The following is a 143,448-nucleotide window of genomic DNA, read 5'->3' as shown; positions in this document are numbered from 1 at the left end:
ATCATATGACCATCCCCGAACCAATCACCATGGTCCAGAAAGCAGCAATGCTGTGATTATATAGGCCTATGTCACATCTCTGCCCCTAGAGATTGGAGTGGGACCACCCTGCTACAGTAGCGATGACTGAGTGAGACTTAGGGGAGGGATATAACACAGTCACTGTCCTCATGGAATTGCTGGTTCAGGGCTCTAAGCTGAGGAAGTGGCATGAACGAAAGTGAGTGGTCCTGCCCCTTCCAAGCTGTATTACGTAGGGTAAGTTAACTACCCTTTCTGAACTTCTTCAGTTGTAAATTGGAGTTAACATACCCAAGCCACAGGGCTGAATGAGAGAGGGATGTTCAGTACCTAACCCAGTGCTGGCCTATGGCAGGGAGGGACACTGTAAATGTTGGCTTCCTTCCCTTCCAGTCAACCCCAGGTGGCAGCTACTACCTTCCAGGTGGGTACCCACAAATGCTAAGTAGTCTCAGGGGAGTTGTGCTCATCACCTGGCACAACTGAACCACCTGGTTTGGGGGAGTCACATCCTTGCCCCAGTGGGCATTCACAGGACAGTCTTGGCCCTTTTCTTCATGGCCTTTCCAGAATGTGAGCCCAGCCTTCCCCAATGCCTCACAAGCTACTCACAGATGTCTCCAGCAGGGCACTGTCTCCCTGGCTCTGCTCAGTCCCAGGCCACATGGGCCATCTCTGCAGGAGCCTACCATGGGAGTGGGTCTGCTCAGGCCTGGAATTCACTTTCCATTCTGCAAATTCATGGGCAGTACCCTCAGTGCCTCAAGGGGCATTAGCAGATGAGATGAGAGATCTGGTTCTGAGAGCACTTCAGCTCATTCCAGGCCTTATGGCTCAGAGACACAAATAGATCTCAGAGCAGGCGTGCCCCCATGTGACCCTGGAGGGTGGGGAGAGAAGCAAGAACGTTTGACACAAAGTCCCCTGTGACTCCAAGTCCAGCCACCATGAGGGAAGCCAAGTGCAAGGCCAGGAAGACTTCTCCAGATACAAGCATCCTCTTGTTGCAGGGTCAAAGTCCAGCACTGAGATCTTCCCCTGCAAAGCAAACGGGCCTTGCAGCCATCAAGTGGCTGGAAAGGGAAAAAAAAGCAGCGGGTCCAGAGGACCAGGCCCCCAGGCCAGGCGAGAGCGGCCTGCCAGGCTCCCCTGCCCGCATTCCCCAGGCAGGAGGAGAATATGCCCTTTGTCCCCACAGGCTGGGCCTGGGAGAGCAGCCTGGGAGGGATTTCTGGGGACCTTTGAGCAGCTTTCCCAAGGGAAAAGGACTTCAGGGGAAGCTGGGTGTCCAGGATGGCTCCAGATGGGGGCAAGGCAAGCTTCCCACTACTAGGGAGCCAGTCAAGGTCTAGGCGGGGTGGGCTCAGGTCTCTGAGATCTCTCCCAGCTCCCATTCCTTCTCCCCCAGTCCTGCTTCTCTCCTGCCTTCCTGGCTCCCTTTTAGCTGCTCTCCTGCTGTCTCTCTCTCACGGTCCATCTATGTCTCTGCCTCCCTTTTTACCCATTGTGTCTCTCCCACTGCCTCTGTCTCTCTCAGGCCTCTGTCTCTCTCTGGTCTCTGTCTCTCTTGCTGCATCTCTGTCTCTCTCCATCTCTGAATGGTTGCCTGTGTGTCACTGTCTGTCCCATAACCTGTTTTTCTGTATGTGTCCTTCTGTGTCTCTCCCTCCCTCTGTCTCTGCCTCTCTCTCCCTCTGCTTCCCGTCCCTGCTCCCTGCCCCTCATGCCCACTGCCTGTCTCTCCATCCCTGCAGGTACAGGCTGTGGGTGGACAGCTGCTCAGAGATGTTTGGTGGCCTGGACATCTGCGCCGTCAAGGCTGTCCACAGCAAGGATGGCAGAGACTACATCATTGAGGTGAGAGGTGGACCAGGACGTCCTCCTGGCCTGTCCGGGCCCCTGAGCAGGCACGCCAGAGGGAAGGCGTCCAAGTGTGGCCTCCAGCATGGTCAGCTGTGTCTTAGCCCATGGCTGGGGCACAGGCAGCCCAGGCCACAGCACGCGGCCCCCACAGGCTTCTCACCTACCACCCTCACATACCCCATCCCCACCCTTGGCTGCCCCTAAGCCTTTGTGCCCAGGGGCTCTGAGCTGGCCCTCAGGAGTTCTGGGCGTGAGGTTAAGCAAATACCCCCCACCCATGGCCCTAACAGTAGGGAAAAGCATCGGGCCAAGCGTCGGCAAGATTCTGTCCCCTCAGAGGCCTCTTCAATTTTCTCAGTGTCCCAGTGTGTAAAGAGGACACACTTCCCTGGTCACTAGGCAGAGATTCCATTGTCTGTTCCATCAGCAGACAGGTACCCAGTGGCTCCCATGGGCTTGGCGTGGGGGTAGCTCTGGGGACAGAGCTCTGAGCAAGACAGACGTGGGGTGTGCAGGCTGGCAGGGAAGGGTGGTACACTAACTTCAGGGCACCGAAGGTTAGGAAAGGGGTGTGAATGGAGGGAAATGTAATTGTAAGAGAGGTCAGAGGGGCTCTGAGTCCCAGAATCTCTCCCTCAACCTTCCTGCAGCCCATGCCTCTCAGAGGCCAACCACCCCTGCTACCTTCCAGAGCTGTCGCCTACAGGTCGCCATGGTCCTTCCATCACCCTCCTCCCCTACCCCAACGACTTCCTCTCCATGCTTCTCCCAGCCCCACAGTCGCCCTCCCACCTTCAAGGCTCCCTGTGTCCGCCCCAATCCCACGGTCCCCCTCCCCCCTTGTGGTTCCCCAAGTCTCTTGGCCTCACAGCCCCCTCCCCCTTCCTAACTCCCTTTCCCTCCCCGCCACAGCTCATGGTTCTCCATTGCTTCCCCTGAAAATGCTGCTCTGGCTCAGAATTCTCCCTTCTCTCCCCAGCCTCACATCCTAGCTCTCCCACCCCCCAGAGCCCCTTCCGGTGCTTCCCTTCTGTGGCCTTCTCCAACCACTGCAGAGGCGCGGTGCTGACACAGGGCCAAGACGTGTGAGGGAGAGCCCTGTGGCTGCCCCCTCCCCGGGGTGTGGGCGGCTAATGGGAAGCACATGGCTGGGGTGACCGCAAGAGCCAGCCAGTCCTCCAGCCCCGAGTGTCTGCACCACTCCCGGGATCCACGGCATGGCGGGAGCCGGTGACTGGAGCGGTGGGAGCCCTGCTCTTCTCCTCCAGCATTGCCAGGAGGGCATCCACACCCAAGCCCAGGGAGTATCCAGCTTGGAGGTGAAGGGGAGGGAGTCCAGGCTGGACATAGCCCCTCTGCCCACACTCACCCCCCAGAAGGCCAGGTAGCTTCCAAGGATGAGTTGCATCTATATTTGCAGGTTCAATCCTGCTCTAGAAAACAGCTCTCTCCTCACGTCCAGCAGCCACCATTACCTGAAATGTCCTCAGCAGCCCCTTCTCAGAGGACATTGAAGAGGCCAGGAGCAAAACTGCTGCCCTGTACACTTGCTTCCCAGCTAGACCCAGGCTGCTCCCTGGAGGAGCGAGGATGCCTGGGACCTTCAGACCGACGCCTAGGGCATTGCATCTCCTGAGACCCTTCCTGGCCTTCCTGCCTCTGCACCTCTTCATGGGACCACCACACATGAACTCAGCTTTGGCACACATGTGGTCACTGATTGGTTCACCTATCGTTCATTCACTGTTGAGCTCCTGTTCTGGGCACCAGACCCCCAGCCAAGTGATGGAGGTGCAGCAGTGAGCACAGTCGCAGGGACCCTTCCCCTAGAGCTTCCTTTCAGAGAGGGGACCAGCAATCAGCAGAGGGACTCCTGGCTCCCTTCCCCGAGCTCCTGCCTATCTGAGTTTCCTCAGCTTTCACTCTTAGGAAACAAAAATTTGTACCCGTGGGCCCAGACTCCCTGCCTCCAGACATTCAGCGGGTCAGGGATGAAAGACCTTACACATTGAAGAAAAAAAAAAAAATTTTGTGGGTTTGGACTTTACAACACAATAAGACAACTTCTCAAAAACGTTCCAGGGTCGGGGGCAAAGAAATGGCTTTTCAGATTTTTTTGTCTCTCAGAAACATTGCAGAGTTGTTTCCATTGCTTTTCAGTTTAGAGTGAGGTCAAGGGAGATGGGGAGCTTTTTACCAGAAAGATAAAAGGTATTTTTCCCCAGTCAGGAAAAAAAACAGACAGAAGGGATCCAAAAATACTGATTTCTTCAGCCACCTCTGTGGTAAGAACATAAAATTTGTGGGACATGTTTTGTGAAGATCCTCACAGTGAAATACTCAGGGGAAAGACACTTGAACTTGTCCTCCATGACCTGTACAGGGAATGACATTGCTCATTGGAAAAATGTTTCCCTGGGGAGACCAGAATGTCCACTTCCTCTGGCTGTGTCCACCATGGGGACTCCAGAATGCTCTGACCTCAGGTTCCTTGTGGTGGCTGTTTTCTACTGCAGGGAGTGTAGGAAACAGAAACCAGAACAAAAAGGGGTGGGCGGGCTCAGGAAGAGAAAGGACGACAGGCCTGTGTACACGTAGACGCCACAGTTATAACTCAACTCAGCCCACATTGAACGAGAGACTGTCCATGCGCCGGGCACTGGGAGCCAGGGTACCAGGAACCCAGGCATGACCAACAGGGAGCTCAGTTTGAGGACAGTTTTCAGGACCGTCCATAATAGGATCTGCGTCACATCCTTGAGTTTGCTTTTCAGCTTCCCCACCATAGTAGGTGCTTTAGACACACAGGCTCCTAAGGCCCAGCTGGAAGGGTCTTTGCCGCTGCCCACACCCCTCAGTTTATAGTTGAGGGAAACAACAGGCCCACAGAGGAAGAGTGACATGCCAAGATCACACAGCAAGTCCCTAGCAGAACCAAAGCCTGGAACCCAGGTCTGCTGTTCCCCTTTCTTACCACAGAGAGCTAGCTGTCCGTTGATCGGTGAGACACGGAAGGATTGCTAGCAATCTGTCCTTGAATTTGCTACTTCTTTGCCTTCAGTTTTCCCATCATGATAAGGATAGTAATGGTACCTATCTCAAAGAGCTATGCTGAGATTTGTGTGAGGTCATCCACACCCAGTGCTTAGGACAGCGCCTGGCACATAATAATGACATGTAGCACTTATTAGTATCCTTATCGTCCTCAGCAGGACTTATTGTAGCGACCTTTCATTCCTCCATTCAAGAGGTACTTAGTGAGGGCACACCTGTCTAACAGGACACAGGGTCCATCCCCAGCCCAGGGGCTCACCGTCTGGTTGGGGAGACACACATCAACAGGAGACCATGGCCCTGTGGGATAAGCTCTCCAATGGGACGACCAAAGTGAGGGTGGCAGGAGTGCCGAGGAGGCTTCCCAGAGGAAGGGCCGGCTAGATGTTCCCTGACGGATAAGAAGGGCCTAGGCAGGTAGAGAGTGGGCAGAGAGAATGACATGCACAAGGACCTGGACAAGAGAGAGAACCTGGTGAGTCCCCAGCTTGGGAAAAGGGAGAACGAGACAGTGCGTTTGATGGGGGCGGGGGGAGGGGGGTGTTGGTGAACAGGCTGGATTTGCCTACAGCTGGGGAGGAGACAGAGGGCCCACCGAGGCCTCGCTCCCCTTCGAGACCGTCTACAGCTGCCCGTGCCTGGGGAATCACCTGGATCGTTGGCCTGCGTGACTTCGGGCAAGTCCCTTCCCATCTCTGGGCCTCGGTTTCCCCATCTGCAAGAAAAGCGGATGTGCGGATGTACAAATATGATCTCTCAGGCCCCCTCCCAGTGTAAGAACTGTGCCTCCTTTGAGAAGCAGCCTGCTCCCCGTGGGAGAAGTTCCTCTCCAGGAGTTTATTCTGCCAGAGCCCTGGAGAACAGGACTTGCCTCTTCCCTCTTCTCTCCGAGCCCTGAGTCGACTCTAACCCTTGTTATTTTTTTGGTCATAATCGAGCCCCCCACCTTCACTGCTTCAGGCTTTGTGGAAAACCTTGACCTTGGGCCAGAGTTCAGGAGGCCAGCCCCAATCCTGGGTGGGGGCCAAGGTGGGAAAGGAGGGGCAGAGACCAGCTCCCCAAAGAAAAGAGCAGAAAAGGTCAGCAAAGGCTCCCAGCCCTTGGTCGCATGTCTGAGGTCCAGCAAATGTCGACTGAATTGAACTGAGTCCAGGGAGTTGATTTAGACTGAACTGCAGGAAACTGGCTGTCTCCACGGTGGTCATTCCCAGCTGGAGGCGCTGGGCTGGGTGTTTGCATGGAGAGCATTGCCATCTAGTGTTCACTTCTGTCATGAGCTCTGAGCCTGCCTCCTGGGATGCGCTGCCTGGCCGCCCTGGCCTGAGGGTCCTTCAGGACTCCTTTCTCTCATCACCTGCAGGTGATGGACAGCTCCATGCCCCTGATTGGAGAGCACCTGGAAGAGGACAAACAGCTGATGGCCGATCTCGTTGTCTCCAAAATGAGCCAACTCCCGATGCCAGGGGGCACAGTGCCCTCGCCCCTGAGGCCTTGGGTAAGGCCCTCGGAAGTAAGGGACACTGTGTAGCCATGAGAAATGCCTGGCTGTCTGGGAATGGGTGCCCTGATCCACAGGAGATGCTCCCAGGGAGGAGCCAACTTGGGGAGAAAGGAATGGGGTGTGGGTGAGGCTGGGATTGGGGGAGAGCGTGTAGCCCTGCTCCTGATGGGGGAATTTGGGAGGCTCTGAGAGGCCCTTCCTCCCTTCACCATCCTGGGGAGAAAAACCTTGTCTCAACTGGGCTTTGGGTGTCTGTAGGCAGAGATTATTAACATAAGAAACCAGTTGTCTCCTCTGTGCCCTCAATCCCGGGCCTGAGCAGGGAGCAGGGTGTGTGTGTGTGTGCGCGCACACACGTGTCCGTGTACACACATGCCCTTTGTATACTCCCAGGGCACCAGTCAATAGAGACTATTGTGTCTTCCGTTTTCCTCATCCTCCAACCTCGACCTGCTCCCTCAGAGCTCCTCCCTTCCGCAGTCCTCACCATGGACTACCAGATTATTCTCCAAAGAATTTGCTAGACCCCCAGCTTTCTGGAAAAGCAAGTCCCAAAACCTGCTCCCCCTTTCCCCACAAAAACAAACCTGTGATAACAGATGTCAGAATGACGGTCATACTCGAGGGGGCTGCTGGCTGGGTGGGGCCACAGAGCAGGCTTCTCCACTGGATATGTTCTGTCTTGACCTGCTTGGTGGTTACACAGGTGTATCCACGTGTGAAAACTCGTTGTGCTGCACACTTAGGAACTGTGTACATGATGTAAGTTTTACCTCAGTAGTGAACGGATGTTGATAAACCCTGCCCTCGTACGCAGGAAGTAAATGGCTGTGGTGATCGCAACAGGCTTCTTTTCTCTTCTGCTCTAGACTCCTCAGACTAAACCAGCAAAACCCCCTGGGCAAGCCCAGCTTGGGCCTCCTCTCGGACAGCCTCAGCCACGGACACCCACACAAGGTAGGGCCCACGACGAGCCGCGCACCGAGAGAAACCGTCCAGCAAGCATGCTGGAATGCACTGAGGGGTCCACGCGTGACTTCCAGAAGGCGCTCTGGAAGCGCGCCTTCCAGATATGTGCCCTTGCTCTGTATGCAGAATGAAAGAGACCATGAGGTTTGTCACCCCCTTAAAGTCAGAAAAGGAGGAAAGGAAGACAGACAGTAAAATGTATTAAGTACCACTGTGCTAGGGACTTTCCCATTTGTTTTCTCATTTTCAGCCTCCCAACTTGTCAACAGTGAAAACAACCATATTTCCTTTTTACAGAGATGGGTGTTGAGGTTTCGTCCAAGGAAGCACAAGAAAATGGCAGGTTTACAAGTCTGGGCTTTCAGATCTTCTAGAAGTTGTCTGGTTCCTAGCTGCTAGCAGTGCCTGGTTATAGATTTATGAGCCAACCAGCTAGAGTGAGAAAGAAAGACGGAACGTCGTACAGAACCTTGTCGACTGGAATTGTTCCTCAAAAAATATCCCAGCATTACTATGTAAATGCCACCATTTATTAGAGAATGGATGAACTATTGATGACAAGATGAAAAGAAATCGTGGCAATAACTAACTCTCTCAGGCTGCCAGCTGCTCGGGTGTTCTCACGCTCAGGCCTGGGGAGAAGGTCAGCCCAGGTCCTCTCCTGCAGTCAGAACTTTCCGGGCACACTCGCTGCTCTAGTGCCAGCTTGGAGCCTCAGGACCGCTTCGCACCAAGAAGCCAGGCCAGGCATTTTCATGGCGACCTTTTAAGGATCTGCTTTAAGACTCATCAGAAAGAAACATTACTATCACACTGTGGCCTTCCCAGTCGCTTTTATCAAAGTAGCAGATTCACTGCTTCTTGGGAAAATCGGCCTTGGGCACTAAATGGCTTCTTCTTCGAAAGGTCTTAGATAAAACACTCCATTCGTCTTTCCTTTCTGTGCTTCTCTTCTTGGAAAAGCAGAAAGCATTTAAGAAGAGGGAAATTGCATGACTTTATATAACTGTGTACCAAAGAACACTGGCTGCTTCTTCAGGCAGATAAACACCTATTTGAATCCACTTCCATGTCTCAGTACCCTGGCAGACTTAGGCAAGTTACATCACTTCTCAGAGCCTCAGTTTCCCCAGTGATAAAGGAGGAAATGACAGCTGCCCCGTTTAGTAATGGGAAGCTTCCCGTGAGAAAATGCAGGTGAAGCAGTTAGCAAGGTGTCCCGGCGTGGAGGTAGTACTTAGTAGGTTCTAGCTCTTACTACTACTAATATACTGTTAATAACTATTTATATGACCTTTACCATTAAAAACTCACTATTAATATTTTGTGTCTTACTAACAATTATACATGTTGTCCTTAACGGTTGTTATCATAACAATCCTTATAACTAAAGCAGCCCCACTGCCCTCCTGCCTGGTGATAATTCTATAATTATAAATGTTCAAAAACAACTTATTCATCACCCTGCCAGGCTCTGACTGTGCCTCTGCCCTACCCTGGCCTGTCTCACTCTGCCCCAGGACTTACTTTTTCAACCACATTTGAACCGAGCACTTTTAAAACAGAGAGCTACTGTATTCTGGTTTCCTTTCCGGCCCGGAGTAGAGACACGCTCGATAAAGGGATATTTTAAGCGACATGAGGCTAAACACACGTTTAGTGAGTTGAAAAACAATCAATTTAAAACCAATTAGGATAATTAAAGAAAATGCTCATTGAATTAACATTCAGATTAAAAATAACAAGGCTAATTAAAACACAGTGCTTTCATTGAGTTCCCAAAATAACAAGATCACATTATTAACTTGTTTTCTGAACTCACTACTCACTTTCAACTCAGTAAAAATGAAGGTCTCTTTTAATGAACCTCATCATCTTTTAGCACCAATCCTGGGCTAAGGCAAATACTTTCTACATTTAATTTTTTTTCTGTATGTGCTCAAACAAAAAATACTAAATTTGTTGCTTTGCTGAGAAGCTGAAAGAAATTAGTGTCTCTTGATGAATCCCACCTGTATAATAGGGACTGAACGAATAGTTAATAAATGAATGAATGAGTATCCAGATTTTCCAAGATATTATCAGTCTTGAGGAGAAGAATGTGGAGAGGTGGGGCGGGGGGGAGGATTTAAGATAAAACTAGAAAACATGTCTTTTTGGACCTACAATGGGTTTAAAAAACAAAAAAAGTAAACCAACATTTAAAAATCAGAAGCTTTTACATAAACATCTAGATTTCCAGCTTCTCTTGATAGAGCAGGAGCTCTAGAAACAGTGGGCCTGCTTGCTACGTAGCAACCGTCCACTGACAGGGCAAGGACTCCTCCGTTTGCCTCAGGCCCTCCTCCTTCCTTGCTGGTGTCACTGCCACAGTGACACAGCGCCAATTGCCATTTTCTTTGTGCTTGCACCTCTTTAAAGAGGTAAGTCTCTGAACCGTGTACCTCAAGTGGGAAATTTTTTAAAGCCACGTGATTTTTCTGACACTCTCCTGCTTTATTTATTTATCTGCCTGGCCCTATAGGTGTTTGAGTTTTGTGATCAATGGGTCCTCCAATCTACTGGGACAATATAGTCATGAATCAAGCCGTGTGCAGTCAGTTGCTAGACTAGAGCTGCAATTCAGTCCAACCTGGAAAGTGTTGCACAAGCTCACAAAGATGTTCAGATGTGGAGGGATGTTTGATGTCTAGTCCAACGACCTCATTTCCAAACAAGGGCCCAGAGAGGAGAAGTGACGCACCCACAGTCACATGGCAGGTTAATGGCAAGGAGCTGGGGCTCTGGTACCTGTAGGGTGTCAGGGCCACCAGACATGCAGGTCGTGCCCACCACACAGGGCCCAGCTGAGACAGTCTGAGCGGGAGGCCAGCTGAAATCTAGTCCTTGCCCCCTTTGCACCGGGCTCAGAGCAGCCACCACTGGGGGAAAGCACCTTTTTCTTAATTTGCACAAAGGTGCTGCCCTGTGTGGTACAGTAAAGAAAGGAAAAAAGGGAAACAAGAGAAAACAGAGCTTTGAGTCAGAGAGATCTAGGTTTGAGTCTAGGCTCTTCCCCTTACTAGAAGTGACACTTTTTAAGCAAGTCGCAGTATACCTGGGACTGAGTTTCTTTGTAAAATGGGGATGATAATAATGCCTAACCCACAAGCTGCGAGGGTGCCCAGCCCAAGGCCGGGACATGATAGAGAGGACACAGTAGAGACCTGGGGAGCTCACACAAGTGGAAGCCACATTATGAAAGGGCTCAGAGTTGAGCTCCAGCCCTTTTTAAACTCTCATCTCCCATCCTCTCAACAAAGCATGGCGAGAATCACTGTGGTGCATCCCACCTTCCCAGGAGCCGCTGTATCCTGGGATGGCGAGCAGCAGGCAGCTAGTCTGCCTTGCCAAGGTGCATTTCACAATCCGCAGTCCTGACACCTGGGTTCAAGGGTGAGGAGGGTGCACCTTGCTTGCTTGGAGCCTTGGAATTCCACTCAAAGTCATTTCTGGGAGGCTAAAATGTCCTTTCGCTTGTAGGTGAAAGCCTGTATGCTCTGTGCAGGAACAGGGTGAAGCCAAGCTCCTCTGTGGGCTTTCCGTGGTTACCCCTTCTAGTTATGAAACCTTAATGAGGCTGTTTCCACTGCAACCTGATGAGAAGAGTGGTATCTTCCCTACCAGCCTCTCTCTAGATCAAATGATATATTGCTTTTGAAAAAGTTCTTAGAAAAGGTTAGAGAGCTATTCGAAAGTAAGGGATAATTATTTTCATTGTTTCAAAAGTAATACATCTTCAGTGTGGAAAACATCAGTGAGCAAAAGGAGGAGAATTTAAGTCCCTCATCATCCCACCGCTTTTAAAATCATTGCTCAGTGCCTCATTACTCGAAGCGTGGAAGCAGAAGCATCACCTGGGAGCTTGTTAGTAACGTAGACCCCATTCGTGTTGCCATAACAGAATACCACAGACTGAGTGGCTTCATCAACAGACCTTTATTTTCCATGGTTCTGGAGGCTGGAAGATCAAGGTGCCAGCAGGGTTGAAACTTCTCCCCAGGGCTTGCAGACAACACCTTCTCTCTCTGTCTTCACGTGGCCTTTCCTCTGTGTGTGCAGGTCCCTGGTCTCTCTCTCTCTTCTCATAAGGACACCAGTCCTATTGGATTAGGGCCCACCTTTATGGCATCATTCAACAATAGTTGCCTCCTTTAAGGCCCTATTTCCAAATACAGTCACACCAGGGGTTAGGACTCCACCATATGAATTCTGTGAAGGGACACGATCCAGTTCATAACACCGCTCAAGACCTACTGTATCGGAATCTTTATTTTGACAAGACGCATGGGGATTCACATGCCATTAAAGTCTGAGACACACTGGTTTCAATGTATAACCTTCCAGTCTTTCTTTTTTACATAGCTTCATATATATACGTGCCAAAATGGAATTAAATGGCAAATACTGTTTTATAAGCTGCTTATCAACAACATCCCACGTCATTTAATATTATTCTGCCACGTCATACGTGATGACCATAGCATATTCCGTTATATGAATTTATCTTAATGTTCCTAGTCAGTTCCTCTACAGTTAGGCATTTGTATTGTTTTCAGTTTTTCACTGTTACAAAAAACACTGTAGGGACTTCCCTGGCGGTCCAGCGGTTAAGACTTCACCTTCCAAAGCAGGGGGTGCGGGTTCAATCCCTGGTCAGGGAACTAAGATCCCACGTGCCTCGTGGCCAAAAAACCAAAACATAAAGCAGAAGCAATTATTGTCACAAATTCAATAAAGACTTTTTAAAAATGGGCCACATCAAAAAAATCTTAAAAAAAAATGAAAAACACTGTAATGAACATCCCTGAAGTGACACTTGTGCACAGCCATATTTATCGTAAAAAAATCTGAATGTAATAATTTTTTTCTCCCTGTAGGGGGCCCTCGCCAAGCTCAGTCTCCTCAGCCCCCAAGATCTGGAAGCCCCTCGCAACAGAGGCTCTCCCCACAAGGCCAGCAACCCCTGAGTCCCTCATCTGGATCTCCACAGCAGCAGAGGTCACCAGGCTCTCCACAGCTATCCCGCACATCTGGAGGCAGCTCTCCAAACCAGGTCTCCAAGCCAGGCACCACCCTTACCTCACAGCCCCGGCCCCCCATGCAGAGCCGCAGCACCTCCCAACAGGGTGAAGAGTCCAAGAAACCAGCAGCACCCCACCCCCATCTCAAGTAAGTGCTTTGGGAATTGGGAAGGGCATAGGGTGGACTTAGGGTGTGGACAGAGCTGGGCTGGCTCAGGATCAGGAACTCGGAGACAGAGGAAGACCCACCAAGGACTCACCCAGACTTTAAATGGGTAGAAAGGAGCCCAGAGGATGGAACCGGGATGGCAGGCAGGGCCCAGAAAGGTGAGAGGATAGATTAGGTCCCACTGTGATCCTCCGTGTATACATGCATCAGTTATCTCTTGCTGCATAACAAACCACCCTGAAACTTAGTGGCTTAAGAAAACAACCATTTTCTTTGTTCATAATTTTTTGGTTTAGCAATTTGTTCTGAGTTTGGCTCAGCTGGGAGGATCTTCTGCTGGTCTCTCCTGTAGAGTTGCCAGATAAAATATAGGATGCCCAGGTAGATTTGAATTTCAGATAAACAATGAATAGTTTTGAACATAAGTATGCCCTCAAATGTTACATGGGATATACTTATACTCAAAAAGTAATTGTTTTTAATCTGAATTTCAAAATTAACTGGGTGTCCTGTATTTTTACTTACTAACTCTAGCAACCCTACTCTACTGGGATCACTCATCTGGCTGTAGTCATCTGGCAGCTTACCTGGGGCTGGATGGTCCAAGAGGGCCTCCTGCACATATCTGGTTGTTGGTGTTGCCTGTCAGCTGAGCTCCTCTCTCTCCTTGGGCCTCATCCTCCAGCAGGCTGGGCCCAGCTTCCTCACATGGTAGAATTACATTCCAAAGGGGCAAAAGTAGAAGCCTCAAGGCTTCTCGAGGTCCAGCCTTAGAAGATGCCACATAATGTCATTTCATCCCATCACACGCCTTTGGTAAATACGAGTCACATGGTCAAGCCCAGATTAAAGAGGTGGGGAAATAGACTCTTGATAGGAGGATCTGCAGAGTCGCATTGTGAAAGACTAGGTGATGGGGACGGGAAGGAGTATTGCCACCACTTTGTGAAAGATCCATCCCAGTGCACACACATCCTCTCTCCTGGTTCCACTCAAGCCCGTCTCTTGGTTTGAGGTCAGAAAGAGAGACCCTAAATGTGTTTTCTTTGGTAAGCTTCTCCCTTTCTTCAACTCCAAACACTAATATTAATAATCATCGTTTCACTGCTAGCATCTATTATCTACTTACTATGTACTAAGCACTTTACCTAGTTGGTTTGTTTTTTTTAAGTCCCACAGGCTTAGGAGTTAATAACAATTATTATCCCCATTTTACAGATGAGCAAACAGAGAAAGACATTAATAATTTGCCAGAGTTTCCACTGTTAGGAAGTAGAAGAGCTAGGATTGAACACAGGACATCCAGCCCGTGAGTCATGCTAACCATCATTTTTCTGAATAGGTAATACATTCACATGGTTCAAAGATCTGAAAGATATTGTTTTTATTGAAAAAAATCTTCCTCCCATCTCATTCCTATCCAATGCTTTCCTGCCCCCTGCGCCCCAGAGGTGACCATTTTTGTTAGTTCCTTGTGTGTTCCTCCAGTGTTTCCTTATGCAAATACAGAAATATATGTTCTGATTCCCTCCTCCCACTTATTTCCACAATCAGCAGTATTCACTGTCCACACCATTTTGCTCCTTGCTTTTACATTTAACAGTAAATCCTGGAGCTCTTCCACTCAGTTCATTGACATTTTCTCCTTTTCGCAGCTGTATAGTATTCTACTATATAGTTATACTACAATTTATCCAACTAATCCACCCTAAATGGAAATATGGTATGCTCTTACAAAGAAGGTTGCAGTGAATAGCCTTGAAAACATGCTGTTTCTTATACGTGCAGGATCAGCTGTATAGAAAATACCTGAAATGGTATTATTGGATCAAAGGACAAATGCGTTTTTAGTTTGATGAAATTAGCAAGTGGTCCTCCAGCAATAGGCATAGAGGTTGACGGCACAGACTCTAGAGTCAGACCACCTGGGTTCAGTGTCAGCTCTGCCACTTGAAAGCTGCATGACCTCAGAAAAGTTACCTAATCTCTCTGTGCTTAGACTTCCTCTCATGCAAAATGGGGACAATAGTACTTGCACCACAGGGTTATTGTAAGGATTAAAATGAGTTTTTGCACAGTTAGTGCTTCTAGCCAGCCAGAATGCAGCTGGCTCCTTACGGGTGTATCTGTGACAGCCTCTCACACGTGAAAAGATACAGCCCAGCTGATCACAGGACAGACGAGGGCTTTGGGACTTAAGCCAGGTTTGGACACTAACCTCAATAGTCATCTAGCTAAAAACACTTAAATCTCCTGGGTTGTTGCTCTAAAGTATTATTTGGTTCAATTCAAATCCACAGGTATTTATCAAATGCCTACTCTGAACTTAGTCCTGGATAACACCCCGGGGGGAATAAGCAAAGGGGGAAAAGACAGTCTCTGCTTTGAAGAAGATTTTGTTCAATGTGATGACAAGACCAAGTGGGGATCTCTTCCTATGTCTTTCACCCCCACTAGACTGTGAGCCCCTTGAGGGCAGGGCCTGAATCTCATTCATCTCTCCAACCTGTCACCTAGCATGAGGCTGGCACACAGGGTCAAACACTGTTGTTCAAACAGTAGGCACCGTGAGAATTCCAAAATGGGCTGGAATCGGCAATAAGGGCTTCCGAGAAGAGTTGGAATTGAAGCCCGGAGTGTCAGAGCTAGAAGAGACCTGAGGGTGGGCCAGACCGACCCTCCATTTCGCCGATGAGGGAGAGGAGGTCCCGAGCAGTGAGTTACTTGCCCACAGCCGGAGGGGCCAAATGGCAGAGAGGGTCTGGAATACAGACCTCCTGATTCCCAGACTAGCGCTGGAAAGTATAGGAGGAACAACCATAACCCGGTGATACAGCCCTTCACCAAGTGGGTTTGTACACAGAGGCAGGAGAGTGGTCAAGTTGCGCTCTAGTCACGCCTGCCGTCTGAGCAGCCTGGCTTTGTGAAAAGGATATGAGCCCTGGATGCTCCCCTGTTACTTGCTGTAAGCCCCAATTCCTGTGCCTAAAACAGAAGGCTACCAATAACCACCTTGCAGGTTAATTGCGTGTGTGGTGTACTCAGCATCGTGTAAGGGCGGGGATGCCTTGTTTCTGGTCTCACTGTCCTTGTGGTGACGGGGCTCACCCAGCTGGCTTCCAGGCAAGCCCCAGGACTCACTTCCTGGGGAGTCCAGCCTTGTCGCCCCCAACCCCCTTGCCTTTCTGTTTCAGCAAATCCCAGTCCCTGACTAACAGCCTCAGCACGTCTGACGCCTCCCAGCGTGGGACCCCAAGTGAAGACGAGGCCAAGGCCGAGACCATCCGCAACCTGAGGAAGTCTTTCGCCAGCCTGTTCTCTGACTAACCCTGTCCAGGCCGGGAGGGGGGTGCCCCGTTACACTCCCCCCTCTCCTGCCCCATCCTCCATCTCAGCCTTGGTTCCTGACGGGAACAGAATGGAGGGCCTGAGAATATACTTTCCAAATGCCTTTGGTCCAGGAACTGAGTGTCTACATGTGTTCCCACTTTCCTTTGCCATGACGTTCCAGCATTGCCCGACTGAGGGGTGGGCCTTTGAGAGCCTCCAGGTTCCTCAAAACGGGCCTTAAAGACAGGCACCTCGTCAACCTTCCTACCCAGATGCTTGCTTCCCTGCCTCAGATAACCACGTGAGATGTCTGTGTGTGGCTAGTTTTGACATTTCTTGTTAGTGTTTTGCTTGCCTTTGGGAAGGGCCCCCTCTGAGCCTTGCCCCACCTCCATCAAATGCAGACGCTGAAGTCAGACCTCAGCAATGTAGGAGGCAATAAACTTTTGACAGTGTTTTGCAAACAAAAGGACAAAAGCGCAGCCAGGGGAACCTACCACCTACCCTTGCAAGTCCCATCCAAGCTCAAGAGATGGCCCTGCAGACCAGACAGGCGAAGCCCCATCACACCCACCACCAGTGGACCTTGAGGACCATGGAAAGAATTCAGAGGCTGCGTGGCCCGTGGGGCCTTTCAGAACACAACAGAAACAGAGGGGAGGCTTTACAATGTCGCTCGTGCCCAGAGTGCTATCCTAAATTGGACAGCCAAGAGCAGACCATGGGTTCTTTTAGGAATCATCACTAGTTCCCAGAGGGGGAATATGCCCTCCACTTCCCAAGGAAGGAGTTAGGTTAGGGCCTCTCTACCCATTCCGTGTTACACCACCATTTGGTCTCTGAATTCCTACCAGGAATGTTGTTTTCTCCTCAAGGACATACAAGGAGCCAGAGACAGCGAGCAGATGGATGACACAGGATCAGAAAGTGCAGTGACAGTAACTTCTAGCTCGGCGTTTTGCAGGCAGTGTACAGCAAGGCACTGGAAGGTTAGTTATAAAAGGGTTCACCGGTCAAACGTGTTTAGGAAACACTGTTTTTTGTTTGTTTCTCTTCTGAGATTGATAGTACGTATCAAAGGCTCTTGGAATTCCTGCAGTAAAGAAATTAGCTTTAACTTTGTTTAACCCACACTTATTTGACTAAACCAGTTAACTGCAGAGCTGGAAAATGTAACCCTGACTCCCTTCCCAATGCTTTCTCCTACATCAGGCTCCTGTCATGATTAGATGGGGTGCAGGGGTGCCCCAAATCTCCAGGCACCTGGTGCTGGAAACATTGTAGGTGCCAGACCAGCCTCCTGGCTCCAAAGAGCCGAGGAGAGTCCAACATAGCCATGCTATCCCCTCACAGCCCACTTCGCAACTTGAGGCACGTCTTCCCCTCACCGTTCATAGGGAAGGGGGAGAGGGAGGTAAAAATGAAAGCGTCCTTGGCCTGGCGCTGCATTCTGAATAAAAGAGTGCAGAAAACTATCGGGCAGGATGTAACACCACAAAGCCACGTGTTTTAGAAGATTGAGAACACAGGAAATACGTGAGGCGACCGTCACTCTTCTACACTGGAAATTAAGATTGGAAGAAAAAATCAAACTATCTCACCCAATTCTCAGTAATAAAACACAGCCCAAAATACACAACAAAGTGGTGATAGGCTAGACAAAGTTTCTCAAAGCATGAGACATGGCCAATGTGCATAGCTAGCTTCATTTCAGACCAAAGGATTCAGAATTTCTGGTCATAAGGCCCAGAACCTGTATCTTTGTCAATCTCCCTAAGTATTTTGAATGCACGTTGAAGTTAGACCAGCAGCCCTGCCCTGAGCTGTGTGGAGAAGGTGAGAAACAGTACCGGTGTGGAAGCGTCACAGCCAGGGCCCACTCCTTGGGTGAGCACAGCTAGTGGCTCCATAAACCGTGATTACATGGCTTAACTTTTCCCACTTTCCCATATTCTGTCCCTTGTCCCTGAAAACATCGCAACATTCAAACCATATTTCCCAGATATTCCAGTAGAATATCAAACTCATTTCTCAGGCCAGGCATCCTTGTTTTTATAACCATGCACAGAAGATTCCATGACATGAGACAAGTTTATAACCAACACATGGCAATAAATTTTCCCATCAGTCTGTGTATGAGTACAGAGACCAAGAATGGTCCTTTGGAGACCGTTGATCCCCAAAATGGACTGTTTTCTCACATAGGCTAGCACATGTTCCCTCCAAGCATTTAACCTTTAATAATTGTGATATTTTTTAATGGGAAAGAACAAAATGAAAGGGGGAAGGGAGTCACTCTGTAGAGAGTCTGAAAGGTTGTGTTTGTTATTTTTTGCTCTGTTTCACAACCTTGGCCCAAAGAAAGACTAGCATTTTCCGTCCAAGGTGACTTGGTGAGGCTGAAACATGACACAGATCCATTTGGTTGTGCTGACATGTAGCACAATGAAGAGAGAATTTCAAATGCAGCCTCAGTAGACACCTCCACCAGCCGGAGAAAATATCTTCTTCCAGATCGTCCTCCTAACAGCATGATAAAAGGGTACTGTCATCTAATTGTCAAATCAGCTTTCGAGGGATACTGGAATCTGCGTATCCTTTCTCTTGCATTAATCCTCTGGGTCCTCTTCATCATTACCACACTGCCCCCCCGTTCAGTCCCTGCTGATGGAGCAGTTAGTTCTACCATTCCAGAATTTCAGGGGTTATAGGCCTTCATTCCCATGGTAACAAATACAGTAGCAAATCCCATGAGCCTGAACTTCAGCTACCTTCTGGAAGTTCTCATCTGAATTTTCAGTGGAAGGAGCTCAAGGGGAAAGCAAGCCAGTGCCGGCATCTCGTGAACGAGCTACGTGGGCACAGCGCAGCGCACGCCTTGTTCGGCACGCGGTGTGCAGGATGTGTGTTAGGTTGGCCCTCCTAGAAAACTATGAAATTAACAAAATGTAAACAAAATGTTAAGAGAAAAGAAAAAGGCTGTTTTTCTACCAGTATCAATGTGAAGAAATCACTTGCCCAGGAAGAGAATCAAACCAACAGAGAGATTGGTAAGAAGCTGAAGAGAATCTGTGGCCGCTTTTTAACCTACGGGAGAAAGCAGAGCAGAAGGCTGAGACCTCCCCCGTGGTGAGCGTGGCCCACACAGGTGAGTTGACTGCCGGGCCACTGAGGCTGGGAGCTGAAGGGACCAGGTGCCACTGTCAGCATCAGTCAGGAGGTGCAGCGAGCAGACCAGGACAATACGAAGGCTTGTCCAGCAAAGACCCTGGGGTTCCATCCAGACCACACAGCAGGCCACAGCAGAGCCCAGCTCGAGCCATCCTGCAGGCACACAGTGTTCTTTCAGAGCCCTGCCCCTCCCAGTGCCTCATTCAACTTCATAGAACAAGTTGGTGGCTCATTTGGTTTTGTGTGTTTAGAATCTGTGAAAGGATGCAAGTTAGAGTCCCAGTGTAAGTGAGTTAAGTCAGCCTCGCAGATACAAGCAGTAACTTAATTATGCTGGAGGAATAGCTCAGAGCCTAAGAGCACTCGCACATGCATCGCATGGTTTTCTTTACCCAAGAGAACAAGCAGGCTGGTTGCTGACTATCCCCCCTGAGTGTCAAAAGCTGTCCTCGACTCCAGAGCAGCCGTGGATTAAATTCCATTTCAGTCTAATATTTACACTCTAATAGAAGGGGGCACTTTGGGTTTGGTTGGAGACAAATTGCAAGGTTGGGTGACAAACAAGTCAAACCAGTCCATTAACCAAACACAATGCATAAAGGGCACAGAGGCTCCCTTGTGTTTCCACAGACAAAATATGCAGCCCCAAGAGGTGAGACTTCTAGACTGTGTTCATGACCCTCAACTGGCAGGCCAAGAGGAAAAGATGAAAAGTTTTTTGAAATTTCAGTGTATTATTTCTTTAAGGTAAAACCAATGTAAAACTAAACATTCTTCTTACAATTGTGTGTGTGTGTGTGTGTGTGTGTGTGTGTGAGAGAGAGAGAGAGAGAGAGAGAATTCTTTAAAATCCTAAATACGTTTCATTATTTCTATTCTGCTTGGTTCTCCTGCTTTAATTCCAATTTCCAAACTCCATATTTTAAGTATCTGCTCTGTGGTCTTTTGTTGAGTTTAGAGCAGAAGCAAGTTAACATCTCCTTGCCTCTCAATTAGCATTTTACCTGTTTTGCTATGGGATAGCAGAAACTTAAGTGCTATAACCTATTGGGGAATCCCAAGAGAGCCATTAAGTTAGTTAAGATGAACCCTTATGTCACATGACCTAACTAGTACTTCCCGTATCTGATCTCCTACAGTCAACTGGAGGCTATCCGAAGGAGGATTAACCACACTCACAGCACAGTGGAGAGCTGGGACCTGCCTGGCCCCTCCCTGAGGCTCAGCTACTGCCCAGGGTAGGAGCAAGACAAGCCTTGGCTCAGGGCCCCAGGTATAGGGAGCAGAGGGAGAGTGGAGGAATTACAGAGATATTAAGCTAAACAGTGATCTCAGGAATTGGAGAGAGGCAAGCAAGAGTGAGAGAGGACAGACTTCAACTGTTTGTACATAGGGAATCACAAAATCTTACATTGTTAAGAGAGGATAATGATTTGATTTCCAGCTATGCCAAACCAGAGCTCTCATTTATAAATGGCCGGGGTTGGGGGTGGGGGGGAGAAAATCACTAAGGCTACAAGCCAGTGATGTGGAGTGCATCTTACACAGCATTCTACACCAGCAGTCCCCAACCATTTTAGTGCCAGGGACCGGTTTCATGGAAGACAATTTTTCCACGGACCAGGGGAGAGGGGGGATGGTTTCAGGATGATTCAAGCCATTACATTTATTGTGCACTTTATTATTATTACATTGTAATGTATAATGAAATAGTTACACAGCTCACCATAATGCAGAATCAGTGGGAGCCCTGAGCTTGTTTTCACTTGCCACTCACTGATAGGGTTTTGATGTGAGCTGTAAGCAATTGATTTATTATGGTCTCTGTGCAGTCAAACCTCTCTGCTAATGATAATCTGTATTTGCAGCCACTCCCCAGCGCTAGCATCTCCACCTCAGCTCCACCTCAGATCATCAGGCATTAGATTCTCATAAGGAGTGGGCAACCTAGGTCCCTCACATGCGCTGTTCACGGTAGGGTCCATGCTCCTATGAAAATCGAATGCCGCCGCTGGTCTGACAAGGTGGAGCTCAGGCAGTAATGTGAGCGACTGTAAATAGATGAAGCTTCGCTCGCTTACCTGCCGCTCACCTCCTGCTGTGCAGCCCGGTTCCTAACAGGCCACAGACTGGTACCGGTCCATGGCCCAGGGGTCGGGGACCCCTGCTCCACACTATCTTCTATCACAATACATCAAAGTGGTGTCAGAAAGTCACGCAGTGAACAGGCTATGACCAAACAATGACTTCATTCTCATCATACACCAGCAACACATAAAACTCAAGTCTCAGTCTAATGAAAAGAATGTAGATTTTACAAGCTTCTGACTATAAAGCTAGTCAAGAAGAAAAGCTTCGATGGTGGTTTAAAGAATTCAGAATAAACTATTGGGAGGACCACAAATTTAGGTGTGTGACACACCACTGGTATCCTAAACTGAGAGATCTGTCACGTGGGATAGTAAGTCCGAGGTGAGGTCGGAAAGTAGCACCTGTATCTGCAGGACACCAACACCACTCACGAACCTCTCAAGGACCACTCGAAAATGAATCCATTTTGAAAACTACTGTTTTATAGTATATGGTGCTTCTGGTCATCACTATGTCCTTCCATCTCCACTACACACACCCCCCCCCACATACAGCGCAACCTAACATTATAAGGCCACAGAAAGGTGTACTAGAGAACCAAGATGTTTTTACCCATCGAAGTTTCAGGGTGACTCTTTCAACCCAGACCCAATTAAAGCCATATGGCCTCTGGTGGACACTTTTTTAAAGGCTGTCCTATAGCTCAGATATTACAAAATACCACAGGAAAAAAGAATGTCAACAGCCCTAATCCTTTACCTATACATTAAGCTACTAAAGGTGACATGGCCTCTGGAAAATCGTATTAATTGACTGAATTTTCTACACTGTGAAGGAAAAAAGACAATACATATGTATAGCAAAGAAAAAAAATTCATGTGTACGAATTCATGTGTAGAACTCTAAACATTCTTGTAGCACATAGCATTCCAAGCCATTTCCTTATATGCAAAACAGATTTTTTAAAAAGCAGGAAGATATTGGCAATATTCCTATTTTCTGCAGATACTAACAGTGTTTTATTCCTGTGTTGTGATTCAGATTTTAATCTGTCACTATAGCATGTTTCCAGTAGTTGTTTATGTGCTAAGACATTTGTGTTTGGCCTTTTTCTTGTTGTAGGAAAAATAAAACTTGAAATCTGTGTGTTTTAAGTCTTAAAAGCAAAACGTTCTTCAAATAACGAGGATTTCTTTGCAGAACAAGTACCTGAGCAGCACTCAAAGCAGTGTAACTTTGTTGTTAAAATATGTCATCTACTTAGATTACAAATTAGGCTCCAAGCACTCAAAACACAAGGAAAAAGAAGCTATAACTCCACTCCAGAAGAAGCCAGAAACGAGTCCCTAACAACCCAATGGTGGCCAAACAGCGCTGCTTCAGAGCCCAGATTGTTTCAGCACAGAGCCTGAGGAGCAGCTGCTGAGAGAGGGAGGAGGTGGACTGAGCTAGGTGTCCAAAGCACTCACTCCATGTCCAGTTCAACCAAACTAGCTCTGCTTGTATTCATTCCACAAACCAGGCTTCTGTGAACGATTTCAGGTGAAGAAAAGAGTGCCACTACAAAAATAATAATAATCTCCTGCAACAATCTGATGACACCGAATAAGTCCTCTGATTATTCTGAAATGTCCCAAGTCATGCTGTGAAGCTGTTCTGAATATTTATTACATATCTTTCGTTAATAAAAGTCAAGACTGCCGTGTGATTCACACTTTTTTTATTATTATTATTCTGGTGTAGAACATTATCAATGTCTAACCTTCATTCTAGAGGGTAATTCAGAGAGGGGATGTCAGGAACCAACTATTCCCAAGGCCAACCCTGTCATGCAGTAACCTTTGGGCTATACCACCCCTGGAGCTTTAAATATATCTACCAAAAGGCTTCTGTGAGTGCATTTCTCACCACCACAATCAGAAAACACTAGAGATAGCACCCCAACAAGATGATGTCTGTAGTTTAAAAAAACAAAACAAGCTCCAGCATGAGATTATAAATCAGTCACATGAATGGTAGCCGGCTGTCAGTTGGCCAACCCCTGCTAGGTCTTAAGGGAAATCTGTCATTGGGGCCACCTCGCCCTGGCAAGATGGGGTTAGGTCCTGGAAGAGGGCCGATTGGGTCAAAACGTGGTCTGAGTGGAGGGAACTGTCCGGGTGTCTCCCCAGGCCCAGGGATGAGTGAATTGATTGGATCCCCAACATAAGGAAGGGTTAGTCTTTCATCATATTCACCACCAATAATTCCTGGAGGAAGGAGAGAACTGGGAGGAAAAGGCCTGGGGTGCAAGGGGTTGGGGTAGAATGGAATGGGGTGGGGTGACGACGGCAGGAACATCACATGCCGCCCTCTCTGAGCTTCTTTTCTTTGTTTGTGCCTCTTCTTGTACAGCTATAGAAAAACAAGGACAAGATATGGTAAGTGAGTTGGATATTTCCCCAAAGTTCATTTGCTTTCATTGTACTATATACCTTTTCTTTTCCCATACTATCAAGGCAGGCAAAAAAAAAAAAAGTGCACAGAAGAGAACTTTTACCAGTTTCTATCTGCATGAATAAGGTAGTAGATATGAACACAATGCCAAATGAACTCTATTCTTTAACCACACTGCAACTGAGCAATTGTGCCAATTTAGAGTAACAATACATCCAAAGGAGGGATAACTGAGTGACATGTATTCTCAAGACTGTAATCTAGAGCTCTCAAGCTGATATGCAATTTTAAGTCAGCCTTTTTTGAAAGTGGAAAATTTAAATATTTGTTGAAAATGTCATGCCACACAATATAAAAAGTTAAGGTACTGGGCAGGGAAGGGGGTGGGGGGCCAGCACTTATGTTCAATTTCTCACGTAACTTATGTCCCTAATGGACCTCAATTTAAATAACAAAAAAGATGCTATTTTAGAGGATGGAACATATTCCTAAAGAACAGTACTATGTATTTTGTACATATTTGAGGACTTTCATTGAATTTTATTCTCTAGTCCTTCATCCCAAGTTTCTGTGTCCTATCAATGTCTTTTTACAGTGGTATCTGCAAATAAAACAATATAACTTATTCTCTTCATAATTTACTATTCTAGCTAGCTGAACAGCTCAAGATTACTCCAGCACAAAAACAACTCAATTTTTTTAACAACAGAAGAAGGAAGAATATATTAAGGTGAAAACAGTCATTGTGTTAAAGATTCTTTTTCCTGTGTAATTACAAGACACTAAGGACTGAGTCTAAGGTAGAAGTTGAAAACATTTTCATTTACTAAAAATTAGCAATAAATTTAATTTAAACATTGCATTATATCATAAAAAAGTGGAAAATATGCCCTTAATGTATTAATTCACGAGTTATTTCTGTGCTATGAACATTAGCCTTGGTATTTAAAAATACCTACTTCTTTCCAATCTGTGTCTCGACCTCTGACAGTACCATCTACAAAGAAAAAACAAAAAACAGAGATTTAAAAACGTTTCATTCATCCAACATTAAACGTGTCTTACTTCAATTTTCTATCCTGAAATAGTCTACTTGATCTAATGGACTGTTTGTATTGCAGAGAACACAGAAATGAATGGGGAGAGTTTTCAGGACATAGGCAAAGGTATATGAAGCTTAGAATCTCTTTACAATAAGGCTATGTTATGATTATTTCTTACTCTTAAAAAAAAAAAAAGCCCACAACTTAAAACTTCTGGCAAGCTGAGTAATTAAGACCTCAGTAACAAAGAACCCTTTTCTTGTTAACATGTTATCATGGAAATCACCTCGAAAATCCCGCAGATATAAACACCTCCACAGAAGTTGGTCATTCGAAGCAATACAGAGGTCACGACAAACTGCAGACAAAGACAGGACAGAACGAACATCCAAAAGTCGGAAGATCCGCAGTTTCAGCTCCAATGGGAGGACTACCAACCCAAACACATCTGGTAGGTTCAGTGCTAAAAGGAAAAAGAGGATAGGTATCACTGAGTAAAGAACATCCGGTTTCCCCATATATTCAACCAAAGTTGCCAACTTTCTAAAGAGATGATAAATTAGATGGTATCCTCAATTATCCAAGCTTAAGTTATCTGTAACAAACTTTTGTCCCCAGGTTAACTCTATAACTACTACTAAATCCAAGCCCCTTATTCTCTTTATGTTTTAGTAGAGAAACAAATTACTTTTTAATACAGATCAAATAAATAACTATGACAATTTCTAAATACTAGCCAATGGCCTCCTTTGTTTCAAGTGATATTCAGTACAACAAAAAATTCTCTATTCAACTATAGAAAATGGATAATTAATTGGCTTGTGCAATTGGTTTCCAATGCTGCTACTTATTAGCTGTGTGCCTTTGGACAAGTTATTTAAACTCTAACTCAATTTTCTCATCTGTAAAATGGGTTAGTAATACTACCTACCTCACTGAGTTGAGAATTAAATGTGTAAATACATACAGAGTGCTCACAACAATGTTTGGCACGTAATTAGCACTCGAGTGTTAGATTACTATTATTCGATATCTAGCTGAAAAAGAAGGGAGGTAGACAAATTCAAAAGCAAAACCAAGAAAGGAAAAGAATAATATATTCCGAAGTCAAATGAAAATTATTTTTTCATTATTAGCTCCTTTGAATATATGGGATACCATTCTCAACTAGCAAAGATAATCAAAGTCCAGTAAGGGGTTTTAAAATTCACATTATTCTTTTCCCTCACCACCAGCCAAAGAAGAAAACTATGATTATAATAGCCTTGGCACCATGCAACTTGAGACCTAAAATATCATTTTCCTACATACAAATAGCAGATAAAAGCCACATAACTATCTGTATAAACCTGAAATTATTTACCAGCCAAAAGAATGTGGTAGATTATGATTCTACCCTATCATTTTCTACCCTATAGTTATACTTCCCCGTCCCACAGTCCAGGTTTGGCCATTTTCACTTGTTTTGTCCAGTGAAATGTGAGTGCAAGTGGCATATCATTTGTGAACAAAAGCTTTAAAAACCAACACATGGTTAGGCCACTGGTCCTCTCTTCCCTGTGCCACAAGAAGAGCAAGCCCCGGATGAGGACTACTCACCACTCCTCGGCCAAAGCCAAGCCCCACGGAGCACATATGCAAGTGAGACATAAATGTTCACTTAAGATTTTAAAATACTTTTTACTACAACACAAAGAGAAAGCTGATTAACACAAGGATTTTGAGTGAATTATAAACCTCACTGAATTAGCTTCACCATCTATAAAATGAGAGTAAAATCTACTTCAAAGCTGTTAGCATTAAATAAGAATGCATGTGAAATATCCAAAGTACCTACACAGAGTCCCAATAAATAGTTTAAAAAAAAAGTAGACCAAATTTACAGGCTATACGTTATTTATATATGTATTTATTGAACACTTACTATAGGCCTGACTGTGTGCTAGGCCATGAGAATACAAAAGTGAAAAAGACATATTCCCTGCTTTCAAGGTATTCATAACCTTAGGTGGAGAGAAATCATGTCAAAAATTATTATGATACACTGGATAAAGGGCTATAATAAAGATACATATAAAATGCAGTGGAGATACAAAGAGGATGTGAAGAGCAATTAAGGAATTAACATTTAAGCTTAGTCTTAAAAGAGGAGAATTTCCACGAGGACGAGAAAAGAGGGAAGAAAAGAGGGAAGGTTTATGTCACCCTTAAACATATGTGAACTTACTATTCTTTCCAGCCATTCAACCTGTGATGATTTATCATTTCTCACCTTGTCGGGTAAAAGCCAGAAGAGGATACACCAGCTGGTCCTTGAAGAGGCGAGAGAGCTTCTGAAGATCTTTGTATATCTTGGCTACATTTTCCCCTAGAATATTTTTTAAATGAAAGATCAAAACACACAATCAAATGGAAAAACTTGAAATGGTGTTCTCTACTTCCGCCAAACCAAATCAAAGTGGTAAGTTAGTTTTCACAATTCCTACATAAACAGAAATGAACCAAAGTCTCTGGTCGAAGAGGAAGTAATACAATGTGTAACTCTGAAAGCTGAATCATCTTTAAACACATTTTTCCTTACTATAAAAGTAATTAGGAACTTACAAATAAAAGAATAACAGTACCTAGGTACTATAAGCCATAGTAAAAATTGATTAAAATGACTTGTCAAATGGAGCAGCATATTCCTACCCAACATAAAAATTACATATTGAAAATGTTCAATATAATCTGAAAACTTGTAATCTAACAGTATTAACTTTCCTCCTTTTTCATTTCCTTTTTCCTTATTTAACAGAAATCAGATCATCTGAGCTATATTCCTGTAAAAATTGTTCTTAAAAAACAGGTCTCAGGAGTCAAATCTATTCCAATCCTAAATTCTACCATTTATTAGCTCTGTGACCTTGAAGTAATTTAACCTCCTCTAGACCTGTTTCCTGATCTAGAAAATGGGCATAACAACCTCTACTGCTGTAGAATGTAGAGTATTTCTACTCCCCACAGCAAGGTCCTCCATAGTATAAAGATGAATATAAAGTGTTATAGCCAAGGAATTTCAAGTTTTTCTGGTCTTAACGGTAAGACCATCTTTACAGATTTATCAGTCTAGTTCATGCATTCTCAACAAAAACAATATTGCCCCCAACCAGGCAAAAATCCCAGCTATTACATTGGTCTGTGACCCTCCAAAGGGCCACAGTATACAAATAAGTGTACAGTATATCTATGAAATTAAAATTTCGTGAGGGAGAATGATTTTGGGGGAAAAATGTGTACAAACTCTCCTTAGGGGATTGATAATGAAAAAATGGTTGAGAAACACTGGCCTAGTATGACATTAAATGTTCAGAGACCATTATAAATACGTATCTGATGTCTCCTTTTCTTATCAGCTTTAGTTTACATACGTTAGTCTCTCAGGGCCTGACCTCCCCTGGGAACTAACAAGAATAAGTCTCAAGACCTTCAAAGCAAAGATCTAGATCTAGGTAGCTTCCCTTAAAAGACACTGCTGTAAGTCCCATCTCCCTGCTATACCACACCATTCCCCATGTGGATTTTAAAACCCGCCTAAATTTACTATGAGGATAAAATGAAAAATACATCTGTAAAGGCCCATGTCCAGCAAAAGACAAGTACTAAAAGATGTTAATTCCCCTTCCACCTCATCTCTTCTCCTTCAACTACTTACCTGCCTCTCACACTTTGGGTTTAACTGAAAGAAAAAAGAAAACTGGTCTTCTTTGCATCTATTAATTTTTATAGAACATAAGCAAAACCATGCCTAGAATGCAAACTTTTGGTAAAGTTCCAATCTGTATCAAATAGCAACCAAATTTATATAAGTTTAAGCAAACTTTTTTTTTTTTTTTTTTGCGGTACGCGGGCCTCTCACTGCTGTGGCCTCTCCTGTTGTGGAGCACGGGCTCCGGACGCGCAGGCTCAGTGGCCATGACTTACGGGCCCAGCCGCTCCGCGGCATGTGGGATCTTCCCAGACCGGGGAGTGAACCTGTGTCTCCTGCATCAGCAGGCAGACTCTCAACCACTGCGCCACCAGGGAAGCCCCTAAGCAAACATTTTGAGTGCAGTTTTTCCTTCCATAATCTTCGATAATGAAGTTGCATTGTATGGTTTCCACAAAACACAGATCCTCTCCATACTGGTTAAATACAATGCTAGAAAAATCCACAAAGAGTAATTTAGAAATTATGAAGTATCAGGACTTCCCTGGTGGCGCAATGGTTAAGAATCCGCCTGCCAATGCAGAGGACCCAGGTTTGAGCCCTGGTCTGGGAAGATCCTACATGTCACAGAGCAACTAAGCCCATGTGCCACTACTACTGAACCTGCGTGCCACAACTACTGAAGCCTGCGTGCCTAGGCCTGTGCTCTGCAACAAGAGAAGCCACCGCAATGAGAAGCCTGTGCACCACAATGAAGAGTAGCCCCCGCTCACCACAACTAGAGAGAGCCCCTGTGCAGCAACAAAGACCCAATGCAGCCAAAAATAAAATAAATAAATTTATTTAAAAAAAAAAGGAAAGAAATTATGAAGCATCAATGGTGTGTGATGTATAAATATAATTCAGTATCCAAGACCCTAAGAGAAACAGGAAAGAAACCGAAACTCTGCAACATTGTCTTAAATTTGCTTTAATCTCATCCAGAAACTGTTAAGTCTTTTGAACATTACCTTTCTGTTTTTTTAAAGTGAACCTCTCAAAGCTTCACCCCAGAAGTTCAATCATGGTTATATTACCTGATTCCTCTTTGCAAATAAAAGATTCTGGCAGCAGCTGCAGTCTTTTCACACTTCTAATCTCATTGTTGATTTTTAGTGTAGCTGTAAATAAGCCAAAGAAAGATGATGAAAAAGTTCTGCCAATTCATCAACTGCCTCCACTTTTTAGTGTGGACTTGCGTTCCCTTTGCCCCCATATATAGGAAACACACGTTATACAGACAAACTGCCCTACACTTATTTCCTTCCCTCACAGCAAAGTCCAAAGTGCAAACCTGCATCACATTAAGTAAAATCACTCTAAAACACTTTTAAAAACTACAATAAGCACCTTTATATGAAACCCACTAAGTCTTACCAACAGCAGCTTATTAATAATTGAAAGATATGCAACAAGGTTAATAGGAGACAGTTAAACACAATACAATCATTATTTCTAATGAGGTCACTAAAAACTCCATTTATTTTTTATTTAACCCTTGGCAGTGAGTCTTCTCTTATTTATTAAAAGAATCCTGCTAGTTTTCACAGTATCATCTCTCTCTAAACTCAGAGAATCAATATTCTTGACATCACCAGAGGGTTCATTTTTAATCCTACATGCAAAGGCGCACTTCATCTCGTTCCACGAAAGAGCCAGTGATGTGCTCGTGCAGATGTGCACTGAGCAGGATGTCTCGGGTGAAGCAAAGATTTAAGGACATACTGCTCCTTTTCAAAGAACCAGGCCTGGAATGGTTCTGGAATGACTGTCTGCCACTTACATCCACAAGTAGATGATTTGCCAAGGATTATTAAAGGAACAAAGCATCAGAAACTAAGACATTTAGTAGCTATTCTCTATGTTAAGTATCTTAAGACTAGTAAATAAAGGTTAATATACACGTGTCGTTAAAGTGATTTATAAGAAATTGAGGCAAAAATTACAACCTCACGTTTACTATTTGATAGCTGCAACCTTGCAAGTGATGATGTGATGTAGCAGTATGATTAGATACTGTTGGCCCTCTTTGTATAAGAATGCCCAGCCAGAAGTTACATTTGCTAACTGTGATGAACTGTTGAAGAGACACTGCTAGGTCCTAGTGCCATCAGTCACGTCCTACAAATGTGAAACACCACTAAAGCTGAAAACGTGAGACTTTTAAATAACACTTCAAAGAATCTAGTGATTAAAAAGAAATAGAAGAAATTACATAAAGGGGACCTAAAACCATCTTTTAGTTCAAAGATCACAGTGTAGGTTAGTGGCTTTCAAATAGACTTTAGCAGAAAAAGCTTTTCCCAACAAAACCTTACAAGGGACCTCACTAAATGAAACAGGCACACGTGTTGCTGCTCAAGGTTCAAGTAGCAACACTGGCTCTACCAAGCCGCCTCCCTGCTCCCATCTCAGCAGAAACTAGCAGCTGCAGAACATGTTGCAAACCAGAGCTAAGACATGTCAAGGCAACTGTCTCTGCTGTATAAAAGATGAGCCATAATGAAAAATAAAAAATGCAGGCATTCCAATCTTATCATTCTCTCTTACTTAGCTAAAAGGGTGAAGCTCAAAAATCAAACCAGAGCAAAAACAAAGGAGTCTAGTCACTCAAATGGATCTCCAGGATGTGTGATTACGAGACTACTCCATAGACCCCTGGTAGCTGGTATAGATCTCCGGATGGCATCTGAGCTAAAATGAAATACAAAAATAGAATGTATTGCTAGCCAGTGAAATTTCTTAGTATGAAAGAGGAGAACTAGAAAAAGAAACTCTATTCAGAGTGACTTACTTGAGGGTGGGTAGGAGGGGGATAAAACACACATACTGAAGCCTCAGAACCCTTGGCGGTACTTCTATGCATTCAGAGATGCCAAACTAGATAAAAAATGATCCCAGCTCAACCTCACGTTTCACCATCTCTCAGTTCAAGACCTTGGTTAGTAAAACAAAAATTAAAAAGCCATCCACAGGCATAAAGAAAAAGTATTCTTTAAGGAGTTCATATGTAATAGACTCATTTTACTCCTAGTATCACAACTCCCCCTGGAGCAAAAAAATTACACAGTTAAGACAGCAAAGAGTATAGCTGCCTCTAGAGTGAAGGCTGCTAGCATAAACATCAGCCCTGTATTCTGTAACCTTTCAGACCCATGTTATCAGTGGGCTCCGGATTAAACAAAGTTGAGAAAGACTCCTAACTGCATCATGATAGCCCATCACCGAAGTGGCTATGAAATTTCTGGAGAGAAACATGTAAAGATTCACAAACTAACAAGCATGACCATGCCATCCAATTACCATTTATGACGATGAGGTTTCCCAAAGGCACACAGGTGAGAGCAGCAGAGCCACCCTCGCAGAGAGGATGCGTGTACTGCAGCTTATACACGCCCCCCGACCTCCAGTTCTCCGGCATGGACACAGCTTTGGCTTCAGTCCCCTGGGGAGTGAAATGAAAGGGAAACAAATAATGAAGAACCGTATTACTCTCAAAAAGATTAAAAACCCAAGAGGCCCCTAACTTGTCTACAAATAAGCATTCCATACAGTCCCTTTAATAAAATTGATCAAATCATTAATATTTCTATTAATATTTAAAACTTTGATAGAAAAAAAGTTACAATATATTATCTGCCATCAAAACTTCTGTTCAAATAGATAAAATAACATCAGAGAGAGAGACTGATTTCTCACTTCAAAGTCTCGCTTCTCTGCCTAGCAAAGCCATATCATTATGCAAGATCCCAGTTCAAATACCACTTCCTTTGTGAAGCCTTTTTCAAAACAAATCCTTTTTGTCATTCCCACTCTCTCACCCTCTAACATTCTGTTCCTATTTCTATTGTTATATACTTCTATTATGTTATTAATTGTATTATAATATGTCATAATTTCCTTTTTGTTTCTCTCCCCCACTTACAGACTCCTTGAGGATAAGGACTGTCCCAGTATCTTTATATTCTAATTCCTGGCATGACATGGTGCACGTGTTCAATGATCACTGAATTAGTCTATATACTTGTTACTCATAACATGGCCCACAGACCAGCAGCATTGCTATCGTGTAGAGTATGCTCACATAATATCTCAGGCTCCACCCTAGATTTATTAAATCAGAATCTGCATTTAATAAGATCCCCAGGTATTCTTAAGCACATTAAAATTTGAAAAACTTCTAAACGTTCTCCTCTGTGAATCTCTGGCATCCTATATATGTATGTGTTTCTCCTACAATTTAGCCAATACAGTATAACGGTCTGTATACTTGTCTCTCTCTCCTCCTCTTGGACTGTAAGCAAGCTGAAAGCAGAGACAAGGCACTGCACCTGACACTGGCAGACATTTATCAAATGGATAAGGAATGAATGGATGAAGGTAAGCAACTACAGCATAAGAACAACATCCCTCTTCCTAACCGAATCTTACTAAGTTAGTGGCAATTCACAGAACCACTAACATAAAAAATAACCTGGTGAGCCATCTATCTAGTCATGCCCAATCCACACACACTGACAACATTTTACCTACATATGATCACATATAAACTTTGGGGTTTTTTTAAACCAAAGCTGCCATCAATTCTATAATACTAACTAAAAGCTGACAAGGAAATAAAGGAGAAAAAAAGAAGGAAAAGAGGGAAGGGAACATTTACTGACTGCCTACTGTATGCTCATCGCTGTGTTCGACACTTTACATTAATACCCAAACACACTTAATAAAGAAATCTAGAACACCACCCCTTTTCTAATGGGAAACTTTTGCTCTCTGTAGTCTTACCTGAGGTATGTAACCCGACTCCAACATGAGAAGATGTATGGATACTATCAGGGCGTCGCTGGGGTTAGAACAGTCAGCTGACTGATACAGGGTCTCTAATGAATGTGGCACTTGCCCTTCCACCGATTCGCTGCAGAGCATTGGTTCTGAGGGAAAGAAACCTGTGCCCTCTTCCGCATCCACGACATCTGGAATTGACTCAGCTTCAAAACTGTGACTAGGCCCTGACTGAAAAGGATAACAAAAACAACGAATTCTTTAAATAGACTTTCATCTTTTCACAGTAAATTTTGTATTCAAAGTGAACTGAGATTAGCACTCAGAGGTTCAGAAATGGTACACATTTTCAGCAAGCCCTCCTCAACAAATGACCCTGCAATCTGCTCCTCCATCCTGAATTCCTTATCTCCATTAATTCTGGCTGATATGCCAAACACCTGGAAATCATCCTAGACTTCCCCCTCGACCTTATTAAGCGCCACCCCCAATATGATTAGCTGTCAAAGGTCCACTGACTCTATCTCCTAAATATCTCCAAAATCTGCCCCTTCCTACTCCAGTGGTACTTCAGACTCATTTATCTCCTAACCTCCAGCAACAGCCTCCCCAAGTATGCCTTCACTCCTCTTTCTTGTCTTCCAATACATTCCACCCACTGCTGCCAGAGTTCTTTGACAATTGAGAATCCAATCATGTCCCATGTCCCAGCTTAAACTTGCCACTACTTCCCCTATGCAGACAGCAGCACTGCCCTAAATTGTGCCTTGGAATGTGACCCTAAGTGTTCTTAGGAAAAAAGAGGTCCACAATCAAATAAGTATGGAAATGCTACATGACATAGCCACCTAACCTCACCCTCCATATTCACAAAATACACTTTGGCATTATAAAGCTCTGAGAAGTCCAATAATAACAGAAAGTGTACGTAACATTTAACCAAGAAACACTATCCTCCTTCCTTAACACTCAGTATCCCCATAACACTTACTTATAGTCTCACAGGTTTTTCATAGAGGCCATGCTGAGAAATACAGGCTTACAAAATAAAGTCCAAACTCCTAAACTCCTTAGCATTCAGGGCCCTTCATCACCTGATCCCCGACTCTGTATCAAGTTCACATCCCACAGTCCCCTCCTCCCCATTCTGGTGCCCCCGCCTCTTCAGGTTATGGACTACCGCTCTGCCTTGCAAAGGCCTTGATTATTGCACTTTATCACACTGTACTGCAACTTTCTGATTACACGTCTATATCCTACCATGACCACAAGCTTAGAAAGGAAAAGACTACATGTCACCCATTTTTGTAACACCCGTACAATACCTGGCACACAGTAGGTACTCAGTAAATGCTTGTTGAACAAATGCTGAAGGATAATATCTTACAATTCTTACAATTTCATGTTTTTGATTTGTTTTCTAATTTACACCACACAAAAATTCTGTAAAATTGGTAAGACAGATGACATCACCTTTTTATACGTACTGTAATTTTGATTCAGATTAAATAACATAATCAAGGTTACCAGCTAATAAAAATTTGAAATAAACAAAGATCTCCAGCCTCACAGTTCAGGGCTTTTAGACACAATACACTGCTTCAGTAAGACTGAGTTACCTGTATTAATTTTGCTCAGAAAGACTATTTCCTAGATATGTGCTCAACTCTTAATGCAAAGCACATGTTTCTTTTAAGTTCGTATTTCCATTAGGAAAGGAACAGAGGAAATTAAAATTACATAATATGAGTGAAACGGTGGAAGAATGTAAGGGAACAAGAGGTTGTTTCTTTCAAAATCCCTGAGGACCTGAGCCCTGATGGCTTATGGAAAAGATCCAAATTCATTTGTTAAAACCTAGAGGTTGATGACAATCCATGTTACCTAAAAACGACGCTCCATCATATTTTTGAGAAAGGAGAAACTACTTATTAAAGCCACTTAACACCTAACTAAATTATGAATTACAGGCATACCTGGAAATATCGCAGGTTGGGTTCCAGACCACTGCAATGAAGTGAATATATCACAATAAAGCAGGTCACACAACTTTTTTGGTTTCTCAATGCGTATAAAAGTTATGTTTACACTATACCATAGTTATTAAGTATGCAATAGCATTATGTCTAAACAATGTACATACCTTAATTTAAAAATACTTTTTTGCTAAAAAATGCTAACCATCACGTGAGCCCTCAGTGAGTCGTAACCTTTTTGCAATAGTAACATCAAAGATCACTGATCACAGATCATAACAAATATAATAACAAAAAATTTTGAACTATTATGAGAATTACCAAAATGTGACACAGAGACAGAAGTGAGCAAATGCTATTGGAAAAATGGCACCAATAGACTTGCTCAACACTGGGTTGCCACAAACCTTCAGTTTGTAAAAAATACAGTATCTGCAAAGCACATTAAAACTAAGTGCAATAAAATGAGGTATGCCTGTATATATGCTCTTTGCTTCTTATACCTAACTTTTGGCCATTTACTACTTACTGACAGTCGTATGGGAGAGAATATATGTGGGAAAAATATTTTAAAAGGTTACCCCAGACTGATAATGACATGGGAGGAAGATATCAGAATCCCCTGGTGAGCTTATCAAACTCTACTCTCACTCCATGAGAACCCCTGACGTTCTCTGAGCCATCCTGATATGATATAAGTACTTATCATATTCTTCATGCATGTGGAGATGAGAAAAAAATGTTTAGCACCACCTCTCTAAACAGATCATTTGTCATATGTCATTCACAAATGAGTGGAACAAGTATGGAACAGGACCCTAATATTAGGGTCTGATACTTTTTAGCTGATTGGTAAATTATAAAAATCATCTATGTCCCCACTAAGATTTTACAGTCACCCTATACAAGTCGTAGAATACAAAACAGCACGCTTTTAGAATTGAAATTACAAACATGAGGCAATACTAATGTCTCAAAATTTTCCAAAAGGAAACTAGTAAAGTAACCATCATATGAAAAGTAAAGGGAATGGATCCTTCTACCAGAATCTCTGAATGAGTCTATCATCAAAAAAGATTCAGAAATGTAATTTAAATATCTGACTAAATATTCTTACTCATTCTCTAGATTACTTCTATGAGACAGAAGCTCAGAGATACATAATAATTTCTGAAAAGAAAATTCATAAAAATACTTTGAGCTTTATAAAAGCTTTTTTAACTTACTTAATCTCTCTGGATACTATTACTAAAAATCTAGACATAGATGATTTTTATAATTTACCAATCAGCTAAAAAGTATTTTTTAATATCTGTCTATACTTGATGACATATAGGCACAATGAATACTTATAAATATTTAACGACTGCAAAAAAAAAATTAAGTTGACATGAATGTACACACACAAAACAATTAACAAGATGGCATATGTACTGGTATTAAAATATTAAGTAATAAAGTGATCATTTGTGCCATACAAGAAATTAAAAGGCAGAATAGTAAATAATGAGGTGTTTACAAGGCAATAAAGATGATCAATACAAAGGAATTGAAGAAAACTACTGGGCTGCCGTTGGCAGGGCCTTGGAAGGTGGGTAGAGATGCGGACAGGAGAGAGAGGACAGGGAGGGGGTTCCACGCCGGGGGAGCAGCAACAGCAGAGAGCGAAGCAGTCGCTAGGCCGTGTGTGTGTGTGTGTGTGTGCGCGCGCGCGCGCACACGCGTGCAGGTGTGAGCATGTGCAGGTGCGCATGTGCGCAGGTGCTTGCTGCGAGAGGGACCATGAGGAGGAGGAGGAGGGGTCCAGTCTGACTGCAGATGGCAGTTGACAGGAGGGAGGAACAGAAACTAGCCTCCAAAGGTTGTTGGGCAACTGCTCAGAAAGCCTTAAAAACTAGGTACAGGAGGACAGACAACATTTTCCTCGTCTCCGACATGAGAGGGTTGAACTAGAGACATTTGGACTTTTTCAGTTCAAAAATTATGAGCCCAGGTGTACCTATGACACAGAGTTACCTAAGAGCAGGGGAACAACATAATCAAAAATGTGCAGGAAGGGGCTTCCCTGGTGGCACAGTGGTTAAGAAACCTCCTGCCAATGCAGGGGACACGCGTTCGAGCCCTGGTCTGGAAAGATCCCACATGCCGTGGAGCAACTAAGCCCATGCGCCGCAACTACTGAGCCTGCGTTCTAGAGCCCGTGAGCCACAACTACTGAAGCCCACGCGCCTAGAGCCCGTGCTCCACAACAAGAGAAGCCACCGCAGTGAGAAGCACGTGCACCGCAACGAAGAGTAGCCCCTGCTTGCGGCAACTAGAGAAAGCCCGCACGCAGCAACGGAGACCCAATGCAGCCAAAAATAAATCAATAAAATAAATTTATTAAAAAAAAATGTGGAAGAAGAAGATGAACCCAGAAAGCAGACTGAAGAACACACACTGGAAGCCTGGAATGGAAAGGAAAAACAGGCAGGGCTTGTTAAGGGGCTGGATATAAGGAGTCAAAAATCATTCCACAGTTTTAAGCTCAGGAAAACAGTACTGCCACTGACAGGAGGAGCTGGTTTGGGAAGAAAACATCAGTGCACATATTTTCAAATTTACATCAGCATCTAGAGTCTGAGGTGACAATTTTTTTAATTTTAAAAACTTAAAATACACACACACAGGAATATTACTCGGCCATAAAAAAAGAATTAAATTCTGCCATTTGCAACAACATAGATGGACCTAGAAGGTAGGATGCTTAGTGAAATAAGCCAGAGAGAGAAACACAAATACTCTATGTTATCACTTATAGGTAGAATCTAAAAAATAAAACAAATGAATGCATACAACAAAACAGAAACAGACTCACAGATATAGGCAACAAACTAGTGGTTATCAGTGGGGAAGGGGCAAGATAGGGATATGGAATTAAGAGATACAAACTACTGTGTATAAAATAAATAAGCAACAAGGATATATTGTAGAGCACAGGGAAGTATAGCCATTATTTTGTAATAACTTTAAATGGAGTACAATCTATTAAAAAATTGAATCACTACGTTGTACACCTGAAACTAATATAATATTGTAAACCAACTATACTTCAATAAAAATAAAGTATTTAAAATAAAAATAAATTTTCTATAAGATTATAATCTGCAGTCTACTGATGATAATTATCCTGACTGGTACAGAATTCAATTGAGCTATTCAGTATGATTTATCAACTACTCTATTTCTTGTCTTGATTTTAATACCCACCATACTTCCATCATTCCAGACATCAGATTGGGCTGCCTGTCCTTGGAATGAATCACGCAGTTGTTCATCCTGTATGCTGGACTGACTGGAGCTGGCGGCCAAAGAGGGTTGGTCATTATTCTGGAGTGAGGAATGCTCTGAATCTGTGGATGAAGGTAAGTTAGGTGCTGCAATGGCATCTTCAAGAATCAAACATATCAAGTCCCCAGAAACAATCCCATATGAAGCCAAGGTCTCTTCATCGCCAGTGAGGGCATCCTCGTTGTTCAATGTAATTGCAAACCGGGTATCAGAACTGCCAAGAAAGACGGATAAGGATAGTAAGGCTACCTATTACCATTACCCACAATAATACATTTGAAACATATATAAGGTACATGGTATGACCCCCAGCAGAACTAATGAAAACAAAACGAAGATAAGAGGAAAGCCAAAGCTTGGAAAAAGTATCAAAATTATTTATTCTTATCACCAAATGCTTAGGTTATAGATTCTAGCCTCGGGGATAGGATCAGTAATTCTCTATCATTAATCCATGTTTTCATCAATTCTAAGATACACACTTTTTTATACTTTGTCATCTTTGAAACAGGATGCTTCTTACAATCGATGACATATCACAGCTTAATGGACAGCATTTTTTCACTTAGTGTGACATAAGAATGTGCATCTCAGGATTGACAGCAACTGAGATTCAATGAAATATAGCCTCTTTAAAATATAAATCATATTACATCATTCCTCTGCTGAGAATTCTCCAATGGCTTCTATTTGACCTTGGAATAGAATCCTTAACATGCCCTCCAAAGCCCAACATCTGACCCACTTCTCCTACCTCACCCATCCTCTTACTAGCTGTTCTCCATTCGACTCATTCCTTAAAACAGATCAACCTCACTGCAGCCTTTGGGCCTCTGCTTCTGCTCTTCCAGTTCTTCAAATGACTTGAGTCTTTCTCATCATCCAGGTCTCAACCCAAATGTCACCTCTTCAGAGATGCCTTCCACCTGCCTCCATCACTCTATTTCATTCATCTGTTTTATTTTTATTACAACATTGCTATTTGAAAATATCATATTTATTTGCTTATCCGCTCTCTTCCCCACCCCTAGGACTAGGATGTAAGTTTCATGAGATGGGTACCTTGTCTGTCTAGTTCAAAACTGTATCTCCAGCACTTGGCAAATACAAGTATTTGTGGAATGGATGCAACCAATAAACATTAGATGGTGAGATCAAGATCAGGCTGAAATCAGGGCTAATTAACAATATCCTTCCAGGACAGTTAGGTTATGGTTCCAAAATACTAGACCCATGTCCTAAACAAATATTCATAACCACAAAAAGTCAGATGAGTGCATGTAGATGACTGAGTATAAATTCATCCCTCCTACTGATAAGTTCAACCTTCTTACTGAGCACCAGTTATAATGTCTTTTATGTGAAACACAACACAAATCCAAAAACCCAGTGCTAAACAAGCTAAGAGCTCAAATTAGTCTGAAGCAAGGAACTCCCATCCTTTCTGCATGGCAGATTATCTGATCTTGAGAGAACCATCATCATTTCATTACATAGTGGTGAGGAATAATTAACAAACCACTGCAGAACATTTTATAAGACATTTACACTCAGCAATGTTAACTTCATTAACTTTTTGAGAGGTTAACAAAGGATGAAGTCCTTTGAAAATCATGTTCTGGTTATTTGTTCTTAAAATGCTACATTTTCAAAAGTGCTCCCCATAATTCATTTATGTTTTTTCTTGCACATATAAATACATTTTTTCTTACCAATTAAAGTGTCTTTGGTAGAGAAATTACTGAAGCTTTAAGAACTACTCCTGCTTATTAGAAAATAAGTAGCTATGACTCTGTTTTCAAATATGTTGATAAATGTTGAAAATCTGCCAACTACCCAGAAAAACAACATCCCATTTTTAGCACAAAAAAGGAAAAACACCTCAAATGAACTATGTTTTTATGGATCATTTGTCACAGCACAAAGTTGTTTTTTTTAATGGTATCTAGCACAATGTTTGTTCAAATATCGATTTGTAAAAAAGGTAAAGAATTGTCTGCTTAATAAAATGTCGGCCTCCCCTTTAGAAAAAGGGAAGAGCTATTTCTAGAGTAACATATGGTTTTCCAGGAGAGTCGTTATTGATTCTGTTTTCTGAAACTGTGAAAAAAAAAAAATATTTTCATCAAGAACTGCCACCCTAGAAACTCCAGGCCTTTGAGAATTATTTTATGACAATCCCAGATCCACTTGCTCAGCAAGGACACTTTAAAAGTAATAATATCATATGGACACATTTTTAAACTGCCCATTTATTATAAAATGAACATACTTTCAGAAGAATGAATTTACTTTCACAAGCTGAAGTTTAACATTCCTTCCAGTTAACCAGCCTCGACTGTAAAAACAAACCTGAAAGCAAAACTAACTTGGGCTCTTGGGTAAACAAGCATCATATTGCGTTTCACATCCTTTCCAGAGTGTCCCACCTAATTAAAAAATAATAAAATATATATACATATATATGAAAATAAAAAGAGAAGTTAATTTTGACAATTTGTGGTGGGGTAGTGATGCCAGCATACAAAACACTTAGGTTTAACAACAAGAAAAAAACTACAGGATGTCAATTAATATAATGCCTAAAAGGAGTTATGTCAATGCCTCATTTTCTGTATTTATGTTTTTAATTTGGAGAAAAAAAGGCTTACTTTGAATGCAGTATTGTCTTAACCTGAAAAATGAAAGGATGAGGCGTTCATAATACGGCCTCATTTTACTGAATTCCCTAAAAATAAAATGTAAGTTTATAAAAGTCTTATGAAAGGAACCATTTAATTAACAGAAAGGTTTTCTTTTGAAGAATTCATCTAAAAAGCCCCAAAGAACATCTTTTTTATTTTTTCTCAGCACACTCAAATTCCAATTCGGTAGCTCAGTATTTGAAGAGGACCACCTTTACGTTTGTCCCTCTACTCCCAGATTACTGTCCCCAGGATACCCTTTTGGAAACAAAGCAGCCTCATCTGCAGCCCCATAAATAACAGAATTTGATCCATTACTTCTCAGTGTCACTGCCCCCAAACTGCAAGCTCTCCAGGGTCATCATAAGGCCAACGTTTTCCATAGTTTTTATCCAAAAAAAAAAAAAAAAAAAAGCAACATCTTGCCCAGGAAAATATTATTATTTGAAACAGACCGACACACTGCACTTTGTAAAACTGCAGCTGGGAAGTCAAAGTGCCCACAGCGGCGCCTGGCACGTAAACACTTAACGGAGTCTTAAGGTGACTGCAGCCTGAAAGCAGCGGTACTAGGTTACAGGTGGCCTCGGATGGAGGGCAGGTTTCTAACTCCTTCTAGTACTCTCCAAACTTTTTCACTGAAATACTCCGACAGCTGGAGATGGTGAACTTAAACCCCTGAGAGCCTCGAAAGGTTTAACCCAAGCCAAACCCATAATTTCCAACCTTACATTTCAAAGGACGTGAGAATTTTGCATCCTAGCCTATCCCTAGGTTCGTTTACTGCAAACACGGAAGCGAAGGCTCACCCTGGAGGGGATCGGAGCCCCCGAGACGCCGGGCCATGACCTCTGGGAGCCGGGACCCCGCACGCTGCAGCCCCAGCGCCCGCTAGCCGCCCGGCCTGCGCGTCACAGTGCAGGACCGCTGGCCCCGCGACGCCCAGCTCGCCGCCCGGCCTCACGTGACAGCTCGGGGCGTGCCCGCGCCACCCGGCGCTCCTCCCCGACCCGCCGCGCGCGCCCCCGCCTCTCGCGTACCTGTACCCCCAGGTGGGCAGCAGGGCCTGCCTCAGGTGCGCGCGCAGCTGCCCCAGCGTTGGCTCCGCTTGGGGAATCTCCAGCGGCCAGGTCCGCTTCTGCAGCCGGACCCGCAGCTTCATGGCGGCCACAGGAGGGCCCAGGGGCCGGGACCCCGAGGCGGCGACGGTGACGACGGCGCGGCCGGTTAGCTCCCGTCTCAAGCGGCGGCAGCCCCGGAGCGGCGACTGCCGGAGCTATGCGGATGCTGAGATGTAACGGCGTGAAGGCCCCGCCAGGCCGGTCTCTGGAACGTGAGTGCCCCACCCCCTCTCTTGAGTGCGCCCCCTGGAGCCCACCCCGCGAGCAAGCTGCTGGTGGCCTGCGTGGAGCCAGGCCGCTCGGGAACTCGCGATCGATGACTCGGCGCGCGACAGCGCCCCCTGCGAGCCCTAGGAGCACACTGCGCAGGCGCCCAGACTGCTGCAAGGCGCGGATATCGGGGCTCTTCTGCTTTGTCGCTGTGTCACCTCTTTCCAGTTGTGCCAGGAGAACGTTAACGCTGAAAGGGATGCTGCAGACAAAACTACTCGGCACTCCGCAAGGCCCAGGTGTACCTGGTTCTTACCCCATTTCCTCCGTGGTGCCCGGCTCCAGCACCATACGCTCTGAGAAACCTTAGGTTGAGCCCAGGCTCTGGTAGTTTCTCCCCTTACAGCAAAATTAAAACAACTTGTAGTCAGTGATCTGTGTCGAAGAGTATATTAGTAATCTGTCGCTGCATAACAATCACCCCAAAGCTTAACAGCTTAAGACAACAAACATTTATTGTCTCACAGATTCTACAGTGCAGGAGTTTGGGCTGGGCTTGGCTGGTTGTGTCGTGGTCTCTCATGAGATTACAGTCAAGGTGTGGGTCAGGGCTGGAGTATCTCAATCACATGACTGTTGGTGGAGGCCTCGGCTTTTCACTGCATGGACCTCCCATCGGGCCACTTGGGTGTCCCAGTGACATCCTCACTTCCCACAAAGCCGGCGATCCCAGAGAGACCAAGGCAGAAGCCACAATGTCTTTAATGATCTCATCTCAGTAGTCACACACCATCACTTCGCTCACATTCTGTTGATCACAATCCAAGCCTTCAGTGTGGGAGAATCTACACAAAGGGCTGAGTACCAAGAGAGAGGGATCATTGGGGGCCATCTGGGAGTCTGGCTACCACAGAGGGCCTGGCAATAATGGTGAGGATGATGACTTAGGTGAGGAACAAAGTATCATCAAGTTTCATCCTTGTATGATAACCATTTTCCAAATCATAAAAGAGTTGAATAAAGTTTCTCCCAATAGGTGGCAGTGCTTTTCCACACTGACCTTCGTTCATTAAATAAGTATGTATGGATCACCCGCTTTGTGCCAGCTATTGTCCTAGGTGCTGAGAAGACACGTGCCTACCCGTGCAGAGCTTACAGGTAAGTGAATCACCTCTTGTGTTAGAGCATAAAAAAGTATCTTGTTTATGATAGAGATGAGAACAGCTCTGGGGACTGGGGTACATAGAGAAGGGTTGCTGTGCCAGGAGGGTTCTTGAGTGGCAAAGCAATATGGAATTGAGGAAGGGTGACAGGACCAGGGTGGCTCAACATGGACAGAGTGGGTATGTCCCAGATAAAGAAGAGCCTCGAGCTAAGCAAAGGATATGGGACACATTCTAGAATGTATGGGAAGCTACTGAAGAGTTTTAAGCCGGGGAGGCTTTACCTATCGGGGTTCTTAGTTCTGAGCAATAGAGGCTGACTCTGACTAAGTAGAAGAAAAACACATTAAAAGGATACCGGATAGCTCGGGGATTCTGGGGAAGTGACTCCAAGTTAAGCTTCCAGGAATGACGCTCAGAACCACCCTGAAGAACTGGCCTGATGAGGAAACTCTCATGACTGGGATTGCTGCTGCCGCCCTACCCCACCCTGGAGGAAGCTGCTGTCACCGCTGCCAGGAACCGCTGAGGAATGGCGGCCACCTTCAAATGCCACATGTTTTTACACCAACAAAATGCCAAGCGTCCAAAAGAGCCTGTTTCCTTACCTTGCTCACTTCTAAATCAAAGGCTCATGGGCTGCATCTGATTGAGGGAAGAAACTGAGACCTGGCTGCAAAGGAGGCTGGAATTTTGGGTCTGAACTCTTCCCTTGAGGAAGTGTGACTTATAATAGTCAGATTTCCCCAAATGTAGGAAGGCTGCACAAAAGATGATAGGAGGCCGTGAGTCTGACATGTGTGTACCACAAGGGGCATGGGTCAGATCTGAAGTGTGAATCTGTCACTGGTGGAATACGGGAGATGTATTAGGTCAGGATTTCTCAACCTCAGCACTGTTGACGTTTGGGCCTCACAAGCCTTTGCTGTGGAGAACTGTTCTGTGCCTTGTAGGATATTTAGCGCCATCCCCGATGTCTATCAGCAAAACGCCAGTATAACCACACCTTTGGTTGTGAGAACCAGAGATGTCTCCAGACTTTGCCAAATATCCCCTATCCCCTAGGAGGAGAATTGCCTTGAAAACCATTAGACCAGAGACCAGCCCAGTTAGGAGGCTCTCTTGGTAACTGAGAGAAGAAGGAACTGGTGGCATGACAGTGGGAATGGAGACAATGCGATGGGCAGGGAAGATGGTTCAGAGACAGAAATCACAGAACCTGGAAAATGGCTATATTTGGAGGCTGTGTCAGGATATAGCTTTAGCTACTCGATCAGAGATCTGACATAACAGTGACCTAAGCAAGATATAAGTTTATTTCTCTCAGAAATAATATTCTTGGAGGAAGTAGTGCAAGGCTAATATGGTGTCCATCTTTAGAGACCATCTACCACGGTCTACCTCTTAGTACTACATAAACCTGTAAAAATGAAATAGTAAAAACTAATATTATCAGGCGAGTATTCTGTAAAGATTCAGTGAGATAATACCTTTTGGTTTTTGTTCTAAACTACTAAGCCTGTGAAAATTCGTTAGGACAACAATAGAAAACTAATCCACCTGGGATCTTCATCGCAATCCTTTGCCCAATAGAGTGTAACCACTAGGATGGAGGAAGCAATCCAACCGCAGGAGTGAAGGAGGGTCCTGGAGAACCAGAGCATGTCCAAGGCACAGCCAAGATTTAAGGTACTCTGGAGGACAGTCCTTCAAAACCTCAAAGGTGGGCTTCCCTGGTGGCGCAGTGGTTGAGAGTCCGCCTGCCGATGCAGGGGACACGGTTTCGTGCCCCAGTCCGGGAAGAGCCCACATGCCGCGGAGCGACTGGGCCCGTGAGCCATGGCCGCTGAGCCTGCGCGTTCGGAGCCTGTGCTCCGCAGCGGGAGAGGCCACAGCAGTGAGAGGCCCGCGTACCGCAAAAAAAAAAAAAAAAAAAAAAACCTCAAACGTCCATGAGAATGTTATATACCCCTTCTCTCAACTGTCTCCCTCCATGAGAATTTGTTTTTCTCTTTTGCAGGATGTCACCTTAATGTCTGCAAGCAACAGGCACTGCAACTTTCAGAGAGTTCAGAAAAAATTTTTTTTTCTTTTTTGCGCCACCAGGGAAGCCCTCTTTTTTTTTAAATGGACCATTTCATAGAATATTACAAAGGGGTGATGTCACTCTTCCTTGGGAATCCATTCATTGGTTCTCTGCAGGCTTTTTTTTAATTGAAGTATAATTGATTTTACAGTGTTGTGCCATCTCTGCTGCACAGCAAAGCGACTGAGTTATACACATATGTACATTCTTTTTTTATATTGTAGGGTTTTTTTAATGTTTTATTTTAGAACAGTTTTAGACTTACAGAATTATTGTGAAGACTTATATACCACATACCCAATTTTCCCTATTATTAACATCTTAGATTAGTATAACACATTTGTCACTATCAATGGATTAATATAGATATCTTTATTAACTGAAATTCATACTTTATTGAGATTTTCTCGGGTTTTCCCTAACGTCCTCTCTCTGTTCCAGGATCCCATCCAGGATGTCACATTACATTTAGTACTCATGTCTCCTAGGCTCCTCTTGGTTGTGACAGTTTCTTAGACTTTCCTTGTTTTTTATGACCTTGACAGTTTTGAGGAGTACTGGTCAGGTATTTTATATAGTGTCCCTCATAGCAATAGTGCATGCTGTCAGGATGACTCCTCACATTTGATGTTAACCCAGATCACTTGGCATCTCCACTGTAAAGTTACTCCTTTTTCTCCTCTTTATATTGTACCCTTTGGATGAAAATGTGGAGCCCACACTTAAAGAGTAGGAGTTATACCCTCCCTCTTTAGGGGCTGAGTATCTATATAAATCATTTTAATTTCTACACAGATTTGTCTATTCTCTATTTATACAGTCATTTATTTATATCAATTTAGACTTATATTTATTTTATACTTTGGCTTATAGTGCAACACTACTCCATTTATTTTGTTGCCAGATTGTTCTAGCTTTGGCCATTGGGAGATCTTGCAGTTGGCTATTTGACATCATTGAGGATTTTTTTTCATTTGTTTCGTTCCGTTTTTGAGCATTTTCTTCCTGGCACTATAAGATGCTCCAGGATCATTTTGTGTATATCCTGTGCCAAACCCAGAATCAGCCATTTTCCCAAGGAACCCTAGTTCCTTTTTATTGGAAAATGGTATTAGAAGCCAAGATCTGGGGCCAGGTGTGTCCATTGCTATTGGGCTGGTGTTGCTTCTAGCCCTTCTCAGCTGACAGAGCAAGGAGATACATACAGGTGTATACTGTTTCTATACGTAACTGTCTACGTCTGTATTAAGCTAAGCATGAGTTCATTCTGATGTCTTCGACTCTAATCCATTACCACATGGATCAGTTCTGGCCTCCTCCCTTGCTCATCTGTAACCTCTGGCCTCCACCATCTACCATCCATTTACTTAATTGTTCAATTCCAGTGGACAGGTATAGTGGTTTCAGAATTGTGAACCCATACCCCTGTGGGAAACGACATTATTAACTAGGGTACAGTGCTTAAACAACATTTCCTGTTGCCTTTAGTCTTACAGACTCCATTCACTCCTGAAGTTATGTAGGTCCGTACCTTATTCCCCCACCCCCTTCAGCAAGGTTGTTTTGCACATTTGTACTACATTTAGGTTCTTTTGTCACATTCTGCATACCATCCTGGATCCCTCAATCTCCTAAGTGATTTTTTTAACACATACATTTTTTACATATATTAAGGTTTACTCTTTGATCTGTAAAGTTCTATGGGTTTCAACAAACGCTTAATGTCTTGTTTCACCATTATGATATCAGACAGAATACTTTCAGCAACCTAAAAAACCGTTTGTGCTTCAACCTCCTCTACTACCACCAACCCCTGGAAATTACTGACCTCTTTACCGTCTCTTGAGTTTTGCTTTTTCCAGAATATCATATAATTGGAATCAATTATGTATGTAGCATTTTATGGCTTCATGACATGCTTCTTTCACTTAGCAATATGCATGTAAAATTAATCCATGTCTTTTTGTGGCTTCATAGCTCATTTCTTTTTTTGTTGTTTTGTTTTTTTGGTTTTTTTTGCGGTACGCGGGCCTCTCACCGCTGTGGTCTCTCCCGTTGCGGAGCACAGGCTCCAGACATGCAGGCCCAGTGGCCATGGCTCACGGGCCCAGCCGCTCCGCGGCATGTGGGATCTTCCCGGACCGGGGCACGAACCCGTGTCCCCTGCATCGGCAGGCGGACTCTCAACCACTGCGCCACCAGGGAAGCCCCATAGCTCATTTCTTTTTAATGCCGGATAGCATTCCACTGTATGGATGTACCACAGTTTATTCATTCACCTATTGAAGGTTGCTTCCATTTGGGGGCAATTGTGTATAAAGCTGCTAGAAACATTTGTGTTTGTGCAGGTTTTTATGTGGACCTAAGTTTTCATGTCAGTAGGATAAACACCTAAGAATACTACTGGTATGTCATATGGTAAGACTAGGTTTAGTTTTGTAAGAAAGTACCAGACTTTTCCAAAGTGGAAAACATTTTTCATTCCCATCAGCAATGAATGAGAGCTCCTACTGCTTTGTATCCTCACCATCAGTTTGTATTGTCAGTTTTTTTAAAAAAAATTTAGTCATTCTAAGAGGTGTATAGTTGTATGTCATTGTTTTAATTTGCAATTTCTAATGGCAATGCCAAGCATCTTTTCATATGCTTATATGCCATCTATATATCTTCTCTGGTGAGGTATCTGTTCAGATCTTCTGCCCACTTTTTTTTTTTTTTTTTTTTGCGGTACGCGGGCCTCTCACTGTTGTGGCCTCTCCCGTTGTGGAACACAGGCTCCAGACGCGCAGGCTCAGCGGCCATGGCTCACGGGCCCAGCCGCTCCGCGGCATGTGGGATCTTCCCTCACCGGGGCCCGAACCCGTGTCCCCTGCATCAGCAGGCGGACTCTCAACCACTGTGCCACCAGGGAAGCCCCTTCTGCCCACTTTTAATTAGGCTGTCTGTTTTCTTATTGTTGAGTTTCTGTTAGTTTTCTGAATGTAAATCAAATTTCAGTGCATGACAAAAACCCTTTATAATCTAGCTAGAAACCTCTTTCTTCAATCTGCCCAATGATCCCTGAAGACTACTCACACTGCACTACTCCAAAAAGCCTCTCCTCCTCCCCTTTATATCCTCTTGCACCAAGTCAGTTTGCCTCTGTGCTTTTACACATGCTTATCCTTCTACCTGGAAACCTTTCCTACCCTTCTTGTAAGCAGAGTGTGTTGCTCCTTCCTTTTGCTCTGAGAGCACTTGCAACATCCTTTTCAATGTTAACCATCCCATCATAGTGCAATTATTTGTGCACCAGGCTTTCTCCAGTCCTAGGTTACGAGTTTCTCAAGGGGAAAAGGCAGGTCTTATCCATCTTCAACAACACTCGACCCCCAGCTCCAACGTGAGGGCTGGTTAAGCAAGATTCAGAATGACCTAAAGATATCCATGCTTATCTCTGAGTTCTTCATATATCTGTTTAGAAAAGTAAGATCCTCATTCTGTCTCTACCAGAGAAAGTCAGGTTGGCCTCAGTTTCGCTGTTTTCTTACAAATCCAATCCATTTTCTTGAATCCTGAGCTTTAATCTACATACCCATAGTGCTTGCCCTTTAGGGTGTCTCAGAATTACCTGGAGGGCTTTTTAAAACACGGATTGCTGAATCCCATCTCCAGAGTTTCTAATTTAGCAAGTCTGGACAGGAGCTTGAGAATTTGCATTTCTAATGGTTTCCAGATGATGCTACTATGAAACCACACTTTGGGAACCACTGGTTTATGCCATGTGTTCTTGCCGTGGTTGTTCTGGGTTTTTCTAACACTTAGAAAAGACTTTTGAGGTAGCTGTGCTTGGTGAGAAATTGAAATGGGCTTTTAAAAATGTTGTGAGTTGAAATGAGAGCCATACAAGTTAGAAAAAAACATCTTCAGTCGTTGTTGAAATGATTAAGACTCTATCCATGGACCAAATGAAGATATCTGGAATGTTAAGGATTTTCACCGTTTGATCTGTAAACTTCAGTATTGTTTGAATCTTTTACCAAGAGAATGTTATTCACATATTTATTGGGTAATTAACAAAAGTGTTATTAGGAACACTAGAATCTGATCCTTAGGAGGAGTGACATTTTCTACTGCAAGAGCTAGACAGAATAATATACTTTACTTTCTCAGTTCTCAGTGAAGGCCCATCAGGGGACACTTGGCATAGTCTGGAGACATTTTTGTTACCATTCGGGTAAGAGGGAGTGGTGCTAACATCAGGGTATAGACCAGGGATGCTGCTAAACATCCTACAATACACAGGACAGCCCCCTAAGTCAAAGAACGATGCGACCGCAATGTCAATAGCGCCAAGGTAGGGAAATCCTTGTCTCGTGGAATTGGGCTCACACCAGTGATTCTCAGACATTTCAGAGATGTATCACACTCTCTTGGTTCCACAAGATTTCTCATGTCTCATAAAAGTTATAGGAAAGTACATTTAAATTTTAGCATGAATTTAAATTCACTTTGAACTGCAAAAAATAAAAAGTAACTCCCTTTTAAATAATCAACAATAAGTGAAGGTTCAGTGGGTAAGTGGGGTTGTTTATTTTTCAAAACCAGGAGGGAGTCACTGCCATAAACCATTCCAGAGTGTGATTGGTGGGAGAGGCCGTGGTCTGAGTCAGTCATCAGTGCCCACCCAGAAACGTCATCACACAGACATCAGGGGCGTATGGCCTGGGACCGAGCTGGGAAGAGAGGGAGAAATGCTGCCAGGCAATAGGGTGATTCTGCCTGGTGTCTCCCTAGCCCTTCCAGAGCGAACTGTAGAATCACTGCTCTCTCTCAAGAGCTACACTAATTCCAGGCAGTTTCCTCTGGTCAGTAATAAACTGGCAATTTCAAACAAACACATATATCTATGCTACTCAGATTCAATTAGCAGCTCAGAAAACCAGATGTGTTGCCTAGCAACAGCATCCTTCTCTCTCCTCACCTTCCACATCCCCTAGACTGTGGGTTGCCCTTTTGTGACCTTCCTAAAACAGGCAGCTTAGCATAGTGGTTAAGAGCCTCCCAGAAGTAACTTAACCGTGAAAGTAATCTTAACCATAAAAGTAATCTTAACAATAGTGGTTCCTAGACTCCCAGAAATGGAACACCTGGGTCCTGAATCCTGGCTCCACAAACTAGCTGTGATGCCTAAACTTAGGCAAAATTACTTAACCTCTCGGTTTCCTCATCTATAAAATGGAAATAATATTATTACCTCGAACAGTCTTGGTGGGGATTTAATGAGTTCAAATACAGATGATACCCAGAGCATAACAAACACTCAATAAATGTTAGCTCTTATTTTTCTCTACCTCTTATATCCCTCTTCAGGGTTTCCTTTTAACCAGATTTCATCAATACAAAATGTTAGGGGATGGTGAGGGATGGGAATTCACAGTATCTTTTGCCCTAAAACTGCTTTATCTGGCTCATCCCCTCGTATACACAGAATCCCTGTTTCCTCGCACTTTTGTCTCCCACAAAGAATAACAATTTGTTTCCAAGCTCAGAAAAAGTCTTATATTCAGATAACTTCTTTCTATACGGAATAGCCCAGACATTCTAGAAACCAAGAACTAGGATGCTCCGTTCCTGTATCTTTCTTTAATGAAGATTCTAGCTAGTTGATTATAATTTTTCTTTTGGAGTATTAATTAAAGGTACCCCCTTGATCTGCAGAGACTGATGTACTGTCAGCCGTTAATAAGTGAAATAATTAAGCTTGCATTCTAGATTATCATCGTGAGTAGGCTGGATAAGTAGGAGTTCCCAGCAAATCTTTAATTAAATCTGAAAAACTAAAATAAATAACGCAACTGGATATAGTGCTGCTGGCTTTTTTTTTTTTTTTTTTTTTTTTTACGCGGGCCTCTCACTTTTGTGGTCTCTCCCGTTGCAGAGCACAGGCTCCGGACGCACAGGCTCAGCGGCCATGGCTCACGGGCCCAGCCGCTCCGTGGCATGTGGGATCTTCCCGGACCAGGGCACGAACCCGTGTCCCCTGCAGCGGCAGGCGGACTCTCAACCACTGCGCCACCAGGGAAGCCCAGCTTTTGTTGTTTTTAATGACAAATTTGCCAAATTTACCTGAAAACAATTCCTTGAACAGAAAATAAGGCTTGAGTTGATTTCTAAGACCCCTTTCAAATAAGATAAAACAGACCAGCTGTAATCTCTTCTTCTATCTTTGTTTCTTAAACTTCAATTATCTGAGCACCTTTTCCCAAAATTATCCGTGTCCCACATGAGCTGTACTAATTATTTATTTTTCCCCATAAGTCAACCCAAATCTTAAAGTGTATGTAAATTTGTTTGAAAGGAAAAGCTATATAAAGGGAAAACTTTTGTTAATTTCCAAATAGAGGGTAAATGTAAAAAGTAAATATCATGAAAATTAAACTTTGTACATTTCTTTAAAATAAAAGTTGTTTAAAATATCTTTTAAATTATTAATTGAAAATAGTAATGGGGAAATACAAGTAATAATGCATCTAATTTATTGACACTGTAGGAAAAATTTAATATGTGCTAGTTCACTTAGTTTAATTTTTATAATGACTCTTCAAAGTAAATGTGATCCCCACTTTTACAGAAGGTTCTCTGAAACTCAAAGGAAAGAAGTAAATTGCCCAAGATCCCAGAGTTGGGGTGGGCAGGGCAGGTCCATGTGAGGCCAGAGCTCTCAAGGACTGCAGGATGGGGTCCCCCCACCATTTTAAATCCTCTCCCCTCTCCTTCATCCAGGCCACCCTTCCCAAGATTTCTCCTGAAATCCTGTGCCCAAAGTCCTAAGTTACACACCAATGACGGGTTTTCACCAAGATGTGGTTGGACTTTCAGGCCTTTTGTGCCAAAAAGAAAAATTAATATTTACATCAGAAAAAGATACTGTTATTTTACAATTTTCAGCGTCCTTTTAAGTCGAGCAGATTCTTATGCAGCTGGTTAATGAGTATGAGATGGAAACAGGAGGCTGGGCAAGAGCTATTTCTGACCGAGAAAAGAAAAGGGGGTGGGAGAGAAGTAGGGGAGCAGGGGAGGAAGGTAGAGGTAAGAAGCTGCTCTGGGGAGGAGAGATGAGACAGAGACAGAGAGAGAGAAGAGGGAGAGAAGAGGGGAGAAGGTGATGCTGCCGCTCAAGGAAGACTCAGAGGAAAAGACAGAAGTATTTAGAGGTACTTTATGAATTTTTTTCCATGTGCTGTGTCATGTCATTCATCTTCTTCCATGTCTGGTTCTGGGGTGTTTTTTTCTAATACATTAAAAATAATCACAATACAACATCAAGTGTTTATCTGTGTATCACCTGAAATTATCCTGCACCCCTCCTGTAGCACAAGCACCACGGGAAACTGCCTCAGATGATCTCACCACTTCTGTGGCTTTAATTCCACCTCTAGCATGATGACTTGGAAATTCATATTTCCAGCTGACCTCTCCCGGGAACTCCAACTACCCACCTGATGCAGCCATGTAGATGTCTAATATCGTTATTTCTGCTCTTGCTACATTCCAGACACACTGGCCCACCTTTGCTGTTCCCTCCACCCTATTCCCTTCAGGGCTTTGCCTGCCTGGCTTCTAATGCTCAGATCTCAGCTCAGATTTACCTCCTCAGAGAAGCCTTCCTGGCCCATCCTAACAGAAGAAGCACTTCTCCCCCAGTTACATCACCCTACCAATTACAAGACCACCCCATCAACTACATTCCCTTATTTCCTTCATAGCACGTGACAATCTACACATTTTGGTTTGTCTTGTTGTTTGTTTATTTTATATCTCCATCTGCTAGAAGATAAACTCCATGTGGATATGAATTCTATCTTTTTTACTGAAGAGGAACTTGTACTTAGTAGGTGCCCAGTATTTGTGGATTTAATGAATGAATTAATCTATGATGACTGAGATGACTGACAATAAATGATTCTATGAGGAGAGTGTCTTCAGGCTCCTATCACCATTGATATGGCCACATACTAATGAATAAAGATTTTATAGCACTTTACAGTTTAAAAGCACATTCTCCTAGGTTATTGTTATGGTCTGAATGTTTGTGTCCCTTCAAAATTCATATGCTGAAATCTTAACCCCGAAGGTGATGGTATTAGTAGGTGGGGTTTGGGGGATTAATGCCTTGTAAAAGAGGCCCCAGAGAGACCCCTAGCTCCTTCCACTATGTGAGGACACAGCCAGTGGATCTGGCTATGAATCAGGACGAGGGTCCTAACCAAGATGTGACCATGCTGGCTCCTTGATCTTGGACTTCCCAGCTTCCAGAACAGTGAGCAATAAATCTGTTATATATAAGCTATGTTGTCTTAGCTTATACATTTAGCTTAGTTTAGACTGGCCTGTGATAGTTTGATAGCAGCCCAAACAGACTAAGACAGTTATCTGTATCTTTTTTCCACCAGCACCTATCAAGGTAGATACTAATTTTATCCCCACTTTACCCTTAAGAAAACTGAGGTTAAACAGGTATATATAACTGGAGGTACACTAGATGAGAAACCTGTAAAGCTGTCTGAAGTATGGACAATGCCAAGCAAACATACCTGTTGTTCTACCTAGGTTCCCTGAACTCTCCTGGTTTTAGTACCGAAAATCCTACATCCTGGGAAAACCAGGAAGTTGATCACCCTATCTTAAATTGTAAATTTAAGACCTCAGATACTTCATGTAATCAGATCCCTGGCCATCTAAAGTTCAATGACTAAAACATGGGGGATGGGAGTGGGGATGGCATTTAGAGACTAAAGACATCAAGTTCCATAATAGTCGATGAACCCACCTCAACTGCTTTCAAAGGAATTCTGGGAGAGGAAGCCATTAATAACCTGAAAAGGAGCAGACACTTAGAAATGCCATCTCTGGTCCTACCCTGAAAGATAAAGATGGTAACTAGGTCGGCGTGGCTATCAAGCCTCATGCTTTCAGAATGAATCTGATCCACCAAAAATCCAAAAGGTATTTTGGGCAGTAGTGGCACCACCAACTGCAGGCACCCTGACCGAGGGAAACTGGCTTCCTATCCCAGAGAGGAAAGTTCTTCCTTTTCTAATTCAATACAATTTAACACCTTTTTCAATACATTGGAATTCTTAACTTCAGCATTCTGGTGAAGTAGCCATAAAAATTTCACAAGTTTGTGTGTGTGTCTGTGTGTGTGTGTGTGTATGTGTCTGTGTGTGTGTGTGTGTCTGTGTGTGTGTGTGTGTGTTAGAGAGATAATTATTGCATAGGTGGCATTGTTTTCTCATCTAGGTAGAGACTGAAGTGTTCATTCAAGTCATTGGGTAATTGAAGTGAAGCAATTATGTGTCACATTTTGAAAGAGGCTTTTTAAAAAAATCCACCCCTAGATGATTTAGACTTAATTATCTTGTCTTTGCAGCAGCTGAGTTCAAGCCTCAAGTGGAAAGCACATCGACTTCAAAGGCAGAGGGAATCAAAGGTGCTCCCTGGCTTTGGATACTTCCTCTGCTTGAGGTAAGAATCATGAACAAACTTCAGGTCTCTGCCACTGCACAGTCTCCCAACGGGAATTACCTTGTTGCTGGAGATGACCCAGATCTGGTAGGACACCTTGAACAGGCCCCTGTCATGTATCCTGAATTATTTTTGTCTGCCTAGGTTTTTCTGTTTTATTTCTTTTTTATGTCACTCACACAGAAGACTAACAGCTCTAAGAAAGAAACAAGAGTTGGTTTGGACTACATGTTTAGTTTTGCATCCTTCAGCAGTGTTAAAAGTGTTGCTCAGTAGTCTGGACTTATTTTTGCCTCCATTCCAGTGGGGCACCCAGCACAGAAAATTCACACTTGTCTCTCAACTGGTGTGGTTCAGATGAAGGAACCGCTGTGATCTCTGTGCTTTGGGACCAGGTCTTAAACCATATCAGTGACCTAGATCCTGCCAAGCAAAGGACCTTCCCATCTGCCTGAATTGTTTAACTTGTTTGTGTTAAGTATAGAGTTTGGGGGGTGAGGGAAGACTTGGTGTAAATTTTCAAGGCCCTTGTCATTAGAGATCTTGGTATAACATCAGATGTGTGTGCTGAATCCCTTGAAATATTCTCCAGTTCTGCCCATATTCCATACCTGTTGATATAGACATTTTACCAATGCTATTATTTGTCTTAACTGTTAGGTTGGAATATTCTTATAGACTAGGCTTCTTTAAACCAATTGAATTTAATTTCTCAAACTTTGCCTCTATTTTAAAGGCTACATTTCATTCATTCATCAGTCCTTCTTAATTTTTCCAGAGTCTGTCAAAGCTCTCCTTCATGAGTGGTAATGGTAAGTTGATCTGTCTCAGCAATTTTCTGAGTTGTACTTGAGTGTTCTTATTTCCGGTCATCAAAATGGCTCAAGTAAGAGCCAAGTAATTTACAAGTGTTATTCTGTCTGAACATTGGTATGGCAATGCAGTGACTTCTCAGGTTTCGAATATTGGAAAGAAGCAATTCCTCAGAAGCAACGAAATAGGTAACTTGCTAGCAGGTTTTTAAATCATCTTGGATTCCTTCTTTTAACAGGCAACTTACCCTGCCCTTACTTGTCTGCCAAATTACCTAACCTTTTAGGAGTCATCTCCTGGCTTGACAAGTTTCTATTCCTCCCCTGCCCATAAATTATCATCCTACCCAAACAATTCAACTGAAAGTTACATTCAATCCATCCCTTTAGAGCCCAGTAATTTTATTCACTCATAACATTTCTAGAAGAAAAATATGTGTTTTCTATGTGCAGTTTTGAGTTCCTGGATCTCCATCAAAGCAGACCACTTCAGAAACTTCCTTTAACCAAGAAGTGAAAACAGGTTTTTCGCTGCTGGAAGGGAATTTAAAACTCCATTCATACCCAAGAAAATACAAAGGGATTTGCACTTTGATGCTTGAAATTTTCCGGATGCTTAATGAATTTTTCCACATATAAGATGGCATCAAGCAACTCCTATTTAAAATTCCCAGATTAAAATGAAAAATCTACTACTATCAAGTCATTAAATGAAAGAAAACCATAAACACTAGAATTAAGAGCCAAAAGAACAGGTTTGATTCCCAAGAGTCTGACTTATTATGTGATCTTGGACAGGTCATTTGGACTCTCTAAGCTTCTGTGTCCACATGTCTAAAATGGGGGGAGGATGATAGTATTGTCGTGAGTTTTGTGAATGGTGAAGAAATACAAACTTATTATTTTAATTGTTCTTCCATTCACAAGTAATACCTCTGCTTTGGTTTATTGTGCTTTTTCACTGTAGAAATGGAGAGCTATTTATATGATGGTTTGGTTTTCTCATTTCTTTCAACATTTTCTAGAACCTTCCTTAGTTCACCAGAATCTTGTAAGCCAGTCGGTTGGTCAGTTAGCAAATATTTATTGATATATGCCAGGCAGAGACATAATTTCTACCTTACTTTGCATACAGTCTAATGAATATAGACTTTTTGGTCTAACATTCTTTCCCATTGCTTTCCACTACTCTGAAAATATTTTCCTCTTTTAAAAAATCCCCCTCTTGTAATAACCTATAATGGAAAATAATCATATATATATATATAAACTGAATCGCTTTGCTGTACACCTGAAACTAACACAATATGGTAAATCAACTATACTTCAATAAAGCATTTCTCTCTTATGCCTGCCTAGGCAGGACACATCCATTTACAATTCTTTGCCTACAGTGGTATTAGCATGACTACACATCAGTATGGCTCACCATTTGTTAAAACGTGGAAATACTTCTATACCAGTTGGTAAATAGCCACTAATCTAAGCCCCAAGAGTGTTCCTCTCACTCCCACAATCCCATCCATCTCTACCTATCCCCCTTTCAAGGACCCTGGACCACTCCCAGGACAACTAAAGGATCAAGGAAGGCCTAGAACAGATGCCAACTGGACCTAACTTCTGCATCCGTTCTGAGTATAAGGTGGTGTTGATCTCACCCTGCCTCCCAGAATGTGGAGGACTTCACGCTTGTTTATCCCACTCCTCACATTTCCTCCAGCCCTCAGATTACTCGTTGCTTGATCAGAGACCCTCCCCTCCTACTGGAATTCCTTCCCCTCAGCTCTCACTCTCATTCCTCAGTGTTGTCTTCACCCTGAGGCTGCCCAGCTTCTTCCTGTAGACTGTCCTTTATCACCCAAACCAACTCCATAGAGCTGAGACATCACACTGAATGCATAAGGCCATAGCAGTTTTAAAATATTGAAAGACCTCAGTATCTAATAGTAAGTAGTCACTACTCAGAGTCCCCCACCCCAGCCCCCAGCGCAGGCCAGCCACACTGGCCACCCCTCCAAGACTTCCTCTGTGCTGCCCACGATCCGGTACCTAACCTCTCCGATCCTGCTCCAGAACTGTGGCCAACATCTGTTCTGATGGTAAATGTGCTCCGCTAGTGCATAAGTGCTTTGTTAACCACCTCTGCAAAGAACCATAATATAATGTAGAGTGAAATAAGGGCTATTCCTTTACTTATGATTCATTGATTCCTTCTACCAGGACTTAGCAATCACTCACTGTGTCCAAGACACCAAGCAAGCCAGGCTCTAAAACCTCCAAACCTGATGAGTCCTTTGCCCTCATGGCACTTACATTCTGGTAGGGGAGACTGACAATAAGTAAAAAGTAAACATAGACGTGTGAATAAATATATATTTTGACTGAGGGTTCAGAAGGAAATGAGATTAGCTTAGGGAAGTCAGAAATGGCTTCAGAAAGAAGGCTATGGTTACAATGGACCTTAAGGATGCACAGGGTTTCTGCAGGCCTGAGTAAAAGGGAACAGCATAAGCATGGATATTAGTCAGGAAACATGGGGTGAGTTTGGGAACTTGTCTGGACAGGGATGGGCAGGGGGCGGGATTATACGGAGGAGGCTCCTGGGAGATCAAGTGAGAAATGTAAACAGGTTGACTGAGCCAGCCTCTTCTCACACCTGAAGATGGATTCATGAACTACAGAACAGACACATCAAGACCCTAATTCTCAACCTCATGGCCGTCTAGCAAAATGCCCTCATGAGCATTCACCAGTCTGAGCATAGGCCCACTGTACGAGTGGGGCAGCTTGTGCGCTAGACAAAATGCCGACACAAGGGATGAGTGGAGCCTCCTTTTCTCTCCCCACCAGGCTGGATGCACTAGTGTGGGATTTTCCTAGAACACTTTCTTCTGGCCCCACTTTGTGCCAGAGGCTGGTATATCTCCAGAGGGCACCTTTTCTCATTTCACACAAAAGCGCAAGATAGGCTAGCAATAGCCCTACTCGGACACTCCCTCCCTTGACCAGACTGCTCTGCTCCTTTCAAATAAATTCTCTGGAACACCCCTTCGTCTGCATTATCCCTTTCCTACCTCTCTGTCCTTACCCAAGAGCACACACAAACCCCTTTATCAAACTTCTTGCTTATCTTGGCCAAGCACAGACGCTCACTCTCTCTCTCTCTCTCTCTCTCTCTCTGTGTGTCTCTCTCACACACACACCCCTCTTACAATGACCTTTGCCTTCATCTAGACTGCTCCTGAGTCCCAGCCCCTCTATGCATCCTTCCCTGCCCAGCTGGCCTGACTCCTTGCTCTGTCTAAATGCACAGCTCCTACAGCTGCCTCTTCCCTGACCACACCCACAAATGCTTCCCTGATTTGTTTCATGTTTGTGTGTTAACTCCATGGGTATCTGTGTGAATGCAGTAAGGATAGCTCACCCAGCTTGTAAACTCCCAGAACTAGAAACAAGGCCTGTTAATGTATTACTCACTCAGCTGTGAGTCTCATTAAAAGAAACCTATGTCACTGTTGCTGTTGGTACCTCTGCTTCATTCATCAAGAAAATGGAGTGACATTAATTCATCAAGTCCATTCATTCAATAAGTATACATTGAACACTTACTCTGTGTCAAGCTCTAGGAATATAACAGTGAATAAGATGTGGCCTTTCTCCTTGGAGAAGATGTTTATTAAGTTTTTCCATGTGTCTACTATGTGCCAGGCATTGTACTAGACTCTGGAGTTATAGAAGTAAGATAGACAAGTAAAGACAATCACATTGCAGGATGGTACATATTAAGATCAAGGACTGCACTGAGTACTGTGGAACCTCAGAAGGCATACCTGGCCCACTTCATGGTTTCAAGGAAGAGACATTCATTCATTCATTCAATCAATCAATCAATATTTAACCATTAATTATACTACATAAAAGATGTAGTATATACTACATCTTATAGTAATTAAGTAATTTATGTTAGTAAATTATACTAACATAAAGATATTAAAAAAAAATATTTACCCATTGCCTACTGTGTGCCAGTCGCTGTTCAAGGTGCTGAAGTGATGAAGTCCTTCACCATGAAGCCTAAAAATTCCAGTAGGAGAGACAGAAAATAAATAAGATCTGTAGACTATACTAGGTGATGACAAGTGCTTTGGAGAAAAGTTAAGCAAGGGAAGCATGGGGAATATCGAGGTCATGGGGGAGGGTGTTTCGTATAGAGTGGTTAGGAAAGGCTTCACTGAGACAACACTCAAGATACCTGAAGCAAGTGAAAGGCCCAGCCATGTGGTTATCTGGAGGGTGACTCTGTCAGGCAGAGGGCACAATAAGTGCAGAGACCTGGGGTACAGGCTGCTTAGAGTGATAGGAAAGATCAAGTCAGCCGGTGAGGCTGGGGCCAGGTGAGCCAGGTGTGTGTGCTAAGGAAGGTCATCGAGGAGGTAGAGGTGTGGGCAGGGCAGGGCCTTGCAGTTGGTGGAAGGGCTTTGGCTTTTATGCTGAGTAAGATGGGGAACCACTGGAGGGTTTTAACGGGAAAGGGGGTGGGATGATGAGGTCTGACTTTCATTTTCCAAGGCCCACTCTGGTGTGGAGAACAGCCAGAAGGGGGCAAGGGAACCTGAGAGACCAGTAAGGAGGCAGTTGTAAACATCCACATGAAATGATACTGGCTGGTGTAGTGGCTGGAGGGATAGTGGTGGAAGAGGTGGGGCTGCCTCCAAGTCCATCGTGTGTCAGATTGACCTGGTGAGGGGAGCTTTCACAGAGGGAACATTGGAGCTGGCCCTGGAGGATGCATTCACCAGACAGATGTGGGTATGTGACCCAGAGGCAGAGAGACAGAGAAAGAGATGTATGTGCATGTGTGTTTACATTGGGAGGGTTATCGAAAAAGCCCTCAATCATGAGAGAACTGACAAATTGAAGAATAGCAAATAGCTCAGTGTGGCCAGCTCAGAACACTACCACTTAGACAGGAGGAGAGCTAGGAGCTTGGAAGAAGTTTGGAGCCAGTTGTGAGCGGCCTTGATTGCCATGCTAAGAGCTTAGACCTGTCTGTCCTGTGGGCCAAGGAGAGTCATCAAGGATCTTTAAGCAGATAAGTGGTTGCCTCACATCCACTGAGGCCACCTTTCCAAACTACTGACTCATTTGTTCTAAAACTCAAGAATTCCCCCATCCCACCCCCATTATCCTTCCCAAGGCATATCCAAATTGCTATATTTTTTGTAAGACTCTTGTATTGCATTGCATTATATCTTACTGTGTTACAATCACCTGTGTGTGTATGTCTGATTCACCCACTATTCTGTGGGAAGCAAAGGTCAGGGGCCACACACAGGTCATCTCTACACCCTCAGCACCTAGAATACGTTCCAGTGTGTTCAATAAATGATTACTGGATCGATGGATGGATGGATGGATGGATGGAGCAAGTTCTGGAAGTAAGCAGTGAAAGTGAGAAAGCCTAGAAATGCTAGATGGAATTGGCCAATGAAAAAGTTAAGAATAATAAAGGGACTATAAATGTTGACTAATTGCAGATGTGTACAAAGATGGTCCAAGTCCTCTGGGGATGTTTCCTCCTGTGGAATCTCTACATCTCATCCGCTCAGACCATTTACCCTGGAATCAAGGCGAGGGCTACTCAGAGAGCTCTGGACTATGGTGAGTTGGATGCTTTCAGAAGCCAGGCTGTACTCACCTCCCAGGTGTAGTCTGTGACCCCAAATCCAGAAGCTCAGATTGGTCTGTCTCATGACTGAGACAAGCTCTACAGTGGGGTGATCCAGAGCTACTAAGATGGCTGGGGGAAAGGTGTTGTCTAAAAAATAATCACCTTTACAATAGGCATATCCAAACATCGTCACAGATTCATATTTTCCCTCTCTCTCTCCCCCGCACATGCATACACAATGAACATCTTAGAGCATATAAAGTACTTGGAACAGAATCTCACAATAGCAAATGCCCAACAAATACTACCTACTGTTATTTTCACATATGTGAACAGACACCTCCACAGTTGCTAATGTCCCCACGTTACAGATGAGGAAAGTGAAGGACAGAGAGATTTTGTAACTTGCGGAGTCACACAGCTAGTAAGTGAGTGTTGGGATTCAAACCTAGGCTGTCTGATAGTGCCTTCGGTTCCATCGTTCCATCCTTTACATTCTATCTTTACTTCTCCATATTACAGTATTATTCACAGTATTATAGAGGATAAAATCTGCTCTTCTTAATCTCCAAAAAGGATAGGATAAGTGGAAGTGAGCTTAAGCTGTAAAGGAAGGGGTATAAGCAAAACTTCCTCCTTGAGAAGGTAAAAATGAAAAGATCATTCTTCATTACTAAGTTACTTTTCTCAAGCTCTTTAATGTGGAAGAGGGCTCTGTTTCTCCACGAGCTCAGAGAAATGTGTTCTGTGGTGCTATTATATTAAGATGGGTTTATTCCAGGATTAAACAAAAGCAGTGGTTGCTAACCTTTTTGGAGTGCTGGGATCCTTTGAGAATCTGATTAAAATGTGAACCCTGGGGCTTCCCTGGTGGCGCAGTGGTAGAGTCCGCCTGCCGTTGCAGGGGACACGGGTTTGTGCCCCGGTCCGGGAGGATCCCACATGCCGTGGAGCGACTGGGCCCATGAGCCATGGCCGCTGACCCTGCGCGTCCGGAGCCTGTGCTCCGCAACGGGAGAGGCCACAGCAGTGAGAGGCCCGCGTACTGCAAATAAAAAAATAAAATGTGAACCCTGGAAAATTTTCCCCTAAAAAATGAGATAGATACACATACACATGACCCACTCACAATCTTTCATTAGAATTTCACGGGCTTCAAGTGTTCCCAGCAGTCCATGGACCTCCAGTCCAAAATTCCTGAATTTAAAGAATCTAGGAGGGAAAAAGGACAATGTAGAATAACTTTCTGGAACCGGCCATCAGGCATAGATTCTGGAGCCAAATTGCCCAGATTTGACTACTGGCTCCCCCAGTTCTTAGCTGTGTGACTTAGGCAAGAATTAACCTCTTTGAGGCTCAGTTTCTTCATCTGTGAAATTGGATAACGATAATACTTTGTACTTTTCCTATAACAGTGTCCTGTGTTAACATTCTCCCATGCTGTTGGCTCTGGGTTCTTGGACAATTTTACTAGCCTCTCTGAGGACCAGTGTCTTCTTCTGCAAAGTAGGGACAATAATAACCACCTTGTTAGAATCCTGTTTTCTCAGTATCTAAGAGCATGGCTTACTTAGTAAATTTAACTTGTGTGTTTAATGATATTATGCCGTCATCATCTTTGTTATCCATAAACATTTTCTTTGGTTACTTCACAGGCATTCAAGCTGGGGTGGAGATGATTGAGCAAATGGTCAAGGAAAGAAACATCCCAGATTTAAAAGGTTCTGAATCTCCTAAATTTCTGAAAATTGATTATATGAACTACAAGCTTATAAAGTAAGTAAAAGAGAAGAACCTTTTTAGCAGTGAAATTAATCTTTAAAATCTCAGGGTTGTGGATACGCCACCATGAGTCCTGGTGTAACACCAGGATGGAGTAGAAGTTAACCAACCTTTGGTGAAAGGCTTATCAGATAAATCACCCAAGAAAAAGGGGTCATGGAGCCGGCATGTGGTGTTTGGGTCAGAACGCGTGGGTCCAAGTCACATCTCTGCTGCACACTCGTTGTGTGTACCTGGCGCATCTGCTCAGAGACTCAGTGCCCTCTCCTCATTCCTAAAATGAGAGTTCTATTCGATGCAGATGTCGGCTGTGGGCACCTTGCCCCCAGAATTCTAAATGAAATTCTTGTTCATTCCATTGCTACCCCTACCCCCATAAACTTAGATGCAGAGTTCAATATCAGTCTCACAAACAAATCTGCTCTCACTACATCTTGTCTTATTTTGTAAAGTTTAGTCAAGACTTCAGAGGTCATAGGAGTGGATTACAAGGCACATGCTTTCTGCCCTCTTGCTATCTAGACCTCCTCTCCTTCTCTGGAGCAACGTCAGTTTCTTCCCCTGGGCTCATGCATAGCAGTTCCACCCACTCCTGGGTACCAAAGGATCATCCTAAATACTTTTCCAAGTAATTTTCCCACCAATAAACTTCTCTTCCTAAGAAGAATTCTGGTGGCAGCTATAATCTTTTCTACCATGTTACAGCAATAAAATCAACTGTCAGAATCAGTAAACAATAAAAAGCAGATGATGTAACAAATGTGAAGATACTTCATAAAACTGAAGCTGCTGAACATGGATTAGCTGATATACTTAGTGACAGCATAGACCATCAGTGTAAGAACAATGGAATTGCCACATTGATCCAGATCCTTGTCTCACCCAAGCCAAGGGTTTTGAGATTATATTTATATTGTTACCCACCCTCTCAGATTGGGTGGACCCCAACTGGGTCCTTCTCACGCCAGATGAATGAGACAAGGTTCGGCAAAGCAGAGCAGAAACTGTATTCGTTGATCAAGGAATGGAGAAGGGAGAGCTCATGCTCTAAAGACACCTTCTCCCCGTGGGAGGAAAGTGGGAGATGTTTAAGGGGTAAGAGGCCAGTGCATCATCAGAAACTGGGGAAAAGGGCAGAGATTTCCAGCAACAGTGCTGCATGCACAGTCCCTTGCGCCTGGCACTCGTTGTGCCTAGCAAAGTACAAGTCCCCTCTTTGGGCAGAGATCTTAGCACGGTGACGAGGCAAAGGCAACTTTTGGGCGCTTCTACGTTTCCTTGGCACAGACACTGCTCTTGCACTTAGGCTGGAACTGATTCAGGGCGGACGACTGTAGAGTTTCCTTTGAGGTGTAACTGATAAACATCTTTGACAAACATCAGGTGTTTTGGAACAAGAATAGAAATAGGTTAAAGCAGAGATCTTTCAGCTCCCTGGGGTATGTAGGGGTGATGGTACGAACCAGGAAAAATGTTCAGCCGAATATAACAAAACTAGTGTGACTTAGATGAAATAGGGGTTCATTTTTGTCTCACAGATAAGAAGCTCTGAAGAGAAATTGTACAGAAGAACCTATTTTCAGGGCAGGAATAGAGACACAGACATAGGGAATGGGTGTGTGGACACAGTGGGGAGGATGAATTGGGAGATTGGGGTTGATATATGTGCACTGCCATGTGTAAAACAGATCGCTAGTGGGAACCTGCAGTATAGCGCAGGGAACTCAGCTCGGTGCTCTGCGGAGACCTAGATGGATGAAATGAGGTGGGTAGTGGGAGGGAGGTTCAAGCGGGGTGGGGGTATATGTATACATATAGCTGATTCACTTCGTTGTACAACAGAAACTAACACTACATTGTAAAGCAACTATGCCCCCCGCCCCAAAAAAACACTTGAAGAATCCTATTGAAGCCCCACAGTTTCATCAGAATACAACTGTCTTGTATTTTTCTGTTCCCCTATCCTTAACTCTGGCCTCTGGCTTCGTTTGCCTCATGGTCTAATATGACAGATGCTCTAATTATAATACAGTCAGCCATTCAACAAGAATTTGTTGAGCACCTACTGTGTACTAAGGCTTTGTTCTAGGCAAAGGGTATAGTGTAGTGAATGACACAGATACGCCTTTAGTGTCCAGTGAGAGAGATGAACATTAAATATATATTTACAAATCTAATGATTTAATTACACTGATGATAATGCCACAGCAGAAAAACCAGGGTGATTCCTGGAATATAAAGTGAAGGTAAAGATGAGGAGAAACAGGTATTCCCATGCATTGCTAGTGGGAGCAGATAAACTGGTACAATGATTTCAGACCTGTGCTGTTCAAACAGGAGCTGCTAGCCTCATGTCACTATTGAGCACTTGAGGTATGATTAGTGCAACTGAGTACTGGATTTTTAATTTTTTTAATTTCAGTTTTAATTTAAAAACTCACATGATTCAGTTACTGAAGAACTTTTAAGTCTGGAACAATTTGAGTATGTAAGTTTACTCTTTCAATTGAAAATTTTATCAGCTCTAAATACAGGTCAAGAATTTCTGTTGAAAATGCAATATCTAGATTGAGGTACATCATGAATATAAAACACATACTGTATTTTGTTTATTTTTGAAAAAGGAAAATAAAATATCTCATTAACAATTTTTATATTGATTACATGTTCAAATTATATTATTTCCCATTTTTAATGTGTCTAGATAATGTTAAATTACATATATGGCTCACATTATATTTCTATTAGACAGTGTTTTTTTTTGTTTTTTGTTTTGTTTTTTTTTTTTGCGGTACGCGGGCCTCTCACTGCTGTGGCTTCTCCCATTGCCGAGCACAGGCTCCGGACGCGCAGGCTCAGCGGCCATGGCTCACGGGCCCAGCCACTCCGCGGCATGTGGGATCATCCCGGACCAGGGCACAAACCCGTGTCCCCTGCATCGGCAGGCAGACCCTCAACCATTGCACCACTGGGGAAGCCCCTAGACAGTGCTATTTTAGGAGGTGATTTTTAAGGATTTTTTTAGGCATGCTTTTTGACCCAACAATTCCACTTCTCAGCACCCTCTCTAGAGAAACATCTACACAAACAGCATATATGGGGATGTTCACTGTGGCACTGTTTATAATGCAGAAATACTGGAAACAACCTAGATGTCTACCCACAAAGCAATGATTTTTTTTAATCCATAGCTTAGATTACTCTGCAGCAATTACAAAGAATGAGTTAGACCTATACGTATCAAAATGAAAATATTTCCAAGATACATTAATCTCTACCATCCTCTTTTCACAGTGATCCTCAGGATATTTGACAGAGAATAGGTAGGAAAGGATGCAGAAAAGAGGAAATAACAAATAATCGTTTCTTATTGGCTGTCACATTTTAAAATTTTCCCTAATCTTAGTTCATAACAGTGCTTTCTCCCGTGCAACAGTTATACACAGATGGCTTCATTTTGTCTTCTCAACCTTCCCATGAGTCGCACTTCTTTTCAGTGACTGACTGAAAGAGGTTAAGTGCCTTGCCCAAGGTTGTACAGCTAGCACAAAACTTGGCTCCGAGCCCAGTGCCCTTTGCACGGTGCACAAAGTGCCATAGCCTCCTGGTTAAGAAGCCTGAAGACAGATTGAGGAGGCTTCCAGGTCTGGTTCTACCACTTATCTATGACTTCAGCCAAGTTTGTAATCTTCTCATCTCTGAATTGCAGATTGCAAAATCAGCAGCAGCCTCATAGGATTATGGTGAGGGTTAAAATGAGGTAACACATGTAAAGTGCTTACTCCAGTGTCTAACAGGTAGTAATTGCTCAATAGATGGTCATACTAATAACTTAACATAATGCACGTGGCCATCTACCTATGTATGTTGCATGCCACCTACTGCCTCTAGTTACCTGTGTGACAGCTCAGAGAATCCTAGGGGGAGTTAATGCTCTAAAATAAATTTCTCAACTAGGGAAGATACTGTCCACATAGAGGACATTTGGGAGGAAGGCATGCTGTTTATCGTCCTGATGATTTAGGGGTGGGGGGAGGGACGCGATTGGCATTTAGTTGGTACATATGCCAAATATCCTGCAATTTGTACAACAGTCCTCTACAAAAAAATAGTTGTCCCATCCAAAATGTTAATGTTAGGCTTCCCTGGTGGCACAGTGGTTGAGAGTCTGCCTGCCGATGCAGGGGACACGGGTTCGTGACCCGGTCCGGGAGGATCCCACATGCCGCGGAGCGGCTGGGCCCGTGAGCCATGGCCGCTGAGCCTGCGCGTCCGGAACCTGTGCTCCGCAACGGGAGAGGCCACAACAGTGAGAGGCCCGCATACCACAAAAACAAACAAACAAACAAACAAAATGTTAATGTTTCCTGCATTGAGAAACACTGGGACAGCTGAAGGGAAAAATAATGATGGCAGTGTTTTGTCTTTAAAGAAACTAAAGAAGTCGATTGATTGTTTGCAAATCTGTTCCTAAACTTGCTCATTTCTCCCCTCAGCTAAATACAAGGGGCTTCCTGCCAAGGGTGTGAGAGGAATTAGAAGGCAGTGCCCTGAGGCTGCACTGCATACCTAAGGGTCCTTCCTCTATAGCAGCAGTCTGAAACCTTTTTGGCACAAGGGACCCGTTTCCTGGGGAGCGATGCAGAGCGGCAGATGAAGGCCTCGCTCGCCTGCCCGCCACTCACCTCCCGCTGTGCGGCCCGGTTCCTAACAGGCTGTGTACCGGTACCGGTCCGTGGCCCAGGGGTTGGGGACCCCTGCTCTACAGGAATTCACAATTGCCCATCTTGGGAGTTCTACCACTGCATTTCCGATTTTGCCTTACTTAGAGATGTGCTGGCTGAGTTGCACTAACTCCTCTGTTTCCTGTTTTACAGCATAAAAATCAATGCCTTTTCACTTCCAAATACTTCACTAGCCTTTGTGCCTGGGGTGGGAATCAGGGCCCTGATCAAGCACGGCACTGCCAACATCAGCACAGACTGGGAAATCAAGTCTCCACTTTTGTGAGTATTCCACTGAGAAGTCTACTGCTGTTCTGGGGGAGACGGAGCAGGAAATCAGAAGTAGATAAAGTTGCCAATGTGTTTGACGTTAGGCTTCTTTCCCTCAGCCATTAACCATCTTTCTCAAGAGCATCTTTCCAGGAGAGATTTAAATCAGAATATCTCTACTGAGGGCAGGGAGGAGGGGGCTGAAAAGCATGCTTCCCTTAAAGGCAGAGCCACTGATCAGCATGTCATTTAAGATTTCCTGGGACTTCCCTGGCAGTCCAGCGGTTAAGACTCCCCGCTTCCACTGCAGGGGGCACAGGTTTGATCCCTGGTCAGAGAACTAAGATCCCACATGCCGTGGGCTGCGGCCAGAAAAGAAGATAAAAAAAAGGATCAAATTCCTGGTACGGTTACAAACCACCTACTATGTGTAAGTCACCGTGTGGGTGTAATGTTTAGGTCTGCCTTGGTTGATGCCCCAGGATGACACATTCATTCATCCATTTGGTCATTCAGTATCCATTTACTGAGTACCTACTGACTGTATCCATTTATAAATGGTACTGAGTACCATTCATCCCTGTCTCAGGAACTCCAGTCTCGTAGACGGTAGGGATATAATATGTTCCCCCATAAGAAACATAGATTAATGTATTATTCATTTCTTTGCTGACTCATCAACCATAGATTGAGTGCTTATTCTGTGTCAGGCCATGAGCTAAATCCTGGGGCATGGAGATGAATAGCACCACTCCCTCAAGGAGTTCACAGATGACATCTAAGTGTCACCTCCCCATCTATGCCCCTCCTAAATAAGGTGTGGCCACCTTGACCCCTATGTTCTTCCTCCAAACAAGCATCGTATATGAATGGTGCCTAATACATGCTCAACCACTATGGGGGCCAGCGCACTCAAGATGAAATAAATGCAAGGTTCCTAGAGCTGTCACCATTCACATATTTGTTACTTCATTTGTTCAGTAAATATTCACCCCTACCTGTTGTAGGTGCCAGGAATCCAGAGGTGATGAAGTTCCTGCCCTCCTGGGGCTTAGATTCTATGGCTAATCAGAGAAACAAGATCCATCTGCACCCCTGCCCAGGCTTGGGTAACCTTGCACTCCTTCTCTCAACAGCCAAGACACAGGAGGAGCTAACTTGCTTCTCTCTGGGGTCTACTTCACCGGTATACTTGTCCTGGCCCGGAATGACTTTGGTCACCCAATCCTGAAGCTCCAAGACTGCAATGCCCAAGTGAGCCGCAATGACATCTCGTTTTCTGGAGAGCTCAGGTGAGCACCCTGGTGGGCAGTGGACAGTCTGGAGCTGGGTTCTCACGTGGCACCTAGGGGCAGTTATGAACTGGCAGATATGATCCTGTGTAAGCCCTTTTGTAATCTTTTTTTTTCCCTAGTGTCCTGTATAACTCCTTTGCTGAGCCCATGGAGAAACCCATTTTAAAGAACTTAAATAAAATGGTAAGTCTTTAGAGGCTCTACAGCCATAGTAACATGCCATCAGCAGCAGTTGTGCCGTGCTTTGATTAGCTTTTAGTCAATAAAACTTTCCTGAGCACCTACAGTGTGCTAAGCACCATCTAAGGCACTTTCACACACATTATCCTTTGCAACTTAGTAGTTTCTCAAGTGCCTACTGTGTGCCAAACAGAATGGTGGGTGCTAGGGATGCAGAGATAAATAGTACAGCATTCCCTCCCTCAAGTCCTCGCCCCAGGGTGGGCAAACAGTCAAAAAGGGTTCGTTTATTGTGTACCTACTACATGCCCAGCACTCTAGACTAGAGTCTGTTGAGGATATGGAAAAGGAATAAACTTATCTGTTTAGGAAAAACCAGCTCAGACTTGTGAAACTGCAACTGAATAAGTATTTGAATTTCATACATACTTACATGGTCATTAGGTTGGACTGAGGGGGTTCAGAGAACTGGAAAAATGAAGTAAATAGAGCCTAGGAGTATCCTATCCTGGGAGACATTTTTGGAGAGTGCAGGACTTGAACTGAGCCTTCAAATATAGGTAGGAATTGAATAAGTAAGGAACGGGAAAGAAGAAAGAATATTCCCAGCCAAGTGAAACAGTATAAGTTAAGATGGCATCCAAGTATCTTGATGCCAGAAGTCAGTGTCCGAGGAAGGGAAAGATGGAATTGGCCATGTGCCCTGTTTCCATTCCTGACAATATCTTCCCTGAACGCTTTACCCACATTTCTGGGGAGACAAGGAGAGAGGTGAGGAGGATGGGAAAAGAAGGGAGATTCCTTTCTGGAAAAGAGGGGCAAGGATGGTGTCTGGCTGTCTCCAGCCCCCTTGTGTTCAGTTCAGCACTTGGAAGGCAGTAGGTGCATAATGAATGTCAGTGAGGAAATCAACACACAGAGACGTCAAGCAGCTTGTCTAACAAGGTTGTCCGGCTGGTCAGGGGACACTGAAGCTTCGCAGCCTTTCCCGTCCTTACCTGAAAGGTGCTGAGTGCCAGTGGATGTGCATATTGAAAAGTGCCTGGGAAACAGTGCTGTTGCTTTCAGGGACCCCACACTTGATCATTCCTTTGTTCAAAACAAGGCATGGTCCTTTGGCCTCTGACAAGATGCCAATAGTTAAGTTTGCCTGGAGCTTGTGTATGACTTAGAGATCATAGATGCTTTGCTTCTAGGTTCCCTCTGTGCCGCTAGAAAAGGCCAAGGGTGCTCAGACCACAGCTGTGTAGCCACGTCAGGCCAGATCTCACATCCTACTGATCTAGCTCCTGGAAACTCACTTACCCTCTCCAAGCTTCTGTTTTCCATCTGTAAATAGGGGCCAGTAGTGCCTGCCTCTCAGGACTGTAGTGAGGATGAAATGAGGTTGGCAACAGCTAACATTACTGAATGCTTACTCTGAGCTGGGCAATCTCACATGGATTGCCTCAATTTCTACTCACAATCACCTGACGCAGTAGATACAGCTATCATCCCCACGTTGCAGATGAGGAAACTGAGGCCAGAGAGTACAAGTAACTTGCCAAGGCATTCAACCCCAGGCAGCCAGGCTCCTGAGCCTCTGCTAGTAACCACCACACTGCGTGCTCAGCACACTCCTGGCACACGGCATCGAGCTTGATACTCTTCCTGCTTCCTGCAGATGTGCTTGGGTCTGATTCAAAATTGATTTTCTAATTCCAAAAGGGGCTCTGATCTAAATAGATGTCTGATCTAATGGGCTCTCCGAGCAGCCCAGCAAGGAAATAAAGGCCCTGCTCTAACTCTCCCTGGCAGGGCCTGGCATGCTGATGGCAGAGGTGGCAGGCAGGGGCATCCCTGCCATTGGGAGAGGCTCAGCTGTGCAGGCAGCAGGTTCCCCAGGTGTCGTAGCACTAACATGGACTGGGGCACATGCCCTGTCATGCTGCAGAGATGAAAGCCAAGGGCTTGTTCTTTTATGGGGCTGAGTAGGTGTGGTCCTGGTTGCTATGAAGTTGAGCCAGCATTCAATGTCATGCCACCCATACATACGGAACCTGAGGCCCATAGGCATCAACTAATTTAAGGGAGAGTCCAAAGGGAGAATGTCTCCTCGCTGGAAGGCCTTTGTTGGGGTCTAGGCCTTAAACAGTGGTTTCCAGTACAATGTGATAACCTGCATTTTTTTTTTTTTATTCCTTTTATGGCCAGCTCTGTCCCATTATCACAAGTGAGGTGGAGGCACTGAATGCCAACCTCAGCATGCTGGAGGGTGAGTCCCAGAACTGTCTCTTCTGGGTGTTTCTCCTCCCACCTTCACACGCAGGTGCTCTCCAGGTGTGCTTTGCTCCAGCTCCCCCATCTGCTTTCCCCTCTGCAAACTAGCACCGCAGGAAGGTGCATGGGAGGACCTGCCCGTGTGCAGGTCCCGCTCTTTTCTGCTGCTAACCAGCTTCACTGCAGGTGGGGGTGACTTCAGGCAACTAGATGCAAGGCAAAGAATTAAACTGTCGTGAGCCTGAATCCCAGCTCTGGCGCTAAATCCATCCTCTTCAGAATGATGAATGCTCGTCCCGACCAGTTCTCCCCTGGTTCTAACCCCTCCAGTGGCTCCTATAGCTGCCTTCAGGATCAAGTCCAAATACCTTAACATGGACTGCGAGACCCACCTGCCGTGCTCTGGCTCCCTCTCGCCTCTCTGGGCTTCATCTTGCACCTTTGTCTGCTCCAGCAATCAAACTGTTTCTACCGCCTCACACCTTGCCTCCAGTCATGCTGTCCTCTCTGCCTAGAAGAGCTTTCTCTTCCTCCCCTCCATCCATCTATTCACTCAAGAGATATTTACAGGGCACCCATTTCTTTGCCAGCACTGTGCTAAGCCCCAGGGATGCAGCCCCTTCTGCTCCCTACCCCGCAGGCATCCCTTGTCCTGTTCACTCCTCTTTAGCTCTGAAGGCTCAGCTCAGGCATAGTCTCTCCCAAGAAATCCTACCTGACAGCCCACACCCCAAAGTCCCGCCTCCTCAACGCTCACATGACACTTGGGGCAGATCTCTCTTTGCACTCCATCTACTTACGGCCCCCCCCCGCCGGCCCCCTGCCACGGTATGCTGAGCCCCTGTAATAGGCTGAGTGCTGTTCTTGGTGCTGGGGATGCAGCAGTAAGCCTGTGAGACAGAAATCCCTGCCCTCATGGGGCTAGTGAGAGGGGACAGCCAGCCGGCAAGATAATAAGTAAAATCTATGGTATCGTTGCGATAAGTGGTAAGAAGAAAAATAAAGCAGGGAAGGAACTGACGAGGGGTTTCTGTTTAAAATAGCATGGCCAGGAGAGGCGCCACTGAGCAGCTGGCATTAGAGTAAAGACCTGAATGAAGTAGGGAGTACGCTGCTCCTAGATCTGGATGAAGAACATTCCAGGCAGAGGAAACGGCAGGCTCAAAGGCCCACGTGGGAGCACTGCCGGGCGCATTGAGGGATGTTGAGGAGTCCATCCCGAGAGCAGAGGGAACGAGGGGAAAGCAGACGGCTAGACCTTCAGGGCTCTGTAGGTCACTACAAAGCCTGGCTCTTCGTCTGAGATGGGAAGTCCTGAGAGAGTTCTGAGCACAGCTTTCATGAACTGACTTATATTTTAAGGAGATCCCTCTGGTTTCTCTCTATTAATAATAGGACAGGATTCAGGGGTGGAAGCAGGGAGACCACTTAAGAGGCTAGTGCAGTGACCTATACGAGCAAGGAAGGCAGTGACCTGGATGGAGTGACGAAGATGGTGAGATATGTTCAGGTTTCGGATGTACCTGGAGGGTAGGGACAGTGGTATTTGCTGACACATTGAATGTGGGTCATGAGGGGAGTCAGGCATGAGGCCAGGGTTTACTCTGAGCAACTAGAAAATTGGAAGAGTGGAATTACCGATACCAAGATGGGGAAGACTATAAGACTATGTTTGTAGTAGGCCCTCTGGAGCTCAGTTACAGATCTGCTCTTATTACGCTGTATTATAATTTCCTGTTTATATGTCTGTCTCCTCCTTCAGACTGTGAGTTCATTGAGGGCAGGGACGTTGAGTCTTCTCCGTGTTCTCAACACCGAGCACAGTGCCTAACTCACACTAGGTTCATAAATATTAACTTGATAAAGGGATGAAAGGAGATGATGGCTGGACAGATGGATTGATGAGTGGATGCAGATAGATGAATAAAAAAGAACAGATTGGAGAGGTAGGGAAAGAGAAAGAAGATGTAGAAAAGATGAGGAAAGAACCAGTGGAGGATTGCCATGTCCTAGGTTGCTGTGGGCAAATTTCTTTACTTCTGGGAGCATGCATAAAAGGCTATGTACCAAAATTTTACTGATGGTTCTCTCAGGGCAATGTGATAAAGAAGAGTTTTTACTTTCTTCTTTTGATTTATCTACTTTTCCTGGGTTTTGAAAAGTGAGCAAGTATTATTTATGAAACAGGGTAAGGGTTAATTTTGTTTTAAATAACAGAGGATTAAAAACTTGTTCTGGATAAATATTAACCATGTGTTATACTATACCTTTAATAAATGTAAATTTTCTTTTTTCTTTGTTATTTAGTTTTAAGAAGCGTTGACAACTATACCCTGCTGGATTATTCCCTAATCAGTTCTCCAGAAATTACTGAGAATTACATTGATCTGAATTTGAAGGTAATTTTATCATCATCAGAGTCCTAAGCTTGGCTATCAATACCACTATTCAAGGAACAAATATTACATGCAGAGGGAAATATAACTACATTCTCTTCCAACAGTTTAATTTCCTTTCAAGCAGTTCTCTCATGTTTATGCTCCTTTAAAAGACTCTTGAACATCTTCTGGACTGGTAAATGATTGCTTGGATTGCACAGCATATGTCTGCCTTCTTCAAGAAAAGCATCGTGGTGTCTCTGCCTCTGGGAGTAAGGCTGCAGACTAAGGGGCAGCAAGTAGAATAGTCTGCATTTATTAGGGCTCAACAGATCAGTAGACTATAAATATAGATAGTTCTATTCCTAGCTCTCAGGTTAGTCGATCTAACTGAGGGCTGCTGAACTCTGTCAGGGCCATTAACACATGATAATAGTGTTTGCTGGGCTTCCCTGGTGGCGCAGTCGTTGAGAGTCCGCATGCTGATGCAAGGGACACGGGTTCGTGTCCCGGTCCGGGAAGATCCCACATGCCGCGGAGTGGCTGGGCCCATGAGCCATGGCCACTGAGCCTGCGCATCCGGAGCCTGTGCTCCACAACGGGAGAGGCCACAGCAGGGAGAGGCCCACGTACCGCAAAAAAAAAAAATAGTGTTTGCTGATTCTGGAAAAGTGATTAACTGTGCTTTTGTCCCAAAGTAAATATAATTTATTTTAAAATTTATTTATTTTTTGTTGGGGGGCTACTCTTCGTTGTGGTGCGTGGGCTTCTCATTGTGGTGGCTTCACTTGTTGCAGAGTATGGGCTCTAGGCACGCGGGCTTCAGTAGCTGTGGCAAATGGGCTCAGTAGTTGTGGCTTGAAGGCTCTAGAGCGCAGGCTCTGTAGTTGTGGTGCGCAGGCTTAGTTGCTCAGAGGCATGTGGGATCTTCCCGTACCAGGGCTCGAACCCGTGTCTCCTGCATTGGCAGGCGAATTCTTTTTTTTTTTTTTTTTTTTTTTTTTGCCGTACGCAGGCCTCTCACTGTTGTGGCCTCTCCCGTCGCAGAGCACAGGCTCCGGACGCACAGGCCCAGCGGCCATGGATCACGGGCCTAACCGCTCCACGGCATGTGAGATCTTCCTGGACCGGGGCACGAACCTGTGTCCCCTGCATTAGCAGGCAGACTCTCAACCACTGCACCACCAGGGAAGCCCCCACTGGTTTTTTTTTTTTAAATGTATGTTGGCTTATGTTTCAATCAGAGTCACTCAACTCAGTTAAATATTACACAAGACACCATTTTGTAATAACAGCCTATACCTTATGAAGGCAGCAGTAAAAATGCCACAAAAATGCTTTGAGCCATTTAGAATCCTGGGTCCTTCTGAGTCTTTCTGTGATGCCCCAGATGCTCAGAAGTTATGGATTTTGAAGGTCAAAAGTTTGACATCTCTACATGACACTTCAGGAACTATTCAGAGCTGTCCCCTCCAGCTACATTCACCTGCCTTCCTGTCTCTGAGAAGAGGACTAACAAGGAACTTCTCACTGGATTACACCCCAGGGTGGACAGACACACTCAGATATGCTCGAGAAGTCATCAGAGCTCTGAAACATAGTCCCCAGTCAAGGAGTCAGAGGACTCGTGGTTTTTTCAACCCTACTCAGTTTCTGGAATATTCCTTATTCTGACTTGAGTGGGTCCACCTTCTTTAGTCCTGCACATTCGAGTCTTCCCCTGATAACACTGGTCTTTCTCTCTGTTTCCCCACAGGGCGTATTCTACCCCCTGGAAAACCTCACAGATCCCCCCTTCTCATCAGTTCCTTTTGTGCTCCCGGAACACAATGACTCTATGATCTACATTGGAATCTCCGAGTATTTCTTTAAATCTGCGTCCTATGCTTATTTTACAGCTGGGGCTTTCAACGTCACTCTCACCACAAAAAAGGTTAGGAGAGTTAACGGATGATGACAATCGACACCAACATTTAATCTTGTTATAAGTATCCCATGATGGGGGGTTTTATGTCATAGTTTCTATTCCTGGGACTTTGTAGACACTATCACTCCTAGCAGGACAATGAATGAAGGGATTGTGGAATGAATGTTGATACTAGTTGGGGAGTTGTTGGGTTTCCAGTTCTGCTAATTTCAGCTTTTTATGATACTGGGCCACTGTTCTTCTAGACTGATCTTCAATAATACCAAGAAGCCCCTCCACTACTTATTACCTGTGACAAATACCTATGAAAATTTGGTAATTTCAATGTACTTAACTTCTCTGTGCCAGATTTCATCATTTGGAAAATGGGAATAATAATGTTCCATACTCATAGGGTTGTTATGGGCATTAAAGAGGTTTAAATATACGTAAAGCATTCAGACCAATGCTTAGCACAGACTACATGCTCTCTAAGTGTTGATTATCATCATCATCATCATCATCATCATTATTATTTTATTATTTGTGTTATGCCAACATAAAGATTTCTCCTGTTAGTAATTACAACTGACATCTACAATGACCAGTAAATAGCACAGATATTCATTGATCCTCTGTCATGCCCCTCCCTTTTATAATGAGAACTCTCTCTTCTACCAGTCAACTAACAACTTTTATTGAGCATTCCTTATGTATCTTTTCATTCTCTAGGCCTTAATTATACAAATAATTATAAATCTTGTGTTCAAAATGCTGATGGCAACACCAGCTGCCATACAGTACTGAGAATTAGACACTTCTAGCTTCAGACTTGAAAACCATTCATCTATGAAGATAAATTGCTTATGCAGCATATGTCTCAGTAACCTCTGAAAAAGAGGACAATAACAAAAGACATTGTTAACCACTGTAAAATGTTTACACATGGATCGTAGCCATATGATACACACTGTGTTCCTAAGGTTAAAAGGCCCTTACTCAAAAGCAATGTAACTTCCTATGTGACCTAGGACAAGTCACTTTACCTCTCTGGGCCTCAGATTTCCTGTGGTTGGGCTATAAAATAATCAGTCACCTTCAAACACTAGGCATTTTTGGTGTAACAGCTTCATGATTCATAAAAATTATAGGGAATGCTGCATTTTCCCTGAAAACACAACCCAGTTAAAAACCTTACAGTGACATGATGGTCTTCATTTCCCAGATTTTCAACCATTTGATTCGCAACTCTCAAGGCCTTGGCAACATGCTCTCCTGGGTGAGTGCTCAGGGTTTGACTCCTTAATGGTGTATTTGGTTTCATTGCAATTACTTCCGGAAGACTTTTTGTTTCTTTATGTTCCTTTCTGGTCCAAGCTTGCATCCATATTTCCATTCTTAAGAGTTTTTCTTTTAATCAGATATCCACAAATATTAACTGAACAGTACAAGTTACTAGGAAAGACATAGTACACAGAATAAATCATTTGTTCCTTCCATAAGGTTCCACCACACTTTAAATAATTAGCTTAAATGGGAAAGGAAGGAATAGTGCCACATTGTGACTTTAGTTAAAACAACTATTAATATCATGCTGTCATGGGATCTGAGTATTGGACACAGTATATTGAAAGGCTCAGGTTTGCCCTGGAGGATAGAGAGATGCTCGTGTAGCATCCTGGGTTTAGAACAAGGATCTTGAGTCAGACAGACCTAGATTTGAATCCCAGTTCTATAACTTACTCATCTGGAACCTTGAGAAAATTACTTAACCTCTCTAAGACTCACTTTCTTTAGTTGTGAAATGGGAATTCCGATAGAACCTGCCTCAGAGGGATTTTTTGGAGATTAGATGCAATAATACTGAAAGTCCTGACATGGTGCCTGACACACAGTATGTGTTCAATAAATGGCAGCTGTTATTATTATTATCTTGTTGTTATTGCTATAATTATTAAAGAGCTTTTTTCTGTTCTAACTGTATGATGTAAGATTTAATCACCACAGGCCACCCCAAATTTGTGATTTCCCCTCTTCAACTCACGACTCCCAATCTCTGTTTCTTTCCCTGAATGTGGGCAGATTGCAGAGCTGTACATCTTGTCCCAGCCCTTCATGGTACAGGTCTTGGCAAGAGAGCCTCCCGTGGTCAATTTATTACCGGGTAACTTCACCCTAGACATCCCTGCCTCCTTCGTGATACTCACCCAGTCCAAGAACTCGACTGCGGAAACCGTCATTTCCATGGACTTTGTAAGTCTGCGGGGACAGGAGGGCAGCCTACGGATACCAGTCCTGTTCCTGCAGTAGACCACTGGCCAGCAGGGTCTACTAAATGTTTGGAGGGATGGGATGTGATCCATCGATTAGGAGAGAGGACAGGGTTGAGACTGGGGTGGGGGTAGGTATGGGAGGCCAGTGCTCATACCCCCAAACGTTGTAAAATAGCTCTCCCCGCTTCTCCACGTCCTGTGTGCCCTTCCCTCTGCTTCAGTTACATTGATAACCAAATTTCTTTTCTTCTTGAAATAAGTCAGTCAAGGTAGAATTCAAGTTTATTTGAGTAGATGAAGGCCAAATAAAATCTGAGAGAAAATGACTGAACAATGAACCTAAGTGAGACGTCTCTCTCTCCCTCTCTGTCCCCCCACTGCCCCCCACACACACAAAAGAGAGATTAGAAGAAAAGGAAAAATAATTTAAAGAAGATCTTCAAACAAAAAGTCTTTATAGTTAGTTTCCCTACCTGCAAGACAATATTTTTAGAGCTATTTCTTTCCAATATTTTTTGAGATGAGAGTGAAAGTGAAGTTTATGTTTCTACTATAGGTAATGATATTCATGGCCAAAATGGATAAATTCACTCATCTTACTAATGTACGCTTTTGTTCTCTGCAGGTTGCTAGTACCAATGTTGCCCTGGCTATTTTGGGACAAAGATTGATCTGCTCTTTATCTCTGAACAGGTAAGCTCAGTTGATGTGACTGTTGGATGGTAGTACTAAGTGAATCAACAGACCTTAGAGACAAGTGAACAGTAACAAAACAGGGGAAGTTACCATTCAATAGAACATGAATCACTTAAACATTTCTCCTATAATAGTCCAGATAATTTCAGAATATGGACCTAACTGAAAATTATGAAGTTTTTCTTTTTTCTTCCCATCAGACAATATTCAGATAAATTTGGCAACAAAATTACTGTAAATTTAATCCCACAATGTAAATTCTCATTCTAATGGTACACCAGTGTAAAATAAAGTTCCTCTTCAACAAATTTAGAATGGATGCTATTGAAGAAAGAGCATGAAGCTTTGAGGTCAAGGAATGAAGTTTCAAATCCCTGCTCCCTGGTTCCAGAACCGTGATCAAGTCTGTTAACCTCTTTGAACCTCAGTTTCCTTATCTGTAAAATAATGAAGTTGGACAAAATCATCTCTGACTTACCTTCAGGCTCTGACACTCTGATCCCTTTACTAAAGTGGAGAATTTAACAAGACGATGCCCCACGGCCTGGCTGGCTCTCAAACACAAACCATGCAGTGTGAAAGGGCTTGAGCAGGTCATGTACACAGATCATTGAACACTAATTACCACTGGGAAGAACCACCCGCAAAGCCCGTTCTCCTCAGCCCAATAAAGCCCATAGCTGAAGCCATGAATCAGACTACCTGGGGCGGAGGGAGGCAGGGGAGGATATACAGAACGATCAGGTGGCCCAGACTAAATCCATGAAAGGACAAAAAGGAAGCAATAAAACAGACAAAGAAATCCTAGTCTGAAAAGATTGGGAAACCAACAGAGAGAAAAAGTAAGTCAATCACCATAAGTCAAATTGATGGTTAGGAAGACTATTGTAGAAACATGGAAAATGTTTTCAATAAAATAATATGAAATGGAATAAGCAGAATACAGAACTGTATAAACACAACAGTCAGCCGTGTAAACTAACTTTCCATCTGGATAAGGAAGTGAATTACAAATGAAGGGTTGTGTTAGACTATGAGATTATGAGTCGGTTGTTTCCTCAAAATTTTCTTTATAACTATGTGTTTTCCCAATAAAAGGAACAATAAAAGCAAAAAGTAATATGGCTTCCCAGAAATAAAAGACTTCATGAAGGCTTTCTCCTCAACTTTACCCAGGCCTTCAAAGAAGGACTAATTTCTCCATTAAATTCTAAAGGCACGGTGCCCAGAGCCTATGAGACTTCAGGGACCCATGAAAATGTTTTAATATATTTTAAAATGAGAATTTTAGGGGCTTCCCTGGTGGCGCAGTGGTTGAGAGTCCGCCTGCTGTTGCAGGGGACACGGGTTCGTGCCTCGGTCCGGGAGGATCCCACATGCCGCGGAGCGGCTGGGCCCGTGAACCATGGCCGCTGAGCCTGCGCGTCCGGAGCCTGTGCTCCACAACGGGAGAGGCCACAACAGTGAGAGGCCCGTGTACTGCAAAAAAAAAAAAGAATTTTAAAATAAATACAATCCAGACTGGATTATACTTATCTTTATAACAACACAGTCTTCGAAGATAATTTTTAATGTTTTTTTATGGAGGAAGGGCTCCTGAAGGCTTCAGGCTACCAGAATTCATATGTGGCCCTGTTTCTAGAGGATCAAAGCTGATGAAACTCTGAACCTTGATGGGTGGTGTTTGAGATGGCAGTTTTAATGGTTGAGAGGATGGAAGCCAGAAAGCAGGAGATGAGGAGGGAAAGGACCAAAAGTGAAGAGCTGGCGGTATCTGAGCTAGGCCGAGAGAAAGGAGAGAATGTGAAAGGCGGTTTGCCTGAGCCGCAGGACGGGGAGGCCTCTATCTGAAGACTGAGAGGAAAGGGCTATAGGAAAGGGGAGCTGGCAATCTGGAGTGATGGGGGAGTATGCGGGCAGGGCTGCTAATTGAGGCAGCAAGCTCTGAGAAGGTAAAAACATTTGCACTTGAGCGGGGTTCTGGTTTACTGGCAGGATCTGAAGGAAGGATTTAATAAGAAGGGGATTTCAGGCTGTGGCAGGCAGGTAGGAAACATCTTAAGTTGCAGAGACCAGGTTTGCTTCTCTGCTTAATTGGGCTTGACCCTCACCTCCAACATTCTACCAGTAAGAAACTGCATGTACAGTGGGCGTTACGTTTATTTATGGGAGCAACTGGGAAAACTGATGGTAACCTGCTAAATTCACATCATTCAAAGGAATGTTTGAATTCATTCTCCAGCTTCTGGCGGTCCACAAGCCTTCTTTGACCTTGTGAACACAAACCTGAAATTAGAACTCCTGCCTGCTTGAAGTCTCTTCCGAACACCCCTGTGATCTCCTTTAGATTCCCGTGCTGGGGAGGCTGCCTGCGCCCTGAGGCCTTAGTAGGGTCTGAACAAGACCACCTACATAGTTTGTGAGGCTTGGTGCAAAATGAAAGTGCAGAACCCCTGTTCAAAAATTATGAAGAATTTCAAGATGGAGACGGCAGGGCGTTAAACCGAGCACAGAGCTCTTCTGAGCACCGTGCAGGTCACGTGCACTGAGTCTGAGTGGGGCTCCTGCAGTGGGTACTATAGCAAACCTCAGGCAGCGAGCAGACTAGGGGCAAAGCAGGTGGGCCTGGCATCACTCAGGCCTCAGGCAGTCAAACCCAGAAGCAAGACCACAAAGGAGCAGAGGCTCTGCTGAAAGAGCAGCCTGAGCCTTTGGCAGCAAGAGCAGTAGCCCCGCCTCCCACACGGGCCACAGCAGCCAATGCCTCCACTCTGAGGCTCCACAGAGCTGCTTTTCAGGGTGAGCTGGTTTGGTCTTAAGGGACGTCATAGAGACACAGCAGGAAAAGGTGTAAGGTGGACGGGGATCAGTGAAACACCCCTGAGGAGAGCCAGGGAACACAGGGTCTCCGAATACGTCTCCCCAGAACACCACGGCCTTCCTAACTGTCCCCTGTCTGAGGGCGTCTCTCTCTGGAGCTGCTCAGGGCTGGCTACCTAGACACGAGACGCAAAAATCAGAGGCGAATCCAGGGTGGTGAGTTTAGAGAGGTGGGGAGATCATGGGCTTTGGAATCAGGCTAGCTGGTTCAGGTCCCAGCCCAGATCATTAGCTGTGGGATCTCAGGCAAGTTTCTTAATCTCTCTGGGCCTACATTTTCTCCTCTATAAAATGATACAATAAAACCTACTTCAGGGAGTTGTTGTGAGGAGTACATGAGTTAATGCGTGTAAAGTGCATGTTAAGTGTTAAAAAAAATGATGGCTATGGCTATTATCTAAAATTATGGGGACTGGCCTCAGCCAGGGGAAGGAAGGACTCAAGTATACAAGATCATTCCAAGAGCTCTATTCAGAAAACACCTCACTCCCCTGTCCCCTGTCCAGTGATGGCTATTAGAGAAATTGCCTTTTGTTCTACCATTTATAAATACACTTTATCATTGAGCCTTTACTACCTGCTGGTCCTGTACCAAGCACCACACATATATTACTTTATTTAAACCTCACAGCCCTGTATCTCCAGGATCCAGCACAGCGCTCCATAAGTGTCTGTAGATTGAATGAATAATCCTGGAGGTAGCTTATCATCCCCATTTTCCAGCTTATAGAAGTCAAATAACTTACTCAAGTGTTGACCAAAATAAATGGGCTGCCGGATATTTCTCCCCAGCGAAGATGTGCATATTCAGGATGAGCAGAGAACTGCAGTTTGGGGTCTATAGCCATGGTGAGCCCTGTGCAAGTCCCCACATGGCAAGGGAAGGAGAACCCTTTTATAGAGGGAAAAGGAAGTTGGGAGGGCTGTAGTAAACAAAGAGTCCATGGCTTTTCTTTAGCTAAGTCCTTGCCAGGAAACAAGAGGAGGCTTCCTTCTTCCTGTTGGGCTCTGCTGTCGTCACAGGGTGTGAGAACTCCCCCTGCTGGTCTCCAGACTCTATTGAACTGAGCTTTCTATTTATTAGTAATTTTTTATGCAAGTCACAGAGCTACTGAATGGCAGAGCTAGAACTTGAACCTGAGTGAGTCTTCAACGCCATGAGTGTTTGTTTACTTACTACATTGTACTGCCTTTGATGTGGTGAATAGCTAAGTCTTAGAAAATGAGACTTAGACCTACAATTTATAAAATAAATACCTTTGCCTAGAGGAGAAAACCAGAAGCATGGAGTCAGGTTAAAGTGAAACAGGATGTCCTTTCTCAATGTTAAGTATTGATAGAAAAAAGAGAAGACACTGGCATTGTGTGTCCTGAAATGGAAAAAACACACAGCCCTTTTCTCATTGCGTTAAGGAACTGAGTGAAGGAAAGAATAAAGAAAGAGAAAGCTGGAAGTACTAGTAATAAACTTGACCTTTTTGTGTATGTCCAATTAAAAGCACAGGCTCTGGAGTCAAGCATGTCTCATTTTGAATTCTACCTCAGCCATTTGCTAGCTGTGTGACCTTGCACAAGTTAACTTTCCTCCTCAGCAAAACAGAGCCCCTGTGTAGAATGTTGTATTGGTAGAGATGAGAATGTATGAAAAGCACAGCGCCCAGCCCATAATCAGTGCTCGAGAAACATCCGTTACTGCTACTAGTAGTACTTTATTCTCTTTCCTTATTCTAGTATCAAAGTTTGGCCAAGTAAGAGGGAGAAATTGGTCCCAAGAGACATGACAAGTCAGGAGGGTCTTAAAAGCTGTGGAGTGGCCCATAAACCAGATTCTTACAGCTCTTTGTATATTTGAGGCTTTTGTTCCAAACAGTTCTGTTTGGAGGTAACTCCAATCCAGGTTGGTCTATTTGGAGGTAACTTCAATCCAAATGTCCATGTAGACATTTCTGAGACTAATTCAGGGACCAAATTAAACAACACTTTCCTTTTGATGGTCTTCATACACATGACTTAATTCTAACCCTTTTTCTTAATCGCATGCAAAGCTCAGGGCAATCAAATGCACATTATTGTTCAACCATTTAGAGCTTGGAACACTTTTTTTTTACCTTCCCATGATTGAGGATTTGGATACTCCCAAACTGCCCCCCACCCCACTACCACACACACACACACACACCTACCTACCTGCCCTGCAACCCCTCCCATGCAACACCATCAGAGAATGCAAATATAGCTGACTACAAGCAGATAGTATCACCACCCAACTCCATTTCTCACAGCTGGGCAGATAAACATTTCCCAGCGTGAGCCATCTGGTGAGAAATAGAAAGGGAAACAAGTCTGGGAAGAATGGATTCAGTTTCTGTTGGAATGGTGCTTGGACAGGCCAGCAGAGCTCAGTCTTGGCAACTGGGCTGATCTCCATCTCCATCCTCCGTCTGAACTACTGTTGAGGCCAGGGTAGAGGAAGGCCACAGTGGGGAGCCCCTATCGGAGGTGGAACCCCGAATGACTTCTTACCTTTCTCCCAGACTCACTTAGGGAATTTCTAGACTGCAGAAGGCAATGGAGTTAAAATACTGGGGAACTCTGCCTCATAAAGAGGGTCCTTTAATTCTGGAGTGGGCTCAACACATTCCTCCCCTCAAAACTTTTCATCATTGGATTAAATCTACAGCCTAGGGTTTTCAAGCTCTTCAATGTCTGGTCCTACCTTTCCAGACAGCCAGTCTAACCTCCCATAACTCCCTAAATGAACATTTTGCTTTAGGTGCTTCACCCTCAAGGTGACCTCAATTCTAATAGATACTTTCCCACCCATCCTTTATCTGCTTGTTTGTCCATACATCCATTCAATGAGAATTTATTGAGCACCTATTACGTGCTCCGCACTGTTTCTGATACAAAGAGTTGAGAGAAGAACAATGGTTTCTACCTTCCAGGTCCACAGCCTGGTGAGGGTAACACTCAGATTTTTTTTAATTAATTTTTATTGGAGTATAGTTGGTTTACAATGTTGTGTTAGTTTCTACTGTACAGCAAAGTGAATCAGCTATACGTATACATATATCCCCTCTTTTTTGGATTTCCTTCCCATTTAGGTCACCACAGAGCATTGTGTAGAGTTTCCTGTGCTATACAGTAGGTTCTCATTAGTTATCTATTTTATACATGGTATCAGTAGTGTATATATGTCAATCCCAATCTCCCAATTCATCCCACCCACACCCTTCCCCCTTGGTATCTATACTTTGTTCTCTATGTCTTTGTCTCTATTTCTGCTTTGCAAATAATATCATCTGTGCCATTTTTCTAGATTTCACATATATGTGTTAATATACGACATTTGTTTTTCTCTTTCTGACTTACTTCACTCTGTATGACAGTCTCTAGGTCCATCCACATCTCTACAAATGACCCAATTTCATTCCTTTATATGGCTGAGTAATATTCCATTGTATATATGTACCACATGCTAATGGACAAGGTAGGGTGCCTGTACATGGTAGTATACAGAGTGCTTCTCTCAAAGGGCAATTTATTTCTGCTCTCCCCCTCGTATTACACACACACACAACCCTCGCTGGTCTCATCACCTTTTCACACCTTCTCAGAATTCCTGCAACAAGTCATGTGTAAGCCCACAAAAGCGCACCTGAATACAGGCTGCTTTGTATTGTTCTCTAATTTCTTCCTGTACAGAAAGTTTCTCCCCATCCCTCATAAATATAGATATAAATAAAATTCTTCACATTGCCTAGCACATTACCAAGCATAGAAGAAGGGCCTGGGAACCTCCTCAGCCTGCCAATCTTTTCTCCATACTGCAGCCAGAGTGATCTTTACAAAACACTGACTTCCTCCCCCTTCTTAGAAACCTGCCACAGATTCCTTTTCGGGTAAACATCAAAATTCCAACATGACCTGAGAAACCCAGCCCAGTCAGCCGCTGTCTGTCTGTCTAGCATCGTCTCACTGTGCTCTCTCCATAACTCTCTGTTCCCTCCACTGGGCCTTTGGCCTCTGCCCAGACCCCTCCACTCTTCCTTCCCCATTTTGCCTTTTTAATTCTGCTCATCCTTCATATGTCAGTTCAAGGACACAGCCCTTTCTTGGAAACCTTCCTGCATCCACCAAGTTAGATTCCTTAGTCATTTGCCTCAATGAGCAAATGAACGTATTTCTTTCCTTCAGACTATTGATCTAACCTGTAGTTAAACGTTCATCAGTGCAGTTATTTGGTTAATGTCTGCCTTCCCACTAGGCTGTAAGCTACATGGAGCAGTGAGTGTGTTTGGTTATGCTCACACTTGTATCTCTGGTACCTGTCCCAGAGCTGCTGTATACTGGGTATTCAATAGATATCTGCTGGAAGAATCAATGAGTGAACGAATGAACACTAAGCACTAAGCGTGCCATGCTCTGTACTCAATCCCACGAATACAGAGGGAATTAAGACTGTATCTCAACCCACAAGGAGTTTATAGTCATAGGGCAAAGAGATAAGCAATCATTATAGGGGATTGAGTGCAAGGATTGATTTTCAATGTCTGCCATGGCCACAGGGTTGGAGGAATGGCGTTGTGAATGCCTGTGATTTGGTCCACTTGGCCTTCATTATGTCATAGTTGCTATATTGACTCAGATTATGAAGGGCTTTTTGCCATGCTTAAAAGTTTGCACTTTAGCTCTGGTTTTCAATCAGAGCAGTAAACCTTCTCCAAAGCTTTAAAAATAAACTACACTTTTATATGCCTGCAAGGTAGACATATTTGAGCTCCCTTTCTCCTCAGCTACTCTGTGGTTCTGTAATAAAAATTAGCTGCTGGTAGCAGGGCTTTAAGTAACAGGTTAGGTGCCAGGTGAAGGATAAAATGTCAAAGGAGTGAAGTTGTTCGCCACCTAGTGGTCTGAGTTGAGCTTGTGTGTTTTTCAGAACCTGGACGGGAAGAGTTTGCTCTTTGCTCCACCTGTTTCTCTGCAGTTAGACTTGTCTCTTAGTAAACTAACCTAGTAAATATGCCTAGAGACTAGTAAATAGATAAAAGTCATACGGCCCTAGTAGGAAAGGATAGTTGGTTTGCGGGAAGCTCAGGTGGTCCTAAGATAACCAATCATGGCTTAGGGTTGTGATGAAAGAAAAGAAAGGAAACTCACAAGTGTGTTCCATTTTACGTAGACCTAATTTCTAAATTGCTCTAGATTGCCCATTGTAAGAGGCAGGGTGACCAGGGGGAGGCACCCACATTTCCCCAGCAGTGCCTGCAAATGTTTGTTCAACTGCTCAGCTTACTTCCTTCAAAGATGCCCCAATGATTCTGGTCCTCACTTTCCACTAAGATCAATTTGAGCCACAGTGCCTCTGATACCATTTCTGATCCTTGTCAGAATGAACAGTCTTTCTGGTTTTTACTCCTAGCTGTCACTTTGAATAAATCTCAAAAGCTAATTCATGCTAACATGATATTGGCTGATAATAAGCAAACTTACCTCTTCTGTGAATATCTGCTCCTTAAATGAAATAACAGAAAGATTCCCGGAAGAGGTCACACCTGAGTTAAATCTTAAGCAAGTAAAAGGAGTTAACCAGCCAAAGAGAAAGGAGAAGGGCAATTCTAGAAAGAGGGGGCCACATGAGGAAAAAGCATGGAGGCCAGAAATATCATGGAATATGCAAGGAAACACCTCAAGGTCGTTTTAGGGTCTTTATGGCCTTACCCACTCTAATTTTTGGAGACTCCATCCCAAAATGTATTGCACATATTCAAATGCATTCCACAGTAAATATAACTTATATTTAACTATGAGTCGGGTTAACGTGACTAGCGGCCATAATGTTACTTGTTGTAGACATTTATTAATTTTAATTTTTCAGGATTTTTTGGTATGTGTTTTGAAGCCAATATACTTTAAACTCAGGTATATAGTACCTGATGAAAAAGACAGCATAGCGCTAAGCAGTTCGGAGTTACTGAGTATAAAGTTCAAGGTAGAGGGCGTGAGGCAGTCGGAGCTGAGGAGCCCGGCAGTGACCTTGCGCTCCCGCCCTGCTTCGGTGCACGGCTGTGGCCAGAGGCTTTGCAGGTGAGAAGACAGCATTTGTGAAGAGTGGATGGCTGCTGAGACAGAGTACTATTTTGAAGCGCTGGAAGGAGAATGGTTTGACCTGTGGTCAGATGGTCACCTGACCTATTATGATGACCAAACTCGGCAGAGTGTAGAGGATAAGATGCACGTGCCAGTGGACTGCATCGACATCCGCATGGGACATGAATGTCAGGATATTCAGCCTCCAGATGGGAAGGCAAAAGACTGCTGCAGATTGTTTGCCGAGACGGGAAAACCATCAGTCTTTGTGCAGAAAGCACAGATGATTGTTTGGCCTGGAAATTTACACTTCAGGATTCCAGGACAAACACAGCTCATGTTGGCTCAGGAGTCATGTATGATGAGACTGCCCTGGCTTCCTCCCCACCTCCTTACACAGCCTATGCTGCACTAACCCCTGATGCAGATGGCTATGGTCCATACAGTGGTGCATACCTGCCAGGAGCTCAAGTTTTCTATGCTGCAAACAGGCAGGCTTATGCTGTACCCTATCAGTACCCACATGCAGGACTTTATGGACGGCAGCCTGCCAACCAAGTCATCGTTCATGAGCGGTATTGAGACAGTGACAGTGACCTAGCGCTGGGCATGCTGGCTGCAGCAGCCACAGGCATGGCCTCAGGGTCTCTGTTCTGGGTCTCCTAGAGTCCTTGGAACCTGGATGTGCATAGCTTCTGATACCCTGTGTGCAATAATATACTTTGCGGGGCATTTCTGTTTGTTATAAACGTTTTTAATAATAGTTTTAGTAGTTCTTTTGAAAGTAGTGACATCATACTTATAACTAATCCATATAAATACCACAGAGAAGGCTTTGGACTGCTGTTTAGCTAAAACGTAGACTATCTGGGGGCACTGGCTCATTCTAGGAGTTTTTTATGGCACTCTCAGAATACCTTATTTGAACACACCTGTTTGGAAAGGCCATTTTCCTTTTAGAGTTAGGCCTTAGTGCTTAAGGGATAGTTTAGTTTATTATTACACTAGTAACATGGTGATGTATGAGTGAGTGAGTGATTAGGGCAAGAAGAACTGCAGCTGTTTTGTTTTAATGCCAGACTTTGAAACCTCAGACCAGAACTGGCTGCACGTTACTTCAGGAGTTGTAGGCTGGAACCTTCCTGAGGCAGCCGTGTGATATGCCTACAGCCTCTGGGGCTCTGCAAAGCTGACTGCTCAGGATGATGGGCGGGGTGGCAGATCCTCCTCTTTAAAATGATGCCTTTTCATTTGATTTTTACTAGTTTGTTTTTGGTAGCGATCCTTGGAAAACATCTCAAATTAGGAGTAGACTTGAGTCTCAGCGTTTTAGGGCTTTATCATTTAAAACTCGAACAAGGCAAAACAATTACAAACAAGTATGTGGAGGTAGATTTGCTTTATTCAGAGGCATCATGTTTTTAGTGTTTACTTTGACTATTTTTATTGCCACTTCAGCCTACTTATAGCTTATTTTTCTACTTGTTGAGAAAGTAATATTAAGAGAATGGTGAGGAAAGTGGAATGAGAGCCATAGTTACAGTGCTGTTTCAGGGGATTGGGCTGCACTGAGGATCCTCTTTTCCACCCTTCTGAAGGCTGTTAAAGAGCCCGTTTCCTGTCCTGTGCAGGACTGGGGCTCTGTGGCTGTCCCCAAGCACTGGGGTGCGTGCAGCCCCCATGGATGGCATGGTTGGGGAGACTCAGGTTACAGATGGGGATTGCGGCCTAAGGACATGAATAACCTGCTCAAGGTATTACTCCACCTCATCAGGACACCGGCCTTGTTTTTATTCTTGACTCAAATGTTACAGAGAAGCTTAAACCATTTAATTTGAGCCCCAACTATGTGTGAAGCTCTGGAAAACTGAGAGTCGTGTGTTTCTGTTATTTCTTATTTCTTTATTTATGTAAATTTTAAAACTTCAATTATTCCAGTTTTCTGTCCTGCATGCTTTAAAAAATGTACTTTTACAAAGGCAGTTTAGCACATTGAAGGTCTCTGCCCCTGTATTCCATGTGGCCCTATTTTCCATAAAATACACTCCTAGTAGCACAAATTCTGTTTGTATTCTATGTGGCCAGTTACATACATAGTCTTTTGTTCCACTGATCAACGCACTCCACCTCTAAGGCAGACTTAAATAGATCTATCTCCGTACGAAACCAGATGCCAAATGAACTTTGTGGTGACCACAGGTCTGTTTTCCTAGTCAATTCTGTTGCACTCGTTGACTCTGGAGAGTCTGTTTCCAGCTGAAAAGAAGTATACTTGGCTGTCATCTCTTTGGATGTTTGACATGGTGGAAATTTGCCAGACGTGATGCGTGACAACACTGGTTTTGATGGTTAAAAATGTTACTTTAGTTATTTTACATCGTATGTAGTAAGAATGGTTTTGTTCAGATGGTAACCATTATTTGAGCTGTATGCTTTACTTACAAAACACTACACTCAGTTTTTAATGTTACATCAGGGTATTAATTTTGAACTTGGAGTTACTGGAACCACAGATACTGAGTTATGTCAGTGAAATGCCCTTGAAGCAGATGGCCTCCCTGTGTTCCCCTGGCTTCCCTCTGTCAGAAGGGGGACAGCTATGGACTGAAGCCTGGGCACACGTATTCCCCCGCATCTCCAGTCCCACTGGGCAACTATAGTTGAGTCTGGAAGTTCAGTGTCACTAGTGACTTGATCCTGAGAGGAAATGCATGCTCAGTATAAAGATGGGCTGAGATACTTCATCTCCCTGGCCCCAGCTCTCATAGATGCCAACACTTAGGTAATCCTAAATCGAGAAGTTAGGTGAGTTGGAAGGAACTTGTTCAGGTTTAGTCAGTATTTTACTTCCATGTGTACTTTTAACTAGTTGGCCTTTGACATTGCACACATGCCAGTCTGCTTGTTTCTTAGCTCTGTTCTTTTAATTCCTTGAGTTAACTTCAGGGTCTTAGATGTAAAGAGAAGGGAGAGACCCGTGATTGTGTTTCAGATCATCATTCATGAAACGGGCCAGACCGGGATCCAAGATCTGGATCATGGGAGAAGTTCCTGTCATTGAGACAAAATGACCCACATTTATTTCTGCATTAATTGTGATACCGCGTGATCTATCTTTCTGCTTCCCAAGTTTATGTAGACACCAGCATGGGATGCAGTTCCCTTTTGTCCCCCTAGGTTGATCTTTTTTTCTGATTGCTTGCCTGTCTCTAGTATTCTGTTGTGTCCTCAGAACCTATTTTTCCCTGTATATGCAAATTGTATGTTTATAAGTGAAAATGTTAATACATTAAATGATTGCTAACCTTTAAAAAAATTCAAGGTAGAGAATGAAAGATGAGAACAGAGAGGCAGCTGGGAGTCAGGATACAGAAAGCCTCCTGTGCTGTATGGATCACTAGGACTTTATCATAACCAGGAAAGAATATTGAGCAGGAGAACGTCCTCGTCAGACATGCGTGTAAGTGTAGCTCACTCTGGGGATGGTGTGGAAGATGGATTGGAGAGAATCAAGACTGAAGACAGGGAGTTCCACTGGAGGGATGATACAGAAGCAAGACTCTAGACCTGGGCAAAAGTGAGCCATAGGAAGCTAAATAGGGAGAACAAGATGAGTCAACATCGTATGATGGAAGGGAGCTTGGGGGTGGCATCAAGAGATCTGTGTTCCAGTCCCAAATCTGCCATTAATATTCCCCTCTTTGGACCTCAGTTTTCCCATGTGTAAAATGAAGGAATCCTCCCTGTGGATTACTATTGCTCCGTAGTACAATTCTATTGATTACTATTGCTTCATTTTACTATTACTATTGATTATTACTGCTTCATATTACTATTACTATTGCATTGAACATCAAGTGTGTATGTTGGGAGGACTACCTGTGGATCGGTCCTTGGAAAAATGGGGAAAGAGGCAATGTTGGCCTTTAGCTTTATCATGAAAATTACAAAATATCAAGCATCAGGACAGGCTGTGTTGGGGAGGTGAGGGACTCCCTGCTAATGGGACCTATAGCAAAGGTTCTGTATTTGACAAAGAATATCAAGGGCATTATGTGCTGGCCTAACTGTTAGCATTTCTCCTAGTTATAATAACAGCATTGATCGAGTGCTAAGGATATGCTAGGCACAGTTCTAGGCATTTTATGTGCATTATTTCATTCAATCTTCACTATAGTCCTATAAGGTAGGTACCATTCTTATTCATATTTTGTAGATGAGAAAACTAAGATCCAGAGAGAGTAAGTAATTCTATGTAGTAAGAGGCAGACATGGGATTCAAACTCTGGCATTCTACAGAGTCCCTATTCTTTAACAATTATACTGTACTGCCTTTCATATCAGGTAGCCATCACAGCTAACGTTTCCCTTATGTGTTCTGACTGAGCAGCTAAAAAAATTATACATGTAATACCTCCTTCAGAAGGGTGTGGCCTAGACAGAGCATAGAACTTAAGAGTCAAATAGAGTGAGATTTGTCACCTGCACCTATCAATTGCTGACTCTGTGACTTGGGAAATTTCCTTCCCCTCTCTGATCATCAGTTTTCTTGTCTGCCAAAGGGACAGTAATAGTAGCATATCTTACAGGGTCATTATGAATGTTAAATTTTTGAATGTTTACAAAGCTCCTAGAATAGTCCACGTCCTGCAGTGGCACTACCACCATCATCATCGTCATTGTCATATCTATTAATAAGGGACCAGCCTGACTCGGGGAAGTTATATGGTTGAGTTCAGAGCAAGAAGACCTAAAAACTGTTTCTTAAGAATGTTCTGCATTCCAAGTGGCCAACAGTAAGTTGCATATAGCAAATGCACTTGGGCAACCCATCCTGGTTACAAATCCAAGCTTTCTGTTACCCCTGCTCTTCTTCTTAAGCAGCAAATATAGGGGTAAAGATGTACTAGAACACTATGTTCTTAAAAGTTTGTGTAGTTTTTTGAATAACGGCTTATTGAACTAAAGAAAAAAAAAAGTTCCCTTTCCTTTTTGTTTCTTTCTTCCGATACGGTTGTTTTTAAGTCTTCCCTCCTTTAACTTTTTCCCATTGGTTTTTGTTGCTTTGTTTTGTTTTCAGATTCCGCCTCTCTTTGCCAGAGTCCATTCGCAGCAATATTGAGGTAGGAATCAGAGCTCTCAGAGTCCCCGTACAGGGAAAAATGAGAATTTTCCTATATAGTAGCTGGATGATTGTTTTCTTTGCCTCTGATTGTAGGTTTTAACTTTAAAATTCTTTATGTAGCTACTCATCCACCAAGCCTGTTAACTATTAAACTCTCCAATTTACTTTTATCTATTCAAAAAGACTTTCAAAAGAACTCAAAAGACTGTTAAGACTGTGTAATATTGGGGAGAAGAACCCAGACATTTCATTTTTTGGATAAAATAATCCTTTAGAGTTAAACTTAAGATTCAGACTACCAAAGGATGATGCTCTATATAATTATTAGACTACGATTAGGTTTGCTCTTAAAAGGATATCTACCCATCTCCTAAAATTAGGTCAAGGTGCCTAATTTTAGGAGGTTGTGTAGGTGCCTCTTCGGAGGGTCTAGCCTGGTGACCTCCTGACTGGAAGAGGTCATCCCAACATTCGACTTGGAAACCCGCCTCCCCAAGCTTCAGGAAGATCAGCCAGATCACTAATTGGTGCCCCTACCCTCATGTCACTTATGTTCTAGAGCACTGGTTCTCAATGCTTATATTCTAGAGCACTGGTTCTCAATGCTCATGTTCTAGAGCGCTGGTTCTCAATGCTCATGTTCTAGAGCGCTGGTTCTCAACGCTTATGTTCTAGAGCGCTGGTTCTCAACGCTTATGTTCTAGAGCGCTGGTTCTCAACGAGGGTCAATTTTCCCCTCCACGGGCATTTGGCATGTAGACATCTCTGAAAAATGACAATGCTATATACTGGGCATTTTACATAATATTAACTTGTTTAATCCTGATAACAACGCTCTGAGATTAGTACTATTATCTTCATTTTACAGTTGAGGAAATTGAGGCACAGAGAGATGTTTCCCAATATCACACAGTAAAATGGTAAAAACAAGAGATAAACCTAGGACACCTGCTTCAGAGCCACCCTTGCTAAGCTTCAAAGAGGTTCTTATTATTGCTAAGCATATAGGATGCTTAAAAAATATTCACTGAATGAACTGATGTTCATCATAGTGCCTTTGTTTTTAATACCTAAATCTTCCCAGGAACCAGCAGTTTGCTAAGATTATACAACTACCATAGTTTATTAAAGATAAATTACATGTTCTGGTGGTGCTATTAGCTATAGAGCATAATATAATACAAGGAAACTCCTGTGGCCAGGGTTCCCAATAAATTAATGGAAGACTACTAATTGGAATATCTATTAGTCATTCAAGATTATCTTACCTGATAAGTATCTAAGCTGTTATGTTTGCTGCCACCATGTGGTCCCTCTGCATTTGTTGTCACCACGATCTACTGTAGAGAGGAACCAAAATGTCCATCCTCAAAGAGGAAAAAAGATTAGGAAACCCTGTAAAATGGCTTCCCACAAAATAGCTTTCAGTGTCTGGAAAGCTAGAGTATCTCTATGGGGAGATGCTAATTATTGCTTTCAGTCCTGATAAAGACTGGGAGAGTACATGTCCAAACCAGGTGTGGTGCTTTCAAAATGCCCTGATTCGGCAACTGATTCAGTTCCCCTTTCATTTTAGGTCTTCAGGTTTGAGAATATTCTGTCTTCCATTCTCCACTTCGGAGTCCTCCCACTGGCCAATGGTAAGGGATTCTTGGGAAACAATGTGACACTGACATTGGCTAAGTGTTGGTGATTGTCTGGGACTTTTCCATCCTGAAGCTTGTACTTCTAATGTGTTCTTATGAATCGAGGCCAGCACCAGAATTGACAGAGTTTGTACCAACAACGATACAGTTTTGAAGTTAGATATTCCAGGTCCAGGCCTTGTTAGCAACTCTACTTGCAGACTCAGCAAGAACAGCTAACTCTGTTTGAGTTAAGGAGATTAAAACCACTCTCCTTAGGCAGTCAAGAGTCTCCTTCGGGTCAACCAGAAATGAGATGATGATCCTTAGAAGGTGTCTCTGTGGTTCTTATGCAAAAACCACCATCTGGACAGACACAGTTTTAATGAATGACAATCCTAGGCCTTCTCCCTACACTGCAATTGTTCACAAACTGTAGGATCTTGAGTTTGGCTTGGTTAAAATATGCTTTGTACTGGAGATCAAAATATTCTCAGGACCCACTAGTTAAGGTATTTTCAAAATACAAATTGGACAAGTTGCCAGCATTTTTCTGCCATCCAAATGCCCATAGTTGCAGGTGCATTTTTATTAAGCACAGATTAATTAACCATTCTTTCAGGGAAATGCTAGGGACATATCAGAGAGAATGAAGACACAGAACCAGGAAGAATGGAAAGATAAATTATCAAAAAGTTTCTTGTTAGTCTCTTACTAAAAGGTTTACTAAATCTTCCATGCCCATGCCCAATTATTTTACATCTTGTTCTATATTTTAGCAAAATTGCAGCAAGGATTTCCTCTGCCCAATCCACACAAAATCTCACTCGTCAATTCAGATATTGAAGTTCTTGAGGTAAGAATTGTCAATGTTAATTGCCCCATTTCTTTTCATAGTAAAATATACCTCTTCCTATTTTGCTTACTTTTTGTTTTATTTTGTTTTGCTTTGTTTTTTCCCAGCTCGAGGAATTTCATAAATAAGATGTTTAGCTCTTAAAGCCCATAATTAACAATGAAAAGCACTTAAACTTGAGTTTAAAAATCAGATCAAAGTGGAAAAAAACCCCATCAGACCAAGTCTGATTTCCCTTTGAAGCCAAGTTTATTCACACCACACTACAAGAAGATGCACTAGTGCACTGTATTTCATTTGTTCCACAAGACAACTTGTAAGGCTGGGATTATTAATCCCATTTTATAGATGAGGAAAGTAAGATCCAGAGAGGTGAAGTGGCTAGTGTCCTGGAAAAGGGCATATCTGAGACTAGACTGACTCTTCTGATTCTCTCAGTCAGTAAACTTTTGCCTGAACCAAAGACCCTCCTCTGGGTTCAGGGATCTGTTGTGAGCTGTTTCCTGGTTAATCATTATTAACAAACTTCAGAATACCTTGTTTCTTCCTTTCTGGGGCTTTTTGGTTTGGGGAGGTGAACATAAGATTCTGACAGAGTTCTCCAATCCTATATACTACCCTGCACTCCCTCTTCCCTCCCCATGTCCCTTTCTATAACTGCTTAAGTCACATAAGGTGACAAGAATCCAAAATGGCCTGTTCCTATGTCTGAGGCACTCACAAGGGGGACAGGGGTTAGGAAGGGTATTGCACAGTAGGACCTGGTAAAGAAACCACATCTCCCCAACCCCTCAGGCAAACTCAGACATCCTATGGCTCCAGGTGCCCCAAGTTTGATATCATCTTCATTGTTGCATCCTTTTCAGGGTTTCCTTTTGATTTCCACTGACCTGAAGTATAAAACGTCCTTAAAGCAGCAGTCAAGTTTCCATGGTTGGGAAGCTCTGAACCTGATAAGTGGACGGTGGAGGGGGAAGCCAGCCCCTTGGTTGCCTGTTTGGAGTCCACTCCAGGAAGTAAATCGCCCTTAATCCCACAGCTCCTGTAAAGCCAGAGCGGGAAGATGGTACACACAGGAATTGTAAAGCCATTGTGAATTGCTGGAAGTTTTCTTTTTCAAGCCCTCATGGATGTAGAGGGAGGCAAACTGGGTGAAAGGGCTCAGTCAGGATGTGTGTGTTCCCATGTGTGTGGAGGGGTATATGTTTGAATGTGTGTTCGTGTTTGAGTGCATGTTGTATGTTCCTGTGTCTGTGAGATTCTGGGGCCAAGAGTGAGGCATGTACTTCTAAGGAGGTGCATGAGAAACTCTCAAGTACAGATTTGCATCAGTTGTTATCAGCGGAGATCCCTTCAGCCCCTTCAGCTCTCTAAGGTTCCCCCCTCCCTGCATATTGGATTTTATGTTTTATATTTACTGTTACTGTCCCCTGTATTTAATTAAAATTGTTGACTATCAATGTCAATTTTGCCTTTTTATTTGCAAATTTTCTTGCCCCAGATTTTTTTTTAATAAAATAAGACTGGTAAGAAGAAAATTTAGTGTCCTTAACATTAACACAAACTGAGCTTGTACAGAATTCAAGAATTTTAAGTCCTTGATTTAAAAAGGGAATATGTTGTCTCTTTAGATGTTTCCAGAGAGAAACAGAGTGAACACAGGAAACTCTAGAAGTTGTATCACTTGTTTAAGTTTTAGGCTGTTTTCCCTTTCAAATTAAATGAAATGGCAGTGAAGAGTACTAAACCTAGATAAATCACAGTAGGTTAAGTTAAAGCAACCAATCAATGCGGCGAAATTGGGGCAGAAGAGGAGGAAAGGGGAACCCGTATGGATAATGTAGGAAATGAATAGAAACCACACTTTGCATTTGTGGTGCTGACAATCCAGTGGGGGAATGGAAGAGAGCTGTTTACTGGAGGGCTTACCAAGTGTCATTTAATTTAATCCTCACAGCCACTCTGTGAAGAATTATGATCCCATTTTATAGATAAGGAAACAAAGGTTAAAAGAGATGAATCACACAAAGCCAGTAAACAGCAGAGGTAAAAATTCAATCAAAGCCTTTCTGATTTCAAAGTCGCTGTTCTTTACATGAGGTAGGATTAGAAACCGAAGGCACTTAAAGCTCACTTATTACTGTGAAGAAGCGACACTGGATAAAAGCACGATCACAGAGTACTTAGTCATCACAGAAGGCTGGACTGGGAAGCTCTGGCTATCCATAGGGACTGCCATTTACCCATCTTCGTATTGCTCATAAAATAGCAATAGATACCCCCGTAATAGAAGCCCCTGTCAGTGTTGTTGGAATAAATGATAAGCTGTCACGTTTCATTCTTTGGAATGCCCTTTTCTGAAAGAAAAGTTATTTAATGTGTTCACAAATTCGTTTTGAAACATTACAAAATTTCCGTTGTGGTATTTATTTAAACACGTTTCTCTTCCTCGGCTGCAGACATTTCTTCCCCCTCACTACTAGGGAGGTAAACTCCAAGCAGATGGATTCTTTAGAACAACTGGACCTGATCCCGATTCAGTGTGTTTTTCAGTGCTGGAAAACACTTCCAAAACGAAGGATAACTAGATCATACTAAAAACTACTGCACTGCATTTAGCCTAGCTTTAGCCTAGAAGAAAATGACTAGTTAACATCCAAAAAGTAAACGCTAGAGGACAGTCTAACTTAAAAAAAAAAAAAAAGCGATTGGTGCGACGAGTTTTGAGCCTCGGCGCTAGCCGTCGCCCATCCTGCCGCGGAGCTGACTGCGCCTGCGCGTTGAGTTCCGGAAGTTGGTGTTTCGGTCAGCGGGACAACGCGGCAGCGGCTCTTCAAAGCGAAGCCGGGAGTTTTCGCCACTCTTGTCGCCGCCATGAGCCGCAGTTATAACGATGAACTGCAGTTCTTGGAAAAGGTCAATAAAAGCTGCTGGAGAATCAAGAAGGGCTTCGTGCCCAACATGCAGGTGAGGCGGGGGAGCAGGACCCGGTGTCGGGGCCTTCCCGGCTGGGGGCCCGTGGCGCGTCTTTACCCACCCGGCCCGGTCTCCTCCGAGCCCTCCCGACCACTCGCGCGCCGGAGAGGCCCCCGCCCACAGCAAAGTTCCCATCCCACCCCACCCACTCCTCCCGCCTCCGGGGCTGCCCAACCTAGGCCGGCCCCACCTCACGGATGGAGCGGTCCCCGAACCGCGAGGACGAGCAAAGCGGAGTGCGTCCAGGGAATCCCAGTAAATACGAAATTGGCCTTTGCAAAGCGTCTTCACACAGAAGTCTCATGAACGCACCGTGAGATGTGTTACGTCCCTGAGCCTTAGAGACATTAGTGGGCTTTTACTAGGGGGCACAGCCAGTCCGGGGTGCAGTTGCTGGGACTGAACTCCGCTTCTCTGAGTCATACCAGTCATTTACATAACGTTTACTGACCTGTGTTCGCTGAACCAAGTTTCTAGCATTCACTGCTCCGTGTTGGGTTTGTTGTTGTTTTTTTAATTGACATGCGCGGAGTTTTAATACAACGATCTTGCTTCTCGTGGCAACCTAGAAAGTTCACAGGGCAGGTTTTTTCTTTTTAATATGCACTTTTTAGTAGGGCTTTGAGCGTGAGTCGCTTACACGGCTTCTTTTACTCACCCAGTAGAAGCTCAGCTAAGACGTGATGTCCAGTTCACTTATTTTTCCTCTGACAGGATGACGTCTTCCCGATGGAGACTTGGGAGCCCGATACCAGAGAGTTTGAAAGCCAGGTCTCTGTATCTCTTGGGCTTCCTTGTCATTTGTGCTTATGGTCTTCCATTAAAGTGAAGAAGGCGGCATTTGTGAGGTTTTGGTGCATATGTTGTTAGACGGCTTTTGAAATCCCTTTAGGTGCCCTGCAAGTGTATTGAAGGTTTGTGATCCTGCGTCTTGGTAAAAGTTCCCAATAGCCGCTCCACCCTTTTACTCAATATTAAAACTTATTGAGCGCCCCCTATGAGCAAAGCACTTAGCTAGACGCTGAGCGGAGAAAAAGCCCATAGTCGCAAACCTCCCTTTTGCTCTGTTTTTTCCTTTGACTAGTTTCTTTTTATGGAATCCAGTTCCCTGCATGGAGTAGAAAATAAAAAGCATATGACCATCCTAAGAGGATTGTAACACACACTGTTATGTTCCGTCAGCAATTCTGGCTTAACTTTTGATGCACACACTCCTGCTAATTCAGCTTGGGGACAAGTCTGATTTTTGCTAGGCAGTTCCAGTTTAACTATTTGAACAACACTTTACTACCACCCCTCCCTTGGGAAGGGAGAGTTGAAATCTTGATATATTGCTCTTAAAAAGTTACTGACCTTTATGGTAGGCTTGTGTTGTATTCCCAGTCTCATGAGAGTAGTGAACTTCACACTTACAATTCCCTATCTCTCTTGCTTAATCTCCATTCCTCCTGTAAGAACCGTGTGCTGCACTAAAAATTCCTCTTTGTTCCTTAAAAATACTTCTCTCCCATCTTTATGTCATCTTTCCATTCAGCTCCTAAATGTGTTGCTGCTGCTCCAGTGATGTCTCTTGTCTTTAAAGAGCCAGCTCAGTGTTCACAAAAAGTTAACAAACTGTGAAGCGTACCCCCACCCCGGCTACCGCCTCCCTAGACTGTTGAGCCCCTTCTTCATCAGATTCTTCCGTAGTGCTCTGTGCTTCTATTACAGCACTTGCCTCATTGCACTCTACGTTTTCTAGTCTGAGCTTCATGCTAGACTAGAAGTTCCACAACATCACGATCTTGCATATTCTCTGTATCTCCCCTACTGCGCAGTACAGTGCCTGACACGTAATGAGTCCTCAGCAAATGTTTGGTGAATTAATAAATGTGGCCCTTTGGAAAATTGAGACATTTTCCATAACTGGTATTGTTATTCATGCAGTGGTAAGATGCAGAAGTCATCTTTCTGATAAATAAATTTCCTTGTCCAGATGATTGTTAAATCTTTGGTTCTTCAATGCTTGGCAGATCCTTCATAATATTTGATCTCTGATTAAAATGTTCTGTCCTTTGGTGTTACATAATCATGTCTTCCATTGCCCTTTGTGTGCCTCTATTGTCAAGCTTTTTTATCCCCTTAAAATTACATAGATGGTAAAACTAAGCACACAGCTATATAGCTACTTGTTAAAATTTTTTTACTCACTGTTTACCTAAGTACAGATTTGTAAATCAGAATAGGACACAGTAAAGTGTAGTGTGCTGTTGTCTTAGACCTAGATAAAGTACACTTAGGTCAGATGACTGCATTTTTATGTTTAGATCTGAGTTTTTGATTCATTTATTTTTTTCAAAACCTACTGATATTTTAGAAGCACAAGAATACTGAGACCTTTGGCCTTAGAGCATTGTTGGAAGACGTTTCTTTAGCACACACACACACACAAAATATTTTACCTGTTGAACTTTTAAATATGGCCTATGAGAGTAGGAGAATAAACAAAATGATTTGTGAACATTGTAAAATACACTTTTAAGATATAAAGATGGGAACATCTTGTAAGAAGTTTTCTGCTTGTTTAAGGTAGCGTGAAAGTGTTTTATAAAGAGTAAAGCAAAATAAATATTGTCTACAGTGTTTGTATTCTATCCTGTACTTATATACATCAGGTCCATGTGCTCAGACATAATTCTTCCTTTTCTTTGGTACCAGGTTGAAGGAGTTTTCTATGTGAATGATGCTCTGGAAAAATTAATGTTTGAAGAATTAAGGAATGCCTGTCGAGGTGGTGGTAAGTAAATTAGAGTTTGACATGCGGCGGTACAAGTAGTGTCTACCTTGTGGCCTGAAAAATGGTAACTCAAAGAATTATAATTTAAAAATACAAAAGTGTTGTCAAGGAATGATCAAGACTTCAAATGAGACGAGAACCCGTTACTTATTCGTGATCACATTGTTAGCCACCTGGCCTTGTAGAAAGCACTTGGAGCTGGATGGACCTGATTGGTTTTGCACCTAACCTCGGACAGTAATAACAATAGCTACCATTTATTGTGCACTTACTATGTGCCAGGCACTTTACATAGGTTATCTCATGTAATTCTTAAAGTAACTCTAAGAGGATATCTCCATTTTACAGATGTTTAAGTCAAGGCTGAGTGAAGTTAAGTCATTTTAATTTGTCCAAGGTTGCGCAGTCTCTCAGTGACAGAATCAGAATTCAGATCCAGGAGTGTCTGATTACAAAGTCAGTACACTGATTAGCCTCATTGAACTTCAGTTTTCTCATCTGTAAAAGAGAGTTTATAACACCTATCTTGCAAGACTACAGGGAGGTTTAGAGATAAATGTATAAAACTGTAATATAATGTTCTAGTGGTAATGGTAGAATAGAAATCTAGTTTTAACCCTTTTATTTTTTTAGTCAACAAACCTAAAATAAATAAGTCTCATCCTGCCCCCCACCAGGGTGTGCTGACTTGTCTGAAATGACACACAGCCAGTGACAGAGCTGAGATTAGAACTCCAGATCCCCTGGCTCTCCATCCAGTGTTTTCCCAACTCTTCCAAATTGCCCTTCTTTGTCACTTAGAATACAACCAGTACTTTTTTTTGATATATATTATGAACAGTTAAAAGAACCCTTTTTTTATACTGACAACACAAGGTATAATGATTATGTTTCACATCTCCCTGTACAGTATTTGCAAGCAGTCCTCCGTGGTGTGCACAGAATACTGACAGCATGTTTGTAATTATTCTGGTTGTCCTCACTACCTTCCTGTGCATGTGCTGCCTTCTTTTCCACTTCATCTCAAACACCCTTTTATGCTTTGTTGTTTTAGCAGTCCTAACCACTACCCCTTCATTAACGCAATCTAGAAAAGTATGAATACACTTCAGCTAAAAATCAAATATGTCCTCTTTTCTAATATTGAAATTTTGTTTTCAGGTGTTGGTGGCTTCCTGCCAGCCATGAAACAAATTGGCAATGTGGCCGCCCTGCCTGGGATTGTTCATGTGAGTCTATGTTCACAGTTTTAATCACTCATATTTTTTTTTAGTCTGAAAGTTTGTTGAATGGATGAATGGCCATGCCTAACTGATAGTGGTGTCATTTAGACAGTGACCTTCAAACATCTAGAAATAACCATGGAATTTAAAGAAATAACTGAGTCTGGGTAACATCTCAGTTTCTGGTTGCCTTTAGCCAGAATCTATAAGTGTTTGAGAACCTTTGAAGTAGATTTTGTTTTCTTGTTGTACACATTATTCTTATATCAGTTTGCCACCAGTGAAAGTTTCACGGTGGCCTCATTTAAGAGATTGATTGGAGAAAGACTGGCAAGAATTGTAAGGGTTAGGACTGAGGGGAGGGACAAAGGGCAATATAGCTGTTGTGGGTATGATTGGAAAAGGAGAGTGGTGGCGATGGTGGGGATAGAACTGGATGGTACAAGTGGGGCCCTCACCCAAGTCTACATTCAGATTCCACCATTAGAGGTAGATGTTAAATCCATTCAACAGACATTTTTTGAGGTCTTTATGCCGGTTTCTCTGCTGGGCACTTGGGAGGAGAAGTGAAAAGACATGGCTTGTGCATTTAAGGAACTCGTAAGTGTCCAAGTGTCTGCATGTATTCCTACCATGTTTTGACCTCCATTCTTCCTGGGTCAGTATCCTTTTCTAGGCCCCAGATGTAGAAATTGTACAGTTTTCATACCATCAAATGGATTACATTTGTCTCTGATTGCTTAAACACTAAGGACCTGTGTAAATCAGGTATTTTCCTCCTGTCAGCCTGACATGACCACAATCTGTCAATCATCTTTAAAATGTAATAATGCGTTAAAGTTAGTATGTGGTCCTCCCATATCATGTGGTACTAAGGTTTTTCTCTTTTCAATTTTCTTAGTTAATGTCAGACTTTGTAAAAAAGTTTTTCCTGCTATATTTGGCTTTATGATTAGGAATTTTTTACACCTAATTTCCACCAATAGAGAAGATTTCATGAAAACAGAATCTTGATTTAGGGAAGGCTTCAGCCCCCCAGCCTGTTTGAGAGTTAGTGTCAGGTCTATCAGGCAGCCAGAGTGCCAGTGAGAAAACTGTATTTTATTTTCTAATTCTCTTTCAGCGATCCATTGGGCTTCCTGATGTCCATTCAGGTTATGGGTTTGCTATTGGGAATATGGCAGCTTTTGATATGAATGACCCTGAAGCAGTGGTATCCCCAGGTAAGGTCACTATGCATGTCTGCTGTCAGGTGTGTAGCTTCTCTCAGAATCGTAGCCTTTCTAAAATAGAGCATGGCTGCATTTTGTGTGTGAATGTCAGCCTCATCATATTCTATCATTTCTTTTCCCCATTTACTGAGAGAATTAATTGTGGACACTCAGAGGCTATTAAAATATCAAGTAAAGCATATATTTATTTAAAGTTATTTGGGCTCCTACTGTGTGCCAGGCACTATTCAGACATGGGCTACAAAAGAAACTGAAACACTTCCCTGGCAAATTATACATCTTCTTTGTGTCCCAGTTATCTCTTAGGCAAATTGTAGTTAATAATGTTATTTACTGCATAGCATTATTGTGAGGATTAAATTCATTAAGCTTTGTTAAAATACTTAGAACAATGCTGGACACATAGGAAGTAATTGATAAGTGTTTACTCTCATTAGCATCATTATTAGTCACTTGTAGTTGTATACTTCTTTTCTGCTGTGGTGTGCTTTCACTGAAAATGTTTCACGCTGGAAGTAATATCTTTGCGTTCAGAGGCTGAAAAAAAGATGAAAGGTTGAATTGTGTCTTGAGAGTTCTGCCTCCAGCAGCAGTGGACAAGGTCATTTCAGGCAATCCTTTGCCGAGAACAACGAGAAAAGCTGCGTGAAATTTTTAAAACAGAGCCAAAAATGCATCTGTTGAAACCATAAAAATCTACAGAGGCAGTAAGAATTTGTGAGGCTAAGATCCAGAGGAAAAGTGCAGATACGTGAGCCCAACATTTAGCACTATTTTTCTCTTGAGGAAATGGCAGATTTGAATCAGTAAGGACACGTGATTTGAACAATCCTGTTACAAACTTGACACCTTGATCTCTCATATACATGTGTGGTTGTGCATGCATCCACATTACAGTACATCCAAGAACTGTAGAGTACACATTCTTTTCAAGTGCACACAGAATGTTTACCAAAATTGACCATATACTGAGCCGTAAAGCATGTCTCAAGTTTCAAAGCATTGAAATCATACATCAGCAGTTCTCAAACTTTGGGCCCAAGACCCCTTTACGTTCTTAAAATTATTGAGGGTTGATCTCAAAGGCTTTTATCAATGTTTACCTTACTGGAAATTAAAACTGAGAAAGTTTAGAAACAGTAATACACAAGGACATGTCTCATTACCCCTCAGAGCAAGCATGTTATCACATGTCATGTAGCCTTTGGAAAACTTCACTGTACAGTAGAGAGAATTGTATTGTTATACAATTAATCCTAAAGGCCTGAAAGAATTCTTGTGTCACACCTAAGAACCACTGATATAGAGGATACTATCCTACCACAGCAGAATTAAGTTAGAAATCACTAATAACAATAAAAACCTGGGGGAAAAAAACTATGTTTATGAGTTAAGCAATGCATTTAAATAACCCATGGGTCAAAAACAAAAAATCGTAATGGAAACTACAGAATAATTTTAACTGATGTTAATTTAAAAAATACCTGTCTAAAAATTGTGGGTTACTGTTAATGCCATACTTGGATAGAAATATATAGCCTTCAGTGCACAAATTAGAAAAGAAGAAAGGCTGCAGTGTCAATGATCTAAGCATCCATCTCAAAAAGTTAGAAAAAGAACAACTAATTAAACCCAGAAAATGTAGATAGGTGGAAATAATTGAGCAAGATTAATGAAACAATATACAGTGGTAAGGACCAACAAAGCCAAAAGTTGGTTCTTTGAAAAGACTAATAGAATTCATAAACCCCTGACAAGAGTGATCAAGAAAAAAAGAGAAGCATGTAATTCAAATTTTAATCTCTAGTCTAGATGTTACTTGTTGTTCATTACTGCCTCCTTGACCCACAAAGTACCTTTAGTATGTATTTACTTTAAATTTTGTTGTCCTCAGACTTTACCCACAGAGAACCACTTTGTTGGCTCCTTTAAAACATAGCTATTTTTAAAAGAGTGGCTGTCTTTTAAACCCTTTATTAATAGTGGGAAACCACAGGTAACAAAGCCTAACTACCTGGTTTTGCTAATATTTGACTAACTTTTCTCTATTTTGTAGGTGGCGTCGGATTTGACATCAACTGTGGTGTCCGCTTGCTAAGAACCAATTTAGACGAAAGTGATGTCCAGCCTGTGAAGGAGCAACTTGCCCAAGCTATGTTCGACCACATTCCTGTTGGGGTGGGGTCGAAAGGCGTCATCCCAATGAATGCCAAGTAAGAATGAAAGCTGCCAGTAAAGGGAGTGAGAGATAATAATCACACGACCCTCACATTCATTTCCACTGTAGGACACTTAGGAGATGGGGATTGTTCAGTCACTGTTGAAGAAGTGGTAACGAATTGTTTTTTTAAGCATGAGGTCTGTAATGTTCATTAGAGACATTAGTCAATTCATGTTCATCATGACAGCCTTTGACATATGGTAGAATTCATAATAGAATAATATCCGCTGATGATTACTGAGCACTTCCTATATGCAGAGCACTGTGCTGTAGTGTAGGTGTATATCATTTTGTGTAGATAATAACCCTAATATTATTCTTAGTTCACAAGAAAGGAAACTGACGTTTAAAGAGATAATAGTAAATAAGCTAGTAAGTAAAGTCAGGATTCAAACCAAGGATCTTTTGGCTTCAGAGGCTGTATTCTGAACCCCACTGTCCTTTGTCAGTGAACCTGTATTGACAACCTTCCTTTTTGGATGATAGCACTGAGTGTGTTCTTCACCTAAGATGTTGTGTATTTCCAAAGTAGAAAATTCAATGTAAAGCTACAGCACAGTGGCCTTTTACATGGCCGTTGATGTACTGTCATAGCTCGTATAAAGCTGTGCGCCTTACACTTTGCAGAAGGGTGTGCTTAATAAGTATGTATCATTAATATCTTCTGTTTTATCTAAAAGTTTATGTGAATTTTGCATTCTATTCAAATATATGTACAGACATTAATATTAAAATGTCTTTAGCTATTACCTGTTATACAACTCCCCTTTACCAAAAAACAAAACAAAAAAACTTGGAGTAAAATTGATACATTTGGAAGATGCTTATTCTGTGACTTTATGTGGTCCCTGAATGCAGTCCCACTTTGAAAAGCATACCTGGAACATCTAAATAAATTCCAAGCATCTTTACAAATATTTTAGGTAGGAATTTTGTCCTAATAAGTAATGTTTGAAATGGGCTGTTGTGGGGAGGGCCCATTGATCATTGTAATCTCTCCGGATGGTATTTTGTAAGAGGGCTAGACCTTAGGTGAAGATCAGAGCTTTTTCCTTCTAAGGGTTTAACGTTGTGCACCTCAGCTTCAAAGTGCAGGTGCAGTAAAGCGACGTAGTACTTCTGTGAAGGTGGGAATAGACCTTAAAATGTAACCTGTGTTGGGCTTCCCTGGTGGCGCAGTGGTTGAGAGTCCACCTGCTGATGCAGGGGACACGGGTTCATGCCCTGGTCCGGGAAGATCCCACATGCCACGGAGCAGCTGGGCCCGTGAGCCATGGCCACTGAGCCTGCGCGTCCGGAGCCTGTGCTCCACAACGGTGAGAGGCCCCCATACCGCAAAAAAAAAAAAAAAAATTTAACCTGTGTTGCCTGAGGACATTGAGATAGCTTTGTTTGTTGTAATTTTTCTAAGTTACTATGAAAAGTTAGTGTAGCTGTAGTAAAGTTGGTGGCAGATAATGATATTTGATTATGGTTATAAATTTTCTGTGGCTGCTTAATCACTGCCTCAGAATTCAGGATCAGAGAGATAAATAAGATTTGAAAAGTATGAGGGGCTGTGTAAATGTCAAGAACATTGGCATTTATAATTTTAATATTCAATTATTTATGTAACCGCTTTTCCTCAAAAAACTAGAGTTGCTGAGAGCATGAACTACATCTAGCACGATGCCTGATACACAGGCATAGTCAATATAGTTCTTTCTTTTGCCCTTTGAGATGCGGTCATCTTTAGATTTTGATCTGCCTTGGCTGTGAAATGACCTGCACCTTGTTACTCACTCAGAGACTTGGAGGAGGCCTTGGAGATGGGTGTGGACTGGTCCCTAAGGGAAGGCTATGCCTGGGCTGAAGACAAGGAGCACTGCGAGGAGTACGGAAGGATGCTGCAAGCCGACCCCAGTAAGGTCTCTGCCAGGGCCAAAAAGAGAGGCCTTCCCCAGGTAGCGCTCACTTTGCAGGGGAAATGTTCATTTTTTTCATATTTTGTTTTTGTTGGGAGGAAGAAAAAAGTCTGTCTTCCATGTAGTAAATATACCCCAGCTTTTTTCACATCAAAAGGAACACAAACTTGTTTATGCTTCATTGTTAATCTTTTAAAAAGCTATCAGGAGCTTGTAGATGTTCATAAAATAAAACAAGATATCATGAATTAGAAGTGGATGGGAGGAAAATGGTATATGATTATAAGGCTTAAAATGTATACCAGGGCTTCCCTGGTGGCGCAGTGGTTGAGAGTCCACCTGCCAATGCAGGGGACACGGGTTCGTGCCCCGGTCCGGGAAGATCCCACATGCCGCGGAGCGGCTGGGCCCGTGAGCCATGGCCACTGAGCCTGCGCGTCCGGAGCCTGTGCTCTGCAACGGGAGAGGCCACAACAGTGAGAGGCCCGCGTACCGCAAAAAAAAAAAAAAGGTATACCAAAATTGCGTATGTACAAACTTGGACAATCTACAGATTTGGCTGAAAGTTTTCTAGCATCCAAGATGACAGCAGATACCTTGTCGGTTCATGGTGTCCATGAGATAAAAATATACCCGATGTTTGAAATTTACAGCAAATTGTGATGGCTTTGCCACTAATTCACTGTGACCTTGGGCAAGTCTCTTTTGCCTGTCTGGGTCTCATTTTCTCATCCAAAAATTGAGATAGTTAAAACTAGGCAGTCTCTAAGACTGTTCCAACACTGCCATTCTTTGGGTCCGTAAAGCATCTGTTAGCTCCAGTTATGGGATATATTCTTCCAGTGATGGATAGTGGTAGGTGTCAGTGAACTCACAGATATTTCAAAAATCATTTGAACTTGGACTTTGTGTAAGAGTCAACATTCACCAGAGTTCACCCCAAAATTTGACCCTTCTCTCCGTGATGTTTAAATTGTCCTGTGAGCCATTGGTGGTTTGAGTTTTCATTTATGATGCTTTTAATGTGCTGTGCCTCAAGCAAATGATGATGTAATAAAGGCAGGAGCTGGTCTACGTTATTGTAGTTGTGTGGGATGTTACTTTAAGTGAACGAAGCGTTTCTAAGCTTAGAAGTTTTTTTGTTAACGCTATATGTGTGGTTATCTTTTTATTTTTATTGGGTTTTTTTAGCTATTTGCTTTGCAAATGGATTTTTTCAAACCTGAATAGCAGCTATTTTATCAGACATTCTCATATTTGCAGTTGGGGACTCTGGGAGCAGGCAACCACTATGCAGAAATCCAGGTTGTGGATGAGATTTTCAATGAGTATGCTGCTAGGAAAATGGGCATCGACCATAAGGGACAGGTGTGTGTGATGATCCACAGTGGAAGCAGAGGCTTGGGCCACCAAGTAGCCACAGGTATTTTCTGGACCTAATTTTTGGCTTGGTGCTAAAATGTACATTTTGTGGGGAACCATATAGAGACTAAAGGGAGAAAGTGCTGGAACTGTACTGTGCAGGTTTTACCCTGGTTTTCCTAACTAGCAGAAATTAACTGCACTGGGCCTTAACTTACTTGTCTGAAAAAAATGGGAATAATAATTATTTCATATGGTGTTGTCAAAGGCTCCAGTTACCATATTTACTCTTAACAGGTTACTATTACTGTCTGACCAAGAAAGAGCAGTAAAGACTTCAAATTGTAGAGTTTATGATATATGCGGGAATATGTCTTAGACACCTACCTGTACGGCAAGATTAAGTGTTATAGTGGATTCAGAGATGAAATAGCAAGGGCTCCGCCCTCAAATTGTCTCATGAGAGAGATGTCATGTTCATTAAGAAGAAAAAGTAAAGAAGGTGTAGTAATTGATAAGATACTATGGAAGAGACAAAATAAAGTGTTTAGGGAAAAGATTTTAGAGATGACTTCATGGACACATAACGTGCAGTTTGAACAATCACACACGCAGAACATTCATGACCAAAAGACAGTGTGAACAAAAGCAGGAGGCAGGGAAATAGTAGAAAGGTCACTTTGGACCGTTTGTATGATGAGTGAAAGGATTTATGAATATAGGAAAAGTTATATAGACACGTGGGAATTACTGTAAACTCTAAATTGCAATTATGGTTCATCCTTGTATGTACATTTAATTCTATGGGAATCTAAAAATTTGTGCCAGCCTGGCCTGTTAGAATATTTTGTCTAGCAAATATATGGAGCATTGACTAGTATTTCTGAACATTCTACTGAGTTCTGCTTTACACTTTATCATGGATTTGATTTGCATGCAGAAGGTCTAGCAACTTATCTCCAGTTCTTTTAAGTTAAGTCACTAAAAATTATTTTTAAAAACCATGATGGCAATAAAACGTATTTTATTACTTCTCATTCATGCACATGCCAGGAAGGGAGTAAGTAACTCAGACCCCCTTGCATTCCCCTTGCAAGTCCTCGAGGGCAGGTGTTCTCTTTGGAGCCTGCATATATTGTGTCACATAGCTCTGACAGAAGATTCTCAGTAAATATATCTTGACCAATAAATAGATGAGCTCAGAAACACTTTAAAGGGAAAATGGTATTTTACTTGTTTCTTTGTAGAATGGTTTTGAATCTAGCCCACGTTTCTGCAATAACTCTGAATTATAAAGGGAAAGCTGGCTGGTTTGGACTTGTTGTGCTCTCTCCTTTCAGATGCGCTGGTAGCTATGGAAAAAGCCATGAAGAGAGACAAGATTATAGTTAATGACCGTCAGTTGGCTTGTGCTCGAATCGCTTCCGCAGAGGGTCAGGACTACCTGAAGGGAATGGCAGCGGCCGGGAACTATGCCTGGGTCAACCGCTCTTCCATGACCTTCTTAACCCGTCAGGTACAGTTGAGGTTGCTTGTCTGTTCCCAGTTATACATGATGAAGTTAAGTAATTTAAAACATAGTGTATTCAAATCTAAGCCTGTAGAATTTGGTTTTGGAAATGTATGTAATAGATATTCAAAATATTGGCGAAGTGTCCAAGCTTTCGGTGTGTCCTTAAGCTAACTCAGCAGGGTATCAGGAGAGGGGAGAAGAGAAGCCAGAATTATTCCTAGAATTTGCCTTGAGCAGCGGAGAGGGTAGAAGTGCCGTTCACTGAGATTCAGAAGGCTGAAGAAGAAGCACCTCTGACGGGTTTGGTCAAGACTAGTTGGAGTTTATGGAGTGGAGTTTGCTCTGTGGTCTAAAGACAGTTTTTGTCCTTTACATGAAGGTTAATAATTCTGCTATTTTTGAACTCTTAAATCCTTCACTCCCTTCCAACAGACCTTCCAGAATCAATAAGATAAGTTCTGAAGAGCTGGTTCTGCCACTTTTAACGTAAGCTTTTTTTCTCTTAGGCTTTTGCCAAGGTCTTCAACACAACCCCTGATGACTTGGACCTACATGTGATCTATGATGTTTCTCACAATATTGCCAAAGTAGAACAGCATGTGGTGGATGGAAAGGAACGGACTCTGTTAGTACACAGGAAGGGATCCACCCGAGCTTTCCCTCCTCACCATCCCCTCATTGCGGTTGATTACCAAGTACGTACTGAGCCATTTGTGGTTTTAAGCAGTGGGGGCATGATTTAGACAGTTCTAAATACGTAAGAATTTAAACAGGAAAGCAGCAATTGTGAAAAGAAAACAGTCTGTCATCCATGAGAACAGTGATTTCCAGTCTTCTCTGAAGCATGACTCCCCCCATCATCTGTGCTTACAGTGTGCTGTAGTGCTGCATGGAGAATATTCTACTCCATTAAGATGCACTAAGATTATCTTTTTAAGGCCTTTGAATGATTAGAAGACAGGATTAAGATTAAACTCAGTCTGTTTCATTCCTCTTATCCTTTTGGTGTCTGGCTGTGATAGAGTTAGAAAGACCCTTAACCTACCATTTCACAGATGAGGAAACAAGCCTGAGAGGGCAGATGCCTTGCTCGGGATAGTTCTTCCTAAAAACACTTCACTACAAATTTGAGTTTTGCTTTGCTCTTACCTTCAGGCTGTCTTCTGCTGCCTTCCTGGTCCTCACATTTTTCCTCCCATCCTCTTCCCTTCCCTCTCAACTATCAAAGAATCAGAATAATATCTTAATATAGTTGTGAGCACAGTGCATTTAAAGGCCCTGGTTTCTCCACAGTCCTCCAATGCAAGAGGAAATTTAAATCTCAGACATAGGAAGCTCCTGCTTTTCTAAATTTTAACATGTTTGATTTGTGTGCTTCCTCAGCTCACTGGACAACCTGTGCTCATTGGCGGCACCATGGGAACCTGTAGCTATGTTCTCACTGGCACTGAGCAGGGCATGACCGAGACCTTTGGAACAACTTGTCATGGAGCAGTGAGTTATGAAAACAGAAAATTACTTAGAAATGTTCTCTTCAGTGTAGTCCTTGTTTTGCATTTTGACAGGTAAATGTACTTGGTTGAGCATTAACAAAGTTGAGGTTTGGGTTTGTCTTGTCTTCTACCTGAATTTTTCCCCGTAATATATACTGTCTAGTGAACTAACTGAGGTCACCAAGTATCTTGACCTTAGTGGGGTCATTGTACGGCCAGGGACTATTCCTCAACTCTGTGAGTCCACAAAATCCAGATCGAGAAATTATCACACTACCGTAACTGATAAAACTTTACGTGATGCAAATTGACATCAAAGTCTATCTCAATGATTCACAGACCTAGCCATTAGCATAATTTGTTCCTTACTGGGTGGGTCCACTCGAGATTTGGAGGATATGCCCCATTTCGCAAATCAGGACCCATGTGTAGACTGCACACCTATTTCAATATATTGCCTCTTCTAAGCCAGGGGTTGGTAAACTTTCTATAAAGCACCAGACAGTAAATATTTTAGGCTTTGGGGGCCATAAGATCTCTGTAGCAGCTATTCTATTGTGCCATTTTAGTAGAAAAGCAGCCATAGACAGTACATAAACAAATAGGTATTGCTGTGTACTAATAAAACTGTATTTACAAAAACAGGTAATAGGCCAGATTTGGCCCACAAACCAGTTTTCCAGCTGTTCTTCTAAGCCATCAAAGTTCTTAGCTGGTGATGGAGTGGAAAATAGAAACTGTCTATGATACCTTCTCAGTAGGACAGAGCCTCACATATATATTAACCCTACTTTTTTTCCTCTGATCCTTTCTCATTTTCAGTTGCCTCCCAACTCCTAACTTTAACCCAGTGATCAAAACCATCTCCCCACACACATTAGCAGTGTCTCAGGGCATTTTCTGTTGTCGCAGTGGGGGAGGGGAATTGTGCTATTGGCATCTAGTGGGTAGAGGGCAAGGATGCCGCTAAATATCTTATAACGTATGGGACAGTCCCCACAACAGTTACCTCATCCAAGATGTCAGTAAGTGCTAAGGTGGAGAAACTGTTTTAAACCACAAAGAGCACAAAGTTTTTGTGATGATAGACATACTGATTACAATTTTAAATTAACATGTTTATATGTAATTGATAATTAGTAGTGATTAGATACACAAAACTAAGTCTTTAAATGCTAAATGCTTTGTAGATGTAAATTTGTCTTCCAAAAGGATGAGTCTTAAAACAAAAAGCACATTACAGTGTTGATTAAATAGAAAAAGACTCTCTTATTTCTTCTTTTAGTTTAAAAAGAAGTCAGGGAAAAGGCATATGATCCTAAGGGTTTAAATAATTGCTGGGATTGAACATAAATTGGAGCTCAGAATTTATAAATGAAGTTCATTCCTTTCCCAATCTAGGGCCGTGCACTGTCCCGAGCAAAGTCAAGGCGTAATTTAGATTTCCAGGACGTCCTAGACAAATTGGCAGACATGGGAATTGCAATCCGTGTTGCCTCACCCAAGCTGGTTATGGAAGAGGTAAGTGAAATTTTGATAAGTATTCGGCATAAAACTGTTTATAATTTATGCCAGTACCCGGAGACAGCAATTTTTAGTATTGCTAATAGAAATGGTTTTTTTAAAAGTAACCTCAGTTACAGTCTATCATTGTCTTCTCTTTTGTTTGGAGGTTAATTATGAGCTGGGTCCATAAGAATGATTTTTACCATTCATGTATAGTCTTTGTCTACATATTACAAACTTTAAATTTAGTTTGAGCTGACTCATCTTAACCTTTCTTTTGCACAACTGTATACTTAACAGTTAAATTTGAAAGCAAATTTGAAAAGGTAGGGGGGGAAATGTTTGAGAAAGTGGGTTTTTTTGATTCATAAGGGAGCAAAGATTTTGTTTAAATTACATGTATGTATATGCACACATATGTACATATTTAAATTAGAAGCAACATAACTTCCTTTTAAAAGTTTAAGAGAAAAGAAAAATTGTCATCCAGAAATTCTGTGCCATGACATAACTATTACCTCCTTTTTTTAAGATGCTTATTGCCATTTTTTCCCTAAATGCTTTTTTTAAACTGGTTATAAGCATAGTTTACAAACATTTTATAATCCTTTTTAAAATTTAACACATTATTATAATATTGTTTACGTCATTTTTAACGACTGCGAAATATTCTACTAGCTAAGTACCGTAAGTTTCTGCCCATAGGGGATATTCAAGTAGTTTCCACATCTTTGCTACTCTATATTAAGTTGTACTGTGTGTCTTCATGCCTGAATCTTTCCTCCAGATGTTTTAATAATTAGAGTGAAATCTCAAAAGCAAAATTACTGTGTTAAAGAGTATGACAAAGCTTTATTTTTTGTTTTTCGGGGGTTTTTTTTTTTTTTTTTGTGGTACGCGGGCCTCTCACTGCTGTGGCCTCTCCCGTTGTGGAGCACAGGCTCCGGACGCGCAGGCTCAGCGACCTTGGCTCACGGGCCCAGCCGCTCTGCGGCATGTGGGTTCTTCCCGGACCGGGACATGAACCTGCGTCCCCTGCATCGGCAGGCAGACTCTCAACCACTGTGCCACCAGGGAAGCCCCAAAGCTTTATTTTTTAACAACTTAATTTTTCACCTGATTTTAATTAAGAGGTTTTAGAAAATACCAAGAAGAAAACATCTAGAATTCCACCAATCAGAGATAACCACTATTAACATTTGGTATACTTTTTACTTGCACATTTTACATATGATTTTTTTCACTCATCCAGCTAATACTTATTAAACATCTGCTATAGTTAGGAACTGTTCTAGGTGCTAGGGATATTGCAGTGAACAAAACAAACATAAATCCTTTCCTGTGAAACTTACCAAATAGTAAAATGTATAGTGTGTAGAATGATGGTAAGTGCTACAAAGTAAAAATGGGAAGGGGGATAGGGAGAGACTGGGAGTGGGTGCAGTTTTAGATAGGGTGTAGTGAGGTGGTATTTGAGTGAAGACCTGAGAGGGGTAAGGGAGCAAGCTATGTGGGTATCTAGGGGTAAGCTTTCCAGGCAGGGAGGATGGCAAGTGCAGAAACTCTGAGGCCAGATCACACTTGGAGGTTCAAGAAACGGTGTGGAGGCCAGCGTGACTGGAGCGAGCAAGAGGGAGAGGAGGTTAGAGAGGTAGGGTCACCAGATCGTGTGGGTCCTTGTTTTTTTCCTTTACAAATGGATTTTTGCTCTTCCTCTGAGTGAGATGAGGGGAAGACTTGGGAGAATTTTGAGCAGAAGAATAACATGATCTAACTGATGTGTTTGCATGCTGTTGAGAAGAACCTAGAAGAGAAATTGAAGATGCAGGAAAGAGTGGGGAATTACTGGAGAAGTGTCCTTGAGTAGATGAAAGGAGATGGGATCTGGTGGGGTTGGTCTTTGCTAGGAGCTTAGGTAATTCATCCTTAATAAAAGGAGAGAAGGTACAGATGCTGGTAGTCAGGGAAGATATGGCAAGAGAGTTTATGGAGATTCTGTTCTGGTTGTTTCTGTTTTTTCAGTGTAATAGGAAGTAGGGCCAGCAACTGAGAGTGAGGATGCAGGAGAAGGTATAAAATCATCATCTAAGAAAGTGATTGGCCTAGTGAAATTTTGGGTGATTGCCAGGACAGCGTCAAGGGCCCACTTGAGCTTAAATTCAGTGGTTGGGAGTTTTTCAGCTACATCCAACTGTATAGGTGCTGGCATGAAATAGATTTTGAGTTTCCTTTAACCAGGGTTGCAAGTAAAGGAGAAGCAAGGTTGTTGAAGGGTGTTGCAAAGGGATTGTGGGTCTCGTGGGGTTAAAGGATTGTTGGAGGTGGAAACCTAGGCTGTCTGAGGTGCTGGGAGCTGAGACTGTGGAGGAGTTGTAATCATTGGTTATGACGAGTTCTTGGGGTTGACTCTGGGAGAGAATGGCAGAGGTAAACATTGAAGGAGAGGGAATCAAGAAACTAGGAAGCCAAGTTACTGAAAGAATCCTCTTCCTGGATATTGAAATCGTTCTGAATTATAGCAGGTGAGGGTGAGGGTGACCCAGGAGCTACAAAACTTTAAGTAACAATGGGGATCAGACTCTAGCAGATGATTGCAGCAACAAGAGTAGTGGGTGGTATAAATAGTGACTGCAACATTCAAAACTGGGATAAAGGAGGGAGAATGGTCTGAAAGGAACCATGAAGAGCAAGGACACCTGTCCCACCTCTCAACCTAATGGCATGACCTAGTTTGGGAGAGAAAACAGCTACCACTTCAGAAAGTTGGAAGCAGAAGTAATATCCTCAGCAGAGGTCCATGTTTCAGCAAGAACAAGAAAGTGAAGGGAATCTTTAAAAAAGAAAGGAAGAAGTTCTTTGCCTTTGACTCAATGGAAGGAGTTCAGAGGCCACAGTGGAAATGTTTCAGAAACTGGAAGGGAATAGGAGATGGGCTAGAAAGGGGTGTGTACAGAGCCCCCACGGGAATCAGTCTGAGAGGCCTAAGCTTGCTGTGTTGACATGAATGGAGATGAAGGGTGTGTGTGGTGAGATTTGTTCTAATGGTGGCAAGACAGAAGGAAGGGGGGAGGTCTTACTAGAAACTCACAGAAATAAATTGTATGTGTATGTATGTATGCCCATGTATGCATGCACATATGTAGTGTTAGTTATATATATGAATGTAATAACCTTTCCTTATTGTGAAGGTTATACATGGTCATTCCAGGAATTTTGACAACTGTAGAAATATCTAATAAAAGAAAATCAAAACTGCTAATAACTCCACCATCCAAAGACAGTTACCACTAACAGGATGATTTGGTACATTTCCTTCCAGTTGGGTATTAGTGTATATGCTTTATTCAATTACATTTACTGCTTTTCCTACTTATACAAGTGATATATGTTCTTTGGGGAAATTTAGAGAAATACAGAAAAATATAAAACAAGATGAGAGTGTTATTATACTACTCCCTTACCAACACTGAGCTTAATCTTTTTTTAAACCTTTGCCTATTTGATAGGCAAAAAAAGAAAAAACAAAACCAACTCAGTACTGTTTGAATGTGCATTTTTTAAATTACAAGTGAACATTAATGCTTTTAAAGATTCCATTTTAAGTAGACTTTTCCTCCCCTGCAGGCACCTGAGTCTTATAAGAATGTGACTGATGTGGTGAACACGTGCCATGATGCCGGAATCAGCAAGAAGGCCATTAAACTGACACCGATTGCTGTTATCAAAGGATAGAACCCTGATGGCAGCCACTGGACACCACTGACCCTCACTGAAGTGGACGTGGACTGAAATGCTCTTCAGACATCAGACTCGAGACCTGACAGGTTCCAGGGGGTGCAGGTGTAGCTGCCCGTTCCAGAATGGCTGGTGGGGAGGCTCCTGATTCAGGAACCAATGTTGTAAACTCTCCTTCTGGGAGGAGTCACAATGCCTCCATTTGGAAAGGGATGTATATGCTTCCTCCCTGATTATCCCACAGGTTTTTAGGAAAGTCTGTTAGGGGGTGGGGGTAAGTCAAGAAACTGCCTTACTCAGTCATACAAGTCTTTAATCATCAGAATGAAGTTCTTTACACCAACCTTTGTTTCCAGCCTGAGAGGTATCATGAAGAACATTGTATTAAATAGGAAGGTTTGGGAATGTTTCTTTTTGCCCTCTGTTTGTCAGTTTATCCATTTAGCCACTCATATACCCCCTTCCCCTGCACTGAGCAAAACCCTAAATACCGTTCTTACTTGGAGCATATAAAAGGGTCATAGCAAGATGTTAGATGGATAATGAGACACGTTATGGAGGGGTTATGTGTGGAGGCGTAGGGATAGGGACCCAAAAGAGAAAGTAATTCATCATAGACTTGCTACCTTTGTCATTCTAACTATAAGGCAGACTTCTGACTTCCGTGTAAAAATGGCATCAGCTGGTATCTCTAATTAGGCCTAGTCTGGCAGACTTTTCTTGAGCAATAACTTGCACAGCAGCAGCAGAGAACCCTCAGATAATACAGATATCTTTACATTTATGATTGAATTATTATAAAAGCATCAAAAGGCCGCAGCTGTGATGTTAATGGTTACTCTGTGTTGACAGGTTGGCTAGTCCTTGTGCCACCTAATCAGATTAGGTATTATATATACTGTGACACCCAAAGATGTTAACGTTATAGGTTACTAAGGCCATAGTTGAGTCTAAATAGCCAGTAAAATAGAAGAATCTAATAAAGTTGTAATACGTTGTTTATATTTTGTGCTTAATGTTTTATGGCTTAGGATAATTAGTATTTTTTCTTGGTTCACTTTGGACAGTTCTTCTGTTTTCTGATTTTCTCCCTGGTTGCTTTCAGAGATGCACCCTAAAATATATTCTTTTCTAACACTAATCTCTCAACATATAATAAAACCCCCCATTGGAGTGTCTTCTAAATGCTGTTTGGAAGACTAGAGAAAAGCAGACTTCCTCTGAAAAATGTATGATATGAAATAGCGTGTCTTGACTCTGAGCACTCGGTAACTTTAATGGTTTTGATGGTAGAGTTTGAAAGTTATCAGTAAGTTAGTAATCGTAATGCGATAATTATGCATTAGTTATGCCTCCAGATTGGACCAGCAACTGTTGTGCACAGATGACTTAAGGATGTAGGTTACCTGTGAACGCCGGAGGGCATTTAAAGATGAGAAACAGGCTTCTGGCAAGTGCTAGATTCTCTAGAGATGAGGCAACACTGAGTGTCTGAGTGGACTTCCTCTAACTGGGCTTTCCCAATGATGTTGTTTGAAACAGATTCATAGCAAAGTCCTCTCCCAAAACTAACTGATGTCAGTGCAAGAAATGCTGCAGATCGTCTTAAATACATAGGTTGCGTTTTATTGGATGCTTTGAAAGTCACTCTTTGGGAAGGGAAGAGGGGAGCAGGTGAGGAGGAGAAATAGAGAAGGATGGTTTGTGCCATGGCATTTCTGTATTATAAGCTTTTCTTATATGTAGCATTTCTACCAAACTTGACCCTATTAATGACCTTGGAAAGTAATGGTTAATATTTTGAGTTCAAAAAGAAAACTACAAACATTGTTTTCCTTGTTCTAAAGATGTTATTTTCCCATTTGAGGCAAAAAGCCACTTAAAAGTGAATGTTCAAATGAAGCTGATGTAACGGACTGTTTTTACTGCCCTGAGTAAAAGAACCCCATGCCTGGGCACATGGACGCAGCTGGGAAAGCCCTTTGATAAGGCACTGTCTGGTTTTCTAAGGCATGAAGATGAGTCTTATTACTATGCACATATTTGTCCCTTTTTCAGCCCTCTAAAGTCAGTAGGTTTATCATTAATATTTTCAAAAGCACTGCCGTTCACACATTGATGATGGGCTGTATCATTCCTGTCATCAGCATATGGTTGGGAAAACCAGTTCATGAGATATAAACAAAATATGAACATTCACTAATTTGCTAATTTTGTGAATATTTTGTGGAGCAACAAGGAACTGAAGATTCAGGAACTGAAGGTTTTTTTTTTTAGGTTTTCCTATTTTGTTTGCGTAAGACTGCTTTTTTCCCCTCATGTTCATTTTGAAGTTTCTTTCTCCTATTTCTGAAAATTGCCTTTAAGCATCACCTATATTGCTGGAGTGTTTGCAACTCTCTGTGCCTGCTATTCCAATACACAACTAACATAGCCTCTCTGTCCATACTTCTCACCTCTGTCCTTATTGTTACATCTGCTCCATTGCTTGACTATGTGGGATTTTCATGTTGTCCAGAGAGCATGATTTGGGTCCATCTGGATCAGTTGAGTTTGAAGATGCTGTTAATTATTAATCAAGCACCTTGGAGTATGCAAAGTTGTTATGATAGATTCTGATCTTTAAAAGATCTTGCTTTAGGGCTTCCCTGGTGGCACAGTAGTTGAGAGTCCGCCTGCTGATGCAGGGGACACGGGTTCGTGCCCCGGTCCGGGAAGATCCCACATGCCGCGGAGCGGCTGGGCCCGTAAGCCATGGCTGCTGAGCCTGTACGTCCGGAGCCTGTGCTCTGCAACAGGAGAGGCCACAACGGTGAGAGGCCCGCGTACAGCAAAAAAAAAAAAAAAAGATCTTGCTTTAAAACTAATATCTGAAACACCAGTGATCTGAAGAGAAGATAATGTTATAAGGGGAACATGTCATAGAGAACTGAGTATTGATTGAAGTTGTACCTTGCGGACAGACATGTTGTAAATGAACAAAGTGCCAAGTATATCGTAGGTGCTTAACACATTAAAAATCATCATTCCTGGGGTGAAGGATCAGAGAAAAAAAAAAAAATCACCATTCCTGCTTTGCAGTTTACCCAACATTTTTACATATGGTTTTAGTCCTTAATAAATGAGGGAGGACTGACAGGCAGGGTCAACGCCCCTACTCAGCCTTGAAGCAGTTACAGAAGACTGACCATTGCCCCTTGCTTCCCATTAGAATGCGGGAGTAAAATCTCTGAGGGGGGTATGAAACAGGAGGTGAGGGGTCAGGGCACAACCTTTAAAAGAATGACATAGCCATAAGACATGACAAAAACTGGTTAGAACCAACTAGATCCAAGATGGTGAAAGATTCACCTTCCAGTGGACCTTTGAGCCTCATTATATGCTCATTGTAATACATTAGCATATGCTAAATGACATGACACCCACAGGTGTCATGACAGTTCCTAGGCCGACCATCAAAGGTCAAAAAGTGAGTGGTGGCCCAGTTTCTGGAAATCTCCACCCCTTCTCCAAAATAGTTGGAATAATCCTCCCACTCCTTAGCCTATGAAATTACCCAGCCCATAAAAACTAACAACCCCATATTCCAGGGCCTCTAGCCTTTTGAGATGGACTGCATTCTGTATGTGGAATGTGTATCTCTCTAAATAAGTTCACTTCTTATCTAAAAGGAGGGAGGGAGGATTGTGTGAGCCATTCACTGGAATTTAATGAAGTTGTCAAGATAGGTATTATCGCATCATTACAAATTAGAATGAAGCCTCAAAGATCAAGCAGCTTGGGGACCTCCCTGGTGGTGCAGTGGTTAAGAATCCGCCTGCCAATGCAGGGGACATGGGTTTGATCCCTGGTCTGGAAAGATCCCACATGCCACGGAGTAACCAAGTCCGTGTGCCACAGCTACTGAGCCCGTGTGCCACAACTACTGAAGCCTGTGTGCCTAGAGCCCGTGCTCCACAACAAGAGAAGCCATCACAATGAGAAGCCCACGCACCACAACAAAGAGTAGCCCCCACTCGCTGCAACTAGAGAAGACCCAACGCAGCCAAAAATAAAACTTAAAAAAAAAATCAAACAGTTTGCCCAAGGACAAGCTTGCCCAAGGGCACCAACTAATGACAAAGCCAGGCATAGAGAGCCAGGTGTTTTGACTCCCAAGTTTAATTTTTTTTTTTTTTTTTTAATTTCTGCGTGCACCACGCAGCATGCGAGATCTTGGTTCCCCAACCAGGGATCAAACCTGCGCCCCCTGCAATGGAAATGCAGAGTCTTAAGCACTGGACCATGAGGGAATTGCCCCTGTTTTCTTGATGTCACACTGCCTCATTTAACCACTTTGTGCTGCTTTTTCTAATCAGTACAAGAACCAGCCAAGACCAGTCTGGAACTTTTAACATGGAGCACTCACAGAAATTTCTTTCAAGTGGGATTAGTCTTCTTGCTTGGCCTTGTTGAGGCAGGTCAGATATCTTGACCACCATTAAGGATTCCGTGTGAACTATGAAGGTTTTATTCTGCTTGATGAATGTTTATAAAACAGTCCTCTCCTTTTGCTTTGTGTCCTAGCCCACAAATCAGCAAATGTCAGGTAGCCCTCAAAACACAGCATCTCTAGGGACCCCGGGACCCTGTAAACATTTGCCCTCTGTTGCTACATGTTTCTTTCCCAGAATGGGAGAAAAATTTGTGTATAATCAGGCACCAAGACACTGGCCCAAGTTACTGGGGGAAGGAGACCCCTTTGCTCTCGATTCTAAATCAGTATTTATTAATCAACAATAGTTTTATTCTTAACCGTGAGCAGAGCACTGTGTTAGATCCTAAGGAAGTTCACAAAGATTGTCATATTCTACCTTCAAGAACTTAGAGTCTAATTGAGAATGTGGAACAGATGTGCATACTTTTCAAACAAAAGCAACTCAAAGCAATTTAAGCATTGACTGATAAGTGTGAAGAATACGTGTTGTAGGGAAAAGACACTGAATTCCAGCCCATCGTTGTACACAGCCACGCTACTTCAGAGGGGTGTGTGTGCTCTAAGCCTCCACTTCCTCTTCTCCCATGCTGTCCTTGATTCTTCTTAATCCTGGCTGTGCCCTTACAACTCCAAGGAAACTACTCACCAACTTCACCAGTTGGTTGCTAGTTAGATGGACCAATTTTTGTTTGTATTCGCCTTGTGTAGTATTTGGTACTATTAATCACTCTTGGAACACTCCCTTAAAACGTTTTCACTGGGGGAATTCCCTGGCAGTCCAGTGGTTAGGACTCTGCACTTCCATTGCAGGAGGCATGGGTTTGATCCCTGGTCAGGGAATTAAGATCCCACAAGCCACACAGTGCAGCCAAAAAATTAAAAAATTTTATTTAAAACAAAAAAGTGTTCTCACTGGGCTACATCCTGGCCCTCTTCCCACTGTGCACATACTTCATGGCTCATTGTCAACCACTCCCATGGCTGGTGACCCCACGTTCACCTCTCCAACCCACACCTGCTGGACAGCTCCACCTAAAGATCCCATAGATACCTCAAAATCAACACGTAAATTCAACTCATCATTTTTCCTTCTTTCAAGATCTGTTCCCAGTCTCAGGGAAGACACTACCACCAGCCGATCACTTAAGCCAGAAATTAGTGTCTTCTTTGATTCTCGCCTCTCTTATTCTAATGCTTGGCTATCTCTAAAATGCTTTCCTCTCTTCATTTTCAGTGCCTACATCACTTACCTGTTCAGATTCTTATCTGCCATCTCTGAGACTATGCATTAGCTGGTAGCCTGCCCCGCATAAATCCTCTTTTCTTCCGGTAATAGAACCCATATGTTTCTTAGCGAACCATTCCGCCTCCATTCTCAGTTCATATGGTTTGTTGGGTGGACTGACTCCACCCCTAGACTCACACCTGGGTACCTGCATCACTTCCTCCACCCCAAGCTCCCAGCCCCAGGAACTGGTTGAGGAATTGGCACATGATCCAGTTAGAATAAAAGCTAACTGGGAGTTTTTTCTGTTACCCAAGAGCAAGGTGCCCTTTTTCCCCTGGTGTTGCTAAGAGGATATGATATAGGCCCGGGCCTCTTGCTGGCCATCTTGCCATTTGAGCAAACTTGCCTGAGAACTGGAACCCACATAAGGGAAAGCAGAGCTGAAAAAGCAGATTTGAACTGGACTTACCCTTTCCCAATAGCAGGATACCCTTGGACTTTTCAGTTATGTGAGAGGAAAAAAGTGTACCTTTGTGCTTAGGTCAGTTTGAGTTGAATTTTCTTACAACCATAAGATTCCTGGCTGGCACAGTGATCAGATGATGGAAGTAGGCAGGAAGAAAGGAGTCAGTTGAATCCACAGTTTCGCACCTGACGTACTGAAAGAAGGATGGCTCCCCTCTCAGAAACAGAGATTGCTGAGGAAAACTGATTTCAAGAGGGTCGTGAGTTTGGCATTAGACACATTGAATTTAAGGTGCTTCAGACCATGGAGGAGGCAACTGAAGATGTATTACAGGGGCTAAGAAGGGAGACTCTAAATGGATTGTTGGATTTCGGAGAAAGAGATTTTTCAGAACTCAGACTCTGAGGCAATCTAGCACCAGAGCATGAGAATCTTCCCTGATAATCTTAATAGTTAACATTTATTGAGCATTTCCTATAAGCTGGAGATTGTTTTAGGGCGGACATAGTTGAGATAGCAAAAGGAAATAACACCCCTCCAAGCTACCCAATAATAAGGAACCTGAAAAATGGTAGATCTGAAAGACTCAATAGGCGTTTCTTGAGATGTTAGTTGTGGTCCTTAAACTTGTGGAGGTCAGGGACGTTCTTTGAGAATCCAGTAAAAGCTAAGCTAGATCTCTCCCCAGAAAAATGTACAATCAATCACACAAAAGTTTGCATATAACTCATAGGGTTTACCGAGGTCTCTTTGTCAAATCACAAGGATGTGTGTGCGAGAGAGAGAGAGAGGGATAAAGACTGGAACATCTTCTTGTGCCAGAAAATAAGGAAAAGCTCAATGAATAATGGGGACATGTAAAAGGAACCAGCTTGAAAGGGTTTCTCTACCCCTAGTCAAGTTAGAAACAACCTGAACACTCAGGAACAGTATTTATCAAAAATAATATTAATAGGTGACAACCTACTGAATGAGTCGATACTGATAAAAATAAATGAATAAATTAATTGAGAAAGTAGAGAAAGCTCTTCCTTATAGGAGAATGCCAACTAATAAATACGGAAGGACTAATGGAGATAGAGAATCAACATTTGGCAACCACTGTTGAGGTGACTGATGCAGATAGGAGTCGTCAATAAATATGGAGGCGAGTTGGTGGAAGTTTGATGAACAGGATATTGGCATAATATGAGAATACTTCTTCCTCCCTCAAAGACTAATCAATTACAAAGGTGAATTTAAGGTAGGGAAACCTGGCAGATTGATCAAGGTTAACATGGCCAATGGTGGGATGACTCACATCTCCTGGTGTGAGGCAGAGAGGAACACAGCACCATCTCTAAGATGTTCCTGTCAAGAACGCATGGCCTGAATCTGGTCATGAGCAAACATTGAAAACACCCAAGTTGAAGGTCATCCTACAGAACGAAAGCCTATGCACTCAAAACTGTCAAGGAAATGAAAGACAGGGAGAGGCTGACAAACTGTTTCAGACGGAAGGAGTCTGAAAAGACATGACAACTAACGGCAATGTATATTCCTGGATAGGATCCTGGACCAAAAAGGAAACACTGACATTGTTGGGACAGTTGGTGAAATTTGAATAAAATCTATAAACTGGCCAGTAGGGGTATACCAACGTTGATTTCTTGATTCATTGGTTATGCGGGGTGGTGTCTTTGTGTGATATTGTGATCTATAACAACTAACATAAATTTGGTCTTCACCCCTGGCTTTTGGCACAGAGCTCTTAAACCCTTGGAATTTCCTAAGTGATGAGTGATAAAGGTGTCTTGTTATTCATAACAAGCCCCTTGCAACCATATCAGAGTTTATACCGATGAGATAACTTGGAAAACCCCTAAGGAGGGGGGCTGGTTGCCAGGGGAGCCAACCACGTGATTAGTTGGTTGGAACTTTCAGCCCCAACCCTGGACCTCCAGGGAAATGTGAGGAGCTGGATATGGACTTCAATCACCAATGGCCAGTAGTTTAATCAATCATACCTATGTAATGAAGCCTCCATAAAGACCCAAAAGAGGTTCAGAGAGCTTCCACGTTGGTGAAACAGAACACATCCACGTGCCAATAGGGTAGCACACCTGAAACTCCACGAGGACAGAAGCTCCTGTGTTCAGGACCTTTCTGGACCTCTCCCTTTGTATCTCCTCATCTCGCTGTTCATTTGCACCCTTTAATATTCTTTGTAACAAACCAGTAATCTAGTAAGTAAACTGGTTTCCTGGGTTATGTGAACTGCCCTAGTAAATTAATCAAACCCAAGGAAGGGGGTCATGGGAACCTCTGATTTATAGCCAGTGGGTCAGAAGCACAGGTGACAACCTGGACTTGTGACTGGCATCTGAAGTGGGGGAAGACCTGTGGACAGAGCCTCTAACCTGTGGGATCTGATGCTGTCTCCAGGTACATAGTGTCAGAATTGAGTTATATTTGTAGGACAACCAGTGTCCACTGAGAATTAGAGAATTGCTTGGTGGTGTTGGAAAACACAGACCTCGACCTTGTTTGGGAGTGTGAATGAAAATTAACAGAGCTAAGACGCCGGCCAAAACCCCCTGATGCTGCGCTCTGGGGCAGAGAAGGAGAGTGCCCAACACCCCACATGACTCAGACCTGACGCCCGTCCCTCAGGCAACTGCACCTGACCAGGAAGCCCCTGACAGGAGGCTGCCCCTCAGGAGTCTCCGGGGCCCGAGAAGAGGATCCCCCAACAGGACGCCCGACCCTCAGGTGACTCCATGACAGGATGGCTGCCCGAGCTGTGTGGCTGACAGGGTCTTGGTGCTCCGGCTGGGTGTCAGGCGTGAACCTCTGAGGTGGGAGAGCCGAGTTCAGGATATTGAACCACCAACCTCCCGGCCCCACGTAACATCAATCGATGAGAGCTCTCCCAGAGATCTCCATCTCAACGCCAAGACCCAACTCCATTCAACAACCAGCAAGCTCCAGTGCTGGACACCCCATGCCAAACAGCTAGCAGGACAGGAACAAAACCCCACCCATTAGCAGAGAGGCTGCCTAAGATCATAATAAGTTCACAGACACCCCAAAACACACCACCGGACGCAGTCCTGCCATCAAAAAGACAAGAACCAGCCTCGTCCACCAGAGCACAGGCACCAGTGCCCTCCATCAGGAAGCCTACACAACCCACTGAACCAACCTTACCCACTGGGGGCAGACACCAAAAGCAATGGGAACTACGAACCTTCGGTCTGCGAAAAGGAGACCCCAAACACAGTAAGTTAAGCAAAATGAGAAGACAGAAAAACACACAGCAGATGAAGGAGCAAGGTAAAGACCCACCAGACCAAACAAATGAAGAGAAAATAGGCAGTCTACCCGAAGAAGAATTCAGAGTAATGATAGTAAAGATGATCCAAAATCTTGGAAATAGAATGGAGAAAATACAAGAAATGTTTAAGAAGGACTTAGAAGAACTAAAGAGCAAACAAACAATGATGAGCAGCACAATAAATGAAATTAAAAATTCTCTGGAAGGAATCCATAGCAGAATAACTGAGGCAGAAGAACGGATAAGTGACCTGGAAGATAAAATAGTGGAAATAACTACCACAGAGCAGCATAAAGAAAACAGAATGAAAAGAATTGAGGACAGTCTCAGAGACCTCTGGGACAACATTAAATGCACCAACATTTGAATTATAGGGGTCCCAGAAGGAGAAGAGAAAAAGAAAGGGTCTGAGAAAATATTTGAAGAGATTATAGTTGAAAACTTCCTTAATATGGGAAAGGAAATAGTCAATCAAGTCCAGGAAGCACAGAGGGTCTCACACAGGATAAACCCAAAGAGAAACACGCCAAGACACATATTAATCAAACTGTCAAAAATTAAATACGAAGAAAAAATATTAAAAGCAAGGGAAAAGCAACAAATAACATACAAGGGAATCCCCATAAGGTTAACAGCTGATCCTTCAGCAGAAACTCTGAAAGCCAGAAGGGAGTGGCAGGACATATTTTAAGTGAGGAAAAGGAAAAACCTACAACCAAGATTACTCTGCCCAGCAAGGGTCTCATTCAGATTCAATGGAGAAATTAAAACCTTTACAGAAAGCAAAAGCTAAGAGAATTCACCACCAAACCAGCTTTACAACAACTGCTAAAGGAACTTCTCTAGGCAGGAAACACAAGAGAAGGAAAAAACCTACAATAACAAACCCAAAACAAGAAAATGGTAATAGGAACATGCATATCGATAATTACCTTAAATGTAAGTGGATTAAATGCTTCAACCAAAAGGCATAGACTGACTGAATGGATACAAAAACAAGACCTGTATATATGCTGTCTACAAGAGACCCACTTCAGACCTAGGGACACATACAGACTGAAAGTGAGGGGATGGAAAAAGATATTCCATTCAAATGGAAATCAAAAGAAAGCTGGAGTAGCAATTCTCATATCAGACAAAATAGACTTTAAAATAAAGACTATTAGAAGAGACAAAGAAAGACACTACATAATGATCAAGGGATCAATCCAAGAAGAAGATATAACAATTGTGAATATGCACCCAACATAGGAGCACCTCAATACATAAGGCAAATGCTAACAGCCATGAAAGGGGAAATCGACAGTACCACTTTCACCAATGGACAGATCATCCAAAATGAAAATAAATAAGGAAACACAAGCTTTAAATGACACATTAAACAAGATGGACTTAATTGATATTTATATGACATTCCATCCAAAAACAACAGAATATGCTTTCTTCTCAAGTGCTCATGGAACATTCTCCAGGATAGATCATATCTTGGGTCACAAATCAAGCCTTGGTAAATTTAAGAAAATTGAAATCATATCAGGTATCTTTTCCAACCACAACACTATGAGACTAGATACCAATTACAGGAAAAAAAAAAACTGTAAAACATACAAACACATGGAAGCTAAACAATGCAGTACTAAATAATTTGATTACTGAAGAAATCAAAGACGAAATCAAAAAATACCTAGAAGCAAATGACAAAACACGACCCAAAACCTATGGGATGCAGCAAAAGCAGTTCTAAGAGGGAAGTTTATAGCAATACAACCCTACCTCAAGAAACAAGAAAAATCTCAAATAACCTAACCTTACACCTACAGCAATTAGAAAAAGACCAAAAAAAAAAAAAAAAAAAAAAAACCAAAGTTAGCAGAAGGAAAGAAATCGTAAAGATCAGATCAGAAATAAATGAAAATGAAGGAAATGATAACAAAGATCAGTAAAACTAAAAGCTGGTTCTTTGAGAAGATAAACAAAATTGATAAACCATTAGCCAGATTCATCAAGAAAAAAAGGGAGAAGACTCAAATCAACAGAATTAGAAATGAAAAAGGAGAAGTAACAACTGACACTGCAGAAATACAAAGGATCATGAGAGATTACTACAAGCAACTATATGCCAATAAAATGGACAACCTGGAAGAAATGGACAAATTCTTAGAAAAGCACAACATTACGAGACTGAACCAGGAAGGAATAGAAAATATAAACAGACCAGTCACAAGCACTGAAATTGAAACTGTGATTAAAAATCTTCCAACAAACAAAAGCCCAGGACCAGATGGCTTCACAGGCGAATTCTGTCAAACATTTAGAGAAAAGCTAACACCTATCCTTCTCAAACTCTTCCAAAATATAGCAGAGGAAGGAACACTCCCAAACTCATTCTATGAGGCCACCATCATCCTGATACCAAAACCAGGCAAAGATGTCACAAAAAAAGAAAACTATAGGCCAATATCACTGATGAACATAGATGCAAAAATCCTCAACAAAATACTAGCAAACAGAATCCAACAGCACATTAAAAGGATCATACACCATGATCAAGTGGGGTTTATCCCAGGAATGCAAGGATTCTTCAATATACACAAATCTATCAATGTGAAACAACATATTAACAAATTGAAGGATAAAAACCATATGATAATCTCAGTAGATGCAGAGAAAGCTTTCGACAAAATTCAACACCTGTTTATGATAAAAACCCTCCAGAGGGACTTCCCTGGTGGTGCAGTGGTTAAGAATCCACCTGCCAATGCAGGGGACGGGTTCGAGCCCTGGTCTGGGAAGATCCCACATGCCGTGGCGCAACTAAGCCCATGCGCCACAACTACTGAAGCCCACGTGCCTAAAGCCTGAGCTCTGCAACAAGAGAAACCACTGCAATGAGAAGCCCACACACCGCAACAAAGAGTAGCCCCCGCTCAGTCCAACTAGAGAAAGCCCATGTGGGGCAATGAAGATCCAGCGCAACCAATAAATAAATAAAAATAAAATTAAACAACAACAAAAAACTACAATGAAATATCACCTGGCACTGTTCAGAATGGCCATCATGAAAAAATCTACGAACAATTGGGCTTCCCTGGTGGCACAGTGGTTGAGAGTCCGCCTGCCGATGCAGGGGACATGGGTTCGTGCCCAGGTCCGGGAGGATTCCACATGCTGCAGAGGGGCTGGGCCCGTGAGCCATGGCCGCTGAGCCTGCGCGTCCGGAGCCTGTGCTCCGCAGCGGGAGAGGCCGCAACAGTGAGAGGCCCACGTACAGCAAAAAAATAAAAATAAAAAATCTACAAACAGTAAATGCTGGAGACGGTGTGGAGAAAAGGGAACCCTCTTGCACTGTTGGTGGGAATGTAAATTGATACAGCCACTATGGAGAACAGTATGCATGTTCCTTAAAAAACTAAAAATAGAACTACCATATGACCCAGCAATCCCATTACTGGGCATATACCCTGAGAAAACCATAATTCAAAAAGAAGCATGTACCACAATGTTCATTGCAGCACTATTTACAATAGCCAGGACATGGAAGCAACCTAAGTGTCCACTGACAGATGAATGGATAAAGAAGATGTAGCACATATACACAATGGAATATTACTCAGCCGTAAAAAGAAATTGCGTTATTTGTAGCGAGGTGGATGGACCTAGATTCTGTCATACAGAGTGAAGTAAGTCAGAAAGAGAAAAAAAAATGCCTTATGCTAACACATATATATGGAATCTAAAAAAAGGTTCTGAAGAACCTAGGGGCAGGAGAGGAATAAAGACGCAGATGTAGAGAATGGGCTTGAGGACAGGGGGAGGGGGAAGGGTAAGCTGGGACAAAGTGAGAGAGTGGCATGGACATATATACACTACCAAATGTAAAAGATAGCTGGTGGGAAGCAGCCACATAGCACAGGGAGATCAGCTCCGTGTTTTGTGACCACCTAGAGGGGTGGGAGGGAGACGCAAGAGGGAGGGGATATATGTATACGTATAGGTAATTCACTTTGTTATACAGCAGAAACGAACACAACATTGGAAAGCAATTATACTCCAATAAAGATGTTAAAAAAACAATAAGAAAACAGAAACCTCATTTAAAATGGAGTCAGGAGGCCAGAAGAGGGAGCTCTCACGCCCACCACTTGCCATCAACTGCAGACCCCAACAGCAAGAAGGTTACTACTTTACTACCCAGCAGGAGGAAAGAAGAATTTCTCCCGGCCCAGTGACAGCCCAGCCAATGAGAGCCAGTCACGGCTCAGCTAATGAAAAGCTACTATACTTGGAACTCCCAGTTTCCTCCAGAGGATTCTTTGTTTATAACAGCCCCTCCCAATTTTCCCCTCTCCTTTATAAAAGAATCTTCTCTCTTCTCCCCAAGGGAGGCCAGCAGATGAACCACCCAGTTAATCTCACAGTCTCAATTGTGGGAAACAGTAAATTGCCGTTGTAAATTTTAGAGTGACTTCTTACACATTAGAAAACCTAGTATGTTTCTATTTCCGTCCTCATACTTGAGAATTTAATCAATATCAACTGACTTTATGCTGAATAGAATTTTCCGCAAATTGGATAGTGTATTTCTCTGCAAAGCGATCCCTAACTTTCATTGGAGAATTGATTTGCATATGGGTTAATAGTGATAATAGCACTTTTTAGAGAGATATTTTACTTATGTAGCTTCATTTCGCCTTTACCACAACCCTGTGAGATGGAATAGGGGTTACTATCCTTAATTTTACAGATGAGAAAAATAGGTTCAGAGCAGTCCTGTCACTTGCCCAAGGAAACAACCAATAAGTGCTGAAGTCAGGACTGGAACACAGGTCCTTTCTACTCCGTCAAGGTGCAGCTAGTGTCATGGGCCTCTGTGGGGAACACTTGGCTTACCTGCAGATGTCAAACCGAAATTACATCAGGAAGTGTTCTAATGTTCTGAATCAACTTTGGTTGATGTGAATGTGAAAGGGGATTGATGGGGATCCCCTTATCAAGTAGGACCCCACTTTATTCCATTTGTCCCTCGTTTTTTTACATGGATATTGAGCTGAGTGTGGTAACCATGGGTCTCAAACAAGAAGAGCTTACAGGGGAACTTAATGTCAGTCTTCAGATACGCTGGTCTGATTGAAAGTTGTCTAGTCATTTAAATCTGCACAGGGCTGCTTTAGAACAGTAGAAGGAGAAGAGATGTTGATTGAAAATGAGAGTGAAAAGTAATTGAATTACAAAAATCCTTGCTTTATTTTTCTTGGCCATTATCACCACCTGAAGCATTTTTATGCTTGTTTACTGATTTTCTTCCTCTCCTAAAATTAAGCTCCATGTAGGCAACCAGTAAATATTTACTGATTGATGAATGGGTGGATGGACGGACGGATGGATGAAGACCAACCAGAGACAGTTTACTACCACTGATCTGTATGATATGCTACTTAACCTCTCTAAGCTTCACTTCCTCATCTATAAAATGGAAGTGGTACACATACCTTGTAGGATGGTTGTGAAGATCAGATGAGAATAATACATAGAAGGGCTAGCCTCCTGTCTGGTAGGCCCTCAGGAAATGTCAACTGGTGGAGTATTTCTGTCATTAGAGGTTTTTTTAAGAGAGAACAGATATGCTTCTGCCCTGCATGGTTTAATCCTTCATTTCACTAAAACTCCTGGGGTTGAATCAGGTCATTTCCCAAGGCCCTTTCTAGTCCTGTGACCCTGAGATAGGATTCCTTCTTCAGAGATGTTTCCACTGTCAGGGAAATGAGAAATGTCTTCAGCAGTGGCCCCCTCAAGGCTTGCTCTGCAGGCAAAAACCAGTTTGGAGAGTTTCATCGTCTGGACGCACTTCGTTCTGCCACAACTGCAGTTTCATTTTAGCTGTGGTTAATGACAGTGAGTAACCCCACATGAGAAGGCCGCTGACAGGTTTTCAGCAAAGGACACAGCTAAATAGCTACGAAAGGATTAAAGACCAATCTCACCACCCAGAGAGCCTGCGTGTAAAACGCATACACAACCCAGCGATGATAATCAAAGAGCTGGGAATGGTTCTATGGTTTCATGGACCAATAAAGAAAATGTAAAGCAATTTCAGGCCCTCTGCCCTCTTCCAGCAGTCTGTCCGCCTCACATGGAGATAAAAGGGCCGGTGATGCCTGAAAGAGAAGGGTGGAGAAGTGATCATTCTGCAGAGAAGGAGTCCGCTGAGCCACATTTCCATCAAAAGTCTCATTCCCAGGGCGACAAGTGGGATTGTTATCCATTTTGGGAGAAAATGATAACTTTGGGAGCATTGAAAAAAACCTTCAGAGGTTTCAAAAGCTCAGAAAGCTTTTGAAATGCACCATCTGAAACCGTGGTTGGCTATAGCCGGGTAACGCTGACTCATCCTATGAAACGCCTTCCCCAGTCTGATGGGACTTTGCTCTCAAATTCAATTAAGACTTATAGCACCTGGAGTCAGGAGGATGAGAGTTAAATTCAAGTGTCCTGAGTTGAAGTTATGTTACCCGAAAATCACAAACGTCTAGGCCAAAGGAGCAGACCCCGTCTCTTCAGATCTAGATAACTGAAGGGCATCTCAGTTCTCCTCGCCTCCAAACTTTGTTCCTTTTTCCTAGGTTACTTTATTCTTCTTGTCTCCAGAAATAATTCCACAAAGGGAAGAAAATAAGATACTGTTTTCTTCTTTCTCATCAGTGCTTGATCCACTGCAGTTACTTTATACCGGTTGTTCTGTAAATGCTATTCTACATGAGAATTTTTTAAAATTAATTAATTAATTTATTTATTTATTTTTGGCCGTGTTGGTTCTTCGTTGCTGCGCGCGGGCTTTCTCTAGTTGCGGCGAGCGGGGGCTACTCTTCGTCACAGTGCACGGGCTTCTCATTGCAGTGGCTTCTCTTGTTGTGGAGCACGGGCTCTTCAGCATGTGGGCTGAGTAGTTGTGGCTCGCAGGCTCTAGAGTGCAGGCTCAGTAGTCATGGCTCATGGGCTTATTTGCTCCACGGCATGTGGGATCTTCCCGAACCAGGACTTGAACCTGTGTCTTCTGCGTTGGCAGGCGAATTCTTAACCACTGAGCCACCAGGGAAGTCCCTCTAGTGATCTTTCAATGGCTAAATCCAATGCATCCCTCTCACCCTTAAATTCCCTGACATCTCTGAATCACTTGATGCTGTCCACTGCCTCCTTCTTACAAAATGAAATCTTCATTTAATTGCCATGATCTCACACCAGCCTGGTTCTCCTTCCAACTTCTCAGTCCTCTTCAAAGACATTTTTTCTTCTGCCACTCCTTCAGTGTAGGCCTGCCCGGCTTTCTTCTCTCCCTGGGAGATCTCATCTACTCCTACTGCTGCTTATATGTTTATGCCTCTCAATCTACAGCTGTCCTTGACTTCCCTCCTGACCACACTGTCAGCATTTCCGGGCAGGAGTAACCTATTAATATTTTAAACCCAGCATCTCCAAATCAAGACAGGTACCTTTTCAATCTGCCTCTCTTTCTGCATTCCCAACTTCAGTTAGTGGGAACTCACTAGAGTTGTCTCTAACTTCTTCTTCTTCTTCATCCCCAGCCCTGTCCTCTGAGTGCCAAGACCTATTAGTGCTACTCCCACATCACCTCCTCATCCATCCATCCCTTCCTTCCCATCCCCACCACCACTGCCTTCATTTAAGCCCTCACTTCCTCTTCCTTCATTATTGCAATACCCCATCAGTCTGCTGCTTCCTGCCACCAGAGTGATTCTCAGCCACAGCGATGAACAGTTCACCCTCTCTGCAAGCCAAAAAAACCCATTTTTTTTCAATAGTTCCCCATTGTCTTAAAAATAAAGTTCAAGTTATTTTAGCCGGGCTTTCAATGCTTTCTAGAACCTAGTCTCAGCCGTCATTTCTAATCTCCTATTACTCGGCTTCTATTCTCCAAACACAGTTCCTTGCTTCTATGTAGGAATCCAGTCGATTCCCCGCTAGATGCTCTGCCTGTAATTGTTCCCCTTGGATTCTCTGCCTGTAATTCTCATTCCATTTTCACCTGCCCAATGCTATATCCCCCAAAGCCTTCCCTCCGAGTCCTCTGCTCACCTGAAGTTAGAACAAATCCCTCTTTTCTCTGTATCCTCATAGCATTTTTCATTTTGGACCCCAGTTGTAACACTTACACCTTTTTACCTCATATTGAGGTGAAATGGGTTCATTTTTCCTCCAGATTGTAAGATTCTTCAAAGTCCACTCCACAGAAGATTATGAAGTTTGTGCTTTTTAAAATTAAGCGTTGTAACAGCAACTAGACTCAAAGTGTAAACTGCAGCTCTGGGACTGGATCTTTCTAGAGGGAGAATATGATACAGAAGCATAGAGCCATTGCACTGTGTGGCAGGAAGTGGGCATGTCTTACCGCCATTTGTTTCCCCTAGTCTAGGACTTTTCACATGTCAGAAGAATGGCATGTTCTAGCTGGAAGGCCTAAAAGATCATGCAGTCCAGTCTTCACGTGCCCTAGCATAGGGAACTGAGATCACTAAAGTTAGGGACTCGCCCAAGGTCACCAGATCAGTGAAAGGCCAAGCCTGAGGGCACACTCTCCCACACCCCTCTACAGCCCCTCCTTCTTTGCACCCAAGGGATGGGGGTGAGGTGTCATTAATCAGTGTTATGAATATTCTAAAAGCAATACAGTGTAATCAATGGATATGTCTGGGCTGAGTGTCCAAAGAAATAGGGAAGATCTTGAAGGACTTGCAATGTTTCTCCTTTCATGAATGCATCATTTCCATAAAACTCCTCTCCACTCCATTGATGCTACGCAGCCTGCGGGATCCTAGTTCCCTGAATAAACCCGAGCCTTGGGCAGTGAAAGCATGGAGTCCTAACCACTGGACAGCCAGGGGGTTCCCGAGAGTCAAATTGTTCTGTGGTTCATTAAGTGTTCAGTCACAGAAAAAGGGAAGACTAAACATTTTAAAAGGTCTCATTCCTGGATTGGCGCTCCTCCTGTAAGCCATTAGGAAAGTTCCAGAAAAACTGCCTGATTTTTTTTTTTTTCCTCTAAAAAAAGTTACATGATTGAGATAGGATTTTTTTTTCCCAAAAAGTTTCTCAAAATCATTGCTTTATTCTCAATAGGACTTATTTTTTTTCAATAGGACTTTAAAGAAAAGTCTCATTAGAAGTCTGTCAAGAAATTTTATCCAGAAAAAAAGTTCTCTTTTAAAACTGCCTTTGTCCTTCTCTTTATAAACCACTCATGTCAGCCAAGTATATTATACTTACTCACACATTTTATACACATATTTTGAAGAAGTAAATGAAGAAATCTTTATTTCTTTTTTCCTGCATTAAAAGCAACCACATAACCTGTATAGATTAAACAAAATATACTCTTTTATTATTATTCCTACTTTAGAAAAGAGAATGTCAAGGTTCTCACCCATTAGCTGGAGCAGAAAAAAGGAATAAAGAGTGTTATTACTGTCCAACGAATACCCCTAAAAAAGTATCTCAAGGTTCTCCAATTAACAACTTGATTAATTAGCCTCTTCTTCAACACAGCCAGGAGGTAACATGAGTGCTTTCCCTTTTTCTTTTCTTTTTCCCCCTAATTAGCAAATATATCTTACCTATACTTGCTTCACTGAAACCTGCACTGGAGTAAGAACCAGCCTGGAGAAAAAATGGATACATTATAGGAGTTTGTCAGAATGTAACTAAGTAATGGGTAAGAGAAAATAGCTGTTCCATCTTGCTCATTCAAACCACAGAGCTCTGCCTGCTTCTAAAGAAAAAGTAGTTTGGTAGTAAATCATTGCACAGCATTTATCTGAGCAGTAAGAAACAATAGAATCCCATAATAATTCATCATCATAAATATTAGTAGTAATGCATTTCAACATGGATTCAGCATTCCATCAGTCATGTCCCCTAGAACCTTACAATAGAAGACAGAACCCTAATAAAGTGTGGTTTACTCCATCCTTCTGAACACTGAAGAAATCACACTCACTCCATCTAGACATCATTTTTAACCAGGCTTACTCTCCGTATAGCTAATGAATAGTACTTCCTCCAAACACTAACGCTAACACTACTAACTTAATCATTGGATTGTAGCTTGCAGATGACCAAGGTCTGTAACCTATGCTTCTGTGAAGTAGTGGAATGAGGAGGAGGAACCTGAGTTGCAGAGAGGTTAAGAAGCATTTGCTGGTCACCTAGCTAGCAAATGACAGGGCAAGGGAGAGCACAGTCAGGTAGAAAGCAAGCCTGGGCTTCAGGGTCAGGCAGACTTAGGACTGGATCTCAGCTCACCTAATTCTAGCAACACTAACCTGGGCAAGGCATGTAACCTCTCCCAGCCTTTTTTTTTTTTTTTTAAACTACAAATATGTATAATACCCACTTCACAGATTTATGAGAATAAACAGGACAAAATGTGAAAACCACACAACAAAATTTCTGGCACATAAAAGATGTTTATTGTTTATTTGCTTCCCTCTGTTTACACATCTGCAGAAAGGGGGTAATAAAACCTACCTCAGTGTGGGACTTAATGAAATAATACCTGGAAAGGGCTCAGCACTGTTAGTTTTCTCTTTGTCCTCTTCCCAGCACCCCCAAGCCCCCTCACCCCCAGAGCAAAGCTGTCTCCAGGGAAAGGGACAGTCAGCATATTAGAAGACTTTAGAGATAGGAAGTTTATATGTCAACAAGTATTTGACTTACCTACTGAATTTATAATTGTTTCTCAGGAAAAAAAAGACCAGAATTAAATATTTTTAAAAGACTTCTAGAGTCACTAGACAATTTCAGTATAGCTGGAAGCCCTCAAGGTGATAAAAGTATGAGAATGTCCCAACGTCAATCCCTCCCATTCAACCATCTAAGCGTTTCCTTTTTTTTTTTTTTAAGGTCACAGTGTCACTTTAACAGAAAGTTAGATGGAGTGAGAACAAGGGGGTGGAGGTGAGGGGTGCAAAGAAAAGGAAAATGAAAACACAACGCACAAGACACCTGAGAGGAAAAGTAAGTTTTCATACAAATCTTGAGTTCTCTTCCAAAAAAAGATCATTGCCACTGACACGTTACTATCTGCTAGATGCTATGAAGCTCCCACACGACCACTCTTGATAAAACAGGATGTTTCCAATATGGAATGTCCTTTCTAGCACCGCCATCCACACGCTTAGTCAACAGCACAGGCTGGCCTGGCCGCGTGCTCTGGCAAACGTGTTCCCAGGTGTCAGCTTTGGGCCACCTTCCTCCAAAGCACGGTGTCAATGACATTTCACATCAATTCCCAAATGAAGGAATGCAGGAAAAACCTTCCGCTCATCTTAAGGGCTGTTATTTAGTTAGTTAGCTAGTTTTGGAAAGTTCTTCTTTGGTTAAGATTGGATTTGTTTCAGTATTTACGTCCCTAATTTACCCACCCCGCTGACTGTGGCAAATCCTCGTTGTTTTCGCCCTTTGAGGAGTTCAGAGTCTGGTACAGTTTGTCTTTGAGAAGTACAGGAAGAGTTTCATAAGCATCTTTCAGTTGCAGGCACATAACCAATAGGGGGGGTGGAGGGGGTGGAAACAACTAGAATGTCAAAATCTTTTTTTCCCCCTAAAGCACTCATTTCTTTTTCCTAAGATTTAGTTCTGGAGAAAAGAAAAAAAAAACAGATTGCAAATGCAAACCACCTCCGGAGGGAACCTTTTGGAACCTTAGAGCAGACTCCAAAAGCGCGCGGCGCAGCGGGAGGGGTCCGGGCCGGCCCAGCGCTCGCTAACAGGCCCCCTCCTCGGGCTCGCTGCTGGGCGAAGGCGCCGACGAGGCCTTGGACTCGCCGTCGCTGTTGCATTCGGCCCTGAGTGAGGAGCCGGCGCCGGCCGCGCCTTCCTGACCCCGCGCGTGGTGCTCCAGCAGCTCCTGGAGGTGCTTGATGTAAAGGATGGCGGCGCGGAGCGTCTCCACTTTGCTGAGGCGCTTGTCCGCCAGCTCGCGGGGCAGGTGAGCTCGGAGGCGCGCGTAGCCCTCGTTCACGCAGCGCACCCGCTGCCGCTCGCGTTCGTTGCGCTTGCGGAGGAAGGCGGGCTCGAAGGCGCCGTCCAGCGGCAGGGGCAAGTACGGCCGCCGCGGGGCGCAGCCGCCCCGCTCCCAGCACGCGGCGTCCAGACGCAAGGAGACCCTGAAGGGGTCCCGCAGGGGAAGGCGGGGCAGGGACCCAGGCACGCCCATGGGCCCCGGGAGCAGGTGGTACGGCAGGGTCAGCAGTCCGGCCTGTTTACGTTTCTCCATCATCCGCCGAAAAGCGAACCAATCACTCCAGAGGTGAATCTCTCAGCAGAAGACTGAAAATAAATCTTCAAAGCGGAGATGCTGGTCCATTCAGACTGCCTAGCACCGCCGCTGGTCTGCTTCTGGAAAAGGTTCTGGATCCGGAAGCTAGGTTCCAGAACAGGCTTCACGGAAACGTTGCATGATTCCCTAAGTTCATTGTACTCCTCGATCTTTTTATAATGATCCAGGCGGAGGTGATAGGCAAAGATTTAGGCGACCCCCCCCAATCCACACTTCAAACCCTGTCTTCCCTTCTGATCTTATTTCAAAAGATTACAAAAGGGGTTCCTCTACGCGGTCCCCTAGCCTGGAAATGTGAGCGCACACCAAACATATAGTAATCTTCCAAAGCCACCAAAGCTTTTCAATTACTGTAATCCACCGCTCTGTGTCTTCATGAACATAGGAATCGTCAAGGTTTCAGAAGAGCTCCTCCCAGGAACCAACAGATCTCCTGGCGGCTGAGCGAAAGTTTACCAGAGGCTTTCTCCTTGAAAATCAAGACTTGACTGCCCTTTGTGGTTTCCGGCGTCCAGGGCTAATGGAAAGAGCTTTTAGGCTGTTTGCAAACTTACACTTGCTCTTTCATTTCTGGAGAGGTGGAGAGAAGACCTCATCAAAGGGAAGAATGCTCCCTTGTGGTTATAAAATGTGTCAAGTTAAGGAGGACCCCAGGGAAGTCTTGAGGGTTTTCTTCTCCAAAACCAAAACTTTTAAAAACCCAAGTAGACATTTTTTGAAGAGAACAGAAAAGAAACATACTTTAGCAACAAATATAAGGGTCTGCATATTATTATGTTGAACACGGGGGCCGTGATGTATTTGTGCTACTTTTTAAGAGCACATCAAAAGACTGAGCAGTAACAAACACTTTTAGCCAGAGTTATTTCTCACAGTGCTTACTGTAAACACAGCTTAAGCACTGCTTCCCGACCTCTTCTGATCCCACCCAGGATATAAGGACATCAGCTTTCCATAGTGTAAAGAGTATATTTCTATTGTATTCTTTTTGTCTTAAAAAAAAAAAAGATGTAATTTATTTTCTCCCTTGGGGGTAAGAAAGCAACATTTGAAAGGTGGAGAGCCCCAGTTCCGAGGAGAAAGGATGATGGCTTTGAAGATTTGTCTTTTTAACACACAACCAAAAAATGAATAATTAATCCACCGTGTTAGTGAAGGGCTTTGAAGATGAAAGTGTCATTAAAAATCCAACTGTACTGGTTAATGTCAAAGAATGTGTTATCACACTGAAAATCAGATTTCCTGTTCTGCAAACCAGCACATTAAAGGCAGCTTCTACTTTAAAAGTCTGACTTAAAAACAAGAGAAGCAAAAACCCCCTACGTTTTCAATCAGACTTTCTGCCTATTCCTGGGGAGTCAAGGTGTCGCCCTAACATGTTTTTTTGACAAGTCCTACGCTTCCCTGTTTACTCTGATGATCTGCCTGAAGCAATTGGAAAAACACTTCCATCAAGGCAAGTAAAATAGAAACAATTATTCCTTTCAGGCATAAGTTAGTCACATTTTAAAAGGTGTAGCTCCCTCTGAGGCTTGTACCAGTAAACAAACATATGTCATCTTGATTTCTCAGTAGAGTTGAGACCTATCAGGAGGAAGCCCTACTGGGCGAAAAGCCCACCAGAGAGGCAGACAATTAGACCACAAGGAGCTTTTGGGCCATGTCAAAGATGTTGGCCATTACTCTAAGAGTGATGGGAAATAAATGAGGTGTTTTGAGCAGACAGGTGACGTGGTAAGATTTGTTTTTCTAAAAGATCACTGCAGAATGCAGAATAGATTGGAGGGGAACAAAAAAGAGAATAGTTAAGATACCATTTTTCATCCTCAGATTGGCAAAAATTTAAAAGATTGCTAATAAGGATTGGGGGAAAGGGCAGAAGCATAAATTGCTGCAAGCTTTTGGGAAAATAATATTAATAGTGCACATCACATATCCTTTGACTCAGAGTTCTCTACAATTTTATCCTGCAAAAATAAATGCACCAGTATGGATTTATATGTACAATAATATTTATTACAGTATTGTTTGTAGTGATTAAAACAAGAGAATAAATGGAAATAGAGTGAATGTCCATCAATAGGGAAAGGGCTAATCCTTTTAACATACTGTCTTATTAAAAATAAGGAGTTAGATCTATATGTAAGAACTTGCAGAGATGTCCATAACACGATAAGTGAAAAAAAGCAAATGGTAGGGTAACGTATGCAGCATGAACTTAAAACAAACTATTCTGCACGATGTCTTTACATGAGCACAGAGAAAAAAGTAGAAAGACACACTCTAAACTTTTGTCATTGGTTGCCTAAAAAAGGTGGCATTGGGGGGCTACCCTGGTGGTGCAGTGGTTGAGAGTCCGCCTGCCGATGCAGGGGACACGGGTTCGTGCCCCGGTCCGGGAAGATCCCACATGCCGCGGAGCGGCTAGGCCCGTGAGCCATGGCGGCTGAGCCTGCGCGTCCGGAGCCTGTGCTCCGCAACGGGAGATGCCACAACAGTGAGAGGCCCGCGAACCGCAAAAAAAAAAAAAAAAAAGGTGGCATTGGGGATGGGGGAGTGGTTCACTTTTCTTTATGGATATTTCTACTATTTAAAGTATTACAAAGAACAAATATTACTTTTGATTTTCTCTGATCTAGTGAACTTTAAAATACTAAGGTAAAATATACAGAAAACTCAAATGATACCCTGGTCTGACCTAAACGAACAGATTTATCATTAAAATTTAAAGTTCTTGAGCCAAGTTTTCTGGCTTCTTATAAATTCTGTCTCTGAGGAATAAATATCTACAGGATTTTTTTTTTCCCACTACTAATACCACAATCAACAATGGCCGGACCCTGATCCTATAGTGGTCTTTTTAGAGGGTCCAAGTAGTGTTAGGATTACTACATGATCTATATGGTCACAAAGAATGCTGACACTCTTTCTTACACTTTTTGAAGGTGCACGTGCATTGGAAATAAGTGGTTTTCCCAGTGAGATCCCAGTGAGAGAAGCATCATTTTACTCGCACAATGTGCGTGAGTGTGTATGTGGAGGGGGGTATGGGGGAGGGGCTGCCTTCTTTCTTATATAAGAGATCAAAAGAGGAGATTCTGACTCCCCATCACTCCCCAGTCAGTTTTCATCCAGACAAATGTTCTCGCCAACTTTAAAGATGTCTTTCTTAAGACTGGCTAGATCAAGTTACAGATAGGCAAAACCGCCAAGAGCGTTTGGGACTAGGGTTATGTAGTCCTACTTAGATCTGCTTGTAAAAGGGGAGATGGGATTCACCCAGGCTCAGGAGATTTAAAGGTATCTCTAAGGCCAAGGAAAACTTCCACCCCTAAAACTCAGACAGGTCTCTCATCACTTGTTTGAAATATGTGAGATAAAGAGACTTAGATTGGCCCTTCTTGTGAAGTATTTGATATCACATTGTAGATTTTGGTATCCTAAACCCATGGCACAGAGGGCTGCATACCCCCTGGCCCCATACCTGCAATTTGCATCAGCTGCCACTGATGGGGGAACAGGGAAACATATGTATTACCTCGTGAT

At 43.1% G+C, this 143,448-nt stretch overlaps 5 protein-coding genes, 1 long non-coding RNA gene and 1 pseudogene across 12 annotated transcripts in view; 5 read left to right on the top strand and 2 right to left on the bottom strand.

Moving 5' to 3' along the window:
* The window catches only part of SYN3 (synapsin III), a 412,466-nt gene extending 395,381 nt beyond the window's left edge, over positions 1 to 17,085 (top strand). Inside the window, exons 9-13 of one of the 2 annotated variants that reach the window (XM_027107476.1) lie at positions 1,776 to 1,878; positions 6,299 to 6,433; positions 7,309 to 7,396; positions 12,328 to 12,619; positions 15,835 to 17,085. In XM_027107476.1, coding sequence (XP_026963277.1) covers positions 1,776 to 1,878; positions 6,299 to 6,433; positions 7,309 to 7,396; positions 12,328 to 12,619; positions 15,835 to 15,967 — 751 coding nt within the window. In that variant the 3' untranslated portion in view covers positions 15,968 to 17,085. The remainder of the gene's footprint in view (positions 1 to 1,775; positions 1,879 to 6,298; positions 6,434 to 7,308; positions 7,397 to 12,327; positions 12,620 to 15,834) is intronic. The other variant, XM_027107477.1, reaches the window with a different exon arrangement.
* A 5,850-nt stretch (positions 17,086 to 22,935) lies between these two features.
* FBXO7 (F-box protein 7) lies at positions 22,936 to 42,532 on the bottom strand. Of its 3 annotated transcripts, none has more exons than XM_027107471.1 (9): positions 42,251 to 42,532; positions 38,446 to 38,740; positions 33,224 to 33,451; positions 31,742 to 31,883; positions 29,476 to 29,559; positions 26,984 to 27,079; positions 24,998 to 25,174; positions 24,628 to 24,665; positions 22,936 to 23,626 (listed from the first exon to the last, which is right to left on the bottom strand). In XM_027107471.1, exons 1-9 carry the CDS (start codon positions 42,370 to 42,372, stop codon positions 23,237 to 23,239), a joined length of 1,572 nt encoding a protein of 523 aa, XP_026963272.1. In that variant the 5' UTR covers positions 42,373 to 42,532; the 3' UTR covers positions 22,936 to 23,236. The 3 variants fall into 3 exon arrangements, with proteins under 3 accessions (XP_026963272.1, XP_026963273.1, XP_026963274.1); XM_027107472.1 differs by having other exon boundaries at positions 38,446 to 38,536; positions 42,251 to 42,530; XM_027107473.1 differs by lacking the exon at positions 42,251 to 42,532 and adding an exon at positions 42,020 to 42,118 and having other exon boundaries at positions 38,446 to 38,588.
* A 124-nt stretch (positions 42,533 to 42,656) lies between these two features.
* On the top strand, positions 42,657 to 46,580 carry LOC113620962 (uncharacterized). Its single transcript, XR_003432992.1, has 3 exons — positions 42,657 to 43,699; positions 45,298 to 45,393; positions 45,725 to 46,580. It is a non-coding gene; the product is annotated as an uncharacterized LOC113620962 (long non-coding RNA).
* An 8,608-nt stretch (positions 46,581 to 55,188) lies between these two features.
* On the top strand, positions 55,189 to 97,588 carry BPIFC (BPI fold containing family C). Of its 4 annotated transcripts, XM_027107468.1 has the most exons (17): positions 55,230 to 55,300; positions 56,079 to 56,112; positions 61,650 to 61,773; positions 63,439 to 63,559; positions 68,443 to 68,571; positions 69,696 to 69,851; positions 69,974 to 70,037; positions 72,228 to 72,288; positions 74,601 to 74,692; positions 76,428 to 76,604; positions 77,803 to 77,856; positions 78,660 to 78,830; positions 79,476 to 79,543; positions 93,597 to 93,639; positions 95,218 to 95,281; positions 96,046 to 96,122; positions 96,989 to 97,588. In XM_027107468.1, exons 2-17 carry the CDS (start codon positions 56,110 to 56,112, stop codon positions 97,151 to 97,153), a joined length of 1,569 nt encoding a protein of 522 aa, XP_026963269.1. In that variant the 5' UTR covers positions 55,230 to 55,300; positions 56,079 to 56,109; the 3' UTR covers positions 97,154 to 97,588. The 4 variants fall into 4 exon arrangements, with proteins under 4 accessions (XP_026963270.1, XP_026963269.1, XP_026963268.1 ...); XM_027107469.1 differs by lacking the exon at positions 56,079 to 56,112 and having other exon boundaries at positions 55,189 to 55,300; XM_027107467.1 differs by lacking the exons at positions 55,230 to 55,300; positions 56,079 to 56,112 and adding an exon at positions 57,661 to 57,754.
* On the top strand, positions 85,804 to 93,260 carry LOC113620961 (pleckstrin homology domain-containing family B member 2-like; annotated as a pseudogene).
* Positions 97,589 to 98,869: 1,281 nt separating the features above from the next.
* RTCB (RNA 2',3'-cyclic phosphate and 5'-OH ligase) lies at positions 98,870 to 119,067 on the top strand. Its single transcript, XM_027107474.1, has 12 exons — positions 98,870 to 99,089; positions 101,796 to 101,874; positions 103,036 to 103,103; positions 104,221 to 104,320; positions 106,386 to 106,542; positions 108,337 to 108,493; positions 109,718 to 109,877; positions 111,157 to 111,332; positions 111,836 to 112,024; positions 112,713 to 112,823; positions 114,224 to 114,343; positions 117,953 to 119,067. Exons 1-12 carry the CDS (start codon positions 98,997 to 98,999, stop codon positions 118,058 to 118,060), a joined length of 1,518 nt encoding a protein of 505 aa, XP_026963275.1. The 5' UTR covers positions 98,870 to 98,996; the 3' UTR covers positions 118,061 to 119,067.
* Positions 119,068 to 136,204: 17,137 nt separating this feature from the next.
* Positions 136,205 to 142,278, bottom strand: ASCL4 (achaete-scute family bHLH transcription factor 4). Its single transcript, XM_027107465.1, has one exon. The coding sequence runs from the start codon at positions 139,840 to 139,842 to the stop codon at positions 139,327 to 139,329; it is 516 nt and encodes a 171-aa protein (XP_026963266.1). The 5' UTR covers positions 139,843 to 142,278; the 3' UTR covers positions 136,205 to 139,326.
* Between the last annotated feature and the right edge of the window lie 1,170 nt (positions 142,279 to 143,448).

Source organism: Aethalodelphis obliquidens, unplaced genomic scaffold, assembly GCF_003676395.1.
Source record: "Aethalodelphis obliquidens isolate GAN/ISIS:26980383/991018 unplaced genomic scaffold, ASM367639v1 scaffold8, whole genome shotgun sequence".
In the NCBI taxonomy this organism is placed as follows: Eukaryota; Metazoa; Chordata; class Mammalia; order Artiodactyla; family Delphinidae; genus Aethalodelphis; species Aethalodelphis obliquidens.
The sequence above is the reverse complement of the archived record's forward strand: the minus strand, read 5'-3'. Positions and strand labels throughout refer to the sequence as shown.

Bases quoted from the DNA above. Each gene is read 5' to 3' on its own strand.
- RTCB (XM_027107474.1), top strand. From the start codon at position 98,997: ATGAGCCGCAGTTATAACGATGAACTGCAGTTCTTGGAAAAGGTCAAT. The intron at 106,543-108,336 runs GTAAGAATGAAA...TTACTCACTCAG, and splicing joins GTCATCCCAATGAATGCCAA to AGACTTGGAGGAGGCCTTGG. The intron at 109,878-111,156 runs GTATTTTCTGGA...CTCTCCTTTCAG, and splicing joins GGGCCACCAAGTAGCCACAG to ATGCGCTGGTAGCTATGGAA.
- ASCL4 (XM_027107465.1), bottom strand. From the start codon at position 139,842: ATGATGGAGAAACGTAAACAGGCCGGACTGCTGACCCTGCCGTACCAC.
- BPIFC (XM_027107467.1), top strand. From the start codon at position 57,713: ATGCCAACTGGACCTAACTTCTGCATCCGTTCTGAGTATAAG. The intron at 74,693-76,427 runs GTAATTTTATCA...GTTTCCCCACAG, and splicing joins ACATTGATCTGAATTTGAAG to GGCGTATTCTACCCCCTGGA. The intron at 79,544-93,596 runs GTAAGCTCAGTT...TTTTGTTTTCAG, and splicing joins TGCTCTTTATCTCTGAACAG to ATTCCGCCTCTCTTTGCCAG.
- FBXO7 (XM_027107471.1), bottom strand. From the start codon at position 42,372: ATGAAGCTGCGGGTCCGGCTGCAGAAGCGGACCTGGCCGCTGGAGATT. The intron at 33,452-38,445 runs GTGGGTATTAAA...TATCCTTTTCAG, and splicing joins TCTGGAATGATGGAAGTATG to TCAGGGCCTAGTCACAGTTT. The intron at 27,080-29,475 runs GTAATATAACCA...AAAATATTCTAG, and splicing joins TATTTGCAAAGAGGAATCAG to GGGAAAATGTAGCCAAGATA.